This window comes from Equus quagga, chromosome 17 (genome assembly GCF_021613505.1).
Source record: "Equus quagga isolate Etosha38 chromosome 17, UCLA_HA_Equagga_1.0, whole genome shotgun sequence".
In the NCBI taxonomy this organism is placed as follows: domain Eukaryota; kingdom Metazoa; phylum Chordata; class Mammalia; order Perissodactyla; family Equidae; genus Equus; species Equus quagga.
In genome coordinates, this window is record NC_060283.1 from 40,941,673 (window position 1) to 41,085,851 (window position 144,179).

Sequence of the window (144,179 nt, forward strand, 5' to 3'; positions counted from 1 at the left end):
AAACCTTAAAATAGGGAAATTATTCTGTGTTATCTCCGTGGTCCCAATCTAATCACATGAGCTGGTCAATGCAGAGAACTTTCTCTGGCTAGAGTGAGGGAGATGTGGCAGAAGCAGAATTCAGAGGGATATGAAGCACGAGAAGGCGTTGCTGGTTTGAAGATGGGGGAGGGGACAACGTGACAAGGATTGCAGATGCCCTTGAAGTGCTCCTAGCTGACAGCAAGAAAACGGAGACCTCAGTCCTACAACCACACAGAACTGAACTCTGCCAACGACCCGAATGAGCCTAGAAGCTCATTCCCCGATGTCTCCAGATAAGGAGCCCAGGCTGGCTGTCACCTTGCTTTTGACCTTGTGAGACCAGGAGCAAAGGAGACAGCAGAGCCCACTTGTACTGCCAGCCTACAGAGCTCGGAGATAAGGAATTTCTGTTGCCACTACATTGATGATAACACATTACAGCAGAAATGTAAAGTGGATACATCTGGCACCATTAAAAATGGTCTCACATTTATGAACATCTTTGTGTGTAAATCTTTGTCTCCATCTCATAGGCTTTTTAATAAATATTACCAAGTTCCTCTCTGGAAATTTTTTTTCAATTTATCACGAGTGGTATTTGAGAGAAATGGCTACAACATGCCCTTACCAGCATTTGATGAAATCGTTGAAAACATGTCCTTTAATTTAATAAGCAAAAATGTATACCTCGATATTATAATATTTGGTCAATTTCTTCATTCAAAAATTTTAAAGTGTCAGATATTTGCTAACTATGCATTCTTTTCAAAGAACTACCTCTTGGATTTATCAATTCCATTTTTTTTCTGTTTTCGAATTGCTTTATTTCTGCCTTTCAAAAATTAGTTTCCTTCTCTTTTCTTCATGTTTGTTCTGTGCTTCCTTTCCCAACTTTTTTTTTTTCATTACTAGTGAAGAGGAACTTTTTTTTTCTCATAGTCCTGATGCCTCTGTCTACAAATTGGGGAAAATATTATCCATTTCATAGGTAATAATGACTAAATGATAGTATTAGGCTTAAATGAGATAATAAACAGCACAGAATCTGGAGGTGTTGTAACTCCACCTTTTACTTCTGGTTGGTCGGATGCTTCCAGTGTTGCATTATGATAAACAGCGCTGCAGTGGACATCCTCAGGGCTCTTGACAAAGGGCATTAAGTTCACACCCACCAGCTCCGCTGTTATTGCTGCTTCCTTCCCACAGCCTCCCCAGAAGGGAGGGAGATTTTTCTTTTCCCTTTAAATCTTTTTAAAAAAAAGAGTAATACTGTTTTATCTGCATTTTTATGAATACTGTTCAGAAAACGAAAGTAGCATCAACAGGAATACAGATTTCAAATACATTTTGAAGCAAGTTGTTTTTACCCAATCAGGTTACATCAGATTCTTGATTTTTCACAAACGTTTTTATTTAAAGTGGAAATACTTTGTTTTTCTGAAGATTGATGAAAATAATAAAAAGATGAAGAAGTTTTCATGTATTGAGGTATATGGTGAAGCCGTTCCAGTTTAACCCTGATTTGGCCTAAAACTTGTTTTTCCCAGGCCAGCCTGACTTATGGCCTAACCAGCATGCGTTGAACATCTGCTTCAAACATTATCCTAAAGCAAAGAATGCACTCTTTAAAGATAGGGGTGAATGTCTCCCTTTCTTTGACACCAATACCAGTACTTCTTTGAAGAGAAGCTTTTCTTCCCAGAAAACCAGGGTCAAGTAGATCTGCTGTGTACATACTAAACTGCAACAAAATATCCCGTGACTTTGGGGGAAAAAATTGCATTCCTGTCACACTTGTCCTGTCTGTTCTGGAATGGTATATAGCCATGCTGTAAACCACGCCTCTCCTAGTGCTTTCTTCCCTGGGGGAGATAGCACTTCTAGGCTAGTCCTCAGCTTGGCTCAGACAAATATCACCTTATCTTTCTCATCTATAGATTGATTATTGATTATTTGTGTCAACAGAATGAATTAAATATATGCATAGTGTAGAAATTTCAGACAATATAGAAAGTCAGCCATATTAGTTGGGGCTGCCATAAAAATGGACCACACACAATGTTATAAGCCAATATAACCTCAACAAAATTTAAAAAAAAAGAAAAAAGAAAATGTGGTGTGTATATATATATATATATATATATACACACACACATATATACATACAGTGGAATACTATTCAGCCCTAAAAAAGGAGGAAAATTTTGCAATATGTGACAATGTGGATGGACCTTGAGGACATTATGCTAAATGAAATCAACCAGATACAGAAAAAAAAAATGTACCACAAACTGAGTGGCTCAAACAACAGAAATTTTTTGTCTCCTAGTTTTAGAGGCTAGAAGTCAGAGATCAAGGTGTTGGCAGGGTTGGTTCCTTCCGAGGGTTCTGAGGAAGAATCTGTTCCAGCCTCTCCTCCAGCTTCTCTGGTCTGCTGGCCATCTTTGGTGCTCCTTGGTGTGTAGAAGCATCACTCCATGTCTGGCTTCATCTTCACACAGAGTTCTCCCTGTGTGGGTCTGTGTCCAAATTCCCCCTTCCAGAAGGACACCCACCATCTTGGATTAGGGCCCACCCTAAAGACCTCATCTTAACCAATTACATCTGCAATGACTCTAGTTCCAAAGAAAGTTCCATTCTGAGGTGCTGGGCGTTAGGACTTCAGCATCGGAATTTGGGGAGGGGGCACAGTTCAATGCAAACACCACCCTTTCCTAGGATAAGTGCTGTTATCAATATCAACGTGCAATTGGCGTGTATTCCCATGCCTATGTACACTCACAAAGTTTATTTTGCAAAAAAATGGGGTGACACAGTTTTCTAATCTGCTTTTTTCCCTTAACAAAATGTTCTGAACACACTTCCATGTCATCAAATACAGATTATATTTTAATGAGTGTATAGAATTCTATTCTCTGATGCACCTTATTTTAGTGATTGAAGAATATTTATTGATTGAAGAAAATGCCAAATTTTTGCTCTTCCGAGCAAAGCAGCCATGAAAACACTCATATGCAGTGTGCTTCCCAGCTTGCTATTTTTCTAAGATAAATTGCTGCCGGTGGGTCTGCCGGTTCAAATGGTCTGCATCTTGCAAAATATTTTGACACACGTTGACAACCTGCCCTTCAGGAAAGCTGTGCCTCTTTACACTGCGGCCCTTAAAGCCTTTTCTCTCCCACACCTGCTCCTCCCCAGCCTTCCAACACTTCAGCGAGGACAACTCCATTACAGCAGCGGAGGCCAAATCTTGAAGTCATTCTTGTTGCCAGTTTTTGTCTCACATCCCGCACTGAATCTATCAGCAGGTTCCCTGGGCTCTGCCTCCAAAGTCTGTCCATAGCGGATGGCTTCTCCCACTTTGGTTCACACCATCCTATCACCTGGACCATCTCAGCGGGACCTTCGCAGGCTCCGCCCCCACCGCCCGCCCCGCCAAGTCTGTTCTCCCTGCAGCCGCCAGAGGGCGCCCTTTAAAACGTAAATCACACCGCGAACTGCCTGTGCTCTCACTTCCCGGTTCATTCACCGTAAACCCCACAGTCCTGGCCAGGGGGCTCCAGACGCTGCTCCATCAGGCCCTTCCTGGGTCCGTCCTTTCCCAGTTTTTCTTTTCGAGTGTTTATCTTCAGGAAAAACAGAGAAGACCCCTTTGTATATTAAGAGTGTTAGCTCTGTCCGTCAGAAGTCACTGGGTTTTTTTTTTCCTTTCCATTTTGATTCTTGCCTTTTTATTGCATTCATGGACTGTTTTGATATATAAATCCATCAAATTTTCCATATGTCTTTATCTTTCCCTGTACACTTAGAAAGACTCTCTCCTCTTTAAATTCATATTTTCTTCTAGCATTGTTATATATATAGAACAACAAAATCCTCAGTCTTTATTTTTTTTCTTTTAAACTTCATGACAACTATAATGCATAGACTTTTCAAGACAAATTTTAGAATGATTTTTCTACCTGTTTGCAAGAACCTATTGGGATTTTTATTGGATTTGCTTTCATTTGGGGGAGAGCCGACATGCCTATCCAGGAATTTGGTTTGTCTCTCCATTACCTGAAGCTTTATGGCCCCCGGTAGTTTTTCTTTACATCGCTCATAAAATGGATTCCTAGGAATTCTCTACTTGTGGTTGCTATTGGGAAGGGCATATTTTTGCGACCAGCCTTCTTTCTGGGGAAACCATCGCAGGCCCGGCCCCTCTTCCTGCAGTGGGGGGACCTGGAGGGAGCGAAAGGCATGTTTGCGGCCGGAGAACTTGGAGGCGGCGGGGGTCCTCCTCTGGGAGCCCCGCGCTGGCCACGCTGGGGGCCCGCCCACCCCCGGCCGCAGCCGCGCCTCCCCCGCCGGCTCGGGGCGACTCGATGGCGCCCCCTGGTGGCCACCTCTGGGGTCACTCACCTGCTAGTTTTCAATTCCACCTTCACACCGCCTCCCTTCAGTTTCCTTTCCTGCTAGACGTTTGAGTCAGCCCCCGTGAAGGAAGGCAAAGGATTCTCAGCACTATAGATTCAGCAAAGTACAGTTTGGAAGATGAATATGAGTCAATCTAACGCCAAATCGACTCTCAGAAATGTAGCAGCTGTTTATTCATTCGCTCGACACCTGCTGATGGAGGGGATCTTAAAGGGCCAGGCTGTGGGGGTTCGTAGGTGAACCAAGACAGCCCAGGGCCCCACTGTTCTCTTGCATCTTATGTTCTGGTGAAAGGAGACAAACAAGAGTCAAGTAAATGAATGTGATTATTTCCATAAGTGTTAAGTGCTTTGAAGAAAATAAAACAGTGATGTGACAGGAATGGAGGGCACGGTGAGGGTGACCAGCATTGGCTAAGGCCGGGGTGGGCTTCTCTGGGGAGATGCCATTGAAGGGCAGAGCTGGACGAGGAGGAGTCGGCGCCTGAGGACAGTGTGCTAGGGGACTCTCCATCAGGAAAACAGTGGAATATGTGCATCCTTGTTGCCTTGTTCGTTCTGTCACATGCATATTTCACGATGCACTTACGTTCCACCCACAAGGCAAGAGTGAAGTTCCCATTTGTCCGCGGCGAGGAGGGGTCTGCAGTCCAGCAATTTGTCCCTGTTTAGGGAATTTGGATGTCGGCAGCTGTGGCCTGGGTGTGGCAGGCATTTCTCTCCAGACCTTGAGCTGCCTTTCGGGCTGTGCTTAAGGACATTTTTTCTGCCGTCATTATTGTTGTCAATACAGAACAGCAAGTCTAGAGATGAATAACCCACACCGCTAGGCGTTAAATCATGCCCCCGGCTCGGATGTTGGAGTCCTGACCTCCATCCCTCAGAATAGAACTGGAGGTGGAGAGAGGGCCTTTAAAGATGTAATTAAGTTAAAATGAGGTCATTAAGGTGGGCCCTAATCCAGTACAATTGGTGTCTCTATCAGGAGAGGAAGTTAGGACACAGACATGGACAGAGAGAAGAGCGTGGAAGGACACAGGGAGAAGATGCCTGTCCACAAGCCCAGGAGAGAGGCCGCAGAAGAAACCAGCCCTGCCGACTTGATCTTGGACTTCTAGCCTCCAGAATTACGAGAAAATAGATTTCTGTTGTTTCAGCGAGCCTGTCTGGGATATTTATTATGGCAGCCCTAGCAAACTAGTACACTTAGATTAATGTTATCTTCAGAATGAAGTAAAAAAGAATTGAAATATAACGGTTGACATAAATGACTTCCTGGAAGAAATAATTTGTAAATATGGGCTGAGAAGGTCTGGGAGCCCCTTACTGCAGTCGGGGCCTTGAGATTGTAATGTGACAAAACCTGGGAAAGCTGTGACCAGACTAATTCCAGGAACAAATGTGTTAACAGGAAGGAGGCCGAACAGGAGCTCAAAGGGCAGGGACTGGTGGCTTTCCGAAACTGGTTCATTCAGCCAAGGATGACTAGACGTCACCTATGTGCTAGGGGATGGAAGAGAATTAAGCCCAAGGAAGGGACTCACGAAGTTAGGAGCAAACTGGACGACAGAGAGAGACTGTGGTGAACCAGGGAGAGGTCTTCAGGTTTTCCCGTAATCTGCTGGGAGAGTCTCTCACGTCATCCCTACCATGACCCGCCCTCCCGTCCTGTCGGATGCTCACCAAGCAACCTTCCGCTTTCTAATTCAGCTTCCCAAGTCCCCTGACCTGGGAAAGAGGTGTCCAGCACCTGCCCCCAGTTTGATTTCTTGAGCACCTACTTCGTGCCAGGCACTGAGACACATAGTGAGGGGGGATTATATTCTGGGATATGGAGAGAAGTGGGTCGATTCCAGATCGGTTTGGAAATAGAGTCAGAAGAATTTGGAGAGGGATGGGGTGCGTGGGGAGGTGGGAAGAGAGCTCTCAAGGATGACTCCCAGGTTTAGGGGCTATGGAGCACGATGGATGGTGGTGAAATGAGAAGACTAGAGATTTCTTAGTCGTATTGGGTTTGAGGTGCTCTTTAAGCATCCGGGAGACATCAAACTACTGTTTGATATGTGATTCTGGGAGGAGGTTGGGCTGGAGATGTAAATGTGGGATTCAGCAGCCTCTAGATGGAATTTGAAGTCATGGGACTGGAATGTGGTCACCTAGGAATATCCCACAGTTGGAGAAGCCAAAGGGCCAGGATAAATTGTGATACGTTAGGCTTTAATTTTCATTTATATAAAAATATTTTCCTATTTCCCTTGTGATTTCTTCGTTGATACATGGATTCTTGTGAAGAGTGTTCTTTAATTTCCAAGTATTTGGAGATTTGAGAGAGACCTTTGTGTAATTGATTTCTAATTTATTTCCACTGTACTCAGAGAACATACTAGATATATTTTCAATCCTTTTCCTTTCAGATTTGTTGAAACTTGTGTTTCGGCCCAGCAGGTCGTCGATCTTGACAAACATTCCATCTGAACTTGAAAAAAATGTGTATTTTGCAGTTTGTGGCTTATAGTTCTATAAATGTCAATTATAGCTGGTTGATTGATAATGTTCAAATCTCCTATATCCTGACTTTTAAAAAAATTAACTATTTTTTAGAACAGTTTTAGGTTTACAGAAAGATTACAAATATAATACAGAGAACTCCCATATGCCCCACACCCAATTTCTCTTTATCATTAACTATGTTATCTTTATTATATATATTTTTATTATGTATATAATTACATATATTCTATATATTACTATTATATATATTCATTACATTATTATTAATGTCATATGTTTGTATGGTATTTTAATGAAGCAATATTGATACATTGTTATTAACTAAAGTTCATACTTACTCAGATTCCCTTGATTTTTACTTAATGTGCTTTTTCTGTCCCCAGATCTCACCCAGGATCCCACACAACATTTAGTTGTCACGTTCCCTGAGGTTCCTCTTGACTGTGACAGTTTCTCAAACTTTCCTTGTTTTGATGATCTTCACAGTTTTGAGATATTTTCTAGAACATCCCTCTAAGGAGATTTGTCTGATGTTTTCCTCATGATTAGATTGGCATTATAGGTTTTGGGGAGACCACAGAGGTAAAGGGCCATTTCATCACGTCTTATCAAAGGTGCATATATCAATATGACTTATCTGTGTTGGTGTTGACCTGACCACCTGGCTGAGGTAATATTGGTCAGTTTAACTGGGCGTACTGTGTTTTATCTGGCAATCCTCTCTAGTGATCCTCTTGGCCTCTGCCGTAGGCCCCTTTAACATCAGGGACGTAAAGATACTCTTCCAAATATTGAAGAATTCTTCCTCAACAATTTTTGTCTGATGTATGAATGTTCCTTCCTTAAGTTGTCAACGTTTCTTTCAGCCAACAGAGCTCTCAGCCCATTATCATGAGCTTTTCCTCTCATGGGAAGGAAGCTATAAGCTGGCTTCAGTAACAGCCCATGATTCTTTCGATTTTTCTGATGGGATTTTGGCTTCTCAGCCATAGGTTTCCAGCACAGCTGATCTCGCCATCTGCTTCGGAAAGATTCTCCTGTACCGTTACGGAGCAGATTCTCTCTAGACCGGATATTTGGTGAACATTCATTTATTTTTCTTGCTGTAATTCAGGAAGAATTGGAAATTTCTGCTGGTGGCACTGCTTGTCTCTCTCTGTGTTTTTCTAACTTCAGCGAAGTTTTCTCCGTTTGAAGACTTTAAATATGAGGAGCTCGATGATTTCATCTTCTTCAGCTAATTTGGTGGACGTTCGATTTCTTTTAACGTGTTTTAAAAGAACGCTTTAATTGAGTGGCATTGATTGGTTTCTTCAAAAGTTGTTTTGAGGGGCCAGGCTAGTGGCGGGCATAGTGGTTAAGTTCCTGCACTCTGCTCCGGTAGCATGGGATTCACAGGTTCCGATCCCAGGTGTGGACCTACACAGCGCTTGTCAAGCCATGCTGTGGTGGTATCCCACATACAAAATAGAGGAAGACTTGCACAGATGTTAGCTCCAGGCCAATATTTCTCAAGCAAAAAGAGGAAGATTGGCAACAGATGTTAGCTCAGGGACAATGTTCCTCAGCAAAAAAAATATAAAGTCATTTTGATTCATCTTCTAGGAAGTCTCTGTTTTCTCGTGTGTTCATTATACCAAACTTCAAGCTCCCGCCATCCATGTTTTCTTCTTCAGGAACACCATCCAGTTACACTTCTTTAGCCAGTGGCCATCCAGAAGCTTGATCTGGTTTTCCTCGGAGTTCTCTCACATTTCATTTCATTTAATATGTTTACTCTCCCTTTCTCTTCTTTGGCTTCTTGTGAAAGGAGCTTTGTTCATCCCTGACACATCATTTTCATGCAGAGCATCTTTTCGTATTGTCTAAAGCTATTCTTTTGTTCTTCCGATGTATTTTGAAGGCTGTTTTGGTTGTAGGTATTTGATATTGGATACATTTTGATGAATCTTCTTTTTTTCCCCTTCTTCTTCTCCCCAAAGCCCCTTCCAGTACGTAGTTGTATATTCTAGTTGTAGGTCCTTCTACTTCTGCTATGTGGGACGCCGCCGCAGCATGGCTTCATGAGCCATGCTAGGTCTGTGCCCAGGTCTGAACCAGCAAAACCCTGGGCCACAGAAGCGGAGCACAGGAACTTAACCACCGGGCCACAGGGCCAGCCCCGATTACTTAGCTTTATACAGTAGTAAGTCTTGAGGTCAAGTAGTGTCAGTCCTCCAACTTCATTCTTCTCCTTCAATATTGTGTTGGCTATTCTGAGTCTTTTCCCTCTTCATAAAAACTTAAGAATGTTACAATGATTGGGATTGTATTGAATCTACAGATCCAGTTGGGAAGAACTGACATCTTGACATAGAGCAGGAGCAGATGTAGCTGCCCGTTTCTTCTTGTTCTTGTTCTTCTTCTTCTTCTTGTCCTTCTTCATCATCCTCTTCCTCTTCCTCTCCTTCTCCTCCTCCTTCTTCTTCCTCATAAATCTGTTGAGGTGTAGTTGATATACAAAAGCTGTGCATATTCAATGTATACAATTTGATGAGTTTAGACCCATTTCTTCTTTTGTTTTTGTGGCTGACTTTACCTCAACCAGCCACTAAGCAATAGGATACATGTGAAAAAAATCCCCTGTCTGGTGGGACTCCAACTAGTGTGGACACTTCACCCTTGGCAGGACTGAGACCATTTTTCCTGATAGAGCTTGGTTTTGACCATGACAGAGTTTTCATGAAAGAGTAACTCAACGTCCACATCAAAGTTGCACGTATTGACGCACCAAGTCATCCCTCCTACACCTTGTCCAAAGGTTACAAGGTTTAATTCTTGCCCTGGCAGAAGAGCTGCAACAAGAGCTCCAGAATCTCAGCCAACTGGACCCTTGGCTCTCCAACTTCTCTTTTTCCACCTCTGAGTTGCTGGCCCTCCTTGGGAACTTCTCCTGACCCCTCGCCTGGGCTGGGCAGCTGCAGCAAAGTGCAGGAGGTGTACAGAGGACGCTGTCCTTGTGCAGCAAAGCTACTGCCTTTACTGGCTTTTGTCTTCATGTTCTATCGATTACTGAGAAAAACATGTTTCAATGACCTTTTGCCACCTAACAAACCAGCCCCAAACTTCATGGCTTAAAACAAGAACTTATTATTCCCCACGATTCTGTAGGTCTGTGGGGCAGCTCTGTTTGTTGAGGTGTCAGCTGGTACCACTTGTACAGCTGCAAACATCTGGAAGTTCAGCCTGTTCTGGCCTCACTTACGTATCTGGGGTCTTGGCACTGGCTGTCGGCTAGGCTGTGTCAGTTCTCCTCCATGTGGGTTCCCTTTCTCCGTGTGGCCTTTCAATATTCAGTAGTCTAGTCCAAGGTGCTTTACATGGCAGCTGGCTTCCAAGAGAGTGAAGGAGAATCCTCCACGCCTCTTAAGGGCTAAGGGCTGGAACCGGCACAGCGTCCGTGCTGCTACATTCTGTTAGTCAAAGCAAGTCACAAGAGCAGTCTGAATTTAAGGAGAAAAGAAATGACTCCATCACTTATTGGAAGGTGTGGCATATAGTTGGAGGATGGAGGAAATGGTGGTGGCCATCGTTGGAGGCAATCTACCACTGGAGTGTTGACTATCCAGCCATGATTGTGGATTTCTATTTCTCCATTTAGTTCTGCCAATTTTTGTGTGTGTGTATTTTGCAACTCTGTTATTAGGTACAGACACACATAGGATTGTGACGTTTTCTTGACGAATGGATCTATTTGTCGTTAAGAAATATTCTTTATCTCTGGTAATACTTCTTGCCTGAAAGTCTACTTTATTGGTATTAATATAGTTAGATCAGCTTTCTTGTAATCAGTGTTTGCAGGGGATTTTTTTCTCCATCTTTTTACTTTTAACTTCTCTGTATCTTTATATTTAAAGGTCATCTGTTGTAAAGAGCATATAGTGGAGTTTTGCTTTGCTATGCAGTCTTACAATGCATTTAATGTAAGTATTGATATGATTGAGTTTATGTCCATTATCTTTTTATTTGTTTTCTATTTATCCTATCTGTTCTTTGCTCCTGGTTCCTCTTTTTCTGTCTTCTTTTGAATTAATGAAGTATGTTATATTACAGTCCTGCGCCACATAAAGATGTTTCAGTCAACGATGGACCGCATATGCGATGGTGATCCCATAAGATTAGTGCCGTATAGGCTAGGTGTGTAGAAGGCTCTACCATCTAGTTTGTGTAAGTGCACTCTATGATGTTCGCACAATGATGAAATCACCTAACAACGCACTTCTCAGAACAGACCCCTGTCGTTAAGTGACACATGGCTATATTCCATTTTATCTCCTCTATTGACTTTACATCTCTACATCTTCATTTTGTTTTAGTTGATTATTTTTTTTAGTGGTTGTTTCAGAGGTTACATAAAGCATGTATTCTTAACTTATCACAGTCTATTTTTAGTTAATATTAGACCACTCTGTATAACACAAGAAACTTACAACCGTATAATTACTTCTTTTTTGCCTTTGATCTATCGGTGTCATATATCTTGCTTCTAAATAAGTCATACACCCCACAATAGAATATTACTTTTGCTTTAAAAAGTCAACTGTCTTTTTAAGAAATTAGGAAAGTGATAAAATAGTCTTTTATGTTTACTCACATATTTGCATTTCTGGCACTCTTCATTCCTTCTCATTAGATCTGAGTTTCCATCTGGTATCATTTTTCTTCAGCCTAACGAGCTCCCTTTAGCATTTCTTGTACGGCGTGTCTGCAGGCTATGAAATCTCTCAGCTATAATTTAACTGGAAATGTCTCTATTTCACCTTCATTAAAATTTTTTTGGTATGATAGAAACGGAAGTGTTCTTTATTTCCATATTACGATGATATTTTACCATTCCTCTGTGCTCGGAAAAGTGCATTATTAATAGTGACTTTATTTCTCAATGGATTATATTTAGACAATAGAAAAAAACAGAGACAATTTTTATGCTAAAGTGTTTCCAAATTTTCAGGCAAATGAATAGAAGTGAAATATTCTGTCAAATATCTTTTTTGGGGCGTTAAATGTACCACTTTTCTTCAATTCAATGATTTTTGGTAAGTTTGTAGAATTGAGCAACCATCCTCACAATCCAGTGCTAAAACATTTCATCATCTTGAAATGTTCCCTCATGCCCATTTGCAATCAATCCTTGCTCCCAACCTCACCCCTAACCAACTACTGATCTCTTTCTGTCTCATAATCTTGGGGTATTTCATGTAAATGAAATCATATAATAGGTAGTCTTTTGTGTCAGGATCCTTTCAATCAGCGTAACATTTTGCAGGTTCATCCATGTGGTAGCCTGTATCCGTAGTTCTTTCCTTTCACTGCTGAATAGTGTGCCATTGATGGCTCTATCATGTTTTATTTATACATTCATTAGTTGTTGGACATTTGGATTGTTTCAAGGTTTTTATTATTATGAATAACGCTGCTAAGAACATTCGGGTCCATGGCATCATGTGGGTACATGTTTTCATTTTTCTTGGGAAGATTCCTTCAAGTGGAATTGCTAAGTGATATGCTGAGTTTATGTTAACTGTTTGCCTGGTGTATCTTTCTCCCTCCTTTTACTTCCAACCTATTTGACTCTTTGAATCTAACATTTGTCTCTTGTAGATAGAATCTAGCTGGATCTTGCTTTTTAACCCAGTCAGACAATGGCTGCCTTTTGATTGGGGTGTTTAGACCATTCACATTTAATGTAATTATTAATATGTTTAGATTTATATTTGCCATTTTGCTATTTGTTTTCTACTTGTTTTGTGCTATTATTGTCATAGATAGAAAATCTATCTATCATCTATCTATCTACCTATCTACCTACCTATCTACCTATCTATCAATCAATAATCTAACAAACACAACACTACAGTGTCATACTTATTGCCTTATACAAACATGTCTTTTAGAAATTTAGAGAAGAAATAAGAGAAAAATATATTTATCTGTTATATAAACCTACATATTTTCCATTTCTAATACTCTTTACTTCTTCCTATGGATTTAAGTTAGCTTCTGGTGTCACTTCCTTTCACTCTAAGGGACTTACTTCAGTATTTCTTTTAAGGCAGGTCTGCTAGCAATAGCGTCTCCAAGTCTTCATTTATCTGAAAATGTCTTTATTTCACCTTCCTTTTTGAAGGATCATTTTGCTGGGTACAGACTTCTTGATTGACAGTTCTTTTTTCAGCACTCTAAATGTGTCATTCCATTGCCTCTGGCTTTCGTCCTTGTAGATGATAGAAGTCAGCCATGAATTGTATTGTGGTTCCCCTTACTGGTGAGTTGTGTTTCTCTTGCTGCTTTAAAAATTTTCTCCTTTTGGTTTCAATATAGTTGAGGCCTTACTATGTGGATCTCTTTGTGTTTATCTTGCTTGGGGTTCATTGAGTTTCTTGGATTTGTGGAACAATGTTGTTGCTATGCAACCATGTTGAGTGTAAGCCCTTTCCTTCATCTGGTGCAGAGGTGATCTTTCCAGTTCCTCCTAGAACAGGATGAGATTTGACTGGGCTGCAGTTTTAATTCAATTGTGTTCTCCATGCTTAGCCCCAACCCCAATCTCCTGAACCACTGCCTTTTTGCTCTTATCATTTGAACCAGGAATTGGTTGACTTTGATTTCAGATATTTTTGATTCACATTTGGATTCAACTCTGGAGGAGCCCCAGAATCCAGTCACCACAAAATATTTGGGATTATGCTGTTTCCCTCTACTTACCATCTTCCACCCTACTGCTGTTTTCTTGGCAAGACCCAGAGGAGGAAATTTCTGGGCAAGTGATCTGCTCTTGTGTTTGGGGCTCTTCCAGACTCCAATCTGTCCTGCAAACTCACTCTGTTTCCCAAGATCTGGCTGACTTTCCCATATCCTTGCAAAGTCTCTCCATCTGTGGTACGATTGCTCTTTCCAAGACCAAGCATCACCTCCAGGTTATGGAACTTGCCTCAGCTTCCTGTTCACCTACAAAAGCCTCAGTTCTCTCAGGAAGTGAGTTCACCAGGGCTTCCCTGTGTCCACCACTTTTTGCTAGCTTCATAGAAACATATTATTTCAATTTTGTTTGGTTGGGTTTTTTTTCTTCTTACCACAGGAATGAAGTCTTTTGTGACCTTCTACATCCTGGTTGGAGCAGAGGTCAAATCTGGATTTTCACTCAGCTGTAGTGAATGTTTGAATGAATGCTCTCAACCATGCTGTTTTCCTGTCTTTTCAGTCCTGACCTCATAGGACTGTTGTGAGGATTACATGAGCAGAAGCACATACACCCTCAGTCAGTGCTCAACAATCAATATCTACAACAGTGATTCCAAAGCCTGGTGGTCTTGGGTAGGACAGGTGCCTGATGTTTCTAGCAGAGCAAATGCCAATGTGGTGCATTTGCTTTTATCCAGCACATAGGGGAGATGAATCAAAGGAAGGCAGTATTCTGAAGGACATTGCAAAAAATAGGACACTTAATGGTCTTTCCAAGCAAGCATCTATTGAGGACCTACTGTGTGTTGGGCACACTCCTAGGTCCTCACAAACATTGGCTTGTTTCATCCTTGTAGAAAGTCTAAGAGGAGGGTGTTACTCTCTCCCTCCTATACAGAGGTGAGGAGACAAAGGAGAGAGGAAATGCACATCCTGCAATTTCACTTCACTTAAACTCCTGTATGAACTTGACATTTTGTGTTATACATTTTCAAAATACAGTAATATTTAAACTGACAGATCCTTTCACAGAGACGGTTATTAAAACTTTGTCCTTCACAACTGCAAGTCTGGTGTTATGGACTGTAGGTTTGTGTGCCCCTAAAAATTCATATCTTGAAGTCCTAACCCTCAAGGTGATGGTGTTAGGAAGTGGGGTCTTTGGGAGGTGATCAGGTCATGAAGGTGGAGCCCTCCTGATGGGATTCATGTTCTTATAGAAGAGACCCCAGAGAGCTCCTTGCCCTCTTTCCACCATGTGGGAACACAGTGAGAAGGTGGTTGTCTGCAACTTGGAAGAGGGCTCTCACCGGAACCTGTCCGTGCTGCCCCCGGATCATGGACTCTCAGCCGCCAGAACTGTGAGAAATAAATGCCTCTTGTTTATAAGCCCCCAGTCTGTGGTATTTTGTTACACTGCCCAAAGGGACTAAGATATCTGGATCAAAGTCCAACACGTTGCATGCGGAGTGAAGGATGTTCAGTTACACCAGCCTTTGTGACCTTCCCATCAATGATGGAGAAGTCACCTGGCGGGTATCCGTGGGGAACAGCCCACTCATCCAGATCCACCCCCCTACCCTACCTATGGTGGCCTGTTGAACTCCCTCCTACAGGGGTCTCAGGGACCCTTTCCTTAGGGGTAGTGTTTGGACGCATGTGACAGGAACCCCGTGCAGTGGCTTGATCAAACAATGGTGTCTTCTCACTTTACAAACATTCCAGGGCAGGGGGACTGTGGGTTCAGGGCCTGGGACACGTTGGGGAGGCACCGAGGCTCTAGGACCCTTTCACCTCCGTCGCCATCCTTAGATCCTGGCTGCTGTGCTGGTGGGTTAGTTTGTGGGGTGGAAAGAGCAAGGTGAGCCTCAGTAATGGATCCCCCCTGCCATGTTGCTTCTGGGTTGATGCATTCAGGGGATGCAGCCCAGCCTTGTGCCCAGTGTGGATGCTACAGTTTGCACAGTGATTTCCCCACCCCTCCCTAGGATGCCATCCTCACTCAGCAACTTGCTCCTGCAGAAGCACCTCCCGTTCTTCCCTGGGCTCAGTTAGGGCCCTCAGCCGTGATGTCCCCTCTGCACTGCACCCAAACAGGCTGGTGAGGAAGGAGGCAGAACCAGGCCTGCAGGGGTCATGGCCAAGCCTGGAGGAAGCCATGCTCCTGTCTCAAGTCTCGTCTGCCTGCATTTAGTGCAGGACACAGAGATGACTGCTACCCTATCAGGCACGGCAGCTTCCACCAGCCAGCCCCAGAGGCAGCCTGTGACTGTCCTTCTCGCATGCTCAGTCCTTCTGGGCAGGGACAGGCCATGTGCTGCAGGCCTTCTTGGGAGTTCTGATGGCAAAGTGGGTGCTCACCTGTCCTCACCACCAGAGCGTGGGCCATCTTTAAGGCTTGCATTCACAGCCTGCTCCAACACAGCCCCGACTGCTGGAAAACTGTCAAATTAAATAGACAAACCTGGAAATGAGTCAAATGTGAACGGCGCCCCTGGAAGTGTGCAGCTGTGGCCGCCCTGCTGGGATGTAGCACTCAGCCGAGCCTTGAGGAAGGGCTGTCTTACTCAAGGACATGAAAGTGAGTGATACCTGATTCCTGATCTTGAGAAGCTTATGGTCTGGGGGAGAGCGGGGCAGACGCACACAGATAAACAGTGATACCACAGGCGAGGGATGGACAACAAACTGTGGGAGCCCAGCATCACTCTTCAGCCAGGCCCAGACCATGCCCTCTTCTGGGTGGCCACACAGACCCACCTCTGGGTGCTGGGTCCAGGGGTCTAGGAAGGTAGAATATTCCAGTTCTAACATGTGAGGAGGGTACCAGACAAACAGCCTCTCCTCCTGGGCATTTAATGTAAACAGTTGATCAGAGTGGGCAGCATGCTGAGACCCCCTTTGCTACTGTTCACTGGGCCTCGATGATCTGCTCTAGACAACTTCGGAGGAAGGCAGGCAGTTAGAAGAGGGTATAGAGTATCAGACTAAAGAAAAGAGATGGTGCCTGCCGAGTTCACTTCTGACTCTGCTACCTATTACTGTGTGGCATTGGCCGAGTGGCTTAACCTCTCTGTGCCTCTGTTTCCTCATCTGTAAAATCAGGACGATAGAGGACCTATCCATCTGAGTGTCATGAAGATTAAGTGAGTTAGCCCTTGTACAGTGCTTGGTGATCACTCAGTCAATATTAATGAGGATTGCTGGCAATTAACGACGAACCTTGAAAGAATGGGGATCTGTTGACAAGGATGCTTTAGGAAGACTTAGACGGATTTCTTAGATGAACAAGGAGAAGGTTAGCAAATTACCTACCAGTTACTACAAAATTTAAACTAAATCGGTACTTATTCTGTATTGCATCATCACACAGTTGAATTTGTTTGTTTCCTAAGAAGCGAAAAGAGCGTTCTCATAATTTTAGAAGCCTTGTTATAATCGTTCCAAGGACGTCTGGCTTGCAACCTTGAGACTAAAACGTTTCGAGGCAGAACGAACAGGATGTGCAGTCGATTGGATGGGGAGACGGCGGGAGACAAGGTAAGGAACGGAGGATGACGCTGCATGGTTGGCTTAAGACTCCAGAGCCCTGAGCCCGGGGGGCCCTGGCGGGTGGGCCTGCGTGGGTTCCGGTCCGGACCTCGTGCATCCGGGCTTGCCGTGGGACAGCACGTGCCGTGGTCGCTGCGCAGTCGGAGAGCGGACTCTGCAGCTGTGCGCGCTGCCGGGTCCCCCCACCCTGCAAAAGCTCGTGGCCTTTCGCCTTGTATTCAGCAACACGTGCTGGGCGTGTGTCTCCCCCTCCCTCCAGGCAGTTTTTTGATCACTTATTTTGTTTCTACCATTTTATTATGAAACATTTCAAGCGTACAGAAAATGGAAAGACTTTTACAGGGGAGAACGGTAGAATGGGAGAGAAGAGACAAATCTATGTAGAAAAATTCCAAATAACAACATAGGTAGGTACTCTCTCTCAAGGAGGCGGAGCCTATCCCGCCCCCTGACTCCTTGAGGGTCGGCTGCACAGAGCGACTCCCTCCTGAGAGGACAGAATTGGAAGAGGGAAATGAAACAGCAGCTTTACAGTGGAGGAACCTGCCAAGACGACCTCAGCCAGGTGCCCAAGGTCCACAGCAACAGGGATCAGTTGCCAAGATACTGTTTGTCCTTGATAGGATGCGGTGACAATGGCATCCTATTATCTGTATGGTCTTCCTCCCTCAGACCCACAATCTCATTCTAATCATGAGAGAAACAACCAACCCCGGCTGCGGGAGCTTCTACAACACGCCTGACCAGAACTCCTCAAAACTGTCCTCCTCAACGGGGGAAGTCTGAGACCCCACAGCCAAGGGGTGCCAAGGAGGGGTGATGACGAAATGTCACGTAGGATCCCAAATGGGATCCTGGAGCAGAAAAAGGGCGTGAGGGGAAAGATGAGGAGATGTGAATAAAGTGTGGACATTAGTTGACAGTAATGCATATTGGCCTATTAACCGTGACAAATGTACAGTACTAATTTACGACGTTAATAACAGAATAAACTGGCTGGGGGCGTGTATATGGGAACTCTGAAATTCCGTAAATCTAAAACTCTTCTAAAAAATAAAGTTTCTTAAAAAACAAAACAAAATAATCCTATATCCACCACCTAAATTCTACCCTTCACACTTTAGTCTTTATCACAAATTTATCTATCCCTCTGTCTCTTGTTTTATCATCTCTCCTGACCACTCCCTCCCTTTTGCTCAGGGAGCCCAGGTAGCCCGCACTCAGCACCCAGGGTGTCCGGGTCCTTCCATTTTTGTCCCGCTGGCTTTGCTCTTGAAATGTCCCAGTCCCGAGGCCCAGCTGCAGCTAAAATCGAGGAGCTCTCCTGCCCCCTAGTGGACCTTTTTTTTTTTTTTTAATTAAAGAGTTGCCTGCGGTCCAAGCTGGAGGCTGGGAGGTCTCAGCTCAGGACGTGACCGGAGCCCCTTCTCCGCTGATCCCCATCCCACTTCTCACGGAGACCTCGACGCTTCCTAACTCTGGCCCCAAATCCCAACTGTGCAATCACTTTGTAGGGTTATACTATACTTCTCAAAAAAGTCTCTTTTGGAAGGGGGCAGAACCTGAGGGCGTTGGGCGTGTTCCAGTGTTGCTAACATTTTTGGTGACCATCAGGAACAGTTTTGGAGCAGTGGGCGTGGCCTGCTGAGATGCCTGTGAAGGATGCGTCTGGAAGCTCCAGCTGACCTCAGGGGTCTGGGGCCTCAGGCGGCGGCAGCTGTGGTCACCAGCGGCCATGTTGTGCGGGCCACACGGCACCTGGTGTCAGGCTTTGACACACACACCGCGGCACCGTCTCTCCTACCCAGCGAGGCGAGAGGGACAGAAGGGTGCTTCCCGGAGGGCGGGCGGCACTGCTCCGCCGTCCCGCGGCCTCCTGCTCTCAGGGAGGCCCCGCGTGTGGCTGAGCCAGGTGTGGCCGGTCACGCGTCTGCGCCAGAAGAAACATGACAGGCGCGTCTTAGTTTGGGTCTCCCCGGAAGCAGAGCCTGGGGCCAGGGTTCGAACGCTGGTCTTTCATTCGGGACTTCATCCCAGGAAGCCCTGGCACAGAGTGGGACGTGAGCGGGGGGAGGGGAGGAATCCGATAAGTGATTGTCATCGAACCATTCGTGGGGTGGCTTCGGAGCTCAGTCGTGCTGGGGAGCGCCTATCCCAGCCGAGGGGCCGGGACGCGGGGGCGAGGATGCTTCTGGGGACATTAACTGACGCGCTTCCGGAGCGGCTTCAGGAGAGCAGAAGGGGGGGCAAGGGGCCGGGTGGGGCACTGCCGGGTCCTCTTAGCGTCGGCACCCACCCCACCCCCCCCCCCCCCACCCCCGTCCTCCGCAGCGGAGGGGCGCACGGCGGGACAGCCCGACGCTGCAGGGAGCACAAGAGCGGCGGAGACGCAGCGGAGCAGGCGGCGCTGTTTGCCCAAGGCGGCGGGGTAGGGGTGGGGGCCGCCGTGACGGGACCCTCGCTGCGTTCCCCACACGGGTGACTCTGTAAGGGGGAGACACCCAAGGTCTCCAGAGTGTGCAGGGAGGGCGTGGGCAGCGCACCGCGGAGGGCGGAGGGCGCGCAGCCGAGGGGCAGCCCTGTCTGGAAGCTTCCACGGCCGACCACCGCGCAGCAGCGCCCGGACCTCCACCCACGGAGGACCCGGCTGCCGGCCACCGCGGCGGGGCCACGTTACTGCCCCGGAACACCAAGTGTTTAGGCGGTAAAAATTTATTAGCAAGGAACGGGCATTCTGATGAGCTAAGCTCATCTTGTGGAGGATGTTGAAAAACATAAATTCCCCGCAAACCTCTGGCGTCTGTCTTCCTGAAGTGCCACCTGGAGAAGCCCATTCCACCAAGCGCGGAGCACGTCAGCCGCTCGGAGACCTGGGTCGCGGCCCTCGGAGGCCTCGACCCCGGGGACGCGCCGGGCACTTGCCCTCCGGTGCGTGTGCTCCGTCGTCCAGCCGCGGCGGGGGTGGGCACGGACGCCCCTGGCTCTCGGCGGACCCCCCGGGTGAGCAAGCGTTAGCAAGGCCTTGGAGGCCCCGTGGGCAGCCTCATCCGGACGCCGCGCACGCTGTGAAGCGCAGGCCGCGTGCACCATGGGCGCTGCCCGGCCAGGGGACCTCCGGCAGGCGGAGTCCCTGCGAGGAGGATCAGGGCTTTGTCCCTGTGAACTGTGTCTGGGGTGCTCAGTGCCGGGCGGAGGAACCCCGCTTGTGGGGACTGAGATGCTGGCGGCCCCCTCCCGGCAGAGGTGAAGGGGGTGCTCAGACTGCCCTTGAGGGCGTCTTTTGCTGGGGTCGGTTTCGGGGAGCCACCAGAGGCTTTGACGTTGCAGTGTGGGGAGTCCTACCTTGTCCTTCGCACCTTCTGGAAACCAGACGGTCAGCGGGTTGGCAGGCTCTGAAGGATGCGGTGAGGACACGGAAGTGGCCGCGGAGAACAGCCCTGGCAGACCCAGGAGGAGCTGAGGGGCTGGCGGCCCGTTCCTCTGAGGGGCACTCTTGGCGAATCCTCAGGTGGGAGTGCTCACTGCCTCCGAGTGCTCCGCCCTCCAGAACCAGCCGTCGAACGCTGCCGCCCTCCACGGGCTGTCGCAGCCATCACCCCGTCTCAGGCTTCGAGCAGCCCTAGACTCAAAGTTTTGGGAGTTTCTGGCGGAGGGAGGGGACACCCACTGGTGACCGGGAGGAAGCGGAAGTTGTACTAAAGCCTGAATCTGGGCCTCAGTGCGGCCGCTGCTTCCTGTCTGATGTGACTACTGTGTTCACCCTCAGAGGGGCAGTCACGAGTTCTGACCTTAGGGGGCCCGTCCTCTCTGGAGAACAACACACAAGCAGACTGAACTACCTAGAAGAGATGATAACAAGATGTTTATTCTTCAGACGAACATTCAGATGTAGCGTTTTTTGGCAAGAGCATGTCCCTTGCCATCACCCCAGAGAACGGAGATCCCATTTACCGACAAGGATTAAAATAAAAATCGACGTCAGGGTTTGTACTACGTGTTCCAAGATGGCCTGCAGGACAGACCTTCTCCGGATGCGGTTTAACATGGTGCTTCCAAATTCTTTCACCTTCATCATAATTTCATTCTAGTAACTGACAAATACTCCTGCCAAGTGCTTAGTTTATCTTAGACTGTTGATAATAAAGGGTCAAAGAACCAAAGAGAAAGGACGTACTCCCCAAATGTTATGGCCTAAAAAGTGATGCTGTTAAAAGGCATACTACTACTTAGCTGTGAAACAAGGCAGGGTGAGGGAGCTATGAGTCCCATAAGCTAAGTGAAAATTGCACGTTTTTTTTTGGTGAGGAAGATTGGCCCTGAGCTAACATCTGTTGCCAATCTGCCTCTTTTTTTCCTCCCCAAAGCCCCAGCAGATAGTTGTATATTCTAGTTGTAGGTCATTCTAGTTCTGCTATGTGGGATACCACCACAGCATGGCTTGATGAGCGATGTGTAGGTCCACGCCCAGGATCAAAACCAGCAAACTCTGGGCCGCCAAAGCAGAGGGAAATTGCACTTTTGACACCAAGAAAAAAAATCTGAACAGGAAAAAAGACTTAAGAGAGGCATGTATGTTAACTGTCTCCAGTTACAGTTTGTGACAAAATTTGTGCTGGTGTATCTCCTGATGGCGCTGTTCATAGTGACAGAAATGCAACTAGCCATAAGACGTCATAAAAATGGACCATGCTGTTTCTCCAAAGTTTTATTTTAATTTAAATTACAGGGCCAGCCAGATATTCTGATAAGAAATTTACTTTTCCTCGGGAGAAAGGAAATGCTTTCATGGCATTGTTAACAAGTGTATACATCTCATTTTTTTTTTTTAAGGGTTAAAAATCACATTGAGTAACTGACTTATGTAAAATTAAACCTTTATAACACAAAAAGAAACCACTTCCAGTATAATAGTTTTGGTAATATGAATATATTAAATGATCATAACTTCAAATGCAACTTTTCAACTTTGAATGTTTTCACATTTTTGTTTAAAAACAAAGTAACCAAAAAAAAGTCTTAACTTTCTCCAGATTCCAATGCGCTAGTAACACACCGATGTTTTCTTTGACACGCTGCACCCCTGAGTGTTCCCCACACAAAGGCCTCTAGTGCTGATGGCACTGCCAGCATGGAAGCTGTTCTGTTGTTTCAAGTTCTAAGACCCAGCTTGGCACGGAAACCTCTCTTCCGCTCGGTGTAACTGATGTGCTCACACCACATCCAGATCACAGCGCTAGACCGCAAGACCCAGAGCGTTTCATCACGGCCACGTCTGCCTTCCTAAACACTGGATGTTTGCATTTCAAAGGAGCTTGGATCACTTTCCCTACTTCCAATAGAAAAACATGAATTATTTTACTCAGATTTTGGTAAAGACAGCCTCAGGAAAACCAATTATAATGTAGACTGTCATCTTAATTAAAGAGAATGAAATACATCTAGATGTTCGGGAGCTATTTTCTAACTGGTGTTCCTAGAAGGAGGTCTTAAAACCTCCTGAAACCTTACTTGGGAGTCTCGTTTTGCTGGCTGATGCATAATTCAGTTAGTAAGAGAGGCTAGCAAAGGATAATTATATAAATTTCTTAATCAGCTACAGCCATGCTGAACTCGAACTGGCAAACTTGGATTTGTAAGTTGTTAGTTGTGATCTTCGCATCACTAAGATGAACAGACACCATTCTAAGAACTTGACACATAGATTCTAGGAGACGTTGTTCTGCTGTGGTCACAGTAACAAAAGAGTGGTGCAAAATCAGTTACTTTATAAATACTGATAATTTGCAGCATTATGGAACAGGACATTAAAAAAAATAAATTTCCCCATAGGACACCTATGACTAGAAACTCTTCTTTTCCTAAGAGAAGCCGAAGTTTTAATTATTCAGTCTCACAACTATTGTACTGGGTTACTTACTCTAAGAAAGAAAAGGTGCTCTACAGAGGTTCCCACACACACAAAGAATCAGCATTAATTTAGCATAATCGGTATCATCCATAGAGCTGGCGAACTCCTGACTCATTTTAAAGGAATAAGGCCAATATTACGCAGGAGAGTGTAGCTGATTGAATTCCAGGTCTGTATCTTAGCCTATTGATGGCACCCCAGCAGATAACTGAATACAAAGGATTGGTTTACTTTTTTTTCTTTTAATGCTGTGATACTTAAACGTTAAATCAGCATTTTCATGTGATCTGAAGTATTTCAATTACATATGAGCATTCATTTTTTGCAAAAACTCAATATTAGGTAATAGTTACATACTAATACAATAACATTCCTCTGCTGTACAAATTAAATCATTTAAAAGAAATGAGCACTCTAAGAATTATATACAAAAGAAACCTGTAAGCATCGTTGAAATGAAATGCGAGGTGTCGCTGCTAGCTCTACTGTTTTAAAATACCTTCAAAAAGTAAAATTAACAAATACCCTTTGACATATCCAGGTTTACAAGTCTCAAGAAAATCAAATGTCAAAAAATTCTAGAAAGCCGTGAAAAGCATATATACATTTTCCTTATGACCTTATGAAGCTTCACACTTTTGAGAAGTTGCTAAGTTTCAGTATCGATTTATTCGCATGTCAACTTTATCCGCCCCAAAAGCTCACATCTTGGATACAGTTCCCCTCGGATTTCAAACAAAGCTCTGCACAATCTTCCTTTAGTGAAGGCAACCATCTTACCAAGGATCTTCGCTCAGACCTTTAACAGAGATAAACGCAAACACGTGGGTGTCATCTGACAACACCAAGGCCCTCCTTCCCTAAACCACTGCCATCCTTGCGTTTGCCTTCATGAACCCAGCCGTGCTCAGAACTCCTACGGCCAACGGAGTCTTTGAATTCTGAAATGACACAAAGATCAAGAGAAAGTCCACGTGTGCTCTAGTGTGCAAGAAAGCAGCAGCTAAGTTCTCCAACTTGGACTAAAATAAACAAAAAAGGTAAAATGAAAAACCGTTCACTTAACAGCAGATTAGCAGTAATGTTCCTCATGAATCGATAAGAGTGCCTGATGCTGAATAGCTAACAGCAAATGCTGAATTTGGATTTAATATTTTAGATGTTTATTGGAAATTAGGCTTCTTGCTGAGCTGGTCTCTTCAAATCCCTGATCTGTTTAACTAAATAGGTCTTCTCATCGTTAAACTGTTCGTCCTCGGTCCTGTCATTCTGAAACTTGCTGAGGAACTCTATGAGTTTGGTCTGGTTCTTGAGGAGGATGTCGAGGATGGGCTGCGTCTTGTTGGGATTGGCCACAAACACCTGCACGGAGAGAAATCAACATCAGTCACAGGGAAGACCGACACCAAGCCACGTGCGCTGCAGCGAGCAGGGCATGCGCAGTGCACAATCCGTGCCCCCGGGCCTGTGGTGAGGCCAGGACAATTACTCCAGAGGTTTTTGCTTTAGAAGACCTTATTTTACAATTTGGAAAAAAAAAAAAAAAAAGAATTGCATATTTTAGCACAAAGAGGATTGACACATTCATTCATGCTCTGAAACTTAGTAGTCGGTATTATACGTACATATAGACTTTGATTTTAGGATAAAAATGGGCAGAAATTATTTCTGGGCGCAGAAGGTCAGAATGCATTTTAAGAATAAAAACCTCCATGGAAAGCATTAAGAAATGAATTACCCTTTACTTTGTGATTAATAATCTTCCACACCAAAGATAAATAACACTCCTCTATAAACAAACGTTTCTTGGTCCCAAATCCAAGTGGTACACACTGTTTCTGGGTCTATTTTTCTGTTTAAATGTTGTACCACACAAATATGAAAATTAACTGAACTGTATCACTTAGATTACCAAAATGAGGCTAGTAATATTTCAGTAATTTGTAAATGAAATGAGACTAACAACTCCAGAGGGAAATACTGTCTATGATTTTAGTACTATACCTTAAAAACATGAAAGGCCTCAAACTGGATGTTACGACTTTTGTCTCGCAGAAGGTTCATCATTAATTTGAGGTTCTCAGGTTTACTGATGTATTTTGTCATAATTGTGAAGTTGTGTCTGTCTAATAGTAGTTCACCGAGAAGCTGAGAAGACATTTAAACAATTACTCTTAAACTATCATTAAGATTTGAAGTAAAAACCAAGATTTACAAAATAATTCATTTCATAATTATCATTATTAAGCACAGAATACTGGTAGGCACTCAAAAGACAGGTGGACTAAACTGAATTATGACCTAAAGACTACTGAGTGCCCACTCTCTGCCACTTGAACACCCACCTTCCCTTTGGGGTTTAAGCCGATGGTGAGTCGGCACTGCTCTCTGAAGAGGACATTCAAAGCACACCTGGCCCAGAATCTGAGACTGTCAGAGCCTACTTTTGTGTGTGTGTGAGGAAGATTCACCCTGAGCTAACATCTGAGCCAATCTTCCTCCACTCTGTGTGTGGGATGCCTCCACAGCATGGCTGATGAGTGGACTAGGTCCATGCCCAGGATCTGAACCTGGGCCACCGAAGCTGAGCGTGTGGAACTATAACCACACAGCCACAGGGCCAGCCCCTGTCAGAGCCTACTCTTAACATATGCATTTATGTTATCTCACTAAAAAGAAACTATCCAAGAAAATAGTCAGAAGTTATTGATATTTCTTGTTTAACTAACTACAAACTTTAGCTTAAGTAAAAAGTGTTAATATTTTTTTGATTTATCTGAACTTCACAGGACAAAGGGTTTCATGTCCAAAGTTTTCTATACACTTACCCCTGAACATGCCAAACTTATCATTTTATTATATTTGATTCAGAAAGGTTTATAAAAACAAATACTTTTCTGTTCCTTCTTAAGCAAAGTATCCTGAAGATACTCCAAGTTTTTCTTAGTGACTCCTCCTCGTTAATGATGTTAATTAAAAAAAATGTCTGTGCCTTCAGGGCTTACTGAGTTCTACAAGAGCTGATTATGCCATATCAGCCCTTAATTTTTAAACCGCCACTGCTTGTTCTAGATTTTTCTTTTTCTGAAACCAGCAGTCCCCTCTTCCTGTTGCCAGTGTGCCAGCTTCGAGTGGAGGCTGAGCATGCAGGCGGTGTAACATGCAGCGGGGAGGAGCCAGGCTGTGGTCCTTGTGAACGGAGGCAGCAGCACAGTGGGGCAGAGCCTGGCCTGGCACCCCCTGCCGGGCTTTGAATGCTGGCTCTCCACTCCTTGTGAGCTCTGTAACCTCGAGCACATTATTGAACTTCTCTGTGCTTCAGGTTCATCGTGCGTACAATGGGAGTGTATAAACAGTACCCACCTCTCCTGAGAGTGTAGTGAGAAGTAAAGCGTGAATCATGTGACGCAGGTTAGACCTGAGTCTAGAGAGGCCCGGAGTGGGCTCTAAGGGAAGGAAAATGTGCACACAGAGCTACTTCGCCATCGTTTAATTGCTTCTGTTAATTCCCTTCTGGGTTCCTGGCTATGTTCTAGATCCCTGAACTTTCCAGATAACTCATCTCTAGGTAAGTAACATGTCATCAAACTAAATAAAAAACAACCGGGTGTGCAGGAAAACAAATCTATTCTAGTTAGGGTTTATAAAGAATTTATAGGAAGAACTCAAAAGCAGAGAGGCTTCACAGCAATCGGAATCACAAAATCTGTAACTTTCAAGGTAAGGACCAACCAGCATTTACTCTGTTGAAGCCTCGAAAGTTAGTATTAAGTATGTGAAGTTTTATGGGTTTATTTGTGTTCATTTTCTGTCACAGAAACCAAAGAAATACTGAAAACGGCTCATTTCAATTTGGTTGTCTGGAGGAGGACGACTGATAATTCTTTACATTTCTTTTGACGTAAAAATAAAAAAGTGGAAGTCTTGCACAGGGAATACAAATTTGTCAGTAAAATAAATATAGGAATAAATAAATGCCCACACAGCTGCGGAAAAGAAAGTACTAACTAAAATCCATTTTAAAGCACCACGGGGCCTCCCAGCCGCTCCGGGTGCTCCCCAGGTGTTAGGAGCTACAGGGAGCGGCGTGAGTGGGCGACGTGCTCATGCCCCCCACCAAGGTCTCACACATGGCCGCCTCAAGCTTCCTTCTCAGGCTGGTGATTCTGAAGTGGCAGAAAGGTCTCGAAAGCCTTTCTCCTTATCTAAACAGCCCAAGAATTCAGAATATGGTCAAAGTCTACTGATTTGCCAATAAAAAAACATTTTCTCCCCTGTGAGGCGGTCCTAGCCCTGGAAGCTACTATTGCAGGCAATCCCGTCTGGCCTCCTTGGCCTTAGAAGACAATGACTCCTCCCAGCTGCTCTGTGTGACTGCTGGGGAGCGCCGGACGTCTTGGCCCTTGGATAAAAGAAGATCCTGGCATATGTCTACTTCACTTTGAGGACCACAGGGGAGCCTACACTATATTACACTGACGTACCGAGAGGAAAAATTCCTTAAACAGCTGCCAGAAGGATTGCATCCACCCCCGAAACTGAAAAGATTGCTCTTATCAGCCATTAGACTCACCAGCGGTCATCTAGCCAGAAGACCTGGAGATGGGAAATAGATTAAGGATCCCCGACACTGGACTGGGGGTGGCTGGGAGGCTAGGCCCAAGCAATAGCAATGAGTGGAAAGCACCCCAACCTCACTGGACTATTTCAGTAATGACGCATTTCCGGTTGTGGCTATTATTAGCCCCGACTGTGGGAGTTACAGCTTTAAGAGGAAAGAAGGAAGTAACTGGCCAGAAGGAAAGGATTCTTTTGGAAATTCAGATGGTAGAGAGTGTTCTTATCAAAGGACACAGGTTAACAGATGCTGCTGATGTCCTTTAGTCAATTTCCATAGAAAGATAAGGTCTTCTAGGGTGATGGCCCCAGGTAGGAGGGAAGTAGGAATGGAGTCTTGATCCAAATGGATTCAGACACCTCTGAGGGGAAGAACTCTGGGCAGAATAGAATTTAAAGTGGACCTGGCAAAAAATATAAATGGAATTATGATTTTTTTTCAAAATCCTTTCTGATTCCATCTATAATTCCCGTCAGGACCACTTACTGACACAATGAGGGGTACGCATTGATTAACTAAGAATTTTCTAGAGGAGGAGTCAGCATACTTTCTGTAAAGGGATAGAGAGTAAATATTTTAGACTTGGCAGACCATACTGTCTCTAGGGCAACCATTCAAATCTGCTGTTGTGGCCTGAAACTGCCATAGATAATACATAAATAAATGAATATGTCTGTGTTCCAATAACACTTTATATATACAGAAAAAAAACCCAAACCCTTTATGTATAAAAATAGGCAGTGGGCTAGATTTGGCCCATGGGCTGTAGTTTGCCAACCGCTATTCTAGAGTCTTAAGTCTTAAATTTAAGTTTCCAATGGAACTGTCCATATCCTCTTGTGATACGAAGCAACCGAACCCGTCTATGGTCCCCAGTTTCATCACCCGCACCCATCCCCCACCCCCCTCCCCACGGCAAGCCTGTGCCATTCAGGCAGCATCTGGGGAGTGCACAACTGCACTGCCTTTATCTAGTTGATAGGATTCTAAGTTTAAAAATACACTTCAAAATCTAAAACACTGCACTGCTGAGAGAGAAAGTCCTCTTCAAAATGCTGTGTCCCCCATTTTGGTAACTCTAACTTACAAAGAGGTGGGTAGTGGCCCTGTGGACCACTGCTGAACCCTGTTCCTTTCCAGAGAAATCTTGACCACGGACAAATGTATTCTCCCCCAAAGGTCTAAGAACCATACCAGCATATCTCCCTTTCCCCAAACCCAAAATTCAAACATAGGGTGAAGAGAAATAAACCACATAAAATAAACGATCCATCATACCTTGAGTGACTGTCTTTTTGTCACATAATTTTCCGAATGAAGTAACTTCTCATATTCACTGAAGAACTAAGAGATAAGAAAACATGTTAGGGTTATTTTTTTTTAAAGATTGGTAGATCACATCATAAAGGCTGAGTACAAACTTCTAACATTGCAAAGTCCAACCGGTGCCCAAGCTCACCTCCTCCCGTCTGTTTCACGCCTTCCTCCGATGTGCTCAGAGACCCCCAGGGGGATGCACGCTGACTACCTCCATGAAGACGGCTCCTGGGACCAATCCCCTCCCAGGGCTAGCCAGGCCCATAGAGAGCTTAAATCTGCTCCTCTTCCATTACCCAAACTCCATATGCACAAACTATCACTCCCCTCCCCTCACTGTTTCCTCACTGAGTCAGCTCTCATTTCTTGGTGTTAAATGAAAAAATTCGTATTTACAGACAAGAACTAAACTAGTCCAAAACACAACCACAAAGAGAAAAGTTACCTGCTCTTTCAATGCATCAAGCAAGGAGAGAAAGTAATTAAAATAGAACAGAGGCGAAATTCAGCGCTGTGTTAAATAGGCAGATGCCCTAGAGAAGGTACGACTTGGGCTCAAACTTGAGTAATGGGAGGAATACCATTTAGAAATGGGGAGGAGAAAAGAAATTCTTTGGGGATAAAAAGGGAAGAACACACAAATGAAGACCTGGAGAATGCAAAATGCTACCGACGTAAGAACTGACAAGGTGCACTAGATGTACGAAACGCTGCTCACTGCCAAGGACCCTGTCACTGGGATTTAAGGGGTAGAAGCAGCTGGATCACAGCAGTGAAGTAGGAAATGGAAATGAGGGCGCACAGAGGCCAAGGTCACACTTTCGAGAAGTTAGGAGAGAAGGCTGGTTAGCTTTAAGATTTACATATATAAATACAGATAGACATATATACGTTTTGTTTTAACTTTGAACAGGTTTTTGGAGTTCCCAAAGTTTGCAGTACTAGTATGACTCTGTTGGCTGTCAGTGCTTTACTGAGGCTTTCCTTGGTCGTGGTTGGTGGTAAGGAAGCCTGCTCTGCAGTCTGACATGCTAAAACTCGTAGTGCCTATGCTTTATGATGGGTCCTTATCAGGCCAGCAATCATCTGTGGTTAGAGGAGGCTATGGCTCACAGGCCAAATTCAGCCTGTTGTGTGTTTTTTATAAATAAAGTTCTACTGGAACACATGCTCATTCATTTATTGTAAACAAATTCCTTTATGAATTTTATGAAGTTTACGGCTGCTTTCGCAGTACAACAGACAGGAGAACTGACAGAGACCCCACGGCCCACAAAGCGTTAAATACTTACTTTCTGGCCCTTTGTGGAAAAGGTTTTCTGACCCTTGGTTTAGAGCTAACCCAGCACTGCCTGTGCATTATTCCTTTTGCTCACCTCTAGGCAGAGGTGGGATGGCCATCTATTTAGTATGCAAGCAAGTTAGACTTCTCTCTTTTCAGAGAAGACTTTTAACCCTACCCTCTCCTCAAATGATCATCAAACTGATGATCAAAACAATTGGATCTGTCTTTAACCAGTAACAGAATATGTACACCCCAAGTTCTTGACAGAAAATCCAAGTTAACATTTTCTGCTCCATAAGTCTTAGTTGTAAGAAATTCTTCTCACGGAGAACTGCCCAAAGAGTATGTCCATAACATTCCTCCAGATGGGTCAGATCCTGTCCTTGACTTAGGAATAAGGATTAGGACAGAGGATGGGCACTGTTTGGGCTCCTCAAGGATTTGCTCTCAGGGAACTGCAACAGTTGAGCATTTGACTGATGGCAGAGTCACCTTGAGGACTGTGTCCACTACGTGACACCGTGATTTAATTCCCCTCTAAGAGTGCCAGTGGGACAAATTTGTTTCAGGTCCCAGGACTAGAAAAGGTGGTTTCCTTTGAGTAACGGGCATCTATTTGGCTTTACAGATACTGCAATCTTTTAATGTATACATTTCTGTTAGTTGCCTCACACGAATTTTTCTAAAATCCTATTAATCAATGTTATCCATTAATAACATGCAGGAAAATATTTTATGGCAAAATTAAACTGATGTCACTGCAGTAAATTTCTTAGAAATTTAGTTTGTATCTTTGGTAGACTTTAAATTAAGGTACTGGTATGTTAGAAAAATTTGAGACCATGTGTTAATAAAAATAATACAGCTAAGTTTACTAGATGCTTACTGTCCCAGGCCCTGGGTCATGCACTTGACACACACGTTCTTATTTAATCCTCAAAACAACCCTGGAGTAAGGTACGATCATGAGCCTTCTTTTAGGGCTGAAGATCCTGAAGGCACAGAGGGTGAATGAGAGCAGCTGCCCAAGGTCTGGCAGCACATGGTGTAGGACGTGAAGCCAGACTCCAGGCAGTCTTGTGCCCAAGCCCATGTGTTTTAACTACTATAGAAAGGCACCAACAAGATGACCGTGCTGTCATTTTAAACCAACAAACACATTCACATCCAAACGCACACGGGCAGAAATAACAATAAATGGCCAGCGAGGTTGAAATTCACTTGAGGCTTTTCTGAGGGACTCACTACGCACTCAGCAGTGCGTTACAGTGCTACCGGGAGGGGAGATGGGAAAAAGGAACGCAAAGGAAGCAGAAAGCAGAGGTTTTCACTTTCATAAGATGTTTATAAGACTGAATCTTATAATTTAGTTGAAGAGCAAAGCAAACAATGAAGTATTAACATCTAGGATTTCAAAAATTCAAATCACTAGTAGAAGAATGAAAACCTAAGCCAAATCTTGTGGGAGAAATAGGAATTTTAAGTGGATTGTTCTTATCAAATCTTCTCTAAGAGCACCTCTGAGATCTTGGAAAACGTGTAAGTTAAACTAGCATGGCATTAGGACTTGCTCATGGGCATCATGGAGAGCAGAGCCGGCACGTGGTGGAAGAGAACATCTGACACTGGCCTGCAGGTTGCTTGAGGGTCCAGGGCAATCAGGTTATCAGAGCACTCAGAATCAGTTACAAACCTCTGGCCTTCTACTACCAGGAAGTCTGACATCGACTCAAGCTGGAAGGCCCTTACTGCTGGGCTAGTCCAATGTCCTCATTTTACAAATAAGGACAGACTTCTGAGTCCTCCAGCGGTAATGGCCTTGGTTGTGGCCAGAAGGAGTCGGCAGGAGAGCTGGGGCAGAACTGGGTCCTGCCTCCTCTAGGCTAGCGCTCTTCTCATCCTATCGGCTGCTGCCTCCCTTTCTTGCTATTTGTAAGCAGCAGGAATGTGAACAACTGACGGAAAGGAAGGGAGAGTTAGGAAGTCAGATAATAATTTTCCTTTTATCTTAACTGTATATTATCATTCAGCAGCAAAGTGCTTTATTTTCCTCTCCTAAAGCAAGAAAAGATGCAAAGGGCAGTGTGTCAATCAAAGAAAAAAGTCTGCTTCTGACCAAGGAACACTCTATATAGCTCATTTCAGTACAGCAATGACTTTAGCACTATCTTAAAACATTACACATGCAAAAAGATATTCTGGCACAAAATCTAATTTAAATCTTTCATTTCTGGTAACAAAAATTACAATTTTCTATTTCAGAATAATATTTCATGTACTTACTCTATCATAATGCTGTTCCAAAAATTCTGCACTGAGCAATTTATGTCTTGTAAGTAAATCCTAAAAAAAAGAAAAATATATTTTTATAGTTGTTTTGCATTCAGGTTCTTTTAGAAAAGAGAATCCTAAAACATTCCACGCCATTTTACCTGATAAAAACTGATGTTAAAAATGACTATACTTAAAAACATTTGAGCATGAATCATATTAAAAATGTTGATTCTATATCAGAATAAATACAATCAATAACTTAAAATTGTGATTTAATGATTATGATTAGTCCCATGTCTACAGTTCTTAGAAGGAAAAATTTAAAAAAACAACATATAAGGCAAGGGAAATACCAACTCAAACAAAGGGAATAAAGAATTGAAGTGAAATAAAAGTAAACAGCTGTGGTAAAATGTCAAATAGAGTACTGCTCCTGGTGGGGAAAGAGGAAATTTCCTTTATTAGAAAATGTATTGGAGGTTCCATTTTCTTCCTCCTAAATTCAACTACAGTTTCATATCTAATGCAATCTCTTACAGACATAGAATGTTTTTTAAAAGCCCCATCATATTATAAACATTAACTTCTAAGTAAGCAGAATAATGCTGCAAAAATGTAGAATCAAAAATCAGTATGCCCTAGAGTCCAATTCTGCATAACTATGAAACAGAGCTTATGCCTCACCCCATGGATTTTCCTGGAAGAACTCAAGGATCATTCATTCAGAAAATATCTACCATGTGCCAGGTAAAGTTCTAGGTGCTGGGGTTACAAAGAAAAAAGATGTGGTCCCTGCCTTTGAGGATCTGGAAGTTAGCAATGGACCAGCCTTGGTCTCACCAGGTGGGAATGAGAACGCGGACATGTGACAGCAGGAATGGCCAGTCAATATCTGGTGAATTAATGAGTAACACTTTAGAGCTGCCTACTGGACAGGTTGATGCCAATAATCTCCTTCCTCTGAAGCAACTTTTCCTGACTTTTTTCTTAAGGTTTATATGTGAAAGTTACCCAGGGTATGGTGAACTGGTGTTTCCTGCAGTGTGTCCGAGGGTTATACTGGTCCTGAGAAGTGCTCTAAGAAATGTCCTATGGTCAAACAGACGTAGAGAGCGCTACAGCTCTGGTTCCCTCATGGGGATCCCTGAAGTCTCGAGAGATTCTGCAGGGAGCTCTTCTGTTGCCTACTTTGTTAACATCCTGCCTCGAAAGGCCTTCTCTACACAGACTTTGCCCTCAGCCCAGTTACCTACTACCTTCAGACCTCGACTCAAGTATCACTTCGTAGGGATCCCTCCTGACAGGTCACTGGCACGAAAGCACGATCACAGTTGTGACTTCACATCTGTGGGATTATCTGATTAATGTGTCTCTCATGCCAGACTGTAAATTCTATAAATACAAGGGTTATGTCTATTTTTACTAATCTTTGAATCTCCAGCACCTATGCAGTGCCCAGCACATAGTAAGAGCATAGTCTTATTAAATGAATGAACCAACACAATCAGGGAACATGTTTGGGAAAACATCACATTAAGCAGTCCTCAAAGCATGCTTTTAGAACGGCTTCTAACTCCACCCCAAAGACTTACAGGTGTTCAAACTGCTGGGCAGGGTATGTCGTATGTCCAGGAAAGACTTGCCCAACTATTTCCCAATCTCCCTTGGGGATTAAACAGGCAAAATCAGAAATCTGGAGTCTATTTTGAGTATCCTCAAGAATGTGGAAAGAAGTGCCATGAAGCTTCTCTATATGGGGAAGGAGGAGATGGCAAGGATAGGAGATTTATATTATCTTAGTATATTGGTCCACAGGGTCAGATGTAAGGGAGAGAGAAACTTGAGAACTTTAAGGGAACATGGTAAACGTGTGTGTTAAGGAGAACTCCCCTCCTTCTAACACGCAGTGCGGTCTGTTTATGGCGGTCTCCCAGCGTAGGAGCCTCAAGGGCAGGGCTTGTCTATGGTCACTGCCGAACCTCAGCACCTAAAGAACAGTGCCCGACACAGGGCAGGCTCCTAGAGACTTGCGGAAAGAACCGAATGAACTAATGAATAAGCAGATTAAGGGATTTGTGTGTTAGGATCCATGTGAGACTAAGTATCTCTTATACTTTTTTTTGTGGCTAAATCACTCTTGAGGCCAATATGAGGAAGGACAGCGAAAGGAACCCAGTGCGGCACTCACCACTCTGTCATAATCTGACGGAAGAGAGTGCGAAAGGAGGGTGTCTCAGAGACACTGGCTCTCAACTGGGGTTGGATTCTTAGGAACAGGCAGGTAGAAAGTATTGCTCCAAAAAGCAAAGGTCCTAACCACGTTGTGCAACAGAATTTTACTGAAGGTTTGAGTAAGGTGACTATTTACTCTGAATGATATCTCAAGTAGGAGCAAGAGGCTCCTAGTTTGGCAACACAGGAAAAGGAAAGCCTCCAACATCTCCCCATCTATGGGAGATCCTATTTGTTATCATCTAGTTTAAAGAGACCAGGACACTCAGGAAACCACTGCCAATCTAGGAATCAAATCTTAATGGCCTTGGGGTAGGAGAGATTGAAAAGAGGTGCTCTGACAAGGCTCCAGTGCATGAGAGTATGGAAGTCGTTTGTTAAGAAGGGCCATGCCAGGGCCTGGAGGGAGAATAAAACATTGGTAGGAAACGAACAATTGTGGAGAGCCAGCACCAAGAAAAAGGCTGACACTAAGCTGGGAAAAAGGGAGGTGCGGACTTGGGCAGAGCCTCAATCTACTGAGAGATAAGAAGGAACTTTACTCCAGGGACTAGAGCCAGGAGCTTTGGAGAGCTCAAACCATGGTGTGGGGGACAGAAACCAAAAGAATGGAAGATGAAAGAAAAAGGTCATGCAGTAGCCTCTGGTCAGCCACCTGCAAAGGATACAGGGTACATGTGGTCCCAGACCAGCAGAGCTGTTAGTCCGCCAGAGGCAGGGAGAAGAACAGGACTCCTGATTTCCCGCCTGTCTAAAGTCCAGTACACCCAGGCCCTGGCATAACTTGGAGAAAGGCCAGCGATCATCTCCCAAGTCCAGCAGATTGAGCAGCCAACTTTTAGGGTGGGCTGAATTAAAAAAGATTCCTAAAAATTACATGAGTTTGAGCCCAAAACATCACGTGATAAGATAGTCCTGGAATCCCTGAAGAAATGCTGCTAATCCAGAAGGCTTCCTTTCACATAGCCTTGGCAAGCTGATTGGCCTAATTTTCCACTTGATGCTTGACTATGTCCAAGGACAAGAAACTCAATTCTTCTAACCGTGTGGTTCACCTTCGGAGCTCTTAGACTTAGAAAGTCCTTCCTGTGCTAGAGTCAAATCCTATCCCCAGGTTATTTCCAGAAGCTGTCAGAGCTGACAGAAATAGGTTTCATCCATTTTCTACAGGACCCCACTTCAAATCCAAGTAGTGTTCTCATGGCAAGTCCCTACCGAGTCTTCTCTTCTCCAGGCTAAATACGTCCAGTCCCTTTAACCACTCCTCGAATGACAGGTTCTGAGTCCCCCTCACCATCTACTGTCTTCTGAAAGTCATCTATTTGTCTATGTGCCTCTTAAAGGGTAGCGCCTGGAATGGAACACATTTATGTGTTGTTACCTGATAAGCTTATAGTGGGGTGAGACCATCAACAGCTCCTTAGGTCACACACTATGTGGTCACATGTAGCCTTGTGGCAGCATCATCATACTGTTTAATTTTACTGGATGTATTCAGAATTTTGTTTACTCAGAGTGGGCTCTGTAGTCAGACTGTCTGGGTTCAAATTCTGGATTCCCCATCTACTGTCTGACTTCACTCAACATTTCTAGGCTTCAGTGTCCTTATCTGTAAAGGAGATAATATCAGTACCTCCTTCATAGGGTTGTTTGAGTATCATAAGAAGTTACCTACATTTTAGTAATTATTATACTCAGTAATTATTACATTTAGTGTTAACTGTTATTATTATGCTTTATTCCTCCGGCCCACATTTATACAGTTGGGTCCTCTCAAGTGGAAGACCTCAGTTATCTGTAATTTCATCCTGTTATATTCTGGCCTCTCTGGATCTTTATGAAGCCTTATTGTAGGACCACTGCTATCTGCTATCTTTCCCTTCGTGGCTATCACCTACCCATTTGATAAGTATGCCTTGTCACCCTTCATCTAAGTCATTAATAAAAATGTTCAATTGGACTGAGTGGAGGCAAAGCCCAGTGGATATCCACTGGAAATTTCTCTCAGAGTGATGGCAATCTATTTTGAAGCACTTTATGCATTCAATTAGTTGCGAATCACTATGCTGAAAATTCATCTAGCTCCTCATCGTTTCATTGTTTCCATGAAATAGATCTGTACAATTATCCAACATCTGGCATACCCTCATTGTCACAAACAAATCATTCTAACAGCTACCATTTACTGCACACATACTGTGAGTGGCACAATAACCCTAACATACTAGTATTATTACCCACATTTCAGCTGGTGAAGAGTCAAGTCAAATCAGCAGCAGAGCTGGGCAGCGAACCCCGGCGGCCACGCCGCTGAGCCTCTGACCCACTGGCAGCTAAGAGATGAATGTGACTGAACTTACTCGTAGTGAATCCATGCTGGCTGTGGGTACACGGTTTCCTTTCCAAAGTGCTCAGAAATCATCTCTTTAGAAATACTTTCTAGAACCTTACTCAGGGATAACATCAAGCTCCAAGCTCCACCAGCCTCTCTGGGGAATCTACCTTCTTTTACTCTGGAAAATTGGAAATATATTTGTTGGCCTTCTGATGCCCCTGCCATCTCTGTAATTCCTCAAAAAAAACCCAAAAAAACAAACCCAAAAAACCACACACACAAAAAACCTCACTAACAAAAGTTTCGCTACTGACGTAACTGTCTCAGTACCCATTCATTTGAGCTATGAATCTTGAACACATTTAGAGCAAGTAGTTTTCATTTCCTTTTAAGACTCAGCACCTGTTCCAGGGGCTTTAAACTCAGGGTTAGGGATGAGCTGCATCTGTTTCAGGTTTTGTGCACAGGGTGCATTTGCTGGTCACGTTCTCAGAGGAAAGCACGAACCATGGATCTGGTCTCCTTTCCCATTATGAAATATTCTCTGCAAAGAGGACAACAGCAAACCAGGAGGGGCAGCTGTCTGTGCCTCCTGGTCAGCGCCTTCAGCGTGAGGCTGTGAGACGGCTCCTGGCCATCTGTCCCCTGCGCAGTGCGCAGTGGAGCTTCCTCTAGGGAGGGTGAGGAGGTGGCTCCGGTCTGTTTGCAAGGTCTGGGCCTCTCCATACATTATCTTCGTTTGGGTCTCTCTCTTATTTCTTGGAGAGCTCTCTGTTCAGGGGCCTCTTTAGCTCCCCTCTTTCTATGTGATCAGAAGCGGCTGAGATACAGAAGCTAAGCCAGCTTCTCAATGCTCTCTCTTCTAGAGCTCATCCTTAGAATCCTATGTTGCTTTTTAAAGTTTCCTTGCTTTAGGTAGAGACAACTTGCCTGGCTCTGCCCAGCCTTTCCCTATCTGGCTACCATGACCTGACAGGGCTGCTTAACCCAGTGATGCCATCATTACCGTTTTCTCCTGGGTGAGAAATTAATTCAGACAAGTAACCCTACTGAGAGGAATTATCAGCAAGGCCAGTGAAGACTGTCAGATTCTGCAAGTCACATTTCTGGCATGTAGTTAGCACATCTCTCTCACCTCTTTGTCCTGCCATCTGTGCCAGGAGCACGTCACCCATGTCCTCCACTGGCTGGGCGGTCTGGTGCACTGTCCCGTACACTGCTGCTCCTCTCCTCGTCCCTCACCCTCCTGCTCCCAGAGTGCTGCCACTCTCAGGCCCACAGCTTTCTTCCACATGGTGCACTACACTTCCCTTCATTACAGGTCTGCTACTTCTGAGTGGGGCATACCCGTCCCCTAGGTCCTGTCCCACCAAGTGCAGTGATACCCAAGACTTCATATTTACCACTACGTTATAATCTCAAACTCATTTCATTGTGCTTTGTACATGAATACAAGTATCTGAGTTCTCACCTAAGGCTTCGGACATCTTCTTTAAAGGTTTCAGGAAAATAAATCCCTGGGCACCTCTCCCACCATTACTACTTTATTCTCACTTAATGTGAAACCCTAATGGCTAGGTCCCCCAGGCTTTCATCCTATTTTAAGGGTGTTCATTTGCTCGGAGGGACACATTTTACCCAGAGACAATGGCATGTACTCATTATCTCAGGAGCTCTTTATAATCATAAAACTGAACCCTCACCAGAAAATTTGCCACTTCTCACTGTAACGGTGTTTACCGTTTCTGAACACAGTAGTCTGCAGGTTAGCATACTAACTCTGATTATTTTAAAATAGCAGTTCTAAATATTCACTTAGAAGGTCAGACATTTTATAAGGGAATGCAACATATAAAGGCTTACTCTCATTGTGAAAAACACTAATAGAGATTATTGCTTTATTTGTATACCTTAAACAGCACAGAACCTTGCAATTCAAAACACAAATGTCATGTTGTACAGTGGTAACACAACATACGTGTATTTAATTTATACAAATACACAACAGGGAGATAAAGTGGACAGAGATGGGAGGACACATAATGCTTTGACTAGTGCAGATGATTCTGCCCCGACCTCTCACCCTGCCCCACCTATGAGATGGGAGAGGTAAGTCCATTGTTCCCCAGGGATGTCCACAATGTGGAAACCTCTGTCCTAAATGTGGTCCGAGTACTTAAAGATATATGTATTCCAAATTAACATGGTCCTAACAAGAAGCCAACTACTTCATCTGGTGCTTAACCAAAGAAACTGCAGTATGTTCCAACATAGGAGAAAAACCCGGTTGTCAGATTTACTGTATATCTATATATTGTACTTGATGGGTAACCAAAGAGAAAAGTGTATTTTTGACCACACAGGACTTTCGTTTTTTAGACAAATGTTAGAATCTAACTTCTCCACCCTGTTTAAGCTGTGACTCTTCCACACATACCTAAATCACTCACACACATATAAAATATATCTTCTCTTCCCGCTAGAGGGCAGCCGTGTATAGTCAAGGAGGGTAGAGGTGGTTTAGGAAAAACAACACACCTGTTAGTTTGACTTACAAGTATATTCACAAGTCTGTAGTTTTTATGTTACCTTGAATGTGGCAAATGCATCTGAAGCTATGTCAAATGTTGACATTTCCACATATCTGAAGAAATCATAAAACTGTTCTGACCACAAAATGATTTTTGCAAGTGGTTCATGTCTGATGCATTCTCTTAACATTATTCCACAATTTAGAGCTATTTCTGGAGATTCATATCTGCAAAAAGAAAAAACAAATACAACTGCTCTTTTAAAACTCCAACACTGAACAGTTCAAATGTTTAGAACAGGAAGTTTCAGGCATATCCTAAGTGACCAGGGCAGGTTACAAAAGGTGTCTCTCTCACAGTAGAATCTGTGCTCAGGGGGACCACTCTAGAGGACACACACAACACACACGCAACACACACACACACACACACACACACACACACGATGACTGCTTGAACCCAAAGAAAGATAACAGCCACGAGGATGAGCGTGTGAACATTAGTTCATTATTTAAGCTAAAAGATTTCAAGAGAAGTATTTAGGGTCACACCTCCAAATAGGGGTTAGTTTTACATGTGGTGCTTTCAACACTTCAGAAAAACCAGAAGCTGAATCAAAAAACAAGACGAAACAAAATAGTTTCTCAAATTCGTAGTATCTAAATAAGTCTATCAAAAACACAGCGTTTATATTTTTTTGCTTCAATTCAATACTCCAAATTAGTACTTTCAAGACTCTTGGCAACACATAAACCCTATCAAGTTGAAAGGCTGGCCTTGGGGGCTTCCCAAGCATCTTGTCAAGGAAAGCCCTAGGGGTTCTCCCGGGAGCACCGGGGACTCCTGAGCATCAGCTCTCCACACAGCCTTCCTCTGCACTCATCTCGGCATCTCTCACCTCTCCCTTCCCTGTGAGCAGAAAGAAAACCTCGTTTCTCCTCAGCCATATTCCCTTCTGATATGCACCAACCTCTCAGGGTGGACTCTGCCATTCTGCTCAAACACATCACTCTTTTCCTCCACTGCCTTTCAAGCTGCATGCACTGCTTTAATGTCTTTGCCACTCTCAGTCTCCTACAATCAAATTCCATTTCCCAACATTCTACTAGCAAAGACCTTCTCTTGGCTAAAAGGTCTCTTCTCATAACACAAATTCTACTACTTAGTGTCCCGAGAGTGCTGATCTTTGCATCTCTCTTTAAAAGAAGAAAAAATTCTCCCAGTTCTCCTTTCTACCCCTCAGACTGTGCCTAGTTCTTGCCGGGCTGAGGTCTTTCCTCCGTTGCCTCCGGCCTGCAAGTGACTGCCCACAGTATCTCCTGGTTCCCACCATGAGTCCTAAATTTCCCTCACTCATGTCTACTCCTGAACTATGTTAGGCATCTTCTGTGGCCTCCGGACAACTTCAGGTAAAGATCTACCATAAACTCTCTGTGTCTAAAATCAAATCTCATCTCCCCCTGCAAACTAGACCCACCCCCCCACCTTCTGCTTCCTTGTTTCTATGATTTGGCATCACTATTTTGTTAAAGATACACAACTCTAAAACGGGTCTAAGAGAACTTTCTTTGATAACGGAAATGTTCTATGTCTGTGCTGGCCATTACGGTAGCTACTAGCCACATGTGGCTACTGAGTACTTGAAATTTGGGAAGTATGACTGAGAGACTGAATTTTAAATGTTATTTAATTTGAAATTAAATAATTACATGTGGTTAGTAGGTACTGTATTGGACAGCGCAGTTCTAAACCTCCCACCTCTTTATCTACTTCCAATCTTCCCATCTTCAGTCTCGCTAGTCCTTTGTAATAGTTCTTTGAAACACCTTAATTTCCTTTCCTTTTATCCATTCCCACTGCTGGATGAACTCACACCTAGAGAACTGCAAGTGTCCCCTAACCTGCATCTTTGTTCAGGCTCTGTCTTAACAAATCTACCCAACACACAAGTGAATCAACAGCATTTCTAGTTTAGGAGCTTAAAACGATTTCTTCTTGCTAATCGAACAAAGACAAACTGCTGGGCTTTGTGTCCTGGCCCTCATCAGCTCTGCCCCTCTGCACAGCACCATCTCCCACTCTGCCATAAAATACTCCCATTATCTCCTTATTGTTGCCAATCACTGTGCTCATTCCTGTCCTGTACCTACTCTCTTTTTTCTGCCTATGCAAACTCTAAACCATCTGGAACTTCCATCCTAAGTCCATCTCTGTTAGCAAGCCTTGCCTTACGAAGCCCATATGTATCCCCTGAAATCCTACAGTACTAACTGCTACCTAGTGGAATTATCCTTTTGTGGTACCTATGCTCATCACAGATCCTCAACAAGATCAAAACGGCATTCCTTTGTATCACCTATGGTCTGGTAGCTAGAATGCTGACTGGCTGTTAGATGACCAAAACCTCTGTTCACAAAACGCCTCATGATACAATTCATTTTTGCTGATCTTTAATAGGCAGAGACTAGGAAGACAAGGATAAGACAGTTTGGTACAACAAGTTGGGCAGGTTTTGATGGCAGTTTGTCAAGTTTGTCTTAAATGATTAAACCATAAACCAATAAGTACACGGCAAACAGTTACGCTGTACAACCTGTTGGCACTAGAGTGGAGAGCACATTAACATTTAAATTGCCAGTGAAAAAATGTCTGCTTCCTGATGCAGTCTAACACTAGCAACAAGATTATTTCCAAATGCATACTAATATTGGTAGCATAACTCCCCCAAATGTCTAACATCAAAGTACTTATAGCCTGAGCAGATAAGCACATAGTATGAAAGGAGTCTAAACTAATTAATCAACAAAATACAAAAATTTTAAAAGGTAGTTCACAGGGCTCCTTGAAGAATGGCTGTTGCCAGTTTTGAGGCAGGAACCCATACAAAATGAGGAAGGGACATCTTGTACCAGAGAGGAAGGAAGCTGTCAAAGACGGATGGGGTCTTGCCAACTGGTCATAGGAGCCATCCTGAAGGAGCTCCCAATGGCCCAAATGGGGCAATTTGGAAATAAAAATTTGGACAAAACAACTGCAATGGATTGAGACACATCAAATGTTTTTTAAAACCCCAAAACTTGAGTTCATAATGATGCTTACAGAATAACACTCACTGCTCTTCTAAGGAATTGACTAGGGCACCACCTAATTATACTAAAAAATGATAAAGTGAAAGAATCAAGCATTTATTCTGTCTTTCCCAGACAGACTGTATTTTGGGATAACGAAGTCTTTGATAAGGAAAGAAACATACTGAATATACTGAGATGGAATAACAGAACTAGGAACTCTCCATTTGAATCCAGGGGATGATCCTCAACGGATACTAAACCATCAGGTGAAGGGTAGATGGAGAACTTCATGATGGACAGATTAGACTGACAACACCTGCATCCACTCATCAATCCAAACGTTACTGAAGAAAGACAACCAGTGTTGCCCAATAGGAAGTACACAGTACCATCCATGAAGAATTCCTGCCACCCAAACGGAATCTGAATCTAATCAAACCTCTAGACTTCATCACTAATTTAAAAGAACAGAGGATAGAGGCACACATCACCTGTAAAACAAGAGGGATACAAATCCAAAGTATGTGATTCTTTCTACAAAACAAATGACGTAGTTGCTTCAACAAATAAATGGAATTGTATTAAAAGAAAAAGATACGGCAGGAACTATTACAGATTGAAAGAGAGTTAAGAGTCCTAATAACCAAATTCAGTTTGTGGATCTTGCTTGGAACTGATTTAAACAAACTAACTGAAAAACGGCATTTTTGGTGAAAATCAAGGAAATCTGAACATATGTGAATTATCTATAGATAACGTTAGGTTTGTAAATGGTATTGTGATTACATTAAAAATCCTTTATGTATTATGTATTGAAGCGATGTTATATGTGAGGAGGGAAAAAAGGAGGCAAGGAACGGATGAAACGACGACAGAATGCTCACCTCTGCTAACTCTAGGGAGGGGTAGGAAAGGGTTTGTGTATTATTCCCTCCAGTTTTACATACATTTTCCACAATAAAGGCTAAAAAGAGTGGGAGAGAGCGGTTCTGTTGGATCCCAACACCAAATGTGTTCTCCATGCTTCTCCTCCTAGCTGAGGTTTCTGCTCTGGCCAGATCAGATTAGAGCTTTAAATTGCTTCTTTCAATTGTATCTCAAAAGTCTTACTTTACATGACATTTAACAACGTTCTTATCATACCCCTGGCTACTCTAAAGTGAAAACACAGAGTTAACTAATTTATGAATATTAATAACCACTGCTTTCTATGGAAAAGGGAAATACTGGCTTTAAAAATACACAAAGGCATCTGGAAGCTGCTCTAAGAACGCCAAAATTTCAGACTACTCACTACATGTTTACATACACACTCTGGATTGATACAACAAAAAATCAGACGCCAAAAATTCTGTATGGCAACATCTGAAGAAGCAACATAGATAGTTAGAAATAGAAAGAAGGAAATAGAATGCTGGCATCCAACACACGCACTGACTCACGCTTTGTCTAAACAAGTCTGAACTTGGGGGAAGTGTTAAACCACAGAGATATGAATCAGAGTGAGGCAAGCTATAAAGCCAGGGGCAGGAGAGCGAGCTGATTCACGCCAACAGTCATGCCAGTAAAATGCTCGCCCGCCAATTTAAAAGAACCCCACCAATGCTGGGACAAACAGATGCTCACCATACCCAGAGGCGGCAAAGACTCTGGTGTGAAACGAGAGGAGGTCACCTTGCCAGTCAGGGAGGCTCAGTGATAAGGGAGGAGAAGATTTGTTTTTTCACTTTTTAGACTTATTTGGTTTTTTTTCCCCAAACTGACAGACTACCCAAACATAAGTGCCTGCTTAGTCCAACAGTAATTCCAGGAAGATGCACTGTGAATTACTAAATTAAGTGGGTTAGTGAGTAGACACACACAGGTAAAAAGCAAAGTGTTGTACTTCATAAACGTGGACTTTGTTAACTGAAGCTACAGAGCGTCCAGGCTCCGTTTACTAGGCAGCTTTCACTGCCTTACAGTGTGCATCTTGTCCAAAGAAGATGGCTTTAAATACATGATTTAACTGCTAATTCATACAATTAAACCTTCTAAACCCTAGAAAACAGAACTAAGACCACAAAGCACTTACTTTTTTCTTTAGTCATCTGTGATTTGAGAATTTAAAGGCTCACAATTCACCTACCTTTAAACTCCCATGGGCATTTTCAAATTCAATTTAGCTCACAGGTTGAATTTTAAGGAGGGAAATGTGTTCAAGAACTACGGAAATATTAGCTGACTAAACTAGAGAAAATGCTTTCCCACAGTCACCATCCTGTTTTTGCTCAAGACCATTTTTCCTTTTTATTTTTTTAACTGAAAATATAAAGTTTAGTACATCGTACATACCCTTTCAATAACATGAACAAAATATTCTGTTGGGTGCAGATGTATTCAACAGTAGGAGTTCTTGTACCAATTTGTCTTCTGAGAATATTGTTGAAAATTTGAGCCACGTCTTTTTTGCCCTATTAGGAATACAATCATTAAAATATTTACCTGACTAAATATCAAAATTCCCATCCACCCTCCCAAATAAACTTAAATCAAGGCATTGCATATTTCTAATTATGAATGAATATTTGACTTTAAAATGTTCACAGACATCACATTTTCTTACTTTATTTATTCATTTATAATTGCAAATTCTAAGTTTTAATAGTATACTATTTTTAACATGAATAATGCATTGATGAAGTGAAATCCTACTACATATAATTTCCACTATTTCTAACTCTGAAAATCATGCTGACTCAGACATGAACAACAAATCCTTGCTATATGCTTATGATATTCAGGGATTTCATTCCCACCCAAATGAAACAAGCAGCTTCAAACAGGATGCTGTATTGTAAACAACATGTATACTTTCCTTCTACAGTGTTGGAAGGAAAAGAAACTGTACTCTTCTAGGAATATAAAAATGAAGGAATTCTGTAAGAAGCTGAGCTTTAACGGCACTACAGTAGACATACCCTCCTATTAACTAGGTCTATTCAGGAAAGACTTTGTATAGATTAATACTGAAGATACCAAATATCACATGATGCAGCGGCTTAGAGATCAGAACTTAATTATACCACTGCACTCCCCTAAACAAAACAACTGGACATCACTGTCAGACAGTGAACCTTACAATCAGAAAGTTGCACAAGAAATTAACAAATGGAGAACTGCACCCCAAGGGATGTTTCAGAATGGCTACTTGTTACAAGGCTGTCAAGCCTGCAGCAGAATGAGTAAAACACTCGCTTTCCAGCAACAGAGATCATCCTGGGGACCAGGTTAGGTCAGGAGCAGTATGGCAACCTCCAAGAACAAGTCTCAAGGGCATACACTTCTTTTAATTTATGTCTTTAAAGTCCCAAGTGAATATTCAATTCAGTGTCCAGGCTGGGGAGTGGGATGGGTGGACAAAGGAGAAAGAACTAGATGTTTCAGTACATTCCCAACTTTGCAGAGGAAATAAAAATTGTTATTGTTGGAATTTGATACACTATTAAAAATACATGAAATCAGCTATATAAATGGAAATATCAGTTCTAACTGGATCTATCTAGGATAGAAATAAATTTTAGTTCTCTTTTATTATCAATATTATATTCAAGTAACATATGAACCACACCCTCCCATCCCTCTCCAAAATTGAACCTGGCTATAAGTCTGTTATTTTGTCCTGTGGTTTTTCAAGCACCTGCACAGACATCCACTCACTCAGGATGATAAACACTGGGGCTTAAAAGAAAGCACACCCATGACAAAGAGTCAAAGAAGAGACCGCTCCTGACCATGCCAGAGCCCTTCATTATCAGACACACTTCTCAGACTAGTTTATTCAGTCTGGTATCAATAACCATTATTTTCACTGTTCAATTCACTAAATCTCCAACATGGCATGATCTGACTGTATAAGCTTGGCCAATAATCTCAAATACCTACCAAGGTCAGGCAGGAGATGCAAATGGGTAATGCAGGCCCTGAGACAGAAAAGCAAGCTGTGCCATCTGCAGCACACCCTCGTGGGGCGCCCTGCATCATGGGGTAGCTGCTACTCTGCTCCAGCTCAGGGGCCACAGAGGACTACAGGCCCAATGTTGCCAGAGTCGAATTTTTCAAGAGAAGCCAGAAATTCAAAATTTTGTATAAAATCTCCCACTACTTAAATGTTATCCTAATTTAAACATTTAAAAGCAGTGCCAAGCAAACAAAATACATATGACCTCTGCTATAATGAGTTCTCAACAGGTAAAAAAAAAACAAGACATAACTGGACGTTCTCTAAGATCTCATCGACCTTGAAAATTCTAACATTCTATGGTCTTTTTTAGATTGTTTATTCCTTGAGAGCCAAGGAGGAGTGAATTCTGTAAAACAGTAACTATTCATTAAATACAACCTAAATGAAAGGGCACAATGAATACCTAAGAAACTTCATATACAATGCAGTGAAACAGGGGGAAGAAAACCTGGCCTGAGCCTGAGACACCTCTGAGTCTCTGCCCTGGCTCCACCAACTAGGCATGCAGCCTGGACATGCTTACAGGTCAGTAACCCCTGAGCCAAGCCGGGCAGGAATCTTAAGATGTTTCAAAGAAGAGAACACACGGAAAAAGACTATGAATAAGGCACTGTTTTCGAAAAACAAGAAATTCATTTCTTACCTCAAAGTCAATGAGCTGTAAGTCAGCTACCAGGGTGCTAAGGAGCCCACTGTTATAGAGTTCTTGAGCGAGTTGTGCCACTGCTTCTGTCTGTGGTTCTTTTTCATTTGTGCCATATAGAATTTCCTTCATGGCAACCAGATTTTTGGAAACTTCTTCTGTAGCCTGATTTTGGGGGAGAGGAGAAAAACAACTCATTTTAACAAACAAATATAACATACCTATATTTGTTAAACACTTTATCTAGCAGGGGTGTGTTCTCATGGGGATGGACATAACGTGCTCAACATGCAAGGCCAGCAAGTGTACAACATGTACACTTGAACACTGAAAACAATGTTATTATGGTAGAAACAGAACAGGGAGCAAAGGTTCAATTCCTCCTCAGGTGGGAGGGAAACAACATGGCAGAGGTACCTGAGTTGACCTTAAGAATGGAGAGACACTGATAAGCAAGTAGCAGGGAAAAGGAGATTCAGGGAAAAGGAATGGCTTGAGCGGGATATACAGGAGAGGAAGAAGCATAGGGTCTGTGAAAGAAAAGGTATGGAGGGAATGAGGAAGTGATAGCAGAAAATGAAGCTGAAAGAGGCTTTGAATGTAAAGCTAAAATGTTAGCAATAAATAAAAAGTCACTCAAGAGCTTCTGCTTCCGGCCAAGATGGAGGAACAGGGGCCAGATTTACCTTCCCCTATGAAAAAGACTAAAAATCAGGAGGAAATACATGAAACAATGAATTTTAAACTTTGAACTTCAGGCAGCACAGAATAGTGATCTCTGAGAGAAGGGAAACGAATGACGTGAACCCCACAATTGCCCTAGCTTCCTGCCCGGAGAGAATTTCCAGGCCACATCACAGGGAGGGGAAAGCCAGGCAGAAGAGGTGGTCTCCATGAGTTGAGGAGACAGAGCTAGAGCTGGGAAGCTGCAGAGGCCAAGGAGACTAAATTCACAGGGCAGAGTACCAGAGAGGAGACAGCTGCACTAAAGAGAGTGTTAGGGATCTGCAAAGACTCACTTCACTTCTTTAGCTGAGAACCGATAAGTACATGCATGTGAGTGTGAGAAAAGAACCCAAGGCCAGGAACAGAACCACAGAGCTCAGACAAGGCTGGAAATAGTTCTTGTTCCCATCTACCTTATGGAAGACCTCCTAGTCACAGGGCATCAACAGAGCACTCAACGTTTTTTGTCTCAGTTGTTATACAAAATTAGCCTTAGACTAAACTCTGCTTTGGTCTCGCCTCACAAAGTTTAAAAGCAAGCCTGGAAAGGATCAAAACTGGAAATCACGATCAATAACAAGGAAAAAAACCAATCAACAGAAAAAGCCCTGCAAATGACACAGATAAAAAAATTATTAAACAAGGGCATTAAAAGTTATTATCACTATAGTCAGTACGTTCAGGAAAGAAATGAGCATGTTAAGTAAAGGTATGGAAGATATAAAAAAAGACTCATAAATCAAAAACTCAGAAACAAAAACTACAATGTCTAAAACAACAATTACATCTGATGGGATTAACAGCAGATTAGACACTGCAGAAAAAATGGTCAGTAAACATGAAGACAGAGCATTAAAAAGTATCCAAAATAAAACACACAGAGAGGGGAAAAAGACAGCATAGCAGTGAGTGACAGGATGGCTGCACTCAGACTAGTGTGTGTGACTGCAGGCCCTGCAGGAGGAGAAAGGCAGACAAAGCACTGAAGACACAGTGGCTGCAAATTTGACAAAAAGTATAATCCTATGGATCCAAGAAGTTCAAAAAGTCCTAAGCACAAGAAACAAGAAGAAAACTACACCAAGGCATGAAAGAATCAAACTGCTTAAATTCAATGAAGAGAAAATTTTAAAAGCAACCAGAGGGAAAAAACATTACAGACAAAGAATCAAAGAATGACTATAGACTTCCTGACAGAACTGATGCGAGTGAAGAAGCACGGGAGGAACATCATTAAAGTTCTGGGAAAAAACAAAACCGTCACCTTAAAATCCTATACCTGGCAAAAATGTCATTCAAAACTGAAGGAGGAATAAAGTTTTTGAGAGACAGAAAGGCTGGAAGATTTCATCACCAGCAGATCTGCATTACAGGAAATGCCTAAGGAACTCCTATAGGCAGAAGGAAAATGATTCAAGATGAACATCTGTATAGACACAAAAATCTGTACATACACTATGAGGATAAATATAAAATATTTTTCCCTCTATTATTTTAAAAAATGTTTTTAAAAGATAATTGGCTGCTTAAAGCATAAACAAAAGTATATTCTGGGGTTATGACACATGTAGAACAAAAATATGTGGTAACAATAGCTCAAAGAGGGGTAATGGAGTACAACGTTGTAAGGTTCTTATCTGTGAAGCAGTACAATATCTCTTGAAGACAGACTGCAGTACATTAAAGGTATATACTCTGAGTCCTAAAGGAACCACTAAAATTCAAAACAAAGAGTTATAGCTAATTAACCAACAAAGGAGAATATTAAGCAGAATATTAAGGCTATGTGAAAAATATCAAGGCTATAAAAAGCTATACAAACACAAGTATTTATGATCAGAAATATACTTCAAGGAGATTACTTAGCAGATTCATAGGACATCAGCATTTAATGGTACCTAAAGAATCATCTAATCCACAGTACTCCCTTTCACAAGCTTCTAACCTTCTCACCAAATGATCACATTGCTTCGCCTTAAATATTTCCAGTGTCCAGTCATGCAGTACTAGCAGATCTCAGAATCAGATAGCTGTTAGAAAATTTCATAACGAGACAAACAGTGCTTCACCATCGTGTCTGCTGGTCCTGGGTCTGCACTGCAGATCAGGCAGTATCCTAACTTCTCTTCCACATAAAGCTCCTCTTTCAAGGCAGCTTGCTTGTCTTCCCTAAACAGCCTTTTCCAGAAAACCTCCACTCAGCTTCTTGAACTATCCTCCTAAAAAGATAGGGCTAATGTTCCAACACTATGCAGAATGGAACAGCGCAGAAGACACTAGACCACCACTTTCCTACAAATGTTGCAAATTTTAATGTAGTCCAAGGCCACCTTTAAGGATTTTTGCAATTATAGCACATCATTCATTCAAAGCCAGATCTTTGAATGACGCTGCAAGGAGAGCTTTACCTTGTCTCACTATTTAATTTAACCTCATTAGCAGCCTATCATTCAACACTGTGGAGGTACTTCTGGATTCTGAAGGACATCCAATACACCAGCTACTGCCCTCATATTTGTATTATTTGAAAATCTGATAGGTATGCCTCCCAAGGCCTGAATCATTAACCAAAATGCTGAAAGGAAATAACTATGAATGGAGCCTATCATGCTTTACTCGTCATGCTCTTTCAGTAATGATCTACTAATCATCTTTGGGCATGGCTGCTCAGCCACTTATGTATGCACCTATTTCCAAATCATATGCAAAAGACTTCTGGTTAAATACTTTGATAAAATAAGAATATACTACTTCTTTCGCATTACCTGAAGATAAGAAAATGAAATAAAGTTAATTTGGTCTGACCTTTTTACTAAGCCTATGCTGATTTCTACTGACTACTACTTTCTTTTCTAAATGCTTATAGATCATCTTCCTAATAATCCCATTAGGAAACCTTAATCACTATCAATGTTAAGCAGAATCTCTTTTCCTTTTCCAGTCTGCTCTTACTCCCCTATTCTGTGAATGCCTCAGATTTCTGATGGCAGTTTGTCATCCCACAAAGAAATTCTAAGTATCTCAGAACGTACTTAATTTTTATTCTTAATTAATTATTATTCTTAAGATGATTCTGACAGGGAAGAATCTGACATTTGGGAAGTTTTCTGTGTGTGTCACCTGTTGCTTTATACGAGCAACCCTAAGTCGTCAGCCTCAGCCCCTTTTGCTTCTCTGGCTCGATCAAAGTTTTGAGGCCCTTAGCAATCCTTCAGATGCCACCGTTCCTACTCTTCTTTGAAATCACGACATGATTTTAAATCCGAATTCAGACCATAATCCATGCTCTCTTCTGACAGCAAAAGATGAATAAGAAGGAGGCGGTGATAGCTAAAGGTATGGGGTCTCTTTTTGAGGTGATGAAAGGTTCTAAAATCGACTGTGGCTATGGTTGCACATTATCTGTGAATAAACTAAAACTCAGCAAATTGTACACTTTAAAAGGGTGGACTGTATGATATGTGAGTTATAGCTCAATAAAACTGTTTAAAGGGGCTGGCCCCGTGGCCGAATGGTTGAGTTCGTGCGCTCCACTGCAAGCGGCCCAGTGTTTCGTCAGTTCGAATCCTGGGCTCAGACATGGCACTGCTCATCAAGCCACGCTGAGGCGGCATCCCACATGCCACAACTAGAAGGACCCACAACTAAGAATATACAACCATGTACCGGCGCGCTTTGGGGAGAAAAAGGAAAAAATAAAATCTTTAAAAAAAAAAACTGTTTAAAAAAAAACAAGGAGGAGAAAAGCAAGGAAATGGACAGTGTGGTACTTCTGAGATGAAAGGGAACCTGCATTCACAGGTAAAGCCTTCCTCTTTCAGAAGATGATGCTGTCACCTACATTACAGGCGGGGAGGAGACACTGATGGAATTCTTTCATCTGTTAACCATACTCTCCTGCGTTCTCAGGAACTTACCATCTGTTAGCTCATCTCCTTCCCATATAGTCAACTCCCCTCACACTTGTTTCCCCCTTCAATCAGTTTTAGTATGATCAAGACTCCCATTCACAAAATCAAATCAGCTCTCCCTTGACTCCACAACCCCCTCCTAGCTACTGCCCACCCATAATTAAACCTCTCAAAAGATCCACTTCTGTTTGCTCTTCATTCTTCAGCACAATCCCATGTACTTTACAGCTCTTAGCCAGTCACCAATGAGCTGCCTGCCAGTGAATACAATTTTCAGTCTTCATCACACGCGAGCTTTTGGCAGCATCTGATTACACCCCCTTTAACCGCTCTTCCCTTGTCCTCTGTGACTCACTGCCACCCTCATGTTTTCCTTCCTGTCTCCCTGGTTGCTCCCTCTGTCTCCTTTTCGGCTCATCCTCCTTGCTTAGGCCATTTAAATATTGAGAATTCCTCAAGGCAGGGTACAAGGTCCCCTTCTTCTCTATCATCTCTCCCTAAGTGATCTCATCAACACCCACAGCTTTAATTAACAGCTAAATGCAGATGCCTCACAGATTCCTATCTCTAATCCAGTTCTCTTACTAGTACACTCAGCAGCCTACTGGAAATGTCTCCACTTAGATGTCTCAAGGCACCTGAAACTTAATGCATCTAAGACAGAACTTGGGATCCTGCCCCATGTCTGCTATTCTGCCCTCGTTCCCTATTTCAGGGGATGATTCTACTACTGCTGCTCTTACACGTGTCAGAAACTTAGGAGTCATCCTCACCTCTTCCCTCCATCTCACCCCACCCCAATATCTAATTCATCACCCAGTCTCTCAAATCTATCCACGTATCCTTCCCCACCCTCTAAATCACCACCCAAGACAGAATCCCCAGAACTCTTGCTTGAGTTAGCCCACTGACTGGTTTCCTTGAATCTCCTACAGTCCATTCTTCACCTCACAGGGTCCTTGCACAAGTGGTTTCCTACGCCTGGAATGCTCTTTGTGCCCACACTCTGCCCCACCTCCTGGCCAACTCCCACTCTTCTTTCATTGCTGTGCTCAGTGATCACTTCCTCAGAGAAGTCTTTCTGGGTAAATTCTATCATACCTTCTCCTACTACCATGTACTTCTTCTGAGTGTTTCTCACAGTTGTATATAATTCTGCTTTTCCTTGTAATTTGTAACTCATGTCTGTTTCCTTCGGCTCCATTAGAAGCCCAGTGCTTGCAGGTACTCCACACATGGTTGATGAATGGTTGAACATCAGCGCACTTGATCACTGGGATACAAAAGCCAGACCAAAACTGGATGTAGGGAAATGCGTGAAACCATAAAGTCAAGGAATCCCTAAAACTGTAGTGCAGGGACCTGAAGGAAGAATGCCCTGCAACACTTCACCAAGAAACAAGAAAGTGAAGTGGATCTACCTGACAGTTACTATAGTGAGCAAGGAATCTAACTCCCTGCGGCCTCACAGAGAAGAGTCTGGAAGAGCACCCCGCAAATGAGCACAGGCTGCCATGGGGAGGAGCACTGGCTCCAGTTCAGATTTGCATGAATTTTTATGACTCACATTTTACTTATTTTTTTTAAATGAGCAAAATAATAAACAGAATGAGATAAATAGATCCAAGTGTTCACTATGTTGGTACTAATTGATTTATCTTCTTATTTCTGATTCCGTTTTACCTTTCTACTCCTCCCCACAAGACACTCCCCCTAAATTTTTAAGATTTATTTCTAATAAATAATTAACTATATAGGTTTACATATGTAAGTAGGTCTACCAACCGTATCTTGAAAAACAGTGCCACAAACAAAGCCAGATAAAAGGCTAACGCCTAGACTGGGGCTTAGATAAAAGGCTGTCTTCAGCTATTTAGATGTAGAGAACGGCACTGGGGATAAGAGACTTCAAACCCGGGCATTCCCATGGTTAGTTACCATTTACATAGGATAATCAGCAGCATGATATAAAGAAAAGCTAAAATTCATCAACTTTATTATTTATTAGCAATCCTGATGAGAGGTTAAGTTCGTATTTCAATTGATGACTTTTAATTTCATGCATATTTCAACTATTTGTTTGATTTCTGTTCCCCATTACATGGACAATTACAAGTCAATTAAACAAAAGCTTTTATTTTATTTTATTTTATTTTATTTTTTTGAGGAAGATTAGCCCTGAACTAACTACTGCCAGTCTTCCTCTTTTTTGCTGAGGAAACCTGGCCCTGAGCTAACATCTGTGCCCATCTTCCTCTACCTTTTTTTCTTTTTTTTTTTTTAACATGTGGGACGCCTACCACAGCATGGCATGCCAAGTGATGCCATGTCTACACCTGGGATTCGAACCAGCGAACCCCGGGCCGCCGAGAAGCGGAACGTGTGAACTTAACCACTGCGCCACCAGGCCGGCCCCTAAACAAAAGCTTTTAAAGAAAAAAAGAAGAAATATGTTCAAATATTACTAAAAGATGATCAGAAGAGCTTATGAAGTCAAGTATTTCACCAGAAAAGGCAATGCAAGTATTTATTGAATGAAGATGTCACACAGAAAAATAAACTCGGCCACTCTTGTTTAGATTTGACTTGGTTCCATTTATCAGCCTTCACATTAGTGACCATGCCCAGTTCCTCATTTCTGGCCTGCCTGCATTATGTCAGTATGTTCTCTGCCTCTCTGACCACATCCTCCTTATCTGCCACCTCCCTGTCTGTCCCCTCACACCTCCTGAGTAAGGTATTCACACATATAGCTCCTCCTAACGCTGTACCCTTTTCAAGTTGCTGAGATCATCATGTCACCTAATCCACTGGGCTCCCTAATGACCATGTCACCTATCCTGCGAAAGACTGCATGTGTGAGTGCTGCCCATGCTTGAAGCTCCAGGTCTCCTGCTCCCCTAACAATGTTGGATGTCCTTTACTGAAAACTTCCTCTACTTCAGCTCCCAGGGTTCTGAGCACTGTAGAAAAAGTGAGGGAACCTGTGCACTGGTGCAGGCTTGGTGTACACAAAACTCATGCTGTTCAACTGCCTTCAATCCAGTCAGAAACATTCCTTCAAACTGGGTTGATCTCCAACCAGTAACTACTAGCAGCAAATATTTCAAAACTGCTCTACTTCCCTCAAAAGCCTTTAGTCTCTCTCTTTCTCTGCTCCACATCTGAGCACCTGGCTTCACTCCTTTCATACTGAGATAAGACTTTCTGATGAAAATATCCTCAACTTCTCAATCCACCTTGATGCATTTCTGCCATCCTCCTCTGTGTCAACCCTGGAGGCACACCAGAATCACTTGGGGGACTTAAAAGGAAGATGCCCACTCTCCCAAAAGATTTGCAAATGAAAAAAGGAAAAATAGTAGTTTCACATGCAGACACCACCCTAACCATGTGATCAAAGTGAACAGTAATGACACTATTGACCCCATGTGCCTCCTGACAGGACACACTGCAAAGGTCACAACATTACTTCGGTGGTTTTCTCACCAAAAAGGAATGCAAAAAAACCCTGCATTGAATCACGAGGAAATATCAGCCAAACACAAATTAAGGGACAGTCTACAAAATAAATGGCCAGTACTTTTCAAAAGTGTCAAGGTCATGAAAGTCAAAAACAGGCTGAGAAATTATTCTAGATTAAAGCGGACTAAGGAAATGTTACGACTAAATGCAATGTGTGATCCTGAATTGGATCCTGGTCCAGAAAAAGGATATTAATGGGACAACTGATGAGATCTGAAAAAGGTCTGTGGATTAGTTAACAGTATTATCATCAATGTTAGTTTCCTGATTTTGATCACTGTACTGTGGTTATGTGAAATGTCAACATTTGGAAAAGCTGGGTGGAGGGTACTCTCTTTGAACCATTTTATGAGTCTAAAAAGTTCATCATTTCTCCTTACGTTGCTTTTGCCTCACAGGTAAGAGGCATTCCTCCTTAGTTCCAAGACTGATGGCTCTACGTATGTGTGCTGGAGAAAGGGCCCCAAGCAAGAAGAAGGCTGGCCCGCCTCAAGTCCCCTGTGCAATTTTGCCAGGCGTGTGGCCTCATGGAAGCTTGCTAGGCCAGATACTGCTGAGATCCATTCCATTTCTTAGGATCTCAGACTCCAAATAGAGGTCTCCCAATTCTTTCTTGTCCCGTCATCTACTCTCACTCTCTCACCATGGACATCTTTGTCTCTGCTCAGGCGACCCTGAAAGCCTGGATACTTACACTCTTCCTCTCTGCTCTGGAGCCCGCGCATCCGTGAACCCTTCCCTCAGTCCCGCGCTCTCCTCCTCTATGCCACAGACGTTGTTACCTTGTCTTAGCCCCTGGCCTGGTAGTGTGTTATCTTCTCATCTGTCTCTCTCATTTCCCTCAGTGTACTCAAGGGCTTTGGAAAGGGCTCGCTTACCTTCTTCATACTCCCCCCACCCCTTACCTACGACAGTGATTTACACACAGTCTGACTTCATGATTTTGTTAACTGACTGAATTGTCTAGGACGCTTCGTCAGTTGAACATGGTGTTCTGAGACACAGATGCTATACTCGTGTGGCCAGTGCGCCTCATATTACGTTTCATGGGCACAGACTGCTTTACTAACAGTAGCCAACTGTGTTATAAATACATGGTCCTGAAGAGAGGCATGTGAGCGAACAGCCCCCTCACAACAGCCCACTCACTTGACTGGAAAGTGACGTGGGTCATACCTCACTCACTCACTCTCCGCTGACTTGTCTAGCTGAGAGGCACAGAATTTTAAGTTCTTAGTTGTCGTCTTGCGGCTTCTGAGAGTGTTTTATTCTGTGTGATTCTACTAAACAGCCATACACAGTGGGAGTTAGGGGCCACCTGGCAGAGCAGAGTCACAGAGGAAAGAGTCTGGGGCTTGGCAGAGCTTCTCAGAGTCAAGGCTCTGAGTTGAGAAGCGCTGTCCCTAACTACCAGGGGGGCGAGGCATATTAATCCTGCGCCATGTGTGCCTGGAGTGCTCACAGCCCTTGTCACCCACTCCACCTCTGGACCCAACAAAGCTCAACTACTCAGTAGATCCCAAAGCAGCCTCATGGCAGGAAGTGAAAGGTGACAAGGTGGCTACTCAAAGATGGAGGTACAAGGTTCTATCTGGTGGGGTACAAGTCTGGGTCGGCCCTCTCCCTTACCCCCCAATTTTTAATAGACAGTTTACTAGTTAAGCCCAACCTTAATATATAAAGCACACATAAAGATAAACATAGCAGGAGCAAAATGGCTAAAGTATTGAAATGGCTAATTCACAAATTAAAAGGTAAATAACCTTAAAAAAAGGTATTCTACTTCATAATAATAATAATAAATTTAAAACAATAAAATATTTTTTCCCTCCTATCACAGGCAAAGACTTCTAGAAGACACACTGGTGGTAGAAAAACAAATTGGTACAATTTTATTGTAGGGCAATTTGGCAAGACGTATCAAAAAGCTTTAAAAGGTGCAATTCCTCTGAATCACCCATTACACTTCTAGGTCTTGAGCCAGGGATATAAAGGCAACATTTCTTAACCCAGTCAATCTAGAAGAGACAGACCAATTCTGGGGAAGAGAAAATGAATTCTGAGTTGAAATGTTAAGTCTGAAGTGATGCCGCAGATGGAATCCCAGCATCTTAGTGTTGAAAGAGACGTCAGAGGTCATCTAAATCAGTGGTTTTTAAATGCTTTTGGAGCCAGTGATACCCTTAGTTCTGCCTGCCACCACTTATCAAAATAAAAACTTACGTAGAACCCCAAAATACAAATTAGGATAAAGTAAAACTAAAAAAGTGGATGAATGGAGAAAGAGCACCTGAAACCAGGGCCTACCTGCTTCTCCAGAGCACGCTTTGCACATATGCGGAACACTGAGTTCACAAGTAAACAAACACACACATAAAACACACACTTGCCCTGCTCCTCTCCCCATTTCTAAACAAAATAAGAATCCCTGCTATAATCCATCTCATCACAGGTATCTATCGACTTCCTCTAGATAAGTAGGTAGCAAACTTTTTGTGGGTCACATGGCCTTTGTCACAACTACTCAACTCTGCCACTGCAGCAGGAAAGCAGCCAGAGATCATATGTCAACGAATGAGCATGGCTGCATTCCAATAAAACTTTATTTATAAAACAGGTAATGGGTCAACCCAGGCCGCAGTTTATTGACTCATGCTCTAGAAAATACTTGGTGGGTAAAAGACAGGCCAGGGGGTATGTGAACCTGGAGTTAACTGTAGGTTAACATACTCTTAAGTCTCCCTCAGAAATTTAGCCTGGGGCCAGCCCGGTGGCGCAAGGGTTAAGTTCACTCGTTTGGCTTCTCGGTGGCCCGGGATTTGCTGGTTCGGATCCTGGGTGCGGACATGGCACCGCTTGGCAAAAGCCATGCTGTGGTAGGCGTCCCATGTATAAAGCAGAGGAAGATGGGCATGGATGTTAGCTCAGGGCCAGGCTTCCTCAGCAAAAAGAGGAGGATTGGCAGTAGTTAGCTCAGGGCTAATCTTCCTCAAAAAAAAAAAAATGTAGCCTTATATCTTGCTTCTCCTCCTTAACCTTAAGCTTTTCTTATCACCAGAGTTCTCTTACCAAGTTCATCTTCTGCTATTATGTCCGTATTCCCAAACACACTTCCAATCTCACCCAATCTCTGACTATGAAACATTGCTAGCGAGAATGTAAAATGATACAGTGATTGTGGAAGAGAGCTTGATGATTTCTTATAAAACTAAACATGCACTTAGCATATGACCCAAGAACTGTACTCTTGGACATTCATCCCAGAGGAAGGAAAACTTACGTTTACACAAAACCTGTACACAACTGTACGTAGTAGCCTTAACTGTAACAACCAAAAATGGAAACGGACTAGATGTCCTTCAATGTGTGAATGGTTAAACACACTGTGGTACGTTCACAGAATGGAATACTACTCAGCAACCAAAAGGAATTGATACTCACTACCACTTGCATGGATCTCATGGGAATTAAGCTGAGTGAAAAAAAGCCAATCTCAAAAGGTTACATACTGTATGATTCTATTTATAAAACATTCTTGAAATAAAATTATAGATTTGGAGAGCAGATTAGTGGTTGCCAGCAAGGGTTAAGGATGGGGGAGAGGAGATGGATGTGGCAATAAAGAGATAGCAAGAGGAGGCCTTGTGGTGATGGAACAGTTCTGTATCTTGATTGTGGTGGTGGTTACTAAGAAACCACATGGCTACACAAGTGATAAAACTGCATAGAGCCGCACACACATACAGACACAGTTGTAAAACTGGTGAATTGTGGATAAGGCCTGTGGACTGCACCAGGGTCAATTTCCTGATCCTGATATTGCATATAGTTCTGTGAGATGTTAACACTGGGGGACACTGGATGAAAGGTACAGGGGATCTCCCTGTATACTTTTTTGCAACTTCCTATGAATTAATAATTATTTAAAAATGAAGATTTAAACCAAAACAACAACAACAACAACAACAAAAGATGTCTTTGGCTCCCTCAATGTATTTTTAGGTTGTATACAAGGCCCTTTTCAATCTACCACAACCTACATCTCTAGCCTCACTTCTCACAATTCCCTTCTATCTCCATCCTTATAAAGTCACCCTGAACTTGTCAGTTTTCTGAACATGCCATACTTTAGGTCATTTCACATTCCATTCCCTCTCACTCTTTGCCTGCCAAACACCTTAAAAACCAGTTCAAATGCCACTTCAAACCTAATGCTATCTCTGTACCTGTCTCTGACAGAGATAGTAACTGCTTTATCCTCTTGGTTCCTAAGGAATTTCATTAATATCCCCAAGTATCTCTACAGTACATTATTTACATACCTATTTCCTCTACCAGACTATAAACTCCTTAAGAACAGGGACAAATCTGATCCATATGTGTGTCTATCTGTCTACACATATGAAGGCACTAACATGTCTGTGGATTCAATCAAGTTGGGAAACTTTTGCAAAATATGACAACAGAAATAATGCCAGTAATTACTTCTGCTGTCACCTTTTGCAAAAGATTGTCCTGCCAACTATTGTGCACATGAAATACAGAATAAAAAAAATGTAATTCAGATGGGAATCATTGTTTATAAAGTCATTTTTTCTAGAAACAATTTTTTTTATTTTTATTTTTATTTTTTAAAGATCGGCACCTGAGCTAACAACTGTTGCCAATCTTCTTTTTTTTTTTTTTTTCTACTTTATCTCCCCAAACCCCTCCGTACATAGTTGTATATCCTAGCTGCAGGTCCTTCTAGTTGTGGGATGTGGGACGCCACCTCAACTTGGCCTGACGAGTGGTGCCATGTCTGCGCCCAGGATCCCAACCCTGGGCCGCTGCAGCGGAGCACGCAAACTTAACCACTCGGCCACGGAGCCGGCCCCTAGAAACAATTTTAAAATGATCTATTAAGCAGAATTTTCCATGCTTCTTTCTGTTCACCATTAAGTTACATAATTGAGTTTATTGTAACTTATACATAAGTAACTAGTTATCAGTATTAAGAAATGCCTCAAAAAGCCCAGGGTTTCTTTGGTGGGGGGGGGGGGGGGGGAGGATTGTATCATTTATTACTTTGTCTTACATTTTTCTTTTTTGAGTTTCTTTAGACCCACTCTTCAGCAAACAAATAATTTCAAACAAGAGTCCTCTAAATATATACCAACCTATATTTACTGCCTTAAATATCAATTCATTCTCAAAAAGGGATTAAATGACCTCACTGAAAAAAGTAAACATAAATCAAAGTAAACTAGGATAAAGGATGTGAGATGGAATCTAAAAGTAAACTGACAAATACTGTTGTGCCAAATATTTGATAATAACCTATTATCACATTAATTCCTGTATTAAATTAAAAAAAAAAAAAATCCTACACACACACACCCCTCTCCTCTAAAGAAAATGCCTGAGTCTTCTAAACTGAAAGATCACAGACTAAGAAAAACCTATTAATAACCTCCTCGTGTCAAAGATTACTCTAAACAAGTTTAGTAACCATGAGTCACTGTTAAATGGCTATGCTATGAAAAGGCTATCCATTCCCCCCTCTTAAATATGCCAGCAAACTTATTCCTCTCATGAAATGAGTGAATATAGCTATTCAACACTGTGAACACATGCATTCACAGCAATGAAGGGAACTAAGTATAAGTGGAGAGAGGCAGCCATGCCTTCTTTATATAGCTTGCAGCGGGCACAGAGTGTGTAAACAGTCATTAGGTACACCAGATCTGTGTGGCTGTTAGCAACGAAAGAACAAATTCCACCCCACCCCACTCCACCCCCATGCCCCAGTTACTTAAAAATAAGGATGCGAAGAGAAACCACTTTTTTCTAAAGATATAAGGAAGTAGTTTTCAAATTCTTTCTAAGAGGTGTTGCATAGCTCCTAACAGACTCATCTATTTGTATTATACACAATTCTTAATATGGCAACTGTGTACCAGATAAAACAAGTAAAACCACCAACACATTACAAATAAAGGAATAAACATTTAAATGTTGTTTTTATGATTTTGTCTATAAGATCACAAGAAACAAGTGAGAAAATGCCCATGGATATAAGGAATAAGGCAGAAACAGGCATAATTTTACCATGGGTTTGGCAGTGCTAGGAGTGAATTTCATCTCTGACTCTACATAATAGATTACTTAGGAAATAATAGCTTTTTCATGTGGATCATGAGAATAACACCAGGAAACTATTCTACCTAAAAATAAGGTGGAGGCCTATTCCAAGGCACCATGCAAAATATGGTGTGTCAATGTAAGAATGTATCAACTATACAAAGCTTGAGTTCCTTCTACAATACCTAAGTGGTCACCTAGCCTATGCCAATATGTATCCAGTGACGGGAACCTTGCTATCTCCTAAAAAACCCAACTTTTGCTTCTTTTTTTTTTTTTTTTTTTGCTGAGGAAGACTGGCCCTGAGTTAACATCTGTTGCCAATCTTCTGCTTTTTGCTTGAGGAAGATCTGCCCTGAGCTAACATCTGTGCCAATCTTCCTCTATTTCGTATGTGAGTCACCACCACAGCATGGCTGCTGACAAGCGGTGTAGGTCTGTGCCCAGGAAGTGAACCTGGGCCGCTGAAGTGGAATGCACCAAACTTAACCACTAGAATACGGGGCTGGCTCCCAACTTCCACTTATTATTTTTCCTAACATCAAGACGAAACTGGACTCCCTGTTGTACTTCCACTCATAGGTCTTAACTTTATCTCCTGCCACTGTCTGGAACTTTTCCTTTCCTCGTATTAGATGATCCCCTAAAAACATTCTACTCAGAGATCTAGGGCTTCCCTTCATCCTACAAAGTTACACTGCTCAAATTTTATTCTTTCTATATCTTCAGTCCATTCGATTATTCCTCATGGCAGAGTTTTGAATTTCTGTGCCAGCCTAGTCACTTCTCTCTCAACACACTCTAGTTCTTCTACAACCTCAAGTATGGACTTGTCTACACAGAGCAGAAGATGGTCACTTAGAATTTAATTAGTGTATTTCTATCACTTCAACTTCAGCTTTCAATAGTCTTTTTGGGTGTTTTATTAAATAGTTATTCTCAGGGCATACACACGTGGTTTCTAAGCTGCTTCTATCTCAGTTGTACATAGTCTTTTCTGACTCTCTTTACTGAGTTAAAATTGACACACAACAAACCACATATATTTAAAGCGCACAATTTGATTGAATTTGTACTTCTGTATACACCCATGAAGCCATCGAGATAGTGAACATGTCCATTACCATCAGAATTCCTCAGGCCCCTCTGTAGTTCCTGTACTTCACCAGCCCCACTCTAACCCTCTACATCCCCACCAATCCCAAAGCAACCACTGATTTGTTTTCTGTCATTACGGATTAGTTTCATTTTCTAGAGCTTTGTATAAATAGAATCATACACTATGTACTCTTTATAGTCTGGCTTCTTTCACTCAACATAATTATTTTGAGATTCATTCATTGTTGTGTATAACAATAGTTCATCCTTTTTATTGCTGAGTAGTATTCCATTCTACGGATGTACCACAACTGGTTTATCCATGTACCTGGGCTACTTCCTGTTTTGGACTATTACAAATAAAGCTGCAACGAACATTTAGGAACAAGTCTTTGTATGGACATATATTTCTTGTTCTCTTGGGTAAATACCTAGCCCCAATTTGTAGTTATTTATTCTTCCAGAACTTCAGAATCATTTTTTGTCAAGTTACAAGAAGATCCTGCAGTGATTTAAATGGAATTGCATTAAGCTTAAAAATTAATTTGAGAAGAAATGACATCTTAACTATATTCTATCCAATAACATGGGCCAAGTATTCTTTTGCGCCTCTGAGTAAGGTATTATGGTTTTCTTCATATAGGTTCTGCATACTTCCTGATGAGGGTATTTCCAGACATCTTATACGTTTTTTTGTTGCTACTGTAAATGAAATATTTTTTAAAAGTTACAATGTCTAGATAGTTCTGATTGGTATTTAGGGAAGCTATGAATTTTCTATTTATTTAGCTGCCCTAGTGAACTCTCATTTTCGCATTGATGCTCTTGAGTTTTGTAAAGATTTATGACCATCTCAACACTGTAATTTTCCCTCTTGATTTGCAATAGCTACATTTTTAATTTCTAAACCATTTCTTTATGCATTGGCCAGAATTTCCAGGACAATGCCAAATAATGTCACAGCAAGCACTCTGGTTTTAATGGGATGACCTTCAAGTTTTAAGTCTCAAGTATGTCAGAATTGTTTTCCATGGTTTTTAATTTAGTGATTAGATTTTCATCTTTCCATTGTTTTCAGGTCTCAGTTTCCTCTTCTTTACCATGTGTATTAGTTGCTACTTCCTTTTAAATCTTGATAAGAAAGTGAATCAGAAATTTCAAGGTTTTTCTCCCTATTCTTGATCTATTTCAGAATAAGTAGTTTGCGTGGATTGCTCTTTAGAGTTGTTCCCTTCCTTTGAAATGAAAGTTATTTTTCATAAACTCAACTATCTTTCTTTGCTTTGTTTATCCTAATAGCAGGAGGTCGATTCTTGCTAAGTGTAAAGTGGGAGTTCTCAACCTCAGTGTTCTGGATATTTTGGGTCAGATAATTCTTTGCTGTAGGGGGCTGTCTCTTGTTTAGCAGCATGTATGGCTTCTACTAACTAGATGCCTGCAGTAGCCCTCCCCCCAGTGTTAGAACCAACAAAGTCTGCAGACATTGCTAAATGTCTCCTTGGAGGGCAAAACTGTCCTTGGTTGAAAACTACTGATTTAATCAAGTGGATGATATGGATTCCATCAGAGACTAAACTAGTGTTCTATCATAGGATTCCAATGCCACCTCTTCAATAAGACTTCCCCATATAACCCATCTAAATTAGGATACTCCTCCTACCTGACACCACCCATACATACATCTTCCATTAGCTATCACAGTAGAGATCAAAGTACGGACCCCTGGGGGTCTCTTGAGACCCTTTCAGGGGATCCCTGAGGTCAAAGCTGTTTTCATATTAATACTAACACATTAACTGCCTTTTTCCACTGTATTGCCATTTGCACTGATGGTGCTGACCCCTTGGCATGAGTCAACAAAGTGACACCAAATGTACTAGCCATTGTTGTAATCTTCATTATCATAAACTCAGTTAAAAAAAAAAAGCAAGCAAGCCAGTTTCACTTAAGAATGTCATGAGGAAGCATAAAAAAATATTCATTTTATTAAATCTTGACCTTTAAAATGCTAAAAAGATGACACACATCTTTTTAACATTTGGTGTGATAAACAGGAAGTATGCATAAAACACCTTCTGCCCCTTACTGAAATATGACTGACTGTCTTAAGGAAAAGTACTTGTATGATTGGGCTATGAGCTCAACAAGTTGGTTTTTTATGGAACGTCATTTTTACTGGAAAGAAAAACTGACATATTATTCAGGCTTGTATAGTTGGCAGATATTTTCTCAAAAATGAAGGAAGTGAACCTGTCACTTTAAGGGAAACAACTAACAGTATTTGCTGCCAAATTTGAATTTTGAAATTTAAATACAAAATGAAAAGTTTGACCACTTGCCAATACTTAAGATTTTTCTGATGAGATCAGTGGTAATATTTAAAGATGTGAATTTTCAATACTGTATAATGTGTCAACACTTGGAAGATGTGTACAAATCAGTGATGCAATACTTTCTAAATGACCAATGCACACTGCAAAATCATACACGGAGAAAAGATCCTTTTAAAGGGCAGAGTATGAACAGTTCATTCATATAGTTTCAAACCCTATTACAACCAAGAAACTATCAACTGTCACATTTTTGTGTGGTATCAAAAAATATTCAAATTATCTGAAAGGCTATTAAAATACTCCTCTCTTTTCCAACTAGATAGCTGTATGAGGTCAGATTTTCTTTACATACTTTACCCAAAATAACATACGACTGCAGATTAAATACAAACACAGATATGAAAATCCAGCTGTCTTCTCTTAAGCTAGACATTTTTAAAAGAAGTTTCATCATAGTAACATTTATCCACATCTCTTCCTACAGGTATGCAAGACACCATCTAAAGTTTCCATGGAAGATCTAAAGTAAAGTTGACTTACAGAAAATTTTACTAACTGTAGACTGCTTCCAATGACAGAAAGATATAAGAACTCAATAGCCTCTAATTACGAATCTTAATCCCACTGAGGGTGAACTTTTCCTTGTAAGAACACAGGTAAACCACAGTCTTAGACTTAAAAATACGGTAGCAGTTAAGCAGTCTAACCTTCAACCCAAAATAGAAAAGAACCTTCTAAAAGAAAAGATAAGGTGGAAAATGTCATTCTAATCAAACACTCATTCAATAAATAGCCGGCATCCAGCCTACAGGAGTCAGGTACTGTGGAGGACATAGGTGAGCCAGAAATGATACACGGGTCAAAGAGCTCATAGTCTAGTAAGGGAGACTAAAATACAACATGAACAAAATCAGGTTTAAGATGGGGGCAGTCCTGGCATTTCCAAGAGAGGTGACCAAATGGCAGAGAACTGCTTTAAGGGACAAGGGAGGGGCAGGAGAGAGAATATTCTGGGAAGCCATCTAGGAAAAATAAAGGTATAGGGTGTTTCTGAAAGATAAATGGGGACTAAAGTGGAATTGGAGTGGGGAAGAATGATACAAAGGCATTAAGAACAGTACATATAGCTGATTCTTTGCTTTAGTTGCTTTCAATGAATAGAGGCAGGTTGAGATTACTAGAGCATATAGAATAAGGGAGAGAGGGGTTGAAATTCACCTACAGAAGCAGAGACCAGGTCACAAAGGGTCTTCTGTGCCACGTGAGGAGTCTGCACTGAAGGTTGAAAGCAGGGGCAGTGTTTTAGAAAGAGCACTAAGGAGGCTGCTGCCTAAGAAAGGTCATGAGGATCTTTGTCAAGTAGGAATGGAAGTCAGGGTCAATTCACAAACCCCTTAGGAAGTAGAGGTTCATACTATTTAGTGAAAGATAGTGTTACAGAGAAGAGGGAGGAGACAGACTGGGATGAAAGACAGGCTTTGGACGGTGGTGACTGGGTAGAGAGATGCTCATCATGGATACACGGAACACAGAAAGAAAACCAGGAGAGGTATATATCCTCAGGAAGACTATCGGTGGAAATACTGTTTCCAGGAATCACACAAACCACTTCAACAATGGAAAAAACCCAAAATTTAAATAAACCTGAAAACCTCAAATGAAAAACTGAGAAAAAAGTTAGAAACATATTTGTTAGACAGTTGTACAGAAGACAACTCTATTTAGGTAGCAGCAAATGCCACTAAGATTGGCAACAGATGTTAGTGCCAAATACATACCTTTTCTACTTTCTTGTCAGAAATGTCTTGCTTTTCCAGAAGGGCCATGCTCTCCTTCAGGTTCTTCACAATGTCTGCTGGAGATTTGTGAGACTTCCCGAACGGGAACGGCATGGCGGCAGCGACAGACGCCTCACTGCACTCCGCCTGCTTCACCTGGGGACACAGCACAAGGCATGAGTGAGAAAAAGTGGGGTCAACAGAAGACATACTTTCTAACTCTTAATTTGGGAAGAAAACTAGTGTTTGAGAAAGTCATTTTACATGACTTTCAAAATCAGGAGGAACAGGGAAACCCACAAATACATGAGAAATGATAATACAGAGATATATCTTAGAATTACAGAACACTTTATCCTTTTCGAAACGTCTTTTTTATCACCTGCTCTCCTAACCACCCATTTGAGGAGGAACATGCTGGTGCTGAAGAGGCAGGTGGCAGCAGCTACTACTCACAGGCAACCAATAGTGCCAGGCCCCATGCTAAGCATCACCTCATGGGATCTTTTCAAACAATTCCCTGAGGGACATTATTACTCTCACTTACAGGAGAAGTTTAACAAGGTTAAGAAACTGGCTCAAGGTACTAAGTGGTAAAATCAGCTTAGGTCTGTCTCGATCCAAACTGTCCTTCATCACCACACTGCACCTCCAATTAAGAGATATCTCTATTTCACAGTCAAGGAAACTGACGCAAAAAGTAGGCCAGGAGCTTAGCTAAACAGCACTAGCAATAAGCCCACTATCTAGGCCTCTCCAGATGCTCCTTTTCAAAACAGTGTCATGCTGTGTACTCCTAAGTACCCTGGTGGGCACACACTTCCTTAGCACACCCATGCTTCTCTTCAGTCAGTCAGAGGGTCTTGGAGCAGGAGAGAATCCTGGGCGGAGTCTTGGACAAATCTCCCATCAGATCCTCCAATCCCTCTAGCGACAGTTTCACTGTGCGCTCTTTCTGCCTGGATGTGACTATCTCCTATGAAGGAGCTCACTGGATAAAACCCTGGCGATAACGAACTTCTGGCAGTTCTTAATTTTTTGTGGGTAGCAGAAGACATTTCAACCACAGAAACCACAATCTTACACCATGCAAAAAAGGAGGACATCAACTATTCCAAGAAGTCACCATGAAAAAACAAAGTTAACAAGACAAACAACAGAAGTAACTTGGGAACATGTCGGAAGTTACAATTTCCTTCACTAAATAAACTAAAAGAAGTTATACTTGTAGGCACTAAACAACTTCATATGATACCAAAAGATACCACTTTTGAGAAGAACCTTACGATCACTTAGATCAGTGGTTGTGACTTCCAAATTCTTCTATTTAACTGCCCCTGAGTCTACTCCCCACCTCTGCCAAAGCAGGGAGAGAAGTCTCAGATAACTCAACCCTACTTTGTCATCTTCCCCACTCAACATAAAATATCTCCACTGCAGAGCATCGTTAACACTTCTCTTGAACTTTGCCTAAGACTTCATTTGAAAAATTCGAACGTTTTCTCCTCTAAAGTTTGAGATACAGTGATCTGCGTACCTCTTCACAAATAAACAATTAGGGGAAAAGAGCGTGCAAATGAAGGCTAATGCTAAGCCTACAACTAAATCATGAACAGATATATTATTTCTTGACATGTTTTAATATGGTCAGTTCTGACCAATCTCTGTACCCAAGTATCACCTATATAGCTCACCTCCTGTCAGCCTGAAATCCTTTTTTGATCAAATTAAAACCAGATCTTCATCAACCAAAGGAAAATTCCTCAAACACAGGTTGGAAAAATTCAAAAATGCATATATTTACTTCTAAATATCTTTTCTATGACGAGAAGTTTGGATCAACTATAGGCGAGTGACTCCCAAGTAGCTGTTACATCATCTCTCTGACTACCTAGCTAGATGGAACACAAATAGTGGACCATTCTTTTCCATTACTTTTTTCTTTTTAACCTATTCTTTTGAGGGACGTGGAGAGCAATGCAGGTTGCTTCTCCATAAACAGAGTGGACTCACACTCACAATAAATCCTCTGAAATATAATCCTTCCTATTCGTACTCTGCAAATAACGGCAGTGATGCTCCAAGTCACTGCTGGGTGGAGGGTGGGAATGTTTAACGGTATTTTGCAGGAAGTGTTACAGTGCTATGCAACGGAGATATTTTCAGCTCTGGCTCTACGGTGGAAGAAGTGACTCTTCAGGGCAAAGGGGGTTTAAAAAAGTCCTACCACACACCAAATACTGGTCATAGCAGAAAGAGCACAGCTGTTGAAGAGGACACATACACAAAATGCTTCTGCGAAGGAAAGGGGAAGCATGACACCATCCTTCCTCTTCATTAGTACACTAGGCAGCCAAGATTTTGCAGAACATATAAACTAATAAGACTGTACTTTGAGGAAATACAGTTAGTAACAAGTACCCCCAAACAAGAAGTGGACACTCCTCAGCAGGATCCGATCACAGTGGCGAAGCAATTCACGACATGCTCATATTTTCTCCCGCCCTCTCTCTCTCATACACACACTTTATGCATTCTTTCATGATGTATTGTTTTAATATGCAGAGTATAATCATTAAATAAAAGAATAAAAAAGAAGTATATAACTTTATTATAAAACATAGACAAGAACTGTATAGATATTTTAACATATGAGTGCAGCAATTAAACAAATCCTTCTATTTCTTTCATGTACATCCTCAAATTCACCAATTCTTATGCGACACAACTGTCTAACATTTTGAGGGGCAAAAATAAAGAAATAACACCCCTTGAAACTTCTGCATTAGAATTTCTGTTTCTATGTCTTATGTCTTTGCTATGTATTAAGCTTAAATATCATATACCAATGTTGTATGCCACTCAGTGATCCACTTTTTAAGTAATTAATTGAAAATATAGGAAAAAAAGAAATAAAGTTCTTAATAAACACGTTAAATTAATATGCATAGAGCTACTAAGTATTTATTGTGTTACTGAATTTACAATGAGCACAATAAAGAAAAAAGCAGCTACTGAGGCAAATGTTACAAGTAGCGTGGTGAAATCATGGATGTGTCATATAAGTATGTTCATTAAAGATGTGGAGAAAGATTTTAAAACAATGGGCCAAAAGAATTGAAAGGTGTTACCTCTGGAGAGCAGAAAAAGGGTAAAGGGATAGTATTTTTTCTTACAAGCCCTTTTTGTAACTATTTGCTTCCTTCAATTATATACATGTATAATCTGTTGTTGTTGAGGAAGATTTGTCTTGAGCTAACATCTGTGTCAGTCTTCCTCTATCTTGTATGTGGGTTGCCACCACAGCATGGCTGCTGACAAGTGGTGTAGGTCTCCACCAGGGAACCAAATCCAGGCTGCCAAAGTAGAGTGGGCCAAACTTAACCACTAGGCCACAGGGCCAGCTCCCACAAACGTATAACTTTGATAAACACAAAAACTGAGTTTAAAGAAATCAATGGATGATATAAAACAATCTATGCTTAATACACAAAGAGTACTATCCATAAAACATTTGAATGGAAGGCTGAACGACAGAGAAAAGTAAGACTGCCAATTTATTAATTTTACTTTGAAAATTAGAGCCCATAGAACCAGCAGTGTTTTCAAACTTTGATCAAGATCTATAAGCAACAACTTAATGTTACATACACGTGCATACACACAAAGGTAAAAATTTCTATTTTATTCCTTTTTTTTAAACAATCAAACAGCCTTTTTCCAAGAATGCTAGAGTTGCTTACTATCAAGAAACTTAAACATTTTATACCTTAAATCTATAGGAAACTAGGAAAAATATGGTCATCTCAACAGAACTGATGATTGTGTTCAGGATCTATTTTTTAAAAAATACAGTGACTGAACAGATTTTATGAATCATTCATCGATTTTAGTGATAACAAAGAGGAACAAGAAGATTTGGAACCAAATACAAACTACATTTTAAAGAGTTGAGTTTCATGCTTCAACTCTTGCTTTAGTCCCCTTACGTTAATCCTTACTCACAAAAAACAAGTTAAGGGACAGCACCGGTGGCCTAGTGATTAAACACGGTGCACTCTGCTTCAGCAGCCAGGTTTGGTTCCTGGGCATGGACCTACACTACTCATCTGTCAGTGGCCATGCTATGGTGGCAGCTCACATACAAAAAGAGGACGATTGGCAGCAGATGCTAGCTCAGAGCAAATTTTCAGCAAAACAAAAAACAAAAAACCCACAGAAGTTAATCCCTTCACAGAGCAACATATGACCTTCCAACAAGGCTCAAATGCTGACGGCAAAGGAACCACTAAGAGTGGACTTTTCAGCCCTCACTGCTTTCTCCCAGGCATGGAGACAGTGCTTTCAAAAGGGCCTGGTCCGCTCTGTGATCCTGAAGGATGTGAAACACGTAGGTATATATCTGAGTTTTGGAAATGACAATCCCAAGAATATGGAGATGTCCAAGCTGGAGGAAGCAATGGTTAAGCACAGATTAAGATGGTTAAAAGACACCTTTCACCATAACAATCTGCTTGCCTTTCTCTTTTTCCCCTTTCCTCCTTTACTACCAGCAGTATTTAGTTAGAAGTATTTGGGGGAATTTTCGGGAACAAGAAGAATTCACTGACTAAAGCCCTTTGGTAATTTCTCATTGCCCTTATAATAAAATCCAAACTCCTTACCATGGTGCTCTAGGCTTTACTCACTTCCAACTTACAGCCCAGGGCTCTGGCCTTTATCACAGAGGTCCAGTCACACCAATGTCCTTTCCGTTTCCTGAATATGCCAACGACTTCTAAGGCAGAGTACCACATTTGCAAATATGGTAAAAATCTTACTGTGTAAATCTAGATGGTGTGTATATGGGTTTTCATTGTTACTCAACTTCTCTGTATTTTCAAAATTTTTCTTAATCATGTTTCAAAACTGCCTAATCTATGTTTTGGACATAACTGGAGTTCATGAAGGAAATGGACAAAGATACATATTACAATTGAAAAAATTCATTTAGCATTCAAATACAACTAATTTCCCCCGTCCCTTCAAAAAAAAAAGAAATTTGGTTCATAATAAACCTCAGCAGGATTCCTTGGGCTGAGCCAAAATTATTAATGCAATTGGGATAAAGCCAGCCATGGTCAAGATTCTAAAGAGGGCTGTGGAAACCCATACCTCATCTCTCAAACTAGGGGTAAACTTGCTCCTGATGGTAATCAGTGATGTATGCTTAAATCCAAAAGATAAAGAAGCCTTGGAGGGGAAACTTAACTTGAAAATTTGGGGGGTTGGGAAAGGACAATGCAGGGAATAATTTAATATCCTACTTTTTATTAAAATTAACATTTATGGAATTGCATGCTAAATTTGCACGAACATTTAGCACTCTACACCCCCTTAGCTTTCATGCATTGCTCTCCCCTAATTATCTTCTTCTCTCTCCAAATGCCCTTCTTTCTGCATTTAATTCAATGACTCATCTTTACTCCAATGTTGAGTCCTTTAAGGTTCCATCCTTGGCTGTGTTCTTACCCTATATTCTGTCTGAGTGATCTCATCTACCTGCAATTTCAACAACCTGAAATCTATCTCCTGCCCCAACCATTTGGCCTACATGTCAACTGCTGCTCCCTATAGATATCCTCCAGGCAACTCAGACCTCATCCCCAAGTCCTGCTTCTTTTTCTAAGTTCCCCTTCACGATGAATGGATCCATTGTTCACCCAATCACAAAACCTGGTCATCATACCAGACTCTTTCTACTCCTTAACTCTTCCATATATCATCAGTTCACAGTTTCAGTCAATTCTACGTTCTGAATCTCTCTATCCCTACAGACATCAAGTGAAGACCTTCACTATTCTCCACACAGGGCAGTTGTTGTCAATGGGGCCAATATCACCCCTAGGGGATATTCTAGAAAATTTAGTTGTTGCAATGAGTGGGACATTTATTAACTGTTGAAATCATTTTAAAAAAAAGCATTGCTTTTTGTACTCTTGTTTACTTAAGCATAGCCTTCTGCTGGCTTCTATATCCTTGTGGCTGGGAGGGATTGAAGGGTCAGAATAATGAAAGTCTATCTACTATTTCTAAGTCTGTCACTGAGAATTAAACTTCTGGCTCTTAAAAAATGATTACGTTGTTCACTGTGCAAAATCCAAACTTTAATGGACTACATAAGGTAGAAAGTGAAAATCACCTGTAAAGCTTGTAGAGACAGCTGGTATTAACAGTTTGGTATATATTCTCCTTTTTATTACATGCTCTATATTTGTGGTCTTTCGCACAGGGAGCCTACTCTCTTCTCTGAAACAGATGGAGACCAAGAGATACTAGAAATGATCACATCCATCTTACAAAGCACAAAAACTTCAAATCACTGCTCTGTTATGTCATTAGAGTCAGGACTGTTGGTACTACCCTTCTTAGACAATCCAAGTGCTTTTGGCTTGTGCGACACACTCCTAATGGTAACTAACTATTCATTTATGTATTGACAAATACTGAAAAGTAGTCAAATGGTCCATAAGCCAGTCATTACGACTTTTAGTCACTCAAATACCAACGGTGGGCTCACTATATGCCACAAACTTAAGGCATCAAGAGCGCCTGCTCTCAAGAAGACAACATTCTGGTGTGTATGGATGTGGGTGTATGTGTTTAAAGACAATAATGAAAAGCTGCTGAATGACAACACATTCCTAGACAGTTGAGTTCATGAGACTCTACACTAACATACCTGTTAGAGTTGACTCATAAACTTGGTGGTCAAGTGCGCAAACTGCAAACAAACAAAAAACCCCACATACAATAATAAGACTTGCACACAAGGACTATTAAGGTACTTAATTAAGCAATTGTGGCAAGGGTGAAATGCAGTACACACTTGAACACATTTTTTAGATACTCCGGCTCTGAGACCTAATCTCCTGCTTCTAGGGTTAATGTTACTTAATTAAAATAAATACTGAATATCTACAATATGCCAGATACTGCATTAAGTGCTAGACTATCGATTTAACAGTGCAGGGCAATTATATAAAGCACAGCAGTTAATTACATGGGCTTTAAAAATAGCCTGGGTTCAAATCCTGGCTTCACCATGCCTTAGCTCTAAAATGGGAAAAATGATAGCTACCTCACAACGTAGTCTAAGAATTAAATTACATGTGTTTAAAGTGCTTAGCACAGTATCTGCATAGGGTAAAATCCCAAGAAATAGTAGTAAAGGGTAGTTTTGTGGGGGTTTTTTTGCTTCTAAAATCTGATGCATGACTACTATTTCCACAACCAAGATGGGAAAAACAGTATCTAAACAGACTGGACAGCAATATAAAATGAGTGATCTTACTCTTCTTTTAAATCTCTATCTAAAAGTCTTGATTCAGCTTTTGGATGGACAGGATACATGCCCTTCTTAGCCACAAATAAGATGCAATCACTCAGCTCCAGTAAAGTAAACCAGGAGGAGTTTGAAGCAGCAGCTGAGTATCTGGTCAATTACCAAAGCTACCAAATACACAGCTCCTCACCAACCAAGGCAAAACCAAAAGCTAAGGTTTAAGTGCATACCAGACTTTGCAGTGTGTTTTGCAATTAATAAATCTTGACTAGACTTTCAGTGGCCAGTGATATTCCACACTGGATATTATGCAGAAGTCATACTAAAATTCTTTTATAGCCTAGATGGTGAACCAGATGGTTGGAGTGGTGTAATACTAGTAGCAGTGTTTAAAAAAACGTAAGGTCTCTCAAGTAGAACTACCCTTTACAGTTTACAAAGCACTGTCACTTCTCTGTTCATTTCCTCCCCCAGTGACTTCCCAGTTCACTGAGAATAAAATCCAAACTCCTGACCGTGGCCTACAAGGCTCCTTGGGACCTACTCCTCTCTGGTGTCATCTCTTCTACTCTAGGCTTCAGCCACACTTCCTGGACTCAACAGTCCAGGGCCAGGCCTAAGTACCTTCCCCACACTGTTCACAGACAGCTCGCAGCTCAAAGCACCATGGCTCCTTCCTCATTTTACTCACACTTCTACTCAAGTGACACCTTGTCAATAGGGCCTTCCCAGACCACTGTTTCCAAAACAGCACCTCCCCCTACTCTCTTCTCCTTATCCTGCTTCACTGCTCCTCCAGTACTTATCGCCACACCCTGACATACGTTTATCTGCTCCCTTCTCTATTGATACAAGTTCCATGAAGACAAGGACTTCGTTGGTTTCACTCATTCAGTGCTGTATACCCAGAATCTGGAACAGCGCGTGCCACATCTAGAATATTTCTAGAATGAGTGAACTATTTCTTTTGATCTTCAAAGAAACAGTAGAAGTCTTCTGATCCTTCATTCCTAGAGAAGTTTTAGTTTTTTCTTTTCTATAGATGAGTAAACTAAGGCTCAAAAGTATTGGACAATTTGTTCAAATACCATGAAGCTAGTTAGTAAAGTGGAAGAGCTGGGACTCCAAGCAAGGTTTTGACTCCAAATCTACTATCTATTAGGTTACCTAGTATCTTCCATGTTACAATGAATATGTTCCTTATGTATCAGCCGGTTTAAACTTGCTTCTCTACCATTTACGTATCAAGATGGCAAGTGAACAGTTACTCAAAACGGTGGAAAAAAGGGAAAACAGCAAAATCCTCAGACAATATACCTGAACATGGTGAAGTCATTTAAAATCAATGCTTCTGAAGATTTCTGACATGAAAAAATGCCCACAATTCCTAAGTGAAAACACGTTAGATACAAAGGTGCATAAATATATATTATAATCTCATGTGTGATCTATATATGCAGATACATATGCTGATCAAGAAAAAAAATATCAAAGGTTAGGGGCCAGCCCAGTGGTGTAGTGGTTAAGTTCGCACGCTCTACTTCGGTGGCCTGTCATTCGTGGGTTCAGATCCCGGGTGCAGACCTACACACTGCTCGTCAAGCCATGCTGTGGTGGCATCCCACATACAAAACAGAGGAAGAGTGGCACAGATGTTGACTCAGGGACACTCTTCCTTACCAAAAAGAAAAAACATATATCAAAAGTTAATAATGGATAGTGAGAATGTGAAATGTATATTAAATTTTTCTTAAGGTTAAGTATTTACAATGTGTGTGTAATACTGTTTTTTCCTGCTTATGAAAGTGCTATTTAAAAAATTACCACAAGATCATTCCCACTATAAAGAACCAGGGCTCCATGAAGGAGCAGGAAATATACAAGATGAGCCTGGGACATCTTACCTCACAGCAAAGATGAATGTGGTCATGCCAAGAAAGACAAAAGGAGACAATCTGAAAGGCTCCCACAGGCCTAAGATGGTACAATTTGGACACAATAAGGAAAATGATCACAAGAAACTGACATGCAAATTAAATATGTGCATATATATGATATACAAATTATTATGTATAGTTACTAACAATAAGTATATATCATATAGTTAATATAAGTAAAACATTAAAATCCATGAAAAAATTATAATACTAAAATAAATTTCATTGGTCATCTTGGACTATACAGGAACAGCTCAATATCCTAAAAGCTGGTAAATAAACGGAAAGGAAGGCACATTTATCCTGTTTTTTCTGTATAGCCTGTATTTGAGGGTAATCAAACAGATAAGGGAAAGTTCTTTATAGAAGATTCACATAGCTAGTAAATGTAGAAAGAAAAACAGAAAATTACCATTTTGTAATCCTTCGTGAAACAATCACCAACAGCCACTAAAACCAGTAGGTGAAATGTTGATGGAGAACTTCATAGTGGATACACTGGAGCTGACAACTTGGAACACACTGATCTATCACTAAAAATAGGACAACCAGACATCAATGTGTCTCATGACATGATCCAATAGGAAGTACAAAGCTCCATCCATAAAAATATTTGACCTCCTTTCTCTCATTAAAAAAGAAAGAAAAAAAATTCTGAATCTAACCAAGCTTCTAGATCTATCGATCTACAGGAAACACAGGGGATGGAGAAACAAGTTAAACAACATCACAAGGAAGCAGTGAGTCAAACCTAGAACAAGGGACACTTGACTAGACAAATAGTGCATTTCTCCAACAAGTCAAATAGCACAAGAAGAGGGAAAAAGGCAGCAAAGAACGTTCCATGGTAAGAGACTCACTAGACAGTGAAATATATGGGCCTCTCAGGACCTGATTCAAATAAACCACAATAAAAAAGATACGTTGGAAATTGTACACTAGGTATGATAATTAAGGAATTACTGTTAATTTTGTTGGGTATTATAACAGAAGTAGTAGATATGTAACAACGTCCTGATCAGTTAGACACACATACTAAAGTAGAGTGATGTGGAATTTGCTATAAAATATTCTAGTATGACCCCTCCCTAAGAGTAAGGTCAGGGGGGATAGATGAAACAAGGCTAGCAAAATATGAATAAATGTTAAAGCTGGAAATTCACTATATTAGAGTCTATCTGTACATGCTTGAGTATTTTCATAATTTTTAAAAATTAGTAATAAAGTTTCAATTCTGAAGAATTGGTATGTTTCTTTTAATCGGTATGTCCACTGTGTTTCTGCTTTGCTTTTTTCCCTCATTTGCCCAAACGTTCAAAGTTAAATGTATCTGTAACTGCAAAATGACCACCTTAATCCAGGTTTCTGACTTAAAACCCTTCCTCTGCTACAGTGTGTCGCTCTTTTTCTTAACTGTTCCAATCTACATATATTTTCATTTTGTCTAGTACAATTCAATAAACAAACTTATCTGTTGATGGCAAAGAAGATAAAGAATATCTATAGAGGAAATAGGTATATGGGCAATGCCTCCTACAGCTGACTTGTCATGCCCTCTCTGAAATAATTCTTGGAAAACTTTGGCAATGCCAACATGGGTAGCCCCTGCTCTATCTGTCCAAAGTCTTGCCCATCTCTAGCTCTGCTTTTAAATACCAGCTCTGCCACGAAGACCCCCACAGTAAAAGAAATCCCCCTCCTCACACTCCTAAGCTTTTAAAATCTTGTTTATTGTGTGCTATTATTATTTATATATGTTATCACCCCCAACTAGTCAGGAAGCCCCTTGGTAGCAGCTTCCTGAATATTCGCCATCATGTTAGATGCTCTTAACATTTGGCATGCTGCTTTGCATAAGACTCCAGACACATCTATTGACTGGAAGTAAAAAAGACTTCTCAAAACAAAAACAAACAAACAAGGCCACAGAAATGACTGATACATAAATAACCAGGAGTTAACTAGAAAGTTTTCACCTGAAACCAGGTAGAAATCAGGGGCCCCTACCTAGATGGTCTGGGAGGGTAGGTGAACAGGAAATCTAGAAAGCACCTACAGAGCCAGACCCATACTTGTTGAGCAACTCTAATTTGTCCACCAGTAGGCTGTTTGTGCCATGAATATAAACATAGCAAAATTCTGGCTACAGTGTGATGGATTCGTGTAATTAACCAAGATGGAATACTGAAAGGGTTGATCTGGGTTCCCAAGACTGTGGCACAATGTGAAGAATCATCCTGTTTTGGATTTTTTTTTCAAATTGACTGTTTTTATTAATGTTAAGTTAGAATGCACTTAATAGCACCAATGATGTGGGCATTATATTGTGATGTGTATTCTCTAATTCAATGTCTATGAACACTTTCTATCCATGAAACTACCCCTGCTCACTTTCTCCAACTCCTATGGTAAATACTTCCTGTATGGATTCACATAAAAGGCTGGCCTTGAGATCTCATGTTGAATATATGCATCAGGATTCAAGGCAAATCTCTTGACTCCAAATTCTACTCTCTGTATTTATTTGTCCTGTCACCTTATATACAGATCAAGCATTACAAAAGTGTACAAACATAAAAGTATGATTCAATTAGCAAACATAGTAACCAGAAATAAATGTTCAGACTTTTTTTTTTTTTTTTTTTGCTGAGGAAAATTTGCCTTGAACTAACATCCGTGCCAATCTTCCTCTATTTTTTTAGTATGTGGGCCACCAACACAGCATGGCAGCTAACAGAGTGGTGTAGGTCCATGCCTGGGAACTGAACCCAGGGCTGCCGAAGCAGAGCACCCTTAATTTAACCACTAGGCCACCAGGGCTGGCCCCTGAGTGACTTCCTAAGAACACTGATTTTTAAATTCTCATCAAATAGGCAAAAGGCAATTTCTAAGATTATGAGTTAAATAAATAGGAAAAAGACACCCTTGAATGCTCCTTTACCCCCTCAAAAAAACCCCCCAAACTGGCCTACACCTCTGTTTCATAGCTTTTAAGAGGATTCTTACTTTATTGCTCATGGTTGACAACTCAAGTTCCTTCTCTATTAAATCTCACAAATGCGCTGCATGGAGAGCTGGGCTACGAATAGTGTCTACTACTTTCCAGTTCCAACCAAGTGTCCCAAACACAGGCACAGGCCTGAGGGACGATCAGCTTCTCCATCCACTCATCCTTTGGGAAAACGTGGTCTCATCTAAAACAAAACTCTTTTAGGCATATTCCTACATTTTTTCAGAACATTTTTTAAAAAGAGATTTTCAGAGACTTCACATCTTCTTAACATTTTCAGAATTTAAAGGTGTAGGTCAGGGTAGACTACTGTTAGCGGAACATTCTCCACTAGATCCTAATGCCAAAGGTAACTGTTATATATGTCATACGGACCGTAAATTCCATTTTTGTCATCTGAAGTATTAAATAATGCTTATGTGAATCTATCTTTAATAGTATTCTCACAAGTTTAAATTTTTAGAACAAAAAATCCTATCTTAATAGCTTTTATTCTGAATGAATTACAGAACAAGTACTTAATGAAATGAGCTTAGTAAACATGATGTTTAGAAATAACTTCACTTGGTGGTGTTCTAAAACAGGCCTTCTGTTAATCCTTCAAAGTTTCTTTTACTCACACTAAACATGAGAGTATCAAATTATGAATGCTTATGAAATATGCTCTAATGGTATAGTTCATTCTTTATTCAAGCAACAAAGCAAGAGACACCTGCTTATAGGACAGGGCTCTGCTTTAGTAGCTGATTTTTAGACAAAAGTAACTTTACCAGGATTTTTTAAAGCACCAGCTCTGGTAAAAACAAAGCTGTGTGTTAATTTTACAAACAGGAAGCTCATGTTAAACCACAACACTAATTGAAAGAATCATACTACTAGTGTCAAGTTTTACTGTGGTAATTTCAGCATACCAAGCAGTCATTATGGATTTTTAAGACTAAAGTTATGATAACTAAGTACATCAGAATATTTCAAGCTGCCTTAAATCCTCTCTGGAACAAGGTGGGGCATGTATACACAACCACTTAAACAGTTTTAGAATTCACTTAAAGATATGATCGGAAGTATTTTAACCACACTGAACACAGCTAAGAAACTCTCAGGAGTTAATGTATCATGTATCAGAGCTCTATTACTTCATTCTTTTAAGTTTAAATAATCTTGACAAACATATATATACACACACATACTAACTTGATTTCTGACTTCTGCATAAAAAAGTTTGCTCTTTATATATTTGTTATTTGTTCCAGTTGAGCAGTGGCCCCAGTAGAAGTTTTCAAATGTCTTTTCTTGTTTCAAAGAAAGGTAGTTTGCTCAGGACTGAAGTAAGTTGCCATGAATGGGCGTATTCTTCTAAATGTTTTTCTTCTAGTTGTGACTAAATAAATATCAAGTTCTAAATCAGGTTAATAATACTACAAATAAAGTGTTAAAAATTAAGGTCCACGTCCTTAGGTTTCAATTTTCTGTATGAACATAGCTTGGCAAAACTTTTAATTTTGTATCCATAATTCCACATAAAATATGCCTTTAACAATGTTTTTCAAATTCATTATAAAAGTAAATTAAAGACACACTTTCTTCATAGCTGAAATTGTTGGACCAACACAGCTCTTTTCTGAGTCAGCAGGGGGTCACTGCAGCATTTCTCCAAAGGACAGGCTGTTGTGTAACTATATCAGCAAAAATACTCAGGTCATAGGCTTTGGGTCTTATTTCTAATGTGTTACTACACGTCCCTTCCCTTCTGTGCAGGACCTGCCCTGCTTTATTTTGCCTTAAGGATCAGCCCAGCTGTCCCTTATCTTTCTCTCTACTAGCCAGACCTATCTGACTCAGGACAGTCACTGAACATAAGTGTCAGTTCTTCATCTTTATAAAAACTGAAGAAATGATCCCTGACCTGCCCACCAAATAAAGCAATTTTTCATCATAAAGGGCTGTGCTGGCCACAAAAAGAGCACACAATGTTCTGTATACCAGATACCAGAGCAAAAAAAGCCAAGGAAATTCTGAGTGACTCAGGTAAGGTAGCAATCTGGGAGTCAAAACCTGAAGATTCTTAACTTGTACCAAAGCTTATGCCAATTTACACCACCACCAACAGCACATGAAGGCAGCCATTTCCTCATTAGCTAAGCAACACTAAACCCGATTAATCCTTTTGATTTTTACCAATCTGTCGAATTAAAAATGCTATTTTCTTGGCCTCTTCCTCTTCCCATCCCTCATCAACTTAATTCTTTTGATTTGAATTGTTGATCATTAATGACAAGAATATATCTTCATGTCTATTATCCATTTATATTTCCTTAGTAAAACTGTTGGTACATCTCTACTGCCCATTAGTCTACTGGGCTCAGAGTCTACCTTTTTCTTATTGACTTGAAGGACATTATAGAATTACGAATATTTATCCCTTTGGCTCATATTTTTTGCAAATATGTTCTTCTAGTTTGCCATTTGACTTTCAACTTTGTCACTTAATGTACAAAGTTTTCATTTTCTCATAGCTTTGCCTATCATCTTTTTCTTTGTGAATTCTGGATTTCCTATCAGGCTTGTAACTGGATGTTGAATACGAATGTAAGATTTCTTATTTATAGATATCAGACATTATTTACAATTAAACAAAGGTATCCTTTTCTGAAATAAGTTTGAGTAAAATCGATTTTAACAAACCTCACTACATTATCCAATTTGACAAAGTGTAGCAACTTTCACACCAGCACTGCTTAGTTGTGGAAAAAAGTTAATCAAAAAACCCACTGTAACATGAATTCATGACCTTTCTTCAGTTAATCAACTAATTAAATTATTTTGGGGGGGGCAGAATATACTCTTTATATATGGTAACTATATTTAAATACATATTAAATAAGTATGACATTAAATAAATTTATGTAAATTTGGTATTTTCCAAAGTTATAGGTCTATGATTTGAGGATATTTTAAAAAATTAATTTATAGACACACCTTTTAGAAATGGATTCAACCGATACCATGACAGACTTCTCATTCCTAGACTTCATCTCAGTCTAAGCCATGCCAGAGGCAAATACTAGGATTTAGAAGTGAATTGACAGAACATACCATACAACCTAGGCAGCAATCTCAGGGGCATCAGATAGGAAAATTCTGTGATAGATCTGTATCCTCACGTCCTAAGCAGTGAGGCCTCCACGACTGGAGTACAGCCATGCGTTGCTTAACAACAGGGACACATTCTGAGAAGTGTGTCATTAGGCGACTTCTTTCTGGTGTGAACATCACAGAGTGCACTTACACGAACCTAGATGGTATAGCCTACTACACACCCAGGCTACACGTTAATAATCTTCCGGGACCACCATCGTATATGTGGACCGTTGTTGACTGAAACATTGTTATGCGGCGCAGGATCATAAATTGAAGTGAGAGACGTCATGCAGAGAGAGCTCAAAGCATTTTGAACAGTCCAATCAGATACATTAACATATAAATTACCATCACTACAGTAGCCTGTGATCTGTCTGGGAGCAAGAGCCATAAATTCACATTCAATCTGCACTACATTTAGCCTTGTTAGCAACCAAATTCCTATAAAATGTATCCAGTTGTGGTTTTGTTATAGGTAAAGCTGAATCTTGGGGGAGCTGACTCAGTAAGAGAACCCCCTCAATTATTCTCCAGGCATTCAGCTTGTCACCATCCCTTTCAAGAGTGTGGGGTTTCAGGGCCAGCCCTGGTGGCCTACTGGTTAAGTTCAGAGCGCTGCGCTTCACTTCGGCAGCCCAGGTTTGGATCCCAGGCATGGACGTACACCACTTGTCTGTTAGTGGCCACACTGTGGAAGCAGCTTACATAAAAGGGGAAAATGAGGAATACTGGTAACAGATGCTAGCTCTGGGCAAATCTTCCTCAACACCAAAAAAAAAAAAAAAGGTATGGTGTTTCAAACTGGACTCCATACCATATGTAACCTGATCAGCCAAGACTACCTATCCATATATTTCATAAATGTTGTCTTAAACTCCATTAGTAGTTTTGATAGTGTCATTACATGGCTGCTTTCTAGTGAGCAATTTAATTGATCTACATCTTCTCTACATATATGAGCCACATTTTCACCCATCGTTTACCATTGCATTTTGGGACAGACCTGCAGAACTGAACAATCATTCCTATTAAATTGCTTCTGATTTAGATTCAGCATAGAGTATGACATTTAAAATTTTTTCTTGGATCTTGATTCTCTCATTCAGTGAATTATTAGCTTTCCCTACCAGATTCCTGTAACTACAAAGCTGATCAAGTCACAGAGGTCTTCCTTTACTCCCTGTTAAAAGTACAAATACTGGAGCTCCCCAATTAAAGCCTGTCATAAATATGCACTGTGGGTACAGTCATTTAAACAACCATAAGGCCACCAGGCCACCTAAGTGCACTACCACTAGCAGCGATGGTGTACAGATTTCTCTGACTTCATGACACACATATATTTATATATAAGAAATGAGTATCACACACACAAAAAGTATCACCAAACAGCACTTAACTTTACTATGTAAAATTACACCAATATTCTCTATTCTATTTCCTTCTATCCAAGTCCACTGATCCCTTCCTTCCCTCCTGTTTAAAATGCTATTCACAGCCCACTAAGCTGATTTCACAGCCAAGTGATAGCATGGGACCTGTAGTTTGTAAAACACATTTATAATCAATCTGAGTAACTCTTTTACTTATGATAGTATCTTATTCACAATGCTAAACTTCTCAAATTATCACAAGGCAAAAAGATTTCACCACTTGGTCTAAGATTTGTAATCAGTTACATATTACAAATCATTATTTAGAAACATCTTTAATACACGACTTACTAGCTGATTTCCACGAAAATGTGAAAGGTCTTATATCAATATGGTTCTGCCATCTCTAATTTTATCCACCCTTATTCTAAGGAATTAAGAGTTACATTATCATAATTTTAGAATCAGTTTCAGAAAATGTGAATTTCAACCATTTCTTTACAAATTAGAACTGTATTTTAATAATACGAAAGGTTAATCAGTGTCCACATCTGAAAATGTGAAACCATCAAAGGATGAAATTATAAATCCATTTTTCTTCTGGATAAACTTGCTCCTCACTTTACCACAAGGGTGTGTAAACACAGTCCATATGATCATGGACAAAGATCACAGCCTTACCCACGTTTTGGTAAATAAGGAAAGCAAATAGTCAATCTCACTCTTTTAAAAAGATAATTCCTTCAAATCAATGTGTGATTCAAAACTTGAACTGTAAACAAGTGGGAAAATTTTTAAAAAGTTCAACTTTAAAGAAACCCTTTTCAGAAAATTATTTTCGTGTGAAAGAATTAAGATAGATTGAAAAAGTAAGAAAATGCTGTGGTTCTAAAAAGTTACACCTATGAACAGTGAAATGATCTTCATCTTTTCTTTTCAGTCATTCCAACGAAGAACTATTATTTTGAAGCAACAATTTCCTTTTTTAAATTTACAACATTAAAACTTATTTCTAGAGGATCAGATGTAAACCTGGAAAATCACTCTCCTTCAAGGTCCAAGTATTGCTATTTCTGTTCTGGCCAAAGGCCCACAAAAGCACAAACACGCCACAAAACCAGCCTGAGCCGAAGCACCATAGTTGGAGATTTGAAGGTTTGTTTTCTTTTTAAACTGCTCAAAGACCATTGTATGGTGGTATTTAGTGTAAATAGACTTTTTCCAGCAGAAGTATTTAGAGTCACAGAACGCACAATTACATGGCCCTTTAGAGGATCTCGTAGAACTTTTAACCCAAGGATGACTGAGAATTCTAACCAGTCAACATATCCTTTCCACCCTTCCATACGAGTACCCTAACTGGCACATGGAGGCCTGATGCTGGGTTGAGAGAAAAATTCTAGATGAAATAATGAAGGTAAAAAACATTTCATCTCAGAGGAAGTCACTGAAGTTTATTTGTCAAGTGATTGGCATGATCCAATGTAAAAGCTCTTGCTTGCGCTTTTGGAGGAAAAAAGTTCCCAATCATACATCCAAAACTCAGCTCGTGGACAAAAGATGTGGTCTCATCTTGCAGTACACATACACTGGGAGTTGTTCCAGGACTTAGAACACAGCTGGGAGACAAGGCACACACACACAGCAAGACTGAAATCAATGGGAGACTAACATCTGCCACCAGATCCTGTATGAAAAACCCAAATGAGTGATATGAGTGGCAAGTTCAGAGGGTCAGCACTGTGTGCTGAAGGCCTCAGACTTCAACCGAGGAGATGCTTCTTGAGCTGCGTGGTGTCGACAGGAAAAATTTGGCTAAGAGTCAGAAAATGTATTACAATTGACTGGAGAGCTTTATGCAACAATCTGAACTATGATAAAGAAACAAAAATTATTTTGTAATTCCACCAAGCTCTGGTGGGTAATAAAGTATCGAGTGAAAAGGAAGGCAGAAGGTGAAAAACTCACTGTAAACCCACATGCTGTTTACAGAATAATCACATGCCTTCTTTTACTGCTCAAAGAACATTCCATGCCTCATGGAGTGTTGCCTTCCAGGTGAGTGCTGACATCACAATATAGTCACCATGGAAAACTTGCCTTTTAATCTGAAAGCTGTGTGTAAAATGTACAGCAAAAGCAGCTTATAACCAAGGGAACATACAAAGCTTTAGGTAGAGGCCCCAAAACATTCAGAGGAGCTACAATGGATACACTTACTTACATTAAAAACTTCTTTCCTTCTATACAAATTCTAAACATAGGATTTCATTTTTCCTTTATTTCAGCAGAAGAATGCTAACACAAGTGAATGTGACAGCTAAACAAAATATATGTGAAAGTGTTCTGTAATCTGCAAAATGGCATACAAACAGAGACTATCATTTCTGTGCAGGTCTCAAAAATCTACCTTCCTGGTTTTTAACTTGATCTCCCAAATGTTGGAGTTACTGCTAATCAACTGCCAAACTGTCAGAATCTTAGTGGTTCAAAAAGGAAATTAATGTTAATTAAAGTTAGGTTTTCTCCACGTGTTCTTGGGAGCAGCGGGTGCAGAGGTGGAGCTCATTCCATAAAAGTGATGCAGGCTTTGAAGTTTTTCCAGACTAGGATGACTGATTCTCACAGTGGCTTTAAAATCATGCTCTGAAGTCTAGAGCAGGTGGGGGTCCACCTCCTCTCCAGCCCGAACACCTCCCTCCTATCAGGTTTTTATATTGGGCTTCTGTGTCAGCAATTTAACAAATTTTTTAAAACGACTACTTTATGACATAATACAAGGTCCATTAAACATGTCTGCATGTTGAACACAGAATTATTTTCTGAGGAAAACACTGACCTGGGCTCCAAGTCAATTTATACAACTAGATTTAAAATCAAGCCCTACAGAGCAAACTAGTTTTGTTTGCTGTTTTTTGTCCTAACTACTATTAAATAGCTTTGCCCTAATTATTAAATTAAAAAAATCAAGGGGCTGGTCTGGTGGCATAGTCGTCGGGTTCGGGAGCTCCGCTTTAGCAGCACAGGGTTCACGGGTTCAGATCCCAGGTGCAGACTTACACATCATCATCAAGCTCACGGAGCCATGCTGAGGCAGCATTCCACATGCAAAATAGAGGAAGATTGGCAGAGATGTTCACTCAGGGCCAATCTTCCTCACCAAAAATAATAATAATAAAAATAAAAATAAAAAATAAATGAAATAAAATCAAGTCCCAGTTAAGCTTTTCACTTTTCAAAGGCAGGTGTTAGTGCTGCCCACCAGCCCAGCTAACTGTTAAAGCAGAGGGGTTATGAGAAACTCTAACCTTGGACTTCTCTGGTACCCAATTTTAATAGAAAGTTCAGTGGTACGAATAATTACAGAGGGCGGCTTCCAAAGCTCCAGAGCACCAGGAAAGCACTGACTTAATTCAACTGCACTCCAGCCTAACATCACGCCCTATGTCTTGTACTAAGACGTCTTAAACTTGAACTCAAGTACTTCACCATTACAGACACTACAGAGAATTCAGAGAATTGTACTAAGGACCCCCGAGTCCACACTAATAAAGAATCCACCGGGTCTCACTTCCTGGAAAAATTATGCTTCTTCTAAGTAGCTCGTTTGTTTTCCACCTCATGAACACAGTCTTGAAATTCATCTTGTTTTCTTCTTTGTTCTGGCTACTCCAAACCAAATGTGTGGTCCCCATCGAGCTAGTATAAAAGACGTGCATTGGGCCAGTCCTGTGGCGGCAGCAGTTAAGTGCACGTTCCGCTTCAGTGGCCTGGGGTTCGCCGGTTCGGATCCCTGGTGCGGACATGGCACTGCTTGGCACGCCATGCTGTGGTAGGCGTCCCATATATAAAGTAGAGGAGGATATGCATGGATGTTAGCTCAGGGCCAGGCTTCCTCAGCAAAAAAAGGAGGATTGGCAGTAGATGTTAGCTCAGGGCTAATCTTCCTCAAAAAAAAAAAAAAAAAAAAAAAAAAGCATGCATTTACTTGTGTACTAAACCTGCCCCCAAAATCACTTCTCTTTATTTTTCCTTTGCTCCTTATCTAATTCTTTGGAGTGAGGGGAAGGATGCGACAGAAAAGGGAAGAACAGAGAAGGAAAGATATCCCCAATTTTTTCCATTTCTCTAAAATAGAAGGCAAGGAACACAAAAAAATAATTAGCTAATTTTAGCATGAGAGTATGGCTTTTAACCTTACCACCCTGATACATCTGTTAAACACTGTAAGATCCAGTGTGTCGATCTTCTTGCTTGGGTGGAAGTAGGTAACACTGCTAAGGAGACATCTGTCTGGAGAGAGAATACTAAATAAAGGCAAACGGGGAAAGTGTATCAACACAACCAACATGTATGGTGTATGGCAAAATACGCTATTTCCATGGCAAAATACGCTATTACCATCTTCTTTTTTCAGAGTCAAATGATTTCTGTCTATGAATACCAATGGCCCAACCTCCTCTGTAATGTGAGAGATGGTCACCACGGCCCTCCATCTCTCAAAGAGGGCCTACCCCAGCGGGCAGTGCCTGTTTAATCCCTGTTATTCTCCTTTCTGCTAAGAAAGGATAAACAAAAATATTTCAAGTTTATAGAACATATTTTTCAAGTCCCTATTATGTGGGAGGCATTACAGACATTAAGGTCTAAATGGCTGCTCTTATAGAAAAATATTTTTAACCAGTTATACAAAACGTATTCTATTCGACTAGTGTAAAAAATATCATTCATAAATTAATAGCTGAGCTGTACTTCCAAACCTCTATTCTATACTCTACTCCAGTTTCTTCTGGGAAATTAGGGAAAACAACTGAAGATGCCTGGGGGTGAGGGGGGTGGGGGAGGCAATGGGGGAAGGGCACCTCATTAATGTAAATGAGAACGAGGAGATAAACCAAAATGCTAGCCAATCAACAAATGCTGGCAGTTTAGACTAAAGGCATGCTGACAAAGCAGAACAATGTTCCACCTGAGGGTAGCAAACACTCAGTCCCTCCTTCTGTATTTCCGGGATTGTTGAGTGAATTTAAGTGCAGTGACTTTTTAGACAGGGATGGAATTCCTTGGGGATCTTCTGGGCTAGTCCTTTACACACTCCTCTGGGCCTTGAGGATATCTATGGCCAAAGGAGCTAAAACGGAGCCTACTTTTAAGGCTAAAATGAGAGACAAAGGACACAATAAGAAGGAATATATGGCCTCAGGGCAGGAAAAAAAACCAAGAAGATCGTTAGAACTTATATCTTGGACAACTAAACAAATCAGACAAGAGGGTAAGAACCCCAACAATCCTCATAGTCGGGAAGATCATAGGTCACTCTCTATCCCAGAACCATCTCCTTCCCCCAACATACACCATTACCACAGCTCCAATGGGAGGCACTATAGTCCTACAGGAACCATACCTCTGCTGGCCCCAGCAAAGTAACCTACAGGGACAGGGAGACCTCTCAAGGGGCTGAAGTGTGAAAGAACACTCACGAAATGCAAGTGGCCAGGCTCTCTCTCAGGTGGAGAAACCGGTCTGCAGAGAGGACTGGGGGAGGAAGCAGAGAATCAGAGCAGCAAATAGACAGTCATAATGGAGTCTGGTTCCTGGTTCTAGCTGTTGGTGAGGCCCAGGTGCATCTCTGCCTTTTCCCACACCTTGAGTGACTGACTCTTCCCTGGGATAAACTCTCACTAAAGCCCTGCCTTGTTGGAAGAAACAGGAGAGTTCCAGGTAAACCAGGGGCTACTTTCTGGCCGTCACTGTTCCCGTGCTCTGCCCCAGAAAGGCAGCTCTGCAGGGCAGGGCTCAGACACTTCCTCTCTTAATCTCGCAGAGGGCCCACTCTGGCCTCGTGGAGACTGAGTGGCACCACCTTTTATTCTTCCACGTACTCTGAAAACCTAATTTTGGGGCTGGAGATCTGAAATATGTCATTAAATGACAGAGGAAGAAACATAAAAAAAAAAATGAAAATGTGAAAACAGGTAACTCGGCTTATTCTCACAAATTGAGAATAAAGTTCAAGATTATATAAACAAGGGCAAGTTAAATAGTTTTTTCCTGGCCATCGTAAACTGAACTCCCAAGACAATCTTGTGAAAGTCCTGATCTTTCCCTTGGATACAGTTGCTCTAAAACTTGGAAGAAATATGCAAAGGTAAGTATTAAGAATTAAAGACTACATAAATATACTGTGTAAGTGTATGAATATTGGTATATCATCTCCCTAGACAGTCCTAAGAGTTATACGGCATCCAACAACCATTTAAAAACTATAATTCCCCAACTTCTCTTTCTTGAGTAGTTCCTCAGAAGCTACAAATCAAAGAGGGAATTCAGGTGAAAACAAGGTGTTTACATTTAGAATCTCTCCTTTCAAGAGTGTGAGTTGAGACAAAGCAGAACATTTTAAAGTTAGAGCATCACAGTTCCCATTCAGAGAGAAAAGTCATGGCAACCTACTGAAAACTCTTTCGGTTCCAAATGACCAGTAGTTGCCAGAATTAGCACCTCAAAATCAAGTTACCTTAGGGGAAGACACCCAAGGATCTCACAGACAGCCTTGCACCCTAAGCATCAAAAAAAATGAGAGGAAGCGGTCAAGAAACAGCTGGCTCTGCAATTACTAAATGTTACATGATATAACTCATCATCCAAACAAGGACAATTTGAGGAGTGAAGGCAGACACACTAACAATGGGCATAAACCCAGACTTTCCCTGGCAAACCAGGACACCTGGTCACCTCTCCTAAACTGTGGCTTATCTCGCCTCCCCGATGAACAACCAACTTTTCTGTGCATGTAAACTCTTTCATTTCGCCCGACCTGGCAAGGGCAAAGCCCCTCCACTTACAGCAGGGCCTAGCAGGGTCACCTGCACATAAGTATTTGTTAGTGGTGATGAAAATAAGTCTCTCTTGGCAATATCTGGTATTTCAAATCAATAAACATCTACAATTTACTAGGTTTATGCAGGAACATGCCCACATCATGGAATAACTGTAACTCTCCAACCCCCTACCAACTACTCTTTGCTCCAGGCCAGGTGGTCAATGAGCTGCCAGGTCCCCTAGAGGCATACCCTTAAATGTTATCCTGACTCATCTCACCCTGCTCATTGCTGTCAGGATCAGAACGGGCTGAGCTAACTGATCTAATTTCCCCAACTGACCAATATCTCAGTGTGAGCTTTTTTCCTCCTACTGAACCTCTGAACTATTTTACGTTGGCTTATGCACTCTTGTTTCTGAAAATGATAAAAAATACATTTCACGCATGGCCCTGGAGAGCAAGAGTCATCTTCATACACTCCTCACAAGGTGGGACACTAAAGGAAAACCAGCAGGGAGATTGTGTTTGTGTGCATATCTGAGTTCTAAAAGAAGGTGAGGTATAAGGTGTCTCCTCAAACCCAAGTATGGGGTTTTAAGACTGACTGTGATAAACCTTGAAACTCTAACACTTCCGAGCTCTCTGCTAAGAGATGACCTCACTGGGCTACCAACTCTCTCCTTTGACCACTAGGATATTCTCAGCACTAACTCCACCTTCTTTAGGCTTACGATGCTGCATCAAGTAGGCTGTACCAATAAAATCAGTGTGACGTCAATTGGAAGAATCTAATGTGTCTGAATATCTTTAACAACTCAAAGATTCAGAGAAGCAAACTCTACCCTCTTCTATCCAATAGCTAAAACAGCTAGATATTTTAAAATAGCTTTATTCACATTTAATTCATATACCATACAATTCACCTATTTAAAGCACACAATTCAATAGTTTTTAGTATATTCACCAAGTTGCACAGCCATCACCACAATCAATAAAGTAGCTAGGTTTTTTTTTCTTTTGAAGACACTGGAGATGTCTTATAGTAAGGACAAAAAAAATAAGTACATATTATTTTTCCCTGGCTTATATGAAATGAACATTTTAGACTCTGGATATATATATCGGACGAAACTATTTCCCAGAAAGGCCCAATGGGCAGTATATGAAATGCCTTTTCTTGTGTCTTAAGGCATCCCTTTGAGCACAAGCACTACCACTTTTAAAAATATCTATTTAACAGTCCTCCCTCATTGTTTATTTGCATTTCTTTTATTTAGCCACTATCTGAACTGACTATTCACTTACCCAGTGTTTAAGCCTTTAACCTGTTTGAAAAACAGCATGCTTTAAGGGTTGAGAGCACCAGCTCTTTTCAGACTCAGGTCTGAATCTGCCCAGTTTATTTAGTAGAGGTGTGGACCGACACCATTGGGCAAAACATTTACCTTCTCAGTCTCAATTACTGATAAAATGATGGATGATTGTTAAAATTTTAACATGAATAAAATGCCCAGAGTAGCATTTAAAGCCTAGGAGGAACTTACTAATAAATGGCAGTTACCAGTTTGTCTGAGTTTTTACTATATGGAGGTAAATATTAACCCTTTGTCCACCACCATGGAAAATTTTTTCACACATTTATCTTAAGGTTTTTTTCTTTCCATCACTTGACAGGGATGGAAATAAGCCTGCTTCCTCATGCAAAGGTCTGATAAATATTCATATAAATGTTCTTCTAAGTGATGCTTTTAATTCATTCTTCCATCAGATTTACTTTCATAAAGGGTAGCTTAATTATCAAAATTGTCTTCCCAAAAAATAGATGATGAATTGTCTAAAAATCTCTTGGTAAATAATCGTTCCTCCTTCCCCACTGATGTGATGTCACTCACATAGTAGGTGCATGTAAGGCTTTTACTGAGCTCCCTAAGTTGACTTTTTACAATTATGACATATTCTCTGGCCAACACTATGGTAATTTAACTTGGGGAATTATCTTGCTTCATAACCATCAGTCTTCACATTGAAGAACATGGTAACTCTCCATTCTTAACTATTTTTTCACGCAATTAAGTTCATAGTTTTCTTCATAGATATCCCAAAAATTTCATATAGATCCCCCTTCACTTTAGGCATTTCATTTTTTGTTGTGATAATGAGATTTTTCTCCTAATATTTTTTTTTTAAAGATTTTATTTTATTTTATTTTCCTTTTCTCCCCAAAGCTCCCCAGTACATAGTTGTATATTCTTCGTTGTGGGTCCTTCTAGTTGTGGCATGTGGGACGCTGCCTCAGCGTGGTTTGATGAGCAGTGCCATGTCCGCGCCCAGGATTCGAACCAACGAAACACTGGGCTGCCTGCAGTGGAGTGCGCAAATTTAACCACTCAGCCACGGGACCAGCCCCTCTCCTAATATATATATTTTTTTTAAAGATTTTATTTTTTCCTTTTTCTCCCCAAAGCCCCCCAGTACATAGTTGTATATTCTTAGTTTTGGATCCTTCTAGTTGTGGCATTTGGGATGCCGCCTCAGCGTGGCTTGATGAGCGGTGCCATGTCCACGCCCAGGATACGAACCAACGAAACACTGGGCCGCCTGCAGTGGAGTGCGCGAACTTAACCACTCAGCCACGGGGCCGGCCCCCCCTCTCCTAATATTTTGATAATTAGATATTGCTGGCAAGAAAAACACTACCAATTTTTAAATATCTTTATGTGGTATATAGCTATCTTATTGAACTCTTATTTTTAGTTTTTCAATTGATTCTGTTGGTTTTCCTAGGCTTAAGATTGTCACACCTGCAAATATTGCTATTTCTACCATTTTTTCCTAACAGGGCTATCTTTTACAGGATGTATTCTTGCAATGGCCAAGATAGCATCAAACATTGGAAGTGTTACTGGGCGTGTTGTTCCATTTTCCGATTTCAAGGGGAATTCCACCCGTGTTTTCCCATTAGTCGACTGTTCGCTGTTGATTTAAGACAGATATTCTTGTATCTCCTACCAGCTTTTAAAGAGTTCATAATCAGGAAGAGTTGCTGAATTAACGTTGTTATCTTGGCACATACTGGGAAGATACAGCATGAGGTTCAATATATGCTGGTGCCAGACTCCATGGGTTCAAAACCAGGATCAGCGACTGACTAGCAATTTGTCCTTGGGCAGGCTATTTAACTTCTTGGCCTAAATTTCTCAATCCATAAAGTGAGGGTAATAATAATAATAATAAAATCTCTTTCTTAGGGTTGTTGTGAGGATTAACTGAGATAATGTATTACAACAATGCCTGGCACAGAATAAATACCAAGTATTACTTGTTATTTGCCCTCTTTAATTAAGAGAATTTCTTATTTAAATTTGTCGGTGTTTTACTTAGGATTTTCATGGCTACTTCCATAAGTGAAATTTGAAGTTTTCTCCCTTTGCACTGCCTTACCAGGTTGCCTCATATTTTGTTAGGGTTCTAAGAGTTTATGGTAGTTTCAGAACACGTATTTGTTCTCTTTTGGTGTTTTTACAGGATCTAGGAAAAGTAAGATAGTTTATTGATAAGTTTTTTCAAATTTTTAAAAAGAACATACAGGGGCTGGCCTTGCAGCCTAGTAGTCAAGCTCGGCATGCTCTGCTTCAGCAGCACAGGTTCAGTTCCCAGGCGCAGATCTACACCACTCATTGGTGGCCATGCTGTGGCGGCGACCTACATACAAAATAGAGGAAGACTGGCACAGATGTTAGCTCAGAGCGAATCTTCCTCAAACAAAAAGAGGAAGACTGGCAATAGACGTTAGCTCAGGGCAAATCTTCCTCAGCAAAAAAAAAAAAAAAAAAAAAAAAAGAACATCTAATTTCTATGCTATGTAGGTCTGCAGCTCTTCTCCCTTTTTTGGTTGGGAGGCCATGGCTTTTAATATACATTTAATGTATTCCACGATTAACAATTTATTCAAGTGCTCTACTTCTTAAGACTATTCTGAAAAGCAATCAGTTCCACTTTCATCATTAGATCTTTCAAAGTTGTACATGACATATAAATTTAGACCCAGTGTCTCTCTCGTCACTTTCTTCTGCATGTACTCCTGTCTTGTTCCTCCTGCCTATTTCTTATTCTTTCCTCCTCTCAACAACAACAAAATCCTCTGTAAAAGATAGTTTTGCCCTTTCCAAACACCTATGGGGCACCTGTATCCAATCCTATGCTAAACATACTCATCCCTCTGTCTTCCTTTTACTACATTTAATTTTAAAGGTGGGAGAGCTTTCATAAGATAAAAAAGAAAAAGCTAACATTCTCCACCCTCGTCACCCTCCTCAAGTCTGTAGCTTCTGTGAGGAAGGAGTGCCCTCTCCTACTCTCTGGCCTTCTTCCCAAGAACTCAGCTTCTACTCACCCACTGCGGAGTCTTCAAGAACAAGAGCAAGATCAACTCTGGAGTAAACAAATGGGTTATGACGAATCTTAAAGGACAGGGATGAAGGATTTCAACAATCTAAAAGTAGGAAGTATTTGCTTTGCTGTGTGCAATACAGGAAGATGTTACCAGTTCTAGTTCCTTCTTGCCTACTTGAGAAGGTAGGGCACAGGGATGTGGGCCACTGTACCTGTGACTAGTTTGTCATATACAGCTTAGGAAAAGCACATTATCTAGCTATGTTCTAATACAACGAACATAAGTGAAATGATCTTGTAAAAACATCAAAATGACTTTTAAGTCCTAGAAAATATTCCAACTTAAATTATGATTTAACATTTTCATATAATCTCAAATATTAAAGAGACTGAAACCTTCCAGATATCCGTATCCTGCCTACCTCTTATCCAATACACTTAAGAGAATCCTAATAGGAAAGGAAATAGTTAATAAATGGATGGTAGCTTCTAGAAATCAATACTTTGCAAAAGGACTCACTCCCTTTTGGAATTTGTCCAGCAATCAATGTCAAGTTCAGTCTCTATGATTTGTGGATTCTACCTTTTCCTTTTTTGGAAAAACAGTACATTAGCTTCTCTAATTCTTCCTGCAAGGCTCCCTCTCTTCACAGCTCCTCAGACCACTGCCAGTAACTCAGCAACACGAAAGTTCTCTCAGCGTCCTAGGATACCACACGTCCTGACCAGGAGACTTGAACTCATCTGTCTCTGTAAGAGAAATCTCCTCTGTTCCAGGATGAGTCCACACCCATCCAGTATCTTGCGGTGGAGGCAACAGAGTATGGTGGGTTACAAGAGCACGCTCTGGGACGAGGGTGTCAAATCTCAGGAATCTTTCTAGGTGTATGACTTCAAACCAATTACTTAGCTTCTTTTTCTTCGTTTACTCACGTGAAAATATGGGGATGAAGACAGGGTTATTATAGGATTAAATGAGGTAAATACATATAGAAGCCTTAAACTTTATACCAGCAGGTAACATATAGGTGCCATATTAGCAATTATTTATTCTTTTTACCTCATTCTTTTTTGCTCACACAAGAAGGGAATCTTTATGCTACTTTCATACTGAACAGGTAAGTCCCAGTGATGCTGACCAGAACCTCTCATTTCAGCAACTTCAGGCCACACCGAGGACAAATGGACAATAGTAAAAGAAACAGAGAAAAATTTAATCAGAGCAAGACAGCGCAGCCGCCTCCATAGGTAGCATAAACACATGGGGTAGCCAGCTACGTTCAGGATAACAGGACGCAGACTGCATTTGGACCCCACCATTGTTAATCTCCTCTAAATGTCCCTTTTCTTAGGTCAGGACACAAAATCAAACTCCTAATAACAATATAAAATACTGAGGATGGGGAATTTTAAAAAACTGCAGAAACAGGGATAAAACAGAAAAGAGTAACTTTTACCTTGTTCTTCTTTTAGTGAATTAAAACTAAAGAAAGCCAAATTAATCACTGATGTAGGTACATATCTGCATTTAATTACATGCTATAATGAAAGATTATTCTAAATTTAAGATATTGTTAGAAATAGTTTCAAAAATAGACAATAATATAGCACAAAGCTCAGCAACCATGAGTCCATTTGCAACTATGAGGCAAATCAACTTTAAGTGGGTCTTTTTGGCTATTTTAAAACTTAGTATTCCAGAGGGCTGATATCACAACAAATGACACATTCAGCCACAGATCAAGACTCCAGCTTCACTTGAAGGCTGCTTCAATACTTTCAAAGTCTTAAAATATTTTTGAAAGTGCGTACAGCACAGCAGGAAGAGTCTCAGAGCTTCAGTTATCATGAAAGCTAAAATGCATGGGGCACTTAGAGCGTATCAGGCACACTGGGCAAAGCACTTCTCAGCGCACCCTCACAACTACTCTTGCCCTTTCACAGATGAGAAAGCTGAGGCAGAAGTGGCAGTAAACACCCCGCCCAGGAAAACACAACCAGAAGCTAAACCCAGGAATTCCAAGGCCAGAGCCCTTCCTCTTCTCTACGCTGAGCTGTGGTTTTCTCACTTGTAGCGATGCCTAAGTATTGTTTCATGAAGCTTCTTTTTCAGTTTTGACAGTGTATTTATGCATGTACTGGGTCACTGATCAAAAATGTAATTTCTCACTGTAGGCTGGGGTTAAAAAAAGGCGGAGGGAGGGTTGGGGGTGCTTAAAAAGCCACTTACTTAAAGTGTTCATTCTTTTACTTAAAAAATCTGAAAATAAATGATTCCAACCTTAGTTGAATTTCAAACCTGATATAAGGAATTATCCCAATCAAAAAGTCAATGCTTTGACTTCTACACTAATCCATACTAATTCCAGACTAATAGGCATGTAAAAAAGAGGGTTTCCCAAATACTGTTCCAGTAGAGCCCTCCTTCAAGATGTCTGTGGGTGGGGCCGGCCCAGTGGTGCAGCGGTTAAGTTCGTACATTCCGCTTCTTGGCGGCCCGGGGTTCACCAGTTCGGATCCTGGGTGCGGACATGGCACCCCTTGGCAAAAGTTATGCTGTGGTAGGCGTCCCACGTATAAAGTAGAGGAAGATGGGCACGGGTGTTAGCTCACGGCCAGTCTTCCTCAGCAAAAAGAGGAGGATTGGCAGTAGTTGGCTCAGGGCTAATCTTCCTCAAAAAAAAAAGATGTCTGTGGGTATTTCCTGGAGGAAGGGGTGTTCTTGTGACCAAATAAGCTTGGCAAAATGGGAAATACTGCACATTAGATTTCCTTCCTGGACACATGACACAATGCACAGTATTAAAAACATTGACAAGCTCTGCAGAAAAGCAGTAATATAACCACCATCAAAAATTAAAATCTGGGGGCCAGCCCTCCAGCCAAGTGGTTAAGTTCATGTGCTCTGCCTTCAGCGGCCCAGGGTTTCACCGGTTTGGATCCTGGGCGTGGACATGGCAGCGCTCATCAGGCCAAGTTGAGACGGCATCCCACATGCCACAACTAGAAAGACCTACAACTAAAAATATACAACTATGTACTGGGGGGATTGGGGAAGAAAATATGGGGGATGGGGGCGGGGAGAAGAAGATTGGTAACAGTTGTTAGCTCAGGTGCCAATCTTTAAAAAAATTTTTTTTAAAAATCTGATTAACTGTTTTTAACCCAGTGTGTTCCCAAACTTAAAGTTCATTCCGGAACCTCTCCCACCAACAACTATTAATCTCTCATAAGACTAGTATTCTGCAAAACACAATTTGGGAAACACTGCTTTTTGCAAACTTATCCAGAAAAGGGAGATCCTAATAAGCACCAGCTGTTATAGTATATAAACCTCATTCAAATAAGCACAAACATAGCAAAGACAAATAAAATACACCAAAAATTCTATTCTGGTTAAGTATTTCATCTCTGCTGAGCGGTTTTATCCAAATATTAAATAGCTGTATCATTTAATAAATACTTAGCAGAAACAATGTATTATATTGTGATAACAAGAGGTGGGGAAGAGGGGAGAGAAGAGATAGGAAAAAAGGAAAAAAATTTTAAAAATCTGCAATTCAAATAAATTACAACCTACTGTACAATGCTTACATACATAGGAAATCTACTGAGACAAAAACTTACGTACACAGGAAAAACTTACAACTCACAATCAAAGGCTGAAGAGAGAATGAAACCGTACTGTAAAGAGAGAGCCAAAAGATCTACAAGAATCATGTTAGTGGCCTGAGTTTGTGTCCCCCTGCTGAAGAATCCAGAAGTAAATGAAGTGGCTGATAACATGCCATCAAAGAGGGCAAGAGTTGTTTACTTAGACCAGGAACCCTTTGAGACCAGCATAAAGAACAGTACCCCGTGTAATGGGCAATAAAACTGTGGAACAAATTAATTCATAACAGATGGCTGAGGAACAGGGATGCTCAGGGGTGGTGAATCGCACCGTCATCTCTTATCGGTGACAGAATCCTTGGCTTTTTGGTAGCAATTCCTACAATCAAGGCCAGCATACCACCTTTATGTAGGTAGAGAATTAGTACCAAATATAGCCAAAGAATACTATCTTAAGCATATTCTTCACATCCTCAAATTTGATTCTACATTTTTGGTTCTTTCTTGTCCACTCCCATTGCCTTTGGTTAATGTTTTTCCTTCCCCCAAAACAAAGAGCTCATAGACCTCACAACATTCAGTACTTAGAAGCTGACAATGAACTTGGTGTGAGGCTTGAGGATTTGTTAATCAACAACTTGACTTACTAAGGTTGTATTTTACAACACATAACATTTACTTCTTAACCATTTATTCATGAGTACAAAAGCAAAAATTTGAAAATACACATTTTGATGTTACTCACATTATGTGAAGTAGAGAACTACTGTATTGTGAAATTACACCAGGCACCTAACCAACCAGGAGAAAAAATGGGAAAAAACGGTTACATGCCATAAAGCTCTCATAAATAAACTGACTTCAAGACCACAGGCAAAAGGAGAGGTACCAGTACAGGACAAAAAGGCAAGTCAGAAAGCCCACACCTAGGATCACGGAAAGTAAGAGCAGAAGAGACTGAAGAGTTTTTCAATCTGGTCCCCTTGGTATAATCCTGGGACGACTGAAGCCCAGAGAGGAGTGACTTAACCAGCATGACACGATTAGTCATCGAGTCAGGACCCAGCCCAGACCTTCCAATACCCAGGCTTCTGCACTTCCCACTGCAACACAAGGTCTCCTATCTTCTCTACAAGACTAACATGGAAAAGAAACACTCTGGCCTAACTAAAACTATAAACCACTAATCAAATTATGACTCTGTACAACTAGAACATTTAGGATAAACCACCTCGTTTTGTATTATAACATGTGGTCACTGTCTGGAAACCTGTTAAAATCCTCATTAGGCTATATTTATAAATCTTCACTCTAAACTACTAAGTAAAAAGTGGTTAGCAAAAAAACCAAGACCCTATAGAGGAAAATAAAACTATTTCATATGAGAAAGTCACACACTATTCCAGGGTGCACACATTTCGAAGTGAGATCTGGGTTCAAATCCTAGCTCAACCGTACAATTTCTGCATGACCTTGGACACGCTCCTCACTTTGATTTCCCATCTGTAACGATGCTGGGGGGCAGAACTACCTACCTCAGAGGTTTGCCCAACATTTAATGGTACTCAAAGAGTAATTCTCTCCCCTAGTCTATTTTTGTCCATCTCCCTTGATTCTCTCTTTCAACTTTTAGCTTCATACAACCAGCCTCCAAAAATCTTGCCCGCTACATCACAATTATAAATATTAGTACACTAAACACCTTTAAAAAAAAGGAAAAAGGGATTATATGCCAAAGAGCACTTAATATGTGAATACAATCTTTGTAAATGTTAGCGAAAAGGTTCAAAAAGACATTACTCCATAAAGTATAAAAACTTCTTTCAAACAAACTGGACAAAGAATGAAGATAACTAGTCTCTAGACCAGTCCTGCGGCGGATAAGGCCCAGGACCCTAAGCAAGCAACTCTACTTCACAGGAACTTCCACCAGTCACGGCTCAAAGTCAGCCACTCACTGCTCTGGTGACCGTGAGCCTCAGTGTTCCCATCTTCAGAGAACCACTCCGACCAGAAGGTTTCTAAAGTTCTCACATTTCTTCCACCCGAAACAGTCTATCATCAGCATCAGCATCATCATAAAACTTATTATGTCCGGCACTTGTTATGTGCCAGGCCCTGTTCTAAGCACTTTACACAGAGTGACTCATTTCATCCCCCTACATTATTCTCGGAAATGGTCTATATCACTCCCATCCAAGGAATCTAAGCTAGGGAGAAGGGAAGGAACTTGCCTAAAGCTGCAGAGCCCACAGGAGGGGTGAGGATTCAACAATCCAGGGAGGCGGTCTGGCTGCACCTGTGCTTTTAATCACAAGCAATACCGTCTCTCAGAATTCCCTAAAGCCCAGAGTGGGCCTTATCTATAGACACGTAAACAGAAATCTGTTCATGCTATTTTATTCCTGTGCCTAAATATGGCTGATCCATAATCCACTGTGGAGGGAAAGAATGGTGACTAACATGTTAACAGTACCTGTAAAAGAGCAAGACAGTTTACAACACAAAGTTATAAAGTAGCAAGTTAATTAAGACCAAGCTAGAAAATGTATATTTTGTTTCTCGGACAAACATTTTATCACAATAATCAAGGTGCTGTGATGTTTTAACATTATCATACTTCCTTCATCATCAAATTTATCTGCTAGATAATGCTCCCAAGGAATAATTATCATGTAAAATCAGACTGCCACAAATATCGGTTAAGTAGATTTTCTCAGTCTTTGTAACCATGCATATGAAAATGCATACATACATATAAATAAGCAAACACAGATCTACAACTTAAACACTGTACTGTGAAGTTAGTGTGTCAAGTTAGACACAATGAATTAAGGGTTGTGCAAATAGGTATGTGCTGGACACTGCCAACAGAAACAGCCGGGGCAGGCTCTACCTCGCTCCTTTGAGGCCACTTCACACCTGACTGACCTCTTGCAATTCTCTGAATGCCATTCTTCCTTCCTCTGCCAGTTTAACATCAAAGTAGCTAATAAAACACAATTCTGCCATCCTCTCACCCCTTCTATCTCAAGTGAAAAGTTATAAGCACAATGGGGGTAGGAAGCTCAGTGAGGTAGAAATGGCATGTCAGAGGACAACACACACACATGCGCACACACACTGCAAGACAAAATTCTGATGGCAACCAGCTGTTAACCTTAATTTCATCACCATCAGTCTATCATCCGCCACCCAGTCCTGCATTAACTCTTCTCACATCCTTGGAAGGCCTGAGAAACAGAAGAACAAACATTTAGTGTTTACTCCCAGACTGGTAGAAATATTTGCCTCACTCTGTTCTGCCCCTATCCTCCGGACTACTCAAGGTAATGGCTAGGGTCCAGGTGGACAGTCCTCAGAGCGGTGAGACACCCAAAGTAAGAACTCTCATACAGCTCAATTCCTTCTTTAATTAAGGATGGCTCCAGTACTAGTCTTCTCTCCAATAAAAACCAAAATATAGACTAATCACTAAATTGTTAGGTTACTTGGCTTGATCTGCATTCAAATACAAGATCTTTACACCTCAATAACTAAACAACAAAACAAGTCACAAGCAATGTAACCCAGAGGTTCAGAGATTTGATCTTCTTTCACACAATTTCATCACACAACCAAGTTTTACCAACCTTTTGCCAATATCCATACTAACGCACCCATCACATTTCTATTTCTATAACACCAGACAACATACATAACATCAAATACCTAATTACAAGGAGCTTTGGAAAAAAGGAAAATGGATTTTTAAAATAGAAACACCACCAGAAAGGTAACCAGAAGACAGTACCTGAAGTGAAATTTTGCCCTATTGGATTTTATTTTGGCATGCTGGTGGGGCGGGGAGGGGGGCACGATCTGGATTTGTGTCTGTATTTTTATGGCAGGTGGCAAAACTGAGAATGCTCAGTGGTCAACCCCTCCTGAAAAAAAGGCAGTAATGACAGAAATCTATAACCTACAAAAGTTGATCAAAACGAAAAACTTCAGTAAATATTCAAAATTAATAAAGGATGCTTTGTGGTATACACGTGCAAATACAAATAAAGATTCAAATAAAATCAAATTATAAAACCAAACCCCGTTCTTAAACTGGACTTTCTTAGCTATTCTTTTATATTAACTTTATGAAAATTTATAAGTCTATCTCAGGTTCTCACTTTATACGCCATTAGAAACAGAAACAGAGACCTCATTAATACATTTTAGAATGTAAAGCACAGGGGAAAAAACTAACTGGTTTAAACAAGAACCTGCAATCTGAAATGCCAAAGAACTAAAGTAAACTGCCTTGAAATCAAAAACCAGAAAGTCCCTTTTGTTATAGCAGCAAATTATTTCATGACAAATATCTATATTTCACTAAAGAAAGACCAAGAGAAAAACTAAATACATCTAGCCTGAATCTCTGTGATGTCATGATCAAAAAGTAATTCACCTATACAGATGGCCCTAGTATAAAGACTATTTTTTAGGGGAGGAGTTGGGGTGAAATGGGAAGGGGAGGTGCACCACAGTGTATGGGAGATATTACACCAGCTATGAAAGTAATCTTTTTATAGTGTTTTTAAAAGTACATCCACACATACAGTAGAGATGTGAGATGCTTCCATATCTGATGACAACACGTATCCCAAGTAATAAAACCTTTCTTTATTCAACAAACAAGAGGATCCAAATCTTACAGGGAAATTAATAAATACACTTCAAACGAGAAGCCTTTATCAAAAGTTCTGTCCACATAAGTTATTAAGCATGACTACTGCATTTTAACTGATGTAAATAATGCAACCTTGTGCAAAAAATAATACATTTAAGACTTGCTTTACTTGGGTAAAAATATTTTTATATGATTATATTTAATGACCAAAAAAGAAAAGCTTAATAAAAATTATATATATATGCATGCAGCTTATTTCATTATGTAAAGAAAAAAAAAAGACTTAAAAGGAAACCAGCAAAGACTCTAAGCTGCTCCCATAGATCACATACTCTAGACTGCAAACACAGCTAATTACTTGCTACTAGTTTGAAAAAATGTACGAAACAAAGCTAAAGACTTTCACTTCTGGTTCTCCTATAAAGATTTTCATAACTAAAAATTCATAAGAAATTTTTACCTTTCTACAAAAACGTTCTATATCCAACTTCCTATCCCAGAATATCAGTAACAACCTGATTTCTTAAAATCATCAATTTAGATTGCTTTACACAAATGCCATCTGAAAAAAGTCATGTTCAGCTCAGTAATTCCCAAGTGTAGACACCTAATACCCGGCACAAGAACTTTTGCTGCATTTTAGTGAACTGCATCAACAGAAACGCCTTCTGCGCAGACGACCTTATTTTATACAAATCTTTCCATTAACTCTTAAGAGCCTAACATCTAAGGAAGCTTTTTGCAAAACGTACTTTGCTTAAGCTGGACATAGATTTACTTGAATATCCGGGAAGCTGTCAAAATCGATCTCAAACTGCATCATATTCAAGGCACAGAATGGCAACTCTTTACTGGGCCTCCTCTCCTTTCTTTCACAAGAGCGCCTTTAACATCCCCTAGCTTACATTTCCGGGCTCATGAGTCACTGAGCAATGAGCTCTAAGTTTCCCTTAGAACGCCACTCAAACAGCTCCTCTACAGCATTCAAGGATCTGGCCCCCAAATATCTCCTTAGCCCACCCCCACGACGCACCACGGCCCCAGGGAACAAACTGAATTATCCACTATTGCTAGACTACGTCTTTTTACCTTTGTCCTCTAACTTTGCTGCCCCTCCACACACCGTCTCTTCTGCAACCCTCCTCTCCCAAATCCCATTGGGCCTTCAAGGCCCTGCCTGGCACCGCCTCGCCCAGGGAGCCTTCCAGATTTCTGCCGGGCGGAAGTGATCGATGGGTCGGGTCTTCCCTGGGTGCCTTGCTAGCACCTTGCAGTTCTTTCCCAGGACTTATCACCTCCTTCCTGGTATGGTATTATTTGTGTAGTACTCGTCTTATCTCCCACACCAGAGCGTTAGCTCCTTGGGGGAGGGGACCGCGGGCCCCGCTTCACCTCTGAATCCCTCGGGCGCGGACCGCTCGGTAGGGGAGGGGGCGCCCAACCGAAGTCGGGGAGGCTCCAGCCGCGCCGCTCCCGACCGGAAATCGGTTGGACATTTTTCCGAAATGAAGATCTCAGAGATGCGACCGTGCCTCCCGCGAACAGGAAGTTCACCCGCGGCCGGGAGCGGGGCGGCGGGAGTGACAGCTGGCCCGGCCCGCACCTCCCCGCCCTCCCGACGCCGGCCGGGGACGCCCCCGCGCCGCCGAGCCCCGGCCGCAGGCCCCCGGCGCCGCGCCGGCGACGGGAGGGGAGGCTCCGGAGGGGCCCGGGCCGGGGGGCGGCCAGGCCCGCCGCCACCGCCCGAGAAAATGGAGGCAGCCCCGGGGCCCGCGGACCGGCCGGGCCGGGCAGGCGGAAGCCGGGCAGCGTCCGCGCCGCGAGCAGGGCCGGGCCGGGGTCACTCACGGGGCTGGGCCGGGCGGCTCCCTCTCCGCCTCAGCGTCGTCGCCGTCCCCGTCCTCGGCCGCCGCCGCCGCCTCGGGCTGCTCGCTCGGTCCCCGCGGCGCGGCTCGGGCGCTCGGCCCCTCCGTTGTCTTCCGCCCGCTCCTGCTCCCGGCGACGGGCTCCCGCGGCGGCGGCGGCTGCGCGGGCGGACGGCGGCCCAGGGGCTCCCGCGGCGGCCGCCGCACTGCTGCGCTCGCTCGCGCGCTCGGGCTGCGGCTGCGGCTGTGCTGCGGGGCCCGGCGCCGCCTTCGCCCTCGCCCTCGCCTTCCCCGGCTCCTGGAGGCTCGCTCTCTCCCAGGCCGCGCCGCTCCCCGCTCCCGGCCCGAGCCCGGCTTTGACGTGCGCACTGCGCAGCCGCCGAGGGTGCGACGTCGGGCGGCGCCGCAACGCCCCCCTCGGCCTCGGGCGCCCCCGGGCGGCCGGGCGGACTCAGCGCTGGAATCCGCGCCCAGGCCGAGGAGAGAGCGGACGCGGGGAAAAGCAGAAGTCAGTACCGGAGTTCCTCTTCTGTCGTCTGCCGCTTAAATGTCAGTGCTCAGCCCCTTCTCGTCTGTCTAAGCACTCTTCCTGGAGGAGTCTCACGCCCACTTTCTACGACCACTTCCTCGACTCTTAACAAAGCTTTGTTTCTGCTAAAGGCCAGCAGCTGACTTTGTGTAGACCGATCGTGTCGTACTTTCGAGGGAACTAACTCTCATTTTAGCATCCTCTGTGAGAGAGCGTGGAAAGTGATGGAATGATCCAGATTAATAGGACTCAACAGCTTGGATTTAAATCCTAGCTCCATCATTTCGTATCCACGGGCTGTTTCGTGTCCCTGTGCCTGGGTTTCTTCACACGCACGCAACTATAATAATCACAGAGCACCATAGGCTTATGAGGATGAAGGAGATGATGCATTGCAAGGCTCTGACAACAGAGTCTGGTGCAGAAAAATGCCATACATGTATATTTTTGTTTCTTGGTTTTGCTTTGTTTTTAATTTGTAAGTGAACAGGTATTCTGAGCATCTGCTGTGTGTCAGGCACTTTTCTAGGTGGTAGGGCAGCGAAGGAAACAGTCTCTGCTCCTGAGATAAACCATAAACAAATAAACCAACGCATATTAGATGGTCTTAAGTGCTATGGAGAAAAAACCAACACAGGCTAAAGAGGGGAGAGAGTGCAGGGTACTGCTATTTATAGCACTCCTACAGGGAGCACCTACAAGAAGAAAGAGCATGCTGTGAGCTATGTGCGTGGAAAGGCAGAGGGAACAGCAAGGACCAAGGCCTTGAGGTGAGATTGTGCTCTGGAAGCTTGAGTGACGCAGTGGAGCCCAGCAAGAGAGCCCTGAGGGAGGGGAAAGGGTAGAGATGAGGTGAGAATGGGGGCCCTGAAGACCCAAGTGAGGACTTTGGTTTTTACTCTGAACAGGGATGGGAAGCTCTTTGGAGGGTTTTGAGCAGAGAAAGGATGTGATCTGACATTTCAAAAGGATCACTCTGGTTCGGGCGTGAAGACCAGCCTGGAGGGCCTGAGGGCTTCAGCCCAGAGACCAATTAGAAGGCTTTTGAAATAATCCTGTCGAGAGAAGACAGGCTTGGTCCAGGGTGGTCATGGTGGAGGAGTAAAGAAGTGGTTGAGTTCTAGACACGTTTAATAGGTCGAGCTGACAGGATTTTGCTGATTTCTAAGTTTTTGTGTTTTGGGGGTTTTTTTCGCCAAGCAACTTGGAAGATACAATTTGGTGAAGTGGGGAAGACAAAAAGAAACAGATGTGAAGGGAGGATCGGGGGAGTTCGTTTGGGGGCATATGAAGTTTGAGCTGCCTGTTAGATACCCAAGTAAGAAGCCAGATATAGAAGGCTGGGGTTTAGGGAGAGGTCCAGGCTGGAGAGAGAACTTGGGGAGTCCTCAGAGAAGGGAAAATCGCAGAACTCAATGAGGTCATTTAAGGGAGTGAGTGTTAATACAGGGCAAGGCCAAGGACAAGCCCGAAGCCCCCATCACTGAGAGGCCAGGGAGTTGACAAGGAACCAGCAAAGGATTCTGAGGAACAGGTGGCAGGAGGAGACCCATGAGAGCCTCATGTGCTGGACAACCAGGAGGATGGATCCATGCCACCGATTTTGGCTGTAGTTCAAGGAAGGTTGGTGTTGGTGTCAGCACCGTAGAGGTAACTAGTGGCCTTCGGAAGAACTGCTTCAGCAGAGGTGGATGGGAAAGCCTGGTTGAAGTGATCTCTAGGAAGAATGAGACCTAGAAAGATCTCTAGAAAGAACGGGGCTCTAGAAAGAGAGATCGCGAATGTAGACAACTTTTTCATGAAGTTTTGCTCTAAAGGGAAGCACAGAAATGAGATGGTAGCTGGAGGGAAATGTGGGGTCGAAGCTGATTTTTTGGTTTTGTTTCATTTTGTTTTGCGTTTAGGATGGGAGCTGTTACAGCCGGCTTAAGTGCTGATGGGAACGATTCAGTAGTGAGGGAAAATTTGATGATGCGTGTGGCACAGGGGGATGACATTTTCTGGAGAGCTGTCCTTGAGTGAGCAAGAAGAGAAGGTTGCAGTGCACAGCGGAGGGTCTGGCCTTGGGTTCCAGCTGGGCGCCATCCTTGCACAGTAACAGAGGGCAGGCAGAGTATGGACAGAGAGGCAGGGGGCCTGCCGGACAAGGTGCCAGGGCATGTGGATGTTCCCTTCTGAGGGCTTCTGTCTCCTTGGGGAAGCAGAGAGCAAGATCATCAGCTCAGGGTGTGGAGGGGGAGGAGGTGTTGGAAGTTTGAGGGGAGGGGAGAAGGCGTAAAGAAGGACCAGTCAGCAGGGTTATTCTCTGTTTCTTGTCAGCCACGTTTTGCTGGGAAAGTGCAGGCACAGAAAGGTGAGGAGTTGGATGCAACCAGGGTTATTTCTGCTAGACAGCTCAATGGAGAGAGAAAGGGGAATGGAAGGCGAGGGTATATATACGGAAGCAATAACAATAATAATGGCTGACTGTTGAGTCCAAGCCAGACGAGGAGGCAGTGAGAAAATGCAGGTGGGTATGGAGGCAGTAGACCCTGTAAAAGAGGTAGGATCAAGGGGATGAACATGAAAGGATTGTTGCACTCAGCACTGTAGGGGGAATGAGCTCAAAAGAAGAAGGTGCTAGTTGGAGAGCCACGTTGCTTACACTGAGATTACGGAAGGAGCCGTTTTCAGTAAAAAGTAAGACCTGGGGCATCTTCTCAAACTGTAATGTCCATGTGCATTACCAGGCGATCTTGTTGAGATGCAGATATCCATTCCGTTGGTCTAGGGTCCTGGCCCACGATTCTGCATTTCTAACAAGTTGAGGGTGGATGGGATGCTGATAATTCTTATTCTTGTTATTGCCATGATACCAAAACCTCAGTAAATACAACGCACACACAAAAGAAAGCTAGACTAATCTTGCTAGAGAATATATATGAAAAACCTAAATAAAACATATGAAATAGAAGTAAAATAAAAGTGTGTTAAAAGTAAAGTCCATGGGGCCGGCCCCGTGGCCGAGTGGTTAAGTTCTCGCGCTTCGCTTTGGCGGCCCAGGATTTTGCCAGTTTGGATCCTGGGCGCCGACATAGCACTGCTCATCAGGCCACGTGAGGTGGCATCCCACATACCACGACTAGAGGGACCCACAACTAAAATATACAACTATGTACTGGGGTGGGGGGCTTGGGGAGAAAAGCAGAAAATAAAATTGAAAAAATAAAGTCCATTCCAATTGAGGACAATTTATCTCAAGCAGAAGCTGTTAGAAAAACCATAGCTGTCCAGGGACTGTTTAGGCTTACAGAGAAATGGGTCGAAAAATCCCGAGCAGGCTGGTTGGTGGAATTTTTTGCTCCTCTCTAGCAACCATGGAAGGGAGGTGTCTGGCCCTCTCCAGTGAGCCGACTGCAAGTTTTATCTAATTTTGACACTTTGTTCAATAAGAGTTTTTACTCCCACAGCTTTTTCTTGTTGTTGAAAAGACCAACGGTCTTTTTAATTATAGTCCCAAAGGGAGGCCTTTATTGTCCTGACATTCCACAAAAACAAGTCAGGGCCCAATTTCTCACGGAATAAAAGAATGCACGGGGGTGGATTATCCCATATGCAGGGGTTTGCTTAAAGGGTCAGAGCAGGATTCCAGGTTAATCTCTTAACTGGGATAAGCCCACTACAGCTGAGAATTGTAGCAGCCAATTTCTGGAGCAGGGGTTTGTAACAAGTTCTGAAGCCAAAGTAGAAGGAGCCACATCATTAGCCTACTTGAATTTACACTGGGGAGACCCCTTCTCCATCCTCCCACTGGGCTTTCTGGAAAGCCCTTTCTATTAATATATTTCTTTGTAGGAACAACCTCTTCCTGGGAAATCCCTCCCCCTCTTCATCTTGAAACCCTCTCCACAGAAGCCCCTCGCTCTCCTGTGCAGCCTCTGCAGATCTCAGGTTCATAAAGCAGGGTCGTTAGAGTCCTGGAGTCAGTGTTGGTCCTGTAAATCCCGTAAATCTTACACCACTTTCATTTCCTCTCCTCTCCTCCGATGAAGCTGGGACATCAGTGAAGGCACCTCCCTGCCTTAATCACACCATCTATGAAAGGACTTCGGAGCCTGACTCATGGCTTCCTTCTGCACCCCACCCCATATCTGACTTCTCCCAGGCAATATAGGTGCCACTCATCCAATATGTTGGGTCATAGTTCCCTCGTATTCTCTGCCCCAGTAACCTTCACTTCCACTCCACTTCAACCGCCACTTGGTGAGCCCTTTGAAGCCTGAACTTTGCGACTCTTCTGTTCCACTGCTCCTCCCATCCACCCACCCTTCCCACACACTCACACCCACCAAACCTGCTCTAAATCCTATTGAAACTTTGTTTATTCAACAAATACTTCTTGAGAGCACATAATGACTGGGCACAAGCAGTGGAAAGGAGACATTCAACAATGCATGGACCCTGCTCTCAATGAGCTTGTAGTTCAGGAGAGACGCACCAGTCAACAGGCAGTTACGGAAGAGTGAGACGTGAAGCCTGAATAAGATTTAGCCAGTTGAAGATGGGGGTAAATGTTCAAGAAAAATCATGTGAACAGCACCAAAAACAGAAAGCACAGTGAATTGGGAGAAGTGCATATGAGTGGCTCAGTATATAGAGCTTAGAGTTTGGGGAGGGGAATTATTTTTTATTGCTATTTTTTCCAGCTGTATTGAGATCTTATTGACATATAACATAAGGAAGTTTAAAGTGTGCAATGTGATGCTCAGATCCGTGTACATATTGCAAAATGACTACCACAATAAGGTTAGTTAACACTTTCATCCCCTGACATAAATTAATGATTTGTGTGTGTGGTGATAACATTTAAGACCTACTCTCTTAATAACTTTCAAATATACAATACAGTATTGTTAATTATAGTCACCATGCTGTGCATAAGATCCCCAGGTCTTATTTATCTTATAGCTGAGAGTTGGTACCCTTTGACCAACATCTTCCCATTTCTCCTACCCGAAGCCCCTGGCAACCACCATTCTACTCTCTATTTCTATGTGTTCAGCTTTTTCTGCATATAAATGAGAACATACAGTATTTGTCTTTCTCTTTCTGACTTATTTTACTTAGCAGAATGCCCTCAAGTTTCATCCATGTTGTCACCAATGGCAAGATTTGAGGAAGGGAGTTGGCACCAGATAACGCCGGAGAGATACGCAAAGGTCCAATCATGAAGAGCCATGTCATCCAGGTTAAGAAGACAGGGTTTCAATATGAAGTCAGTGGTGATAGATTGTGTGGAGTGGGCATTGAAACTTTAGACCATGAAGTGACAAGCTGAGATGTGTACTTTAGATCTAGAAACAGCACTCTGATCCTGTGTGCACTGCGGATGGGAAGCAGGTCAGATTAGGGGAAGTGAGACCAGCTGGAGGTTGTTCTCAGTCCGGCAAGAGATAATGGGGCCTGAGCTAGGACTGTGGCAGCAGGCATGGAGAAAGGGGAATCAGTTAGAAAAAAAATATTTAGAAGGTAGTACTTGGTGACTTGATGGATATAGACGGTAGTGGAGAATGAGGAATAGAGGTTGAAAACTGGGCTTTTGACGTGGGTAACTGGCTGGATAGTAGGGCTATTTGCTTAGATGGACACCATTTAGGAGCAGTCAGAAGATAGGAGGAAAACCAGGAGAGCATTATGTCCCACGGGCACATTTCAAGAGAAAGAATAGTCAACAGTCTAGTGCTGCAGTAGGATCAAATAATACAGGGTTGGAAGTTATCAGCTGGATGTGGCAGTAGGAGGATTTTGGTGACCTTGGAGAGAGCTGTACCAGTGGAGTGATGGGAGAAGTAGCACCTGGGGGGCAGTGGGTTTAAGGTGTGAATGGAAGATATTGAAGTGGAAATAGTGATGCTAGGTGGCACTTTCTAGACAGGAAGGTGGAGAGGAAGGTCTGGAAGATAGAGACTTGAGCATGCTTACAGGCTGCTGGAAAGGAACAATTAAAGAGGAAGTTGAAGATACAGGAAAGAGAAGGGGTCACAGGTGCCTAGAGGTCTGTAAGGTGGTAGGAGCCTTCGTGGGATCACAGGAGAAGGGGAGGGTTCCCTCTTTGTGATAGAGAAAGAAGAGGATAGAGGTCCAGGGAGGGGGTGACCAAGTAAAATAGTGGGGAAGTTCCTGGGAGTCGAGGTGTAAGCAGGATGTGTTTTGTTAAAAAAGAGAGTAGTTTTATCCCAAAGTAAAATGGCTGGTTGTTCCAGAGTGAGAAAGAGGAAAGTGTAAGACACAACATAAATGGATATAGAAATTATAGAAGGTTCTAGAAAAGGGAATTATATTTGTTATGGTCAATGCTGGCTAAGGTTTGATAGATTTACTTACAAGATTTTCAAAAAGAGCTTTAGTATCAAATATACTGATGCAAAACTAGAAACTGGTTTTCTCTCTGTTAAAATGACAAAATTATTGGTCAGTCCTTCATAAAAGGTTTGTGGTAGACTGAATAATGGCCCTCTAAAGAGGGCCATAGCCCAATCCTTGGAATCTGTGGATATGTTACCTTACATGGTAAAAGGAATTTTGCAGATTGAGTTAAGGACCTTGAGATGGGAGAGATTATCCTGGATTATCTGGTGGGCTCAATGTCATCACAAGGGTCCTTATAAGAGGGAGGTAAGAGGGTCAGAATGAGAAAAAGGTGATATGACAACAGAAGTAGAAAGAGTTTGGAAGCTAGTTCACTGGAGGCTTTGAAGATGGAGGAAGGGGCCATGAGCCAGCAATGAAAAGGGCTGGAAAAGGCAAAGAAATGGATTCTCTCCTGAAACCTCCAGAAGGAACCAGTTTTGCTGACCCCTTAACTTTGGCTGAATGAGGCTGAATTTGGACTTAAGCTCTCCAGTACCAAATGGTAATAGATTTGCGTTATTTTAGGCTCTTACATTTGTGGTAATTTGTTAGAACAGCGATAGGAAATGAATACAATGTTGTAAAATGTTGTTCTTTACCTTCTGTGTGGTTTGCCTAGATAACAAAGATGCTGTATTTTACCAGAACAACCTTCTATGATTTATGCTGACTTTCTTGTGTCTTGGTTATTTAAGAGAACAAAATTTTATCACTTAGGAAAGAGCTAAGATTCTTTACAATCATGTTACCTCCTATGTTTATTTTTGTAAAAATCCTTTATTATCACTTGAAGTAAGTAGCTGAGTATTGTTTCTCAGGACCTCATGATCCTATCTTAATCAGCTATTCAAATCTCTTGACGACTTTTGATTTTCTGCCTTCCCCAAACTGATCCTAAATGATACCTTTGGCACCTAAAACTGTCTTTGAGATTTCCCTGGGGAAAAATCACGAAGGATTTGTTCTTTCATCTTGTTAAAAGAGGAATGCTAGGAAATAATTAGGTTTATTTTATGGTTACTATTGATGAGTTTCATGGGGAGAATTGTTAAATCAGAAGAGACGTTGCTTAGTCTTCCCTGGGTTCAATCAGCTGGCATGGTAAAATGTAATTAAATTCAGATTTCTGGGACTGTATGCTTTGTGGGAAATTTCTAGAGCTTTGTCAATGCTCTCACTGGCCCTGATGTTTTTTGGTGCTGCTGTACCTGACAGTAGACAACCACAGTAGGTGTTGTCAGTCATAATTTCAGCTATTTCTTTTCTTTTCTTTTCTTTTCTTTTGGTGAGGAAGATTGGCCCTGAGCTAATATCATGTGTGCCAATCTTCCTGCATTTTTTTTTGTATATGGGATGCCACCACATAATGGCTTGATGAGCCGTTTGTAGATCCATGCCCGGGATCCAAACCCGTGAACCCCGGGCCACCGAAGCAGAGCACAAGAATTTAACCACTATGCTACTGGGCCAGCCCTTCAGCTATTTCTTAAAATGGTAACTCAGTCACAACTTCTTTAATTTGAATCTAGCATCTACTAGGGTGGCAGTTTTCAGCTGGAAACTCACATCCCTTAACCATGGAGTTATATGAATATGCAAATATTTAGGACCTATTCCAGATTTCCAGTCTCTTTACTTAATATTCTTTATATATTCTTAGTGTATTCTAAGATATATTCAATAAATTCATGGAATATTATATCAGGATTACTATATGTTATACCTGAAGATTTTTTCTCTGTAAAGATTGTATTCCTCCACTTTTATAAATTAGATATAATGTCCAGTCTTCTTTGAAAATACAGTTACTCTGTTAGATATTTTGTCTAAAACATTTTCTGGATTGACTGTATTATTTTGGTTTGGATGCCACAGAAACAACCAAATTTCCGTGTCAAATGTACTATTCTTGTTAGGAACTCCCAGCAGATCTTTCACTGTTGAAAATTGACAGTAACAGGCTTACCACAGCCATTTTATTTTGTCATCTGCAGATAGTTTTTGTTTTTCTCTGATGCTTCCCTGAGAGCACTCGCAATCGGCTGCAGACTAGAGTGAGTGCCTTTGACAAAGAAGACCGGTCTCAGAGCCCTTTGGAAGAGGACTGCATTAGGTATTTTTGGGTGCAGGCTTCCGATGGCCTCATTTGAACAACTCTGAGACCATACCAATGGACTGAATCAGGATTTCTAGAATTCTAATCAAGACACAGATGAGTTCATGAGAGTGCTAACCCCAAATCCAGTGGACCAAGAATTAATTACCTAGGACTGAATGAATGGATCGGGGATGACGGTGGCTTTTATTTGGAATGTTATTGATGTTGTTTCAGTGCTCTGTTTTCTGGATATATAAGGAACCTCATTCTCTTTTCTCTTAAGCTATCTGTACCTCATAACAATTTGGTTGACACTGCTTTGCTAACCATAAATGAACCATTTATGACTATTTCATTCTCCCTCCTTGACTCCTCCAAAATTCAGAAACTCTTATGAGTATTCTTAATTTCATAGCAATATAATTATTTGCATAGGTTCAGTAAGAATTTGTCTTCCTTATTAACAGAACAGAATTGGAAACATTGGTTATGCACTCAAGGCTTTGCCTGGGTTATCACATTTGAAAATGACTCTCATTTAATCAGAAATGATCTGACACTTTTAAGGAACTAAGGTTGATTTTATGGAGCCAATGGTTACCAAGTCCTATTGGGAAAACTGTCCTGGTACCTGTCTTACAAAGTTCCCAGTCTTACAGGTGAGTAGAAAACAGGCCCCTAAACCTTGTGATATTTGGAGGACCTCGAGAAGAGAGGAATTTGCTCAAATTTATAAGAGAGGAATTTGCAGGTGAATTTGACAGTAAGTTCTTAGCTCGGCTTCCTAGCCTCAAGAGGCTTTCAAAAATCCAATCTGAGATTCCTTATTAAAGCTTCCAGCAAAGCGAACTTAAGAAGGCCTCCATGGTAAATTGCCTTTCTTGCTGCACCTAGGTAAAGAGTCAGGCCAAATCCGAATAGTCAGGTCAAAATCAGACCAGCCTTATTTTGTGATCAACAAAAATCTTTCTTCGAGATTATCTTTGTCAAAAGAGGGGTGACTAAAAAGGAATTTTGTGTTTTCAGATATAGTGCACCCTTCTAGCTTCTTAGACTCCCACCCTATACATTGCCTTGGAGCTTCTTGCACCTCCTTGTAAACTGCAGGTACCTGGTGACTGAGCAGACTGTCTTGTCTGATGAGATTTCATTGACTTTCTTCCCTCTCCCCTCATGGAAAAAACAGTTTTGGTACCTACCTTTAAACTGGACTGGATCCTGTTGCCTTGTTTGATTGTCAATCCTTACCGGATTTTCAATTCTTGCAGTTCTGACTGCAATCCTCCGAACTGACTTTCAAATTTTCTTCCTCCTGCCTGCCCCAGCATCACCAAGAACTGAAACTTGACTGCTCAGATCCCTATCAGCACTCCTGCTTACCTTGCAGCTGGCCTTTCCCCACCAAGAATCTGAAGAAGCTCTGGAGGCTGAAGCCCGGTGACTTGGCGTTAACCTCGAAGGAGCCAGCACTGCAGCAGACCGTGCACGGGCTGGAATTCTCCCCGGACAAGCCACTGCCGGACCACTGAGGAAGTCCAGCAAAATGTTCAGGTCATGCATGCCCTTGTATGAGAGAGAGCCAAGACTGTGGACAACGCCACCAAGAGCAGGGACATCTTAGCTTCAGGAAACTCCAAGAGTGGTGCTGCAAGACTTTCTTCAGCTGACCTCTGGAACCCACTGGACCAGTTAATTCTCCACATTCAACTCCTAGCTCTTTACTTCAATACAACTTTTGTAGTATTATTTCTCTGTTTTAGGCATCCCTCTTTTAAGATGTCTGATCTCCAGGACCCTAAAACAACTGACCTTAGCCACCACCTCTCAACAGATGGTTCAACTGGTTTTATAGAAACAACCAGCAAGAATCCTAGAGAAATTATTTCTTAGGCCCTGCTTCATCCCGCTCGAGAGGTTTGTGATTGCCTCTGAGTTGTTCAACGATGAACGATATTCATCTTGAACAAAAGGGGTGCAACCTCAGCACTGATGATTAAGAAATCTACCCTCCTTTTGTGTTTCAGAAATGACAAACCAGCTAACCACGAAGGACCGCACTGCCCTCAGAGTTTCTAAGAGAAGTCTGATCTACATCTTTCCCCTCATGACTCCCAGAAGGTGACTCCCTTGTTTACCTGCCTCTATAAACCCCCAGGTCCCCTTCTTTTTTTTTGAGACGTTCCTCATTAATGAATGTCCTCCCTATTGCAATAGTCTGAATAAAATTATCTCCTTAATTATATGGTGAGTTTTGTCTGTCACAGCTTCAGTGAGGACCTCTCTTTGATGGCAGCTGACACATCACTCCTGACTGTCCTGCTAGAGTGACAGTCATCTGTGCCCTGAGGCTCTGTGATGCCCTCCTGTGACTTAACCTTGTGGACAGCCACCCTTTCCACAGCTCAAGACATAAGTCAACTGAGACAAGGATGGCACGGCCCTAGGTACCTCAGGCAGTGGTGGAGTTGGGGAAGGGAAACTCCCACATCCTATCTTGACTGGGACAGAAAGAAATCAGTCTGAGACGCTTCTGAGCTGAGCTGGAGGTAAACACACCCAGTTATGCCTTTAAAGGAAAGAGGAAATGATATCAAGGCAGGCAGCTGATGTCCCAGCTTGCACAAGTGCTGGGCAGAGGGCAGGCTGAGGCAGAGCCGGACCAGAGCTGGTACCGCTCAGGTCAGGGAGCTGACAGAGTGACCAGTATGAAGGCCAAGGGTGAACCTAGAAGTCAGAAATGCCAGAGGATAGCCTAAAAGCTGGGGGAAGGGGAGGCCCCAAAGAGGGAAAGTTCAGGGGATAAAATGCCAAAAAATAAAAGGTGTGTAAGCCTTTAACCAGCCCTGGCCTGTCTCCTTCCCCTTCTTGGCAGGGCGGCAGGGGCAGGCAGGGAGGGCTCCACTGGGTAGAGTGTGCACAGTCAAGGGTGTTTGAAGGCAGCACATGACAGGATTAACCACCCCTGCATCTTTACAGGATCAGAAAATGGCCTTCCCAATTTCAGCAAGGGCATGTTGCCGAGAAGGATGAGGAGTCCAGATGATGTCTCCATTCTGGAATTGTCTCTCTGTAGCCTAAGGGCTCTAGCCATCCATCGTAGGTTTTTCTCTGATGTGTCAGATATGTGATCCCACTTGGTAAAGCAAGCATATCTGAGGCCAGGTCCTAGAGGCCAATGGTAATCAAGGAGCCCCTGAGAATTCTTAGGGCCCTTAGATAGTCCCTGTGTGTCCCCAGGCCTAGCACAGTGCCAGGGACTGAGGAGGCATTTCCTGCTGTTGGAGAATCTATACTTACTGTGCAGAGTGTGTGCTGGGTCATATAAAGATTGACAAAGCCAGAAAACTCATCAGACGCAGGGTAAAGGAATGAGTCATGCTGACTGTATGACACGTAGCCAGGGGTGATATTAAAAATATTTAATAGTCAGAACTACACAGGCACATACTAAGCAGAATGGATTCTGGCTGAAAATCAGTTCTGTGTATAGCAGTGATAGGATCTCTCTGGGGTCTGGCTTACTCATTCTTTTAACAAAAAAGAGGGATAGAGAGATGGATTGGCACACATTTGGCTTTGAATTGTGTCTCCAGAATTGGGGTGCAAACTGAGGCCACTGGGTAGTCAATGGATTAGAACCCAACCTTGAGGAGTAGGACTATGATGACTGGAAATGGGGTTCTGGTCCAGGAGATCATGTGCATTATCTTGATAACATCATCCATAACACCTACAATTCAAGAGGCCAAGACTTCATCAATGGGGATAAAGACCACATAGTCCAGTTTTTCAGGGGCCTCTGGCAACAGAGATGAATAAAGGAGTTTTTGGAGTCTTCCTTGGCTTTATCTTGACCTGAGCATGTCCTGCCAGAAGACCTGATAGCTGGATCTATGATTCTGGTCACCAATTCCAATGTATGGGTTTTTTCCCCACACCACCAAGAAATTCTCTGACACCAGTTGGATGTCCTGATTCAACTTGATTCTGACACTATCTACCTAGAAATAGTGTCAGATCCCACGGGTTAAGGAGTCAGTCCTACAAGACTGCCCCGCTGTACCGACTTCAGATGCCAGTCGAAAACCCAGGTTGTCACCTGTGCTTCTGACTGACTGGCTGTGGATTGGAGGTTTCCATGACCCACTCCTTGGGTTCTCAAGCTGCCAGAGCGACTCACAAAACTCAGAAATGTTTTACTTACTGGATTACTGGTTTATTACGAAAAGATAGAACCCAGAAACAGCTGAGTGGAAGAGACCACAGGGCAAGGTATGGGGAAGGGGTGCAGAGCTTCCCTGCCCTTTCCACGTGTGCCATTCTCCCAAATCTCCATGTGTTCACCAACCCTGGAAGCTCTCCAAACCCCATCCTTTGGCGTCTTTATGGAAGCTTCATCACACAGGCACAATTGTTTAAATCATTAGCCATTGGGGATTGATTCAACTTCCAGCCACTCTCCTCTTCCCAAAGGTCAGGGGGTGGAACTGAAACTTCCAATCCTCCAATCATGTGGTTGGTTCCCCTGGCATTAAGACTCCATCCTTTGGTGCTTTCCAGAAGTCATCTCGTTAATAGAAACTTGGCTGTGAAGGAAAGGGGTTTATTGTGAATATTAAGATATATCATTGCTCTTGTCACTTAGGAGATTCCAAGGGTTTTAGGAGCTCTGTGCAAGAAATGGGGATGAAGACCACATATATATTTAATTACAGTATCACAAGGTTCTGGATTAGGTGCCCTGGCAGCAATACACACCTGTGTTCTGACTTTTCCCCAAGGAACACGCTCGAAGGATCATATGGCAGAGCAAGCCTTCCTTGTCCTCTGCACCCTGGAAGTCCCTGCAGAATGGTGCAGGACCTTGTCCAGGGTCTGCTGAATGCAGCTCCCTCGTCTGTTGCTGGTGTCCTATCATGCTTGTGGTTCTAAGAGTGCTTGGCTACAATATTTTTCAGAATGGAGTATCTTCCTCAAGTTAGCACGGCCTTGGCTGGCTCTTGTTATTTGGGCTTGTATGACAAAGGTTTAGCCAAGTGGTTGCCTAGGCTAGTTGTTTGAAAACTCTCATCAAAGTCAAGTGCACACTCTGAGTGACCAGGGCTAAGTTCTCCTATCTCTTAGAGTTGTTTCAAGCCACAGCAGTCAGCCTTCAAGGCCTACTGCTGCCGGTTTCCATTGAGTTCATCTCTCCAAGCCTTAAAGCTTCTTTTAATGTCGCTTGTGTCCTGGCAGTTGGCTTCAGACAGAACTAGATTCTTCAAAAAACAGGCACAAGAGCAGAAGTCCCTCTAGCAACATGGTGGTCCCATATATGTGATTGGAAGCTGCCAAGCCAAGAGGACATAGGTGGGCTGAGTTAGGATAGGCTTGGATGAGAGCAAGTCTGTGGTTTCCTGGGAAATTTTTGCTCACTTTGGGGTGCGAAGAGTATTCCTTTTATTTTGAGGAAGTCCACTGATAAGGTGGTGATGGAAAAGTGACTTTTTGAATACCTAGGATAACCAGAGAATTTTAATTATGCTTGAAGAATTATTATTCTGCTTGACTGCAGAAACCCGGTCAAGTCAACCTCAAGTATTTTGAATATATATTTGGGGGAGGGGACACTGGCCCACACGTGTCACAGAGACAGTGTCCAGGAAATAACTGTGGGTCAGGACACCATCAAGCAGGGCTTCACCCATGGCCAGGAGGCCTTGGAAGACCACCCCTTCAGTCCTCAGAATCCTTGTGGGTGGCTCAGGACTCAGAGTATCACCAAGTACCTGGACTGGTCCAAGCATGTCCAAAGGTCTTCTCTGCTAGCCCACAGGCCCACACCTAAACTGTTCATCCTCGGAAGGTCCAGCTTTACGAATGGACTGGCTCCTCTGAGTCAGCTTCATGAGTTGAAAATGATCAGAAGAGAGTAATGTTCTATTATTATGGTGATCCTGATTAGGGCCACCAAGACTGGATCTGGGCCCTGGTAAGAAAACATAGAGGTGAAGATCTGATGGCTAAAGGTATTTACATGGGATGTTTATGAATATGCAATGTAGTTAGATCCTATTTTCCCTTCTAGACTGACTTCTCCTGTCTTCGTGGCCCCAGCCCTGATTCTGGACAGTCCTGTTTCAGCTGGAGCTCCCAGTTTTCCTTCTTTACAGACATCAGTCCTTGCTGGGTGTGGGCAAGGATTTGCTAACTCCCTGTAGTAAGTTTCTTCTCGATTGTCCTGGATGGAACACCTGAGCTTCAAAAAATGAACATACACATTTAGCTATGCTTCTGGTGTGATCTGGATGGAGGACGCCTGCCTAGGAGAGTGCTGGTTGCAGGAACTAGATGAGACTCCATGCCCAAGTATCCAGGTGAGGCTGAGACCACAGGTTTCCAGGTAGGTGGGGCCAGAAGCAGTGGGGCTTCCACCAGGGGCTACAGATAGCAGTTGAGGAGCTTGTGGGCATGCTTTTGGCATCAGTGGGGCACCCCAGTAGCAGGGACTTATCTGTGCTGCCTGTAAGTCTGTCCATATTGGTGTAAGTCAGAAGGCTCTTTGACACCCTGTAATCTGCCATGACAAAGATCATAGTTACCTGCAATTCCACAGGTGTAGCCAGATCCTTTCTGCCCGGGGTTTTAGGGTGGAGGATTGAGTCTTGATTCCTGGTGAATGATATCATTCTTGGGAGCTGGGAGGGGATAGCTGGAAAGAAGCATCTATTAAGCTGAGGAATGTGCCATGGTTCCTTTGCGTGGTTTGCCCATTTGGCTGGAGGGAGTGTGTCTGTATGTGTGAGGTGCATACAGGTGAGTGAGTGTGTGTGAGAGTGAGCATGAATGTGTATAAATGTGAGGGAGGTACAGAAGGAGGTGGCCTGTAACACTTATATAGGAGGCCCACTGACTCACACCAGGCGGTGCATGCTGGGCTGGTCAGGAAATCAAGAAGCTGAAAAGCTCTATTAACCTGGCATCTCCACCCAGTCCATTCTGTACCAAAAAAAGAGAGTTGAGTCTGCTGAGTGGGACAAACCCCAGTACAGGCATTCCTGACCTCCCACTGAAGGGCAACCAGTGACCTCTGCCAGCATGAGCAATTGCTTACCTTCTGGAAGAAGAAGATGGATCCAGGGGTCAGGGCCATCCAGGAAACAGGACAGAGGCACCAGGCCCACACTCAAGCAGCAGCCTTAGCTGGAATCCAGCCTTCTCAAGATTCTGCTACAGTGGAAGAGAGCCCGGGGATGCTGCCAGCCACTGTGGCTTAGTCCTGCTGCTTCCAGAAAGGATTGTTCAGACCTAGAATGGTGGAGAAGATGGGCTCTCTCCAGCCCAAGCAGGTCTGGGTGACAGCACACCATGGTATATGCCTGGATTAGTGCAGCTAGGATGCAGCTAATGGACTTGGCACCTGGCCTGCACTTGCCAGCAGGGCCCCCTAGAAGGAGCTGCAATATCTCCAGCTATTTTAGGATCAACGCAGAAGATTTTTTTTTTTTTTGAGGAAGTTTAGCCCTGAGCTAACATCTGCTGCCAATCCTCCTCTTTTTTGCTGAGGAAGACTGGCCCTGAGCTAACATCCGTGCCCATCTTCCTCTACTTTATATGTAGGCCACCTGCCACAGCATGGCTTGACAAGTGGTGCATAGGTCGGCACCCGGGATCCAAACCTGCAAACCCTGGGCTGCCGAAGCGGAACGTGCAAACTTAACCACTGCACCACTGGGCTGGCCCCCAGAAGGTGTTATTTGTATTGCCATATTTCTTGAGGAACAGTACGTAACAGTACATAAGGTACATAAAGTGTGCTGGAGATGGCCCAGATTAACTCCATCAAACTTATACTTGATTTCTTCCAGGCTGAGGATCCACGTGTATAGTAACAATCTCAGTGCAGCTTCTGCAAACCCCCAGTGCGTCCAGCCATCCCAATTCCACATTCACTGCACACTCTACTAGCCACTCCCAGGAGTGCAAATAAATTTCCAGCCCTGTCTGGAACCAGCCCAGGGACAGGACTGACTATGTAGTAAACAAATTTTAAATTAAAAGAGATAAAAATTATTTTCAAAATATATAAAGTATCAACACTGTAACATCTTCATTAAAAGTGTCTGTAGGGACTGGCCCGGTGGCGCAGCAGTTAAGTGCACAGGTTCCGCTTCAGCGGCCCGGGGTTTGCCAGTTTGGATCCTGGGTGCAGACATGGCACCGCTTAGCACGCCATGCTGCGGTAGGCGTCCCACATATAAAGTAGAGGAAAATGGGCATGGATGTTAGCTCAGGGCCAGTCTTCCTCAGCAAAAAGAGGAGGATTGGCAGCAGTTAGCTCAGGGCTAATCTTCCTCAAAAAAAAAAAAGTGTCTGTAGTCTGTTTGTAGGTCTGAGTTGATCTCTAGTGTTCAGAGCTCCAGGCCAATTTTATGGTGATTACACCACAAATCACCCCAGAGCACAGGCCAGGTTATGGGTGGATGAGATATCTCTCAAAACATAAAGTCCTCCTGAGTTCACCAATAACCACTGCATGCCCTCATTAAAATTACCAAGCAAATTAACCCTAACACTGTGAAATGTTTTTAATTAAAATTGCATTAAAACAACCCAATTTTTATCTCAGCATTTCAAATGTAAGTTCCGCCACTGACTGTCTTAACCAAAATTATCTCTAAAGAAAAGTCATCTTGATTAAATTAAAGGACAGAACGTCATAGAAAATATTTGTAAACATGTTGCTATTTGCCAAGCTATCTTATGATCGAAAACTCAGTTCTGCATTTTTGTGTGATCTGTATTTTCTAAATATAAATCTGATAACAACTTTATACTTTCATTAGCAGAATTGGCCACTTACATAATCGTATGCTGAATTATATACAAAACTGAGCATCTTCACATTTGCTTTATTTGGCTGTAAAGTTAACATAACAATTGGCGATTCTACCCCAAAAGTAATTCATTAATAATTCCCTTCCCCTACAATAATGAATGTCCTGAGTCACTACTTACACAAATTTTTTCGCAAGTTCGTTTATCTTGATGTTTTCATGTCCTTCCCTGATTCTTATAATTGGGACCGGCAAAACCATAAACCGTTGACATCCTGCAGAACTTCGCCAGATCAATATGGATCAAACCCTGATATTTCCTTAAATACCGCCCCACTCCATTAAATAATGAAATCCTTTTATAAAAAGCATTTCAAAAATCAAACTAAACTTTCAAATATTAAACTTAAGTACAAATACCCGGATAGTCACACACTAACAGAATTCTAACAAAATTCATACAGTTAATATGGAATTAATCACTTGTGATGGGGGAGGGGATCACAAACAGGGGGAAGGAGCTGGATTCTAAGCCAGAGGTGAATTTAGGCATTCTTTCCAGATCTTCTCAGGTACCTAACAGTGTGCCTTCATTTCTTTAAAAGTCCGTAGGAAGCTTGGCACCAAACAATGGTCACTATCTTTCCAATTAAAAAGGAAAAAGAAAAGAAACATTTATATTCATCTTTGCAGCTTCCAGCTTTATAATAACCAAAGTTCATGGCTTCTCAATTCCCTCAGGCCTCTGGTTCTGAGGCTAAGGATTATTTGTTCTTCTGGATGTTCCTTGCTCATTGCTGAATCATTCATGAGGCTCCATCACTTCCTCCTGGCTCAGTTGCCTTTCCCAGGGTTGGAATGGCATCTCTTTCATTTCAATTGCCATTGTAAAGTTCCAGTGAGGTGATCAACTATTATTTCACCTTTAATTTTTCCCGCTGAAAATCCTTCTGTGTTTTTTTTTTCTCTCTCTCTCCCTTCCATCTTCTAGCCTTTATTCCACTATTCCAGTCCCACCTGCAAAGTCAGAGCACTTCACCCAACATGTCTTGCAAGGGCACCTCCTAAGGCCCATAATAACAGTTGTACAGAGTCTGAGGGTAAAAATCCAACAATTCACAAAGACTTTGAAGACCGTTTTTTAATATCTTAAAATAACAGTTAAAATAGCGATCTTTTTTGAGACTCTACTATGCACAAGCCCTGTACTAGAGTCTTTGCCTAGAGGCTTGCTGATCCTAAAGCAACAGGGAAATACTGTATTTCATGGAATCTAAGACACCTTGGTTGTAAGACTCACCAGTCACTTTGTGTAATGTTAAGGAAAAAAGAACACCCTATCAATGATATTGTAACCTGCCATTGATTGCAAATTGCATCCTAACTTCAGAGACATTAAAATGTGAAAAAAAAGAGATGCATCTTAGAATTGATGACGAGGAATTTTGCAGAGAAGGAAGCTGAAGCTCAGAAAAGCTGGGTCCTGTGGCCAGAACCACAGAGCTGATAAGAGGCACAGCTAGGTTTAGATGGGTCCAGAGTCCACTGCCTCTCAAGGGGTTTGAAGCCTTTTCTTTCCAGAGTAGTTTCTTTTTCCTCACCTGCTGTTCTCAGAAACCAGTTTCTAAGCCACTTGTCCTGGAAAACCGGTCCTCCCCTTTAAGTTACCCGGACTGCTAACAGAGCAAAAACAACTGCCTTTTTGAGACTGTTTCCCCTCTTCATGGCGCCTAATTATAGGCGCTCATTCTGCTGTTGCTACATTATTTTTGGCGGCGGTGGGTCGGAGGGGAAGGAGTGGGTGTTGGCGATGGCTCTGCATCCTTCCTCTCCTCCCCCACAGCGCCTGTCTTCTCTCCTTCTTGCCCCGGGGCAGCCCGGGTGGACCACAGCCCTTGCAAGTGGCTTAATAAAAGCTGATTTAGGGAGCTAGAAGCTACTGGGGAAATCCGCCCCGCGTCTCCTGTCTGATCTTCGGGCTGTTCTCTGTCCAAATGAGCTGCACTTCTTTTTCTTTTCTTTTTTTTCTCTCCAAAGCCCCGGTACAGAGCTGCATGCTCTAGCTGTAGGTCTTTCTGTGTCTCCTGGGATGAACTCTCGATTGCTGAGCCCACCGGTTACTCAATTTATTCATTTGGTGATTTAGTGAGCACCCACTGCATACAAGTACTCTGAAGATCAATGATAAGCCAACACACACACAGCTTCTGGCCTCCTGGGCTTCACAGCCTATCAAGAGAGACAGACGTCATCAAAGAAGCCTGTAAATTGTTGTAAAATGGCCACTGTAATAGAAAAAAGATCTCAGGAGAAGCTGCTGCAGAGAGAGGTAACGCTCCCCAAATATTCTGTGGTCTCCCTCACATTTCCCACCCCCTCCTTGCAGTTTAGGTTGGGGCCATATGATTAATTCTGGACGTGATTGTGTCACCTCTGGGAAAGGCTTCAAGGGCTGGCGTGTCTCTTTCAGTCCTGTTTGCTCTGCTTTGATGACCTTGGGCACCATGCGTTCCTGGTGGTGTAGCTACAAGACGAGGAAGGGCTCCCCAGCCCAGACTGAACTTTACGTGGAGGGGAAATAAACTATTGTGCTTGCTCACTGAGACCTCAAGTTTGTCTTGGTAGCTGGTGGTAATTACCTTAAGGAATACAGAATCATATCCTCCTATGAGGGAAAAGAGAGAACTAGTCAGGCAAAGGGCAAGGAAAGGCATCCTTAGGGAAGTGATATTTAGGTCAGGGTCCAAAGGAAGAGTAGGAGTTAACTCGGAGAACAATGTGGGGAGGAGCATTCTGGGCAGCCTGACAGCTTGTGCAAAGGCCCTGTGGTTAGAGGTGCAGGACACGTTTGACGAAACGGACAAAGGGCAGAGGGATAGGAGGAGCTCAGTCTGAGGGGCTCATCCACTCACTTTCTGGATGATCTGGGACAAAATCTGACATCAGGCCACACACTGGGATGCCACTGTTGCCCAAGTCCCCTGGACTGCCATGGGCAGTAGGATGGATCACCCAGGCTTGAAATGGGGATTCGACGTTGCCCTCACACCCTCCTCAGGCCATCACAGTCAGTTAGTAGCCACCTGGGCAGTGTCTGGCCCACGGCCTGCCCCTCTGTGTTGCCCTGTCTAGTTCTGCTTATCTGACCAGAGGGCCCTGGGGAAGGGGTAGAGGCAGGAGTCCTGGGAAGCTCTTGCTCAGCTTTGCTGGGGGATGGAACCAGAATACTGCGGCAGGAGACTGAGGGTACCTGGTCAAGAGGACCAGCATCAGGTGAGAGGACCATGGTGAGGACCACAGGGCATGGGGAAGAGGCTTGGGGGTGGGAGCTCTGAGGCTGTGGAAGCCATTCTGACCTGAGCTCGCCTCTCATGGGGTGCCACGGGGCCACGCCTTCCTCTCCTGATGATGTAGCAGGCTGGGTTACCCAGTTCACGTTTCTGGGGTTCCCAGAGGCCTAGAGGGGGCCTGAGGCTGGGCAGCCGCTGCTCCCACCCAAACTGGTGCCATTGTCCTCTCCTGGCCCAGCTTCATCTGACCAGCGCTGTGTCTTCCACTGCCCTGCATGCAGCTTTGCCTGTCGCAGCTGCTCAAAACCTGCTAAGAGCTCCCCTTTGAGCACAAAGTAAACTGGGGCCTGGAGTCCCAGGACCCCTAAACTCTGGCCTCTGTCCACCTTCCCAATCTTTCTCTCATCTGGACCTAACAACTGTCCTGTCCTTCACTGGCTCAAGTCCCCACCCTCTGGGGCTGGACAAGATTGCTTTCATCACGCAGAGGACCTACTGCGGGAGATCTCATCTTTGCCCAACCAATATCCAGTTCCCTTTCTTTCTTGAATTTAGTTTCATGCAGCAGTGTGCCCAGCTTCAGGACTTAAATCTGTCATGGCAGTCTCATTGCCAGTCCTCGCAGTTCTGTTGCAGTCAGGGAAGGCCATATGACTTAGTTCTTTCAAGGAGACCAAAGTAAGAATCTGCTGGGAGTAAGGAAGTGGTTTCTGGAAAAGATTTTGCTTTCCTGATAACAGGGGATTTATACAGCTGGTACCACCTTTCCTCCTTCTTCCTTCCTAGACTGCAGATGTGATGGCTGGAGCAGGGACAGCCATCTTTGAACCCTGAGGAAATGGATGACATGAGACCACCCTGTCATCTAAAGGCTATTGAACCATAAGCAACAGTTGTCTATTTCTGAACTTCTTCTTATGTATACATCTTACTCATTAAAGCTTCTGTAGCCATGTTTCTGTTCCTTGCAGCTGAATGTCATTCCTGCCTGATACACCTATCCAGGATCCTAGCCTCAGATTTCTGTGATTTCCTCAATTCCAGTGACTCTCACCTCCATTCCACTTCAGGACCTTGTTATCACCTAGGACTATTCTATGCCTGAAATATCTGATACCAACTGCTTGTTTTCTGACCCAAACTCTGATCCTCCCTTATTCCTGGGGTGACTGTAAAAGAGTGCTATTCCTTTGGAATTGGAAAGTTATTCTGGGCTCCCTTTCGGAAGGGTCAGGATCTGCAGGTAAGCTCTCATCGGCATTTCTTTCCAAGGTTCACTCTAGACTGAGCGCTGCCTACGCTGTGTTTCACACAGACCAGCCCCTTGTCTCTAAGGATTAGGCATCTCTCCTCATGATCACGTCAGCCCTTCCGCAAGGGCTCTTGACTCTGTTCTCCAGATGCCTCCAGGACTCGCTCCATCTACTCCTATCTCCCTCTGACCTCTTCAACCTCTGCCTGCTTACCCTCCACCGGGAAACATGCTCAAGCTTCCCCACTCTCAAAACCTTCCTTTGACCCTGAACTCCTTCTTTCCTTTCCTTTTGCCCTAAGCTTAGTACAAAAACTGTCTTCACTGAGTGATTCCATCCCTCCTCACTCAATCTCTCTCCAGCCCTTGGCACTCTGGTTCTGTCCCTACCACTCCCTGTAACTATTTACCAAAGTTTCCAGTGACTTCCAGATTATCAAGCCCACTGCATACATTTCGGTCCTTATCTTTTTGGACCGTTTTGTTGATCTGACATGATGGCCACACTCTCATTCTTGAGACTTTCCACCTCCTTGGCTTCCAAGACACCCTCTCACCTGGTGTTCCTTCTACTCCCCAACCAATTCTTCTGAGACTCCTTGATGGGAACTTGGGGTCTTGAGACCCGAGTCTTGCTCCTTGGGGTTCTGTGCCCAGCGCAGAGCTCTTTTCTTTTACCCTCTGCCTCCTTTCTCATCCACCTTAGCGTTCCCACCATCTCTATGCTGCCAATGCTCTGATACACATCTGCAGCCCTGATACTGCTTCCAAGGTTTAAACAATTATTCTGTCGCCTATGGATTGAGTCTCTAGCTGCACCACGGACATCGCTACATGGTTGGCCAGCAAGTCCAAGTTCCTCACGATGACATGTGTCATATGTGCCCTCGGGTCTCAGCTCCTGCTTTTTCTTCAGTCTTACTCCCTGTCCAGTCATTCCAGACTCACAGGACTTCCCAGTACACGCCATCATGCCTCAGACCTCTGTGTTTTGATACATGCAGCCTGAAATTCCTTTCCCGCTCCTTTCTTCTCTGCCTCATTCTTACTCATCCTTAGTGCTCATCTTGGGCATCACCTCTCTCTGCCAGGAAGCTTTACCTGCCTGGTGCCCTCAGGCAGAGCCACATGCCCCTCTGCTACCATGGCACGTATGGCAGCGCGGTAACTCAAATGGCCAGACCCAGTCTCTGTCTGTCTCTCTCTGTCTCTCCATCTCTCTGTTTCTGTCTCTCTCACACAGCTCCCACCCCTCTGCATGCTTGCCCCACTCTCCAGTTGACAGCTGGGGGAGCTCTGCCTTGCATGTGGCACAGACACCAACTCTATGTCACCTCCCAGCTGCAGTGCCCACGAGCCAGCTTCCAAGCAGCAGCAGCACCTCTGGGATTCTGGACTCACTTCTGCATCCCTGAGAGAAAGTGACTGGGCCAGTTTGCGTCAGGGATGATCCATGGGCAAACTGGAGGTAGGGGTAAGAGAGAGATCTCCTGGTACACAGAACTGACTATCCGAGCTGTGACCAAGAAGGAAACGATGCTCATCTCTAGTAAAACTGATTTTAACAAAACATGAAAAGATACTTCTAGAAAGCAGCACTAAAGCTGGTCCCTCTTACATGCCCAGAGCCAGCCACTCTGAGCAGAGTGGAGTATGGTTCCTATGAAGCTATCCGAGCAGGGTTGTCTTCCAGGACATCTGGCTGTTGAGGATGCATCGTGAATCACGTTTGTTGAAAATCAGCATGTCCATTGATTCTTTGCCCGAGGTCCTCTTCTTTAAGGCTCACAGAAGCAGTATTGGCTCCATCCCCAGGTTGGTTTCCAGAGGCCCTGAGCTGGGGAGGGTTGCTTGGGCGGGGCTGGAATCCTGTCGAAACCTGCCTTGCTTTCTGGGGCCCTCACTCCTTGGGGACTGGCTGAGCTCCAAGGTGATTGGGTGATCTGGGGAGAGGGAAGCAGGGGTTCATACACCCAAAGGATCTCTGGGCCCCCAAGGGGCAAGTGGCCTTGCATGTGCCAGCCCTAGTGGAGAGGACCACTCTGTAGGGAGCCTGGCTAGGCCGGGGGCCTGAAGAGAAACAACCGAATGCATGGCCTCTGGAGCATGCAGTGTGAGAGACACACACATCGATGGTCTCCCCACCACCCGACTCGCCTCATCCCCTTGGCTTTTTTGTTTATCTTCACAGAACTTTGAATTTGACATGCCATGCAGTATACTTATTATTTTATTTCTTTCTTTCTCCCTCCAATACACTCTAGAATATAGATTCCATACAGGCAGCAATTTTCTCGTCTCTTTTGTTCATGCTGCACCCCTAGGACCTAGGACAGGTGCGTAGTAGGTACTTAAGTATTTGTTGAAGGAATGAATGAATGAATGAAATACTAGGAGCAAGGACTGTGCAGGGTGCTGAAGAAGTTTAGGGCAAACTAGGGATTCAGAGATGGCTTTCAGCAGCCAGCGTGCCTAAGCAGCATCCCTGAGTGTTAGCCAGGTGAATCTGGGCAGGAAGAGGAAAGAGGACATCACCAGCAGAGCCTCAGAAGGAGGGAACAGCCTGGTGTGTGCTCAGCCTGGCTGCCCTCAGGGCAGAAAGACTTCTGGATGTGGGCACAGCTGCAGGGGCAGCGGGGCAGGGGCCCAGGCAGATACTGACTATCAGGATGAAAGTAGAGAGGAAGTGACAGGTGTCCCTCTTTAGGGTGGGTAAGGCTGGGTGACACACAGGCCCTCACCCTGGTGTTGGGACTCAGTGTAGGAGCAGGAGGGGGGCCGTGGCGTGTGGTGGGCCCTTCCCATAAGGAGGGGACAGCCAAACCCCTCTGCGGTCAACCACACTGGACCACAGAGTCCTGGGGGCACTTCGGGACTCAGCCTGTAATAAGAGAGAGGCTTAGGATCTGGATCAGCAGAGGGACAGAAAGGGCTAGGACCTGGAGATAAGCACCCCAAATGACACAGGATTCCACTGTCAGGGGGACAGTGAATGGATGGGGACTGCAATTTGGCTGTCGTTGCTCCTGCCCCCGCCACGTAGAGCTGCTGCCGGGACAGGGTCCGGTGCAGAAGAAGGCTTCCTTGTTTCTGCTTGGGATGGTGCCCTTGTTCCGCTTTTAGCCCAGATGGCAGAGGAGCCCCACCCTTGGCTTCCCGAGGTATGAATGTTCAGTTGACAGTCTCACGCTCTGCTTCGGTCTCTGGAGGAAGCCAGGTCAGTTCGCAGGCTGAGCCCCACATTCCAAGCCTTCCTGTTGAACCTGGACCCCAAGTCACCATCCATCCTCATGATGAGCTTCCCTCTGAGGTCCTTCCTGCCACCAGTCCTCGTTTGGGACAGTCTCAGTTCATCAGAGATGCTCTTACGATGCTGAAGTTCAGAGGCCTGGGGTCAGGGCCTGGGTAGCTTTTGTTCTGGGAGGCTCCTTGGCCTCTATGCAAATGTGCCCACCTGGTCCCAGGCCAGCTCTGCAGAGCAAGTGGACAGGGTGGTGGCCCTGAACAGTGTGACCAATGCATCCTCGGAGACCGTTCTGTGGCACCGCAATGCTCCCAGCGTCGCTGCACCACTGACTTGCCCCACCCAGCTCCCACAGCCTGGGAGTGTAGGAGGCCTGCCTGGAGCTTGTACTTGGTTCTGCTGTCAGCAGTCCACTTACACCCTAATTCTTCTGCTGTGATAGCTCCCTCTGGGATGCTCCCCATCTAGACTCGCAGCTCCTTCCAAGTCCAGCCCCTGGCCCAGGTTCCAAGGGTGGCTCGGCAGAGCTCAAATGTGGGGTGGGCCTCAGCTAACCAAATGCCTCCTCAGGTTGGCACGATGTGGCTGCAGCCCAGGCAGGTACAGGCAGCCTCTCCCTAGAGGCCTGAGTAGGGAGTAGGGATGGGGGGGAGGGGAGGAGACGAACAGTCCCCTCTACACTCCACCTCGTCTCCTGTCCTCCCACTGCTGGGGACATGCATTTCTCCTCCTCTCTCTGCCTTGGCTGCTCACTATTTCCTGGGCTGCAGGGGCCAGCTCCTCCCTTGCTTCCACACAGGATGGGGAGAACACATTTTGTTAAAAGCTAATTTGGAGGCTAGTTGTTGTGGGGGAGGGCTGGGAGATGAAATAGTTTAGAATATCTTTCTCAAGGCTATAGTGACTTGCAAAGCTTTTTTCCCCCTTATCGAAGTTGAACGGCACCTAGATTTTTTTCTTTTTCTTTTCTTTTTTTTTGAGGAAGATTAGCCCTGAGCTAACTACTGCCAGTCCTCCTCTTTTTGCTGAGGAAGCCTGGCCCTGAGATAACATCGTGCCCACCTTCCTCTACTTTATATGTGGGACGCCTACCACAGCATGGCGTGCCAAGCGGTGCCATTTCTGCACCCAGGATCTGAACTGGCGAACCCTGGCCCGCCGAGAAGCAGAAAGTGCAAACTTTAACCGCTGCATCACTGGGCCGGCCCCCAGATATTTTTTCTTAATTTAACTTCTGTAACAAATCGTAAAATTTCCCCAGACAGTAGATAGAGCACAGACTAAGGTGGAAGTTCAAGGTCTCATTACTATTTTTTAGACCCATTGCATGCTTTCTACTCATCTGTTCCTCTCATACAAAGACAAAGTTCTTGCCCCTCCCCCCACAAAAGGTTTTATTTGACTGAGGAAAAGAACTGAGATCTCCTCTTTGTTTCCTTCTTCATATTTTCTGGATAATGTATGAGTCAAACAATGAGGGACGCTACTCGTCTCAAGTTCCACCATCTCCGCTCCATTTCTGGCCACAGCTGTCCTGCAGATTACAGAAGAATGTGGGGTATCTACCTCTGGTTGTCTGCTGTGGAAAAACCGTTCCCTGGGGTGATGATGCCAGGATCTTAGGGCACAACCTGAACAGTGGAGGACACGTTCCCTGCAGTTGTCAAGGGGCCACAAATGGGTGGGTCAGGGCATTCCCCTGCACTCTGCCATCTGGACATGTCCTGGGGGCAAGATAAAGGTGAAATAAGTCACATTTCTTCATACCTGCCGTATTCACTGAGTATTTATGGAGCATCTGTTGTGTGACCTCCAAAGAGAGGACTAGGAGAGACAACGTCATCTCTTGCTCTGTGGGACTCCCTCTGTAAGAGGATGCAAAGCTCTCACTGGGAAAAGAGAACCACAGCGATGCTGACATAGTGGCTCCATCCTGGGAGCCTCAGTCGTCTTCTTCGTCATCCCCACTCACCCCAACCTGCATGGGAACCCCCGTAGGCCCCTTTGCCTGACATCCCATCTCTGGCGCCGAGTGTTTAAAAACCTGGGACTTGGCTCCTGAGTGACCAGTTCAGATCCTGCCGCTGCTACTTACTAGTTGTGTGACTTCTGTTAATCTCTGAGCCTCAGTTTCCTCGTCTGTACATTGGGGATGATACTAGGACTTACGTCACGGGGTTTTGTGAAGATTAAATGAGATCATGCTGGGACGGGGCGCAGCTCAGTCCCTGGGGCACCAAGAGTCAGGGTTCTGTGATCAGAGTCATCTGAGCATCACCTGCCCGGAACCCGTGACAAACTTCATCTGTGAGTTTCAAGCTGCAACAGAAGGAAGCGGAGGGTCTTCGGCTCCGGTTGGGAAAACAAGACTAACCCACTGGGAGGAAATAGAGGACAAATTAAGAGCTAAATTGTGAAACTGGCGCAAATAAATTAAGGATTTATATAAGAAGAAAAAGGAGGGTTTGTGTGGCAAAGGAGGTCTCGGAGCAGCTAGAGCTGGCGTGCGAGGGGATCAGAGGGGTCGTTTTTGGTTAAGTGAAGGCCATTCTTGCGAGGCAGAGCTAGGGCTGGTTCAGGCTGAGCCAGCCTCCTGTGGGCCCAGATGGTGGGCTTTGAAGACCCTCGACTGCCCCAAGGCAGTTTACACTTGGATCTGATAAAGCACCTACTATGTGATAAGCTTACACTTCTACAGCAGCTCAGTTTCACAAAGCATTATTTTGGGGAGTATAAATATATGACTCGGAGACATACTGTTAAATATATACCTAGAGGCTTCCTGGGTAGCTGTTTGGCAGAGCTGAAAAGCTCACTTGTTTTTCTGTGATGAGAACCCAATTTAGAAGGTTTTTCAGAATAAATCTAGGCTTGGTTTGGTACAATTCTACTCTATAATCCCTGACCCTCCCTTATTTTTCTGGTCATGCAAAGCTTCTTTATTTAGAAAAATATTAGTTACAAATTGTTGGTTTTTTTAAATTGAAATGCTCATTACCCTTGGTTTTGTGGTCGAGGAGGAGAATGGACGACTGAGGAGGTGCAGATGAAGCATTTAGGGCTGATGTGTCATGATGTCTAAGCTCACTCCCGAATGTTTCAAATACAGATAGATAAATAGAGAATAGGGCAAATATTAGCAATTTAAAAAAATTTTTCTTTTTTTTTGAGCAAGATTAGCCCTGAGCTAACATCTGCTGCCAATCCTCCTCTTTTTCTGCTGAGGAAGACTGTCCCTGAGCTAACATCCGTGCCCATCTCCTTCTACTTCATATGTGGGATGCCTGCCACAGCATGGCTTGCCAAGCGGTGTGTAGGTCCCTACCTGAGATCCGAACCAGCAAACCCCAGGCTGCCAAAGCAGGACGTGCAAACTTAACTGCTGCACCACAGGGCCGGCCCTGAGCAACTGTTGAGTCTAGATGGAAGGTTCATGAGTGTTTCTTGTCCTATTCTTTCCATTTTTCTCTGTTTGGAAATTGTCAAATAAGAAGGTGGGGGCGGGAGATGCCGGCCTGGTGGTGCAGCGGTTAAGTGCGCATGTTCTGCTTCGGCAGCCAGGGATTCGCCCAGTCAGATCCGGGCATGGCACCGCTCATCAAGCCATGCTGTGGCAGGTGTCCCACATACAAAGTAGAGGAAGATGGGCATGAATTTTAGCTCAGGGCTAGTCTTCCTCAGCAAAAAGAGCAGGATTGGCAGCAGATGTTAGCTCAGGGCTAATCTTCCTCAAAAAAAAAAAACCAAAAAGAAGGTGGGGAAAACCCACTGAACTACAGGGGAAAAAATGAGGTAAGAGGAATCCTGTGCCCTCGTGGCTGGTTGTTTTAGGATCTGGTTTAGGGCACTTCCCTTTTTGCGACTGGCCCTGGAGAATGTTTCCCCTATGCTTCAGGGTTCTTCAAAACTTGGGTGCTCCGGCTGTTCACCACAGGCCTCCAATTTCTGCTCTCTGAGGTCACCTCTGCCTCTCGCTGCTTTCATCCTCAGCCTGCTGGACTTTCTGAGGATCCCCCCACCCTGTCCCGGCTGCCATGGCAACAGATGAGCAGCCCTAGAGGAGGCTGGGAGAGGATAGAGAGCCTCTTTTAAGATCTCTAGATGTGGGTTCTTTCGGGGACATATTGCATAAACCTCTAGAAGCCCTGAACAAGCACCTGTCAGCCTCAAGTCTTGGGCAGAGGGCTTGGGGTGGGGGCAGAGGACCAGGTCCCTCTCTTTCGCTTGGGGGGTTCTGAGAAGGCAGGTCTTACGGAGGAAATATGGTTGCACCAGACTTATTGAGAGATTTATGCCTTCCTGATAGTTTTGAGGGTGATTTGAACTCCAAGGTCTTTTGACCTTCTTTGCTAACTTTAGATCTGACCTCCATGTAGCATGCGATGCACTCTGTAATAAAGTGCTCATTCATTCATTCATTCCACCCATACTGACCGAGTGCTTATTTTGGGCCCAGCACTGTGCCAGCTCTGGGGACACAGGGCTCCGCTGTGCCTTCAGCCTGCAGTTGCCCCAGGCGCTGGGGGAGGAGGGCTCTCTGGGAGGGGGTGGCCAGGGCAGGTTTCCTTGGAGGGGTGGGACTGGGGCAGGTAAAAGAGGGGCTGAAATTAGACAGAGGGAGGTACTATCTTGGGGGATGGGTATGGGGCCCCCATGAGTGAAGGCACCATCTGATCAATGTGCATTCTCTGGGTGGATGGAGATTAGTGGGCCTCAGTCAGGCTGGGAAAAACCTAAAATTAGCCTGACCAGCTGGGCCTGGCCTGTGTGGGACTCCCTCTTACCCCCCTGGCCTCCTCGGGTTTCAGAAAGCACGAGTGTGTACAGGAACAGTGTGCTTTGCCCAGGTCACTGGCGGCAGAACAGGGCACCCGGGGCCGGGCCGGGCATGGGGTGCAGCTCCCGGCAGGGATGTGGCCTCCCAGGGGGGCTCCCCAGTCCTGCAGGACCTGGCAAGAGGGAAGGGGGAGGCCCCCCCTTCTCTTTTCCTTCTTGACACGGCTTCCCCTTTCACTTCTTCGTTCTCCTTCCAAATCTGCAGGCCCTGGCCGAGTGGCCAGGGGCAGGTCAGAGCCCTGCCTGTGCCAGCAAACCAGAGACTGCGGCGGGGCCAAGCCCAACCAGGGTGCAGAGGCCTGGACAGGCAACTTCCTGGGGCGCAGGGGGAGGAGCCACCCGGAAACCTCATCCTCACCCGCTGTACCCTGTGCCAGCTCCTTTCTGACCTTGCCTGAAATTCCCTCCATTAGTCACCACCAGCAAAGAGAGGGGCTGTCAGCAAGCCTTAGAAGTTGTTTGAGAAGCTAACCTTGCCTTAGAAGGTGCTGAAACTGGTCTGAGTGGGTAAGGAGCAATGTGTAGCATGGTGTGAGTGGGTGGGTGGAGAGGTGGGAAGCAGACGGCCCAGCCTAGTGGTGGTGGCGAAAGTGGGGGCTGGGTAGCTGCCAGCCCCTTCAGTGTTCCCCACCAGCTTCTGAGGTGGTGCCCATCCCCCCATCAGACATCCACACGTGGTTCCTGTAATGGGCTGGATTGTGTCATCTCCCCCAAATTCATATGTTGAAATTCTAACCCCTGGTACCTCGGAATGTGACTGTGTTTGGAGATAGGGCCTTTAAAGAGGTAATTATGTTAAAATAAGGCTGGGTCCTAACCCAATATGACTGGTGTGCTTATAAGAAGAGGAGTTTAGGGCACACGTACTCATAGACGGAAGAACATGGGAAGACACGGGGGGAGGCAGTCATCTGCAAGCCAAGAAAGGACGCCTCCGAAGAAACCAACCCTGCCGACTTGATCTTGGGCTTCCAGCTTCCAGGATTGCGAGGGAAGAAATTTCCGTGGTTTAATCCACTCAGTCTGTGGTGCTCATTATGGGGCCCTGGCAGACTAACAAGGTCCCTCTCGTGGGACGCCCTGTCTGGTGCCCTCTTTCTTCTCATCTTCCTCCAGTCTGGGATCTTTTCTCCTGGGTCATCAGCTCTAGCTTTCAAATGGCTCAAAGGCAATTTGCAAATGCCGCCTCTGGTCGTGAAGTCTCCTTGTCTGCAGCTGTGCTAGAAGCTTCTGGAGAATGAAGCATTGGACAGGAGGGCCCAGGAAGGCTTCCTATGAGAGTGAGCCTCTAATGCCCCATCATGAACTGCTCAGCCTGAGCTAACAGCAACAAGAGCCATTCTTTACAGTCTTTGGAAGCTTACGGTATTCCTGCACTTTGCTAGGCAACCACATGGCCGACAGACTAATTCACTGAAATATCCTCTCCTTACACACCTGCCTTGCCCCCTTGTCCCCACAAAGCACCAACACCAAGCTTTGTACATCCTGTCCTCGAGAATTGGTGGAGCCTAGAATGGTCTGTCTACCACAGAGTTCAGTGCGTGGCAAACTGGCCCCATGCGGGCTACAGACACATTCGGTTGGGGCCCCACAGGATTTTTCAATTCCTTGAATTAGTTGCCACCATTTAAAATTGGGAGATTTCACATAAAATCAGAATTTCTGACCTCTCTTGAAATAGTATGGGGCCTCCGTTTAGGGTGACCAACCATCCTGGCTGGGCACTGACAGTCCCGTGTTCCAGAAAACCCTGGACAAGTACAAGAGTCCTATAAGGCAACGCTGGGCTGCCGCAGGTGGGGGCTGTTCCTCTAACCAGGCTTTCTCTCACCCTCTCTCTCACCCGCTCTCTCCAGGTCTATCGGCCCTGTTGTGGGTTGAATTGTGTCTCCCCCAAATCCTACATTGAAGTCTCAACCCCTAGCACCTTAGAATGTGACCTTATTTGGAAATGGGATCGTTGCAGATGTAACTAGTTCAGATGAAGTCAAAGAGGGTGGGGTGGGTTCCTAACCTGGTATGACTGGTGTCCTTACAAAAAGGGGAAATTTGGACACAGAGGGATGCAGGCAGGGAGAAGGCTGTGTGAAGATGAAGGCAGAGGTCGGGGTGACGCTTCCGCAAGCCAAGGAATGCCACAGATTGTTAGCAAACTACCCGAAGCCAGAAGAGAGGCCTGGGGCAGACCCTTCCCAGTGTTGTCAGAGAGAGCATGGCCTTGCTGACACCTTCATTTTGGACTTCTGGACTCCAGAACTGTAAGACAATAGATTTCTGCTCTTCTAATCCACCCGGTTTGTGGAGCTTTGTTATGGCAGCCGCAGCCAACGGATACAGCCCCATCACTCCTGTGGTTTGGCGGCTTATACACCCAACTGCCCTGGCCTGGCCCCGGGAGGCATTTGGGTTTTCACCTGCAGTAAGTTACCCATAAATTAAGCCAGATGTTGATGCGATCATTCTAGGTGTCCAGGAAGGACAGGAGGGAAAGTGGCCTGGAGAGCAGCACAGAGCCCAGCCCTCAGGGGACATAGTGTCAGGGGTCCCTGAGCAGCAAGGACCCCAGTACCCCACAGCAGCCAGAGGAAGTGGCCATACCTGGGGGGGGGCACTAGATGGGGCATTTGGGGGGGCACTAGATGGGGCATTTGGGCTGGTACCCAGGGTTGCCTGATATCTCCAACCTTCAGGGCCCTGGGCACTGGGGAGCCACATCCGTTGAGCTTGGACAGCAAAGAAGCCAGAGGTGACCTCAATGTGCAAAAGACAACGGGCCTTTGTCACGTGTTCAGGGACCCACAAGGCCTCCTGGGTTCTGGTGGGAGGAAAGGAGGTCCCAGCGTGGATGGAAATGGAAACCTAGGCCAGCCGTTCAAAGCAGGGTCAGCCTCAGAAATCAGTTGATCTAAAGGCAATAGAGTGTGTGAGTTATCCCCATTATACAGATGAGGAAACTGAGGCTTGGAGCAGTTCAGTCTCCCAAGCTCTCGCTTCTAGGAAGTAGTGGAGCCAAGTCTCCTGCAGCCTTGGCCACTGGAGCGGCCAGTCTCCACGAGGCTGCCCCCAACTGCAGCCCCCTGGGAGCCCTATCGCCGTTCTCTGTCAGCGCTCACTGCCCCCGGCTCCACCCTCCTCTTTCTCAGCCTATGTTGAAGATTTCACTCTGAGTCTCTCCACGTTTCCCTGGATGATTTTGAGAAGGGAAGTCTGAGGGACATGCCAAGGCAGCCAATGTAAGATCATGTTCGCGACACCTGTTTCGGAGGCCTCGGTTTCATTCATTCATTCTTTCACTCATTTGTTCAGCACGTACTGGTTGAGCACTTGGGGCACAGTTCTAGGCATGGGGCTGTGGCAGTGCACAAAATAGATCTGGTCCCTCCCTCAGGGAGCTTGTAACTCTGTCTGGTGGTGACCGTGCGGTGGGAAAAAGAAAGCAGGCCAGGGGTTAGGCTGTACACCAGGCTGGGGAGCAGCTGCTATTAACACACGAGGTCAGAGAGCCTCTCAGGCAGATGTTAGCCAGGGCCCAAAGGAGAGAGGCAGTCAGCCTCGTGCTCTAGGGGGAAGGTTTCACAGGCAGAAGGTCCGGTAGGTGCAAAGGCCTTGAGGCAGGAGCACACTTCCCGAGCGGCTGGAGTGGTCCTGAGGTTGGACAGGAATCACGTGGGACCCTGTGAGCCACCAGGAAGAGCTAGGAAACACCGAGGACTTTCAGCCGAGGAGGAGCTGGGGCGGCTATGTTGAGGGTTGAGGGCGATGGCTAAGCCAGCAGAGGATGCCCGTTAGGAGGCTCCTGCGTGATCCCCGTGAGTCAGGATGAGGTCTGGACCAGGGGGGTAGCCGTGCAGCGGGAGGAGCCTTCAGACTCCAGATGCATGTCTAAGGAAGATGATGGATCGGATGTGAAGGGGAAGCAGGAGAGGAAGAGGCCTCGAGGAGGACTCCTAGGTTTGTGGTTTGAGCACTGTGCAGAATGGACGTGCTGCTGACTGAGACAGGAAGACTGGGAGGGCAGGCTCCCCTGGGGGAGAATCAAGCGTTTGGTTTGCATGTGTTAAACTAGACATGTAGGCGGAAGCTCCGATGAGGACCAAGGAGGACACCCCCCCTCCAGGCCTCGTCTTTGCGCTCATCCCGCAGTGTCTCTGCAACAGGGAGGGCAGGCTTTTGTCCTCATGTTCTGCTTTTTGCTTTAATCATCGCATTTACTTGCTTTAGCCCACAGACTCTGGACTTGAGAGCCCTTAGGATGCTCCATAGCCCCTACCCTGTGAGGTGGTGGGGAGGTCTTGGGGGCAGTGGGAGCTGGAAGGAAGCTTAGCATGCAGCCCCCACTCCCCAACTTCACATCCCTTCTTTGGCAGAGTCGGGGGGGGAACCTCCAAGAAGAAGCCACGAGGGGCAATTGCCATCCCCTGCCCCCATGGGCACCATGCTCCTAGGGTCAAGGAGAAGGGAGGACCAGTGTCTGAGAGAGACAAGAGAGCAGTAGCCTCTGTAGAACGGGTGCTGGTGCTCATGGGCCTCCTGTGTGTGAATGAAACCAGAGGGTCCGTTGTTAGAAAAGGAAAAAAATCTACTGACTATCGGCCTGCTCACACCACGCAGGCCATCCAGACCTTCAGCCCAGGCTCTGCCCCACCTCAGCTATGGACTCTCCTGCCAGTCCTGGGGCCATTGCTGCTGCTGGGGGTGGTCCTGGGCCAGGCTCTTGGCTCCAGAGCTGACCTCACTAGGGGTCCGATGCACCACCCACCCTCGCTGTACTGAGGTCTGCTGAGAGCAGTGTGCTGGGTACCTGTCCAATGCCGTGTTTCCCCTTCTTCCTACTGGCAGGCCCCTGATTTTGGGGGTAGCAATGTGCTCAGCTAAAATACTTCCTAGGATCCTTTGTAGCTAGCGGCGGCCATGTTCCGCCCAATGGAATAAGAGGAAGTCAGTGGGTAGATATTGAAAAAGAAACAGAATCAACTGGCGTGTTCATCAGCCCTTTATCTCCGATCACCAACTGCACCCTGTCCCCTTCTACCTTCCTGGCAGAGAGTCTGGATGCCTGAGGTGCAACAGCCATCTTTCAATCGTGTGGATAAAGCCAGGAGCTAAGCTTGGTGGAGGAGGAAAGTAGAAGGCGTCTGGATCTTGCCTGACACCCTTGAGCAGTGGTACCAGCCCTTAACAGCCAACTCTGAACCAAATTTTTCTGCACAAGATGAAAAAAAATCCCTTCTTTGTTTAAGCTCCCATCCCTCCAGATTTCAGTTACTTGCAGGTGAACGTAGTCCTAGCTGATACACAACCCATCCTGCACAAAATCTGCGAGCGCCTTCTGAAATCTCAGCATCTACCCCAGCCAGCCCTGGAGCAGCCCAGCCCGTGGATGGCCCTGCCTCTACCTCGACCCCACCACACAGAGGCGGTGGCCCAGAGGAGTGCAGGATGTGGGGGCGCAGCTCAGAGAGGTTAGAGATTTGCCCCACATCACACAGCTAGTAAAGAGCAGAGTCAAATGTCAAAGTCAGATCTTCTGTCTCAGGGGCACCATTTCATCTCCAATACTAAGTGGGTGGGGGTGGGCAGAGATGTGGGGGTTCACAGCCCAACGAATCTGATGTGATTCTCTAGGAATAATAATAATAATAATAATAATAATAATAATAATGGTAAATAATAGGTCACCTCTTTGAAGTCTTTGTCAAATTTTGCCTCAGTGAGGCCTCCCCGACCAGTCTATTCAAAATCTGGACCCTGATCCCCTGTTCTCTCTTATCTTGTTCTATTTTATTTCCCGCATAGAGCTGACCACCTTTGAACACACGCATAATTTCCTTTCATTTTGTTATTGTATGATGTCTGTCTCCCCTCCCCCTACCGCCAGGATTAAACCCCACGTGGACAAGGGTCTTGGTCTGCTTTGTTCACTCATTCTAAGGCCTAGAATAATGCTGCCACGAAGAAGGTCCGTATTTGTTGAACTGCATTAAATAGCGATGTTCCCTGAGCACCGACTGTCACAGACTGAGTTGTGTCCTCCCAAATTCATATGCTGCAGTCCTAACTCCCAGAACCTCAGCACTGGATGTGGAGATGGGGTCTTTGAAGAGGCAATCATGTTAAAATGAGGTCATTGCGGTGGGCCCTAATCCAATAGGACTCACATCCTTATAAGAAGAGATGAAGACAACGACACACACAGAGGAAAGACCATGTGAAGACGGTGTGAAGATAGGTGGCCAACCAGAAGCCAAGGAGAGACGCCTCAGAAGAAATCTACTCTGCCAACACCTTGACCTCAGACTTCTAGTCTCCGGAATGGTGAGAAAATACATTTCTGTAGTTTCAGCCCCCTCGTCTGCGGTCCCAACAAATGAATACAGCAACCACGCCTGGTTCTGAAGGGTTTTGTACGGGTTGTCTCATTTGATCTTAACCACAAACCTAAGAGATAAGTACATACTTCTCAGATGCGGAAACTGAGACCCAGGAAGTCATGATAGGGGCCTGGGGCAGCTACATCTTGGGATGCTAGGCCTCACAGGGCTGGGGGGAGGGAGCCCCTTCCTTATCTGGAGTTCTTCAGGCAATCAGGCCTATTCTCCACCCGTCCCACGCCCAACCCCACCCTTAAACAGTCCTGTGCTGGGCTCCTCACACCCACCCTGCTGTACCAGCCACTTCTGCAGAGCTGGGGCGTCTGAGACGCTGCCGGGCGCTATGCAACGGGATGAATCTCTGTGATGCAAGCTCAGACCCTGAGGCCAATGGGCAGAGGAGAAGCAAGACAGCCTTGGGCAGGAAACATTTCTTCAGTGTCCCTCAAAGCAGCTAGTCCTCGTGCACTGACCCGCAGGCCTGCCCAGGGAGGCAGATTCTCCCAGACAAGGGCGTGAGGAGCCCACTGGTTCTTCAGCTGCTACTCCTAGACAGGACACCAGTAGTGGTATTTATTTTTGAATACCTCCATCTTTATGGAGGCCCTAAGTGCATTGTTGAGAGTTTCCTATTTAATCCTCTGTGCAGCCCTAAGAGATGGTCATTGGTATTATCACGATTTTACAGATGAGGAAACTGAGGCTTAGAGAGCTCAAGTGACTTGACCTCTTGGCCAGTAAGTGGTGGGACTGGGATCCTGTCTGACTCCAGTGCTGGTTCTATTCCCCATGAACTGACACCGGCTGTATACCTGCCTCGTGCTGCCTTAGGCTATGGTTGGTTGGGTATGTTCCCCAAATCCCTTGTGCTGGGCAGAGAATTAGGAAAGCAGCTCATGGAGAAGGGAACAGAAACTCTGCTAACCAGCGTGACAAAGATCTGAACTCCTGAGCACGTGGTCAGTAACCTCTCCTGCCTGTTCTCCCTCCCCCCACATCGCCTGTACCTGGGAGCTGAGATGGCCCCCCTCCGTCTGACTCTTTCCCCTTCAAGGACACCCTGTGTTCATCTCAGCCAGGTTGAGGGGAGGCAGAGGTGGCCCCTCCCACCGGCGCTCTCTGTCATCAGCAGCTGGTTGTGAAAACCCCTGGTCAGTCCGCAGCAAGGGACGGGGAGGGAATTTCCCTGGCACTAGAATTGTCCAGGCCCTTCCTGGAGGAACGAGGACAGGCTGGAGACAGTCTGAAGCGAGACCCGTGGCTACTGGGTGGTGACCTGCCTGTGCTCTGTTCTCAAGACCGCTTCCCTCTGGCCACCAGGGCCCTCACCAGCCACAGTGTGGAGTCGTTTTCCTTTTGTGCTGAAAGAGCTCCGAGGAGGGGCCTCCTGACCATTCGCCATGCAGCTTGGCTTCTGGAGTCTGGCTGGGAGCCTCTGCCTGCCTCTGCTGGCTTCACAGCCTGGAGTCTCTGTAGGTCAGAATCTGGGTGAAGGTGAACCAGGGCAGGCCCTTCTCTACTCCCTCCCCAGGGCCAGAGGGCAGCTGCCTGTGACCCAGCCACCTCTTCCTGGTGTGAGTGTGGCAGGATCTGGTGTGGGGGGCTGTGCCCACCTTATCTGATGTGCCTTCTGTGTGTGTGGGTGGGAGGGGGGGCATGGAGTGGTGTGCACGTGTTCAGGGGCACAGCCCGTGTCTGTTAGCGGGACTGCCTCCTGTCGCCAGTGCCCAGGCGGTAGACAGGAAGGTGCCTGGCATAGGAAGGGGCCAGCGGTGTCAAGGGGCCGGGACACAGAGGCAGGAGGACCAGATGGCCTTGGGGGAAAGCCAGAGGGCATGACGAGGCTGCACAAGGCCATGCCTACTTGCCCAAGTCTGAGGAAGCGGCAGGGCCCAGCTCCGGGTGCCTGCCAGCTGCGGCTGGGCAGCTGCTCATTCAGGGCCTCTCAAGCTGCAGCCTCCAGGGCCAGGCTTGGCACCATCTCATGGAGGAGGGCCACAACGGAGGGGGTGCTACTGTGCATCCTGGTGGGCTCTCCTGGCAGAGCCCTCACCTCCCAACCACTCTTATCCTACTTTGTGGGCTGGTTTCTGGGCTCTTCCTTAGAAAAATTAGTGTAACTGTTTTCCCTTCTGAAGCCCCCCATAGCCTGCAACCCCTCTAAACCCCTATCTTCACTTATCAGACACCCAACAGCCTCTTTCTCATTTTCTGGATGACTCTGTGGTTCTAGAAATGAGAATCTGCTATGTTCTGAGAAAATACTTTCTGTTG

At 43.6% G+C, this 144,179-nt stretch overlaps 1 protein-coding gene across 3 annotated transcripts; it reads right to left on the reverse strand.

Annotated features, from left to right (window-relative positions):
- Positions 1 to 21,914: 21,914 nt before the first annotated feature.
- Positions 21,915 to 105,430, reverse strand: CAB39 (calcium binding protein 39). Of its 3 annotated transcripts, XM_046643444.1 has the most exons (10): positions 76,610 to 76,673; positions 76,165 to 76,234; positions 66,937 to 67,092; positions 47,443 to 47,607; positions 45,131 to 45,249; positions 39,784 to 39,952; positions 32,637 to 32,696; positions 29,030 to 29,095; positions 25,138 to 25,281; positions 21,915 to 24,495 (listed from the first exon to the last, which is right to left on the reverse strand). In XM_046643444.1, the coding sequence occupies exons 3-10, from the start codon at positions 67,048 to 67,050 to the stop codon at positions 24,307 to 24,309; spliced, it is 1,026 nt and encodes a 341-aa protein (XP_046499400.1). In that variant the 5' UTR covers positions 67,051 to 67,092; positions 76,165 to 76,234; positions 76,610 to 76,673; the 3' UTR covers positions 21,915 to 24,306. The 3 variants fall into 3 exon arrangements, with proteins under 3 accessions (XP_046499400.1, XP_046499399.1, XP_046499398.1); XM_046643443.1 differs by lacking the exons at positions 76,165 to 76,234; positions 76,610 to 76,673 and adding an exon at positions 105,060 to 105,430; XM_046643442.1 differs by lacking the exon at positions 76,165 to 76,234 and having other exon boundaries at positions 76,610 to 76,703.
- Between the last annotated feature and the right edge of the window lie 38,749 nt (positions 105,431 to 144,179).

Excerpts from the sequence above, each read along its gene's own strand:
- CAB39 (XM_046643442.1), bottom strand. Across the intron at positions 47,608-66,936 it reads CTGACAAGAAAGTAGAAAAG|GCTACAGAAGAAGTTTCCAA; the intron begins GTATGTATTTGG and ends CCCCAAAATCAG. Across the intron at positions 39,953-45,130 it reads TTGTTCATGTTATTGAAAGG|ATATGAATCTCCAGAAATAG; the intron begins GTATGTACGATG and ends TTCTTTTTGCAG.